This window comes from Sebastes fasciatus, chromosome 6 (genome assembly GCF_043250625.1).
Source record: "Sebastes fasciatus isolate fSebFas1 chromosome 6, fSebFas1.pri, whole genome shotgun sequence".
Lineage (NCBI taxonomy): Eukaryota > Metazoa > Chordata > Actinopteri > Perciformes > Sebastidae > Sebastes > Sebastes fasciatus.
In genome coordinates, this window is record NC_133800.1 from 9,521,879 (window position 1) to 9,635,005 (window position 113,127).

The 113,127-nt window shown below is 39.5% G+C and overlaps 2 protein-coding genes across 5 annotated transcripts in view; one reads left to right on the forward strand and one right to left on the reverse strand.

Annotated features, from left to right (window-relative positions):
• Positions 1-3,439, forward strand: part of pias2 (protein inhibitor of activated STAT, 2) — a 12,496-nt gene extending 9,057 nt beyond the window's left edge. For 2 of the 3 annotated variants that reach the window (XM_074637524.1, XM_074637525.1), the window contains exon 14: positions 1-3,439. This exon is cut by the window's left edge and continues 395 nt beyond it. The gene's annotated coding sequence lies outside the window, so the exon portion shown is untranslated. The other variant, XR_012594233.1, reaches the window with a different exon arrangement.
• Positions 3,440-25,516: 22,077 nt separating this feature from the next.
• arid3c (AT rich interactive domain 3C (BRIGHT-like)) lies at positions 25,517-108,634 on the reverse strand. Of its 2 annotated transcripts, none has more exons than XM_074637529.1 (8): positions 108,392-108,634; positions 107,414-108,127; positions 47,136-47,208; positions 36,507-36,690; positions 34,298-34,542; positions 30,554-30,844; positions 28,742-28,831; positions 25,517-27,241 (listed from the first exon to the last, which is right to left on the reverse strand). In XM_074637529.1, exons 1-8 carry the CDS (start codon positions 108,428-108,430, stop codon positions 27,069-27,071), a joined length of 1,809 nt encoding a protein of 602 aa, XP_074493630.1. In that variant the 5' UTR covers positions 108,431-108,634; the 3' UTR covers positions 25,517-27,068. The 2 variants fall into 2 exon arrangements, with proteins under 2 accessions (XP_074493630.1, XP_074493629.1); XM_074637528.1 differs by having other exon boundaries at positions 30,554-30,859.
• Positions 108,635-113,127: the final 4,493 nt, after the last annotated feature.

Consider the following 113,127-nt stretch of genomic DNA (forward strand, 5'->3'; position numbering starts at 1 on the left):
TTTTTCCCTTGGGTTTTCAAATGGGGTTTATGTATTGCTATCGTAGGATGATATATGGTTTGATGGCCAAGGACAACATTGTGTGTCAGTAAATTGTCATTTCTCTTGAAGTTCTCCTGACTTCAATATTTGGGAAATTTTCTCATGTGCCGTCATACATACCTTAATCACGTTAAATCAAAACAAAGGGATTGATTCAGCCTTTGTTTAGATCAATATTCGCTGGTGCTTTGGTCCTGGTTTAGTCCAATATTTCTTGGAGTTTTAGCCTCAGTATAGTTTAATATTTCCCCAGTTTTTTAGCCTTGGTTTAGTCCAATATCTCTGGTTATTTCATCTTGGTTTAGTCCAATATTCCCTGGTGTTTTGGCCTTAGTATAGTCAAATATTTCCCCTTGTGTTTTAGCCTTGGTTTAATCCAATATTCCCTGGTGTTTTATCTCCGGTTTGGTCTGCCGCCTCCTTAGGAAAATCTCTGTATCCCATCACTCTGTTCACCCACCACTCGCTGACTTCAGCTCTGTGCCATTTTGTGCCAGGAAGTGAGTATGCACTCAGTGGAATCAATGGAAGTGGCAATTCTTTCACGTTACGGGGAGTCATTTGTTTCAGTGTTCATGTAAAAAATATTTCCTGGGGAACTTTAATCAGTTAGTTTCTTTGTCTTTCATCATACAGTATCATTATGCCCTGAACAGCTAGTCTTTTGGCCGTCCTCAGCTCTGTAGAGGTTTTGCCGGCAGAAAGATAAATGTCTATAATACTTAATACCCCAGTTGCTCCAGTGTTGGAAATATTTAGAACATTGATCTTTTTATTTATACCAATTTGTTTACTTGAAATTATAACATGTACTGGCCTGTTTGAACTGAACCGTGTGCCTCATATAGCATGGAACAGAGTCAGGTCGGATGGAAGAAGAGCTCGGAACTCACTGCTCTCAGCAGGACCTTGTTACACACAACCATCCACGCGAGCGAATGAATGGTTAGAAGTAGGAAGCCCCCTCGGTGAAAAAAAGACTTGTGGACTGATAGACATACTTTTGACTGTGAACATGGAAGGCAGGTCAGTAATTCAAATGTTTTCATCGGTTCATACGGCTGTCAAGTCAGTGCTTCAATGAGGTTTTTTTATAGGGCAGCTTTCATGTCATACCAACGTGAAATGTTCCTTTGTAAATTAGTCAGAGCAATAATAATTTAACTAGCGTTAGGTTAAATAAAGTTGTAAATGTAGTTCAGACTACTCCGTAAATGATTCCAGCTGGTCCGTACCACTCTGCCACCCAAATCAAATCCATTTTCCTTTGTGTATGGTCAGTCTGTTGGCTTATATGAGTTGCAAACATGAGTTGTTGTTTTTTTGTTTCAAAATTTAGGCAAATACACTCAATTGCTTTCTTTCAGAGATTGTGATGTTCAGATGGGTATCGGTTTCACGTCTGTGTAAGTACAGACCTGGAGTCAGGATGTGGTTGGGGAAACGGCTATTTCATCTTCTCATCTCACGCTCAGAAAGAAAGTCAACAAGTGTATTTCCCATCATGTTGAACTGTTCCTTTTAATGTGTGTTCATCAGCTTTGACTAGCATGAGACGGTTCAGTGGATTTTGAACATAATGTGAATGACAGAGTTGTTTTTTTTGCCTCTTAAGTTGGTGTAAAACATCTGAAAAGTCAGTGCTGCCAAAGGTCTGATCTCTCTCTCTCTCGCTCTCGCTCTCGCTCTCGCTCTCGCTCTCTCTCTTCCTCTCTCTCTCTCTCTCTCTCTCTCTCTCTCTCTCTCTCTCTCTCCTGACCTTTGCCCTCTGCTATACTTGGATTTTGTTGTATGTGTATGATGATGCTGTGTTGGTATGGGATGGATGGATGGATGGACGTGACATGAACATTCGCTCAGTGTCAACACCTACACTTTAAGCCCATTTTCTCACAGTTGACAGCAAGCCGTAAGATAAAGAAAGATAAACAGGGCAGCTACTGTGTCATTATCTGGATAGCTTGCTGTTGCACGTGGACTCCCAGCCATCAGGAGCTCAATCTCAGGGACCTACTGTACACTTTTCTGGGCTTGACGGACTGAGTGAATTAAAAATACTGACACATAGAAACAGCAGTATCTGTAAGTGATACAGATGGTGATGTGAAAGTTAAGCTTTTTATGTCACTGTATATCTGTTTTATTCAAACATTATACTAATGGATGTTGACAGTTTCAAGTGTACATGTTAAAGGAATACTTCACCCCCAAAATGACCATTTGTATTTATCAGTTACTCACCCCGTGTTACCTTGAATTCTTGAAGAAAAAGTCATTCTCGCACGCCTCCACGGTGAACGAAGAATCCAAAAATGGAGTAACTCGTGCAGTATAATCCAAGTCTCCCGTCGTATATTCACTATACTTCCCAACGCCAACATGCATCTTCGCTAAAACCTTACTATTTAATACACTTCTGCATAAACAGTCTCACGCTTGCTCAGGCGCAGTACTTGTCCGAAGTGTTGATTCATGGTTCGCCGTGGAGGCATGCGAGAAAAATAATGTTTGGTCAACAAATGGTCATTTGAGGGGTGAAGTATTCCCGTAAGTTTGTGATAACGGTCACTTCACCTAAATTACAAATAAAAACCCTCACTTAGCTCTAGTGGTATCCAGTCAGGCAGATGTTTTTTGGTTTATGTGAACAGGTTTTGAGACATCTGTCTGAGATTTCAGTCTCCATGGAATTTAGTTGACAAGTGACATTTAAAAAATGCAACACCTGTCTGTTTTTCTGGAAACCGTATCCCTGTTACTCTGGATAATTCACAGACGAGACAATCTTGATTGGAACTATACTATGAAAACTATCAGCAAGACTACATTCTGTTCTCCTTCATTGTATTGGGGTGATGGCAGAAATCTCAGATGCATATGTCAAAACCTGGACAAATAAATCCCAAACTATCTGCATGCACCACTGTTAGCAGGAGAGAAAATATTTTTTTTGTAATTTTGGGTGAACCAACTCTTAGTAAGTATTCTTTTTGATGTATTTTTTCTCTTTTTTTGCAGCATCTTTACTCACACAGAAAAGAAACACATTAGTGGGGAGTGTTTGCATTGAGGTCACTGTTTTTGTGAAATTACTGATTAGACTTTTGCCACTGTCTCTATTCACCTGCGGGCAGATGTTGGTGATGTATTTTTTTTCCTTTTTCTCTTCATACTTTATGGACTTTGAAACATAATCCAACATAATCACTTGGATGTTTCTCTTTTGACACCATGTTAAGAAAACTACTCATTGTTGTTGGCTTCAGATTCACGAGGTTTATTACAGGATGGTCTAATTTGGAGTTGTCTGTTTTCCTGTATCTGTAAACTCGCAGCATTTTGAATTGTGGTACCATGTGTGGGTGTTTTTTTATTATTAAAAAGGTTTCTTTTTTTTATTCAGTTCAAATCTGTCACTCTATTCCCTGCAGGAGTAAATCACTAAATGTATAAAATAAGACACATTTATTAAGCAACTCATTCCTACTTTCAGTGAAGTGTAACTTCAAGCAGTCAGACCGGGGCCTGGGAGCAATGCAACGCCTTGCTGTGGTAAAGCCAGAGGGAAGGAGAGGCGAAAGCTATTTTATATTCACTTATGTTCATATTTAAGCCCTAAATTTTACCTGCACTGGCATTTTATGCCTTAGGTTATCATTTTGAAGAAAGAAGTCACTTTATCAATCCCCGAGGGGAAATTCAATTTTTTTCACTGTTATATTTTACATAGTACACACAGGCTCGAAATACACACACATGCACAAACAGGACTTACATGCATTAATGGAGAGATGTCAGAGCCCCTGACAGGCGCCCCGAGCACTTGGGGGTTTGGTGCCTTGCTCAAGGGCACTTCAGCAGTGCCCAGAAGGCAAACTGGCATTTCTCCAGCGACCAGTTCACACTCAGTACTTGGTCCATGCGGGGACTTGAACCAGCGACCCTCCAGTTTCCAAGCCAAGTCCCTATGGACTGCGCTACTGCCACCCCCAATTTTGCTTTTATTTTTACTCATGTGATTTCCCCTTTTATATATACATGTTTTACGAGCATTGTTGAAGGAACCTGGGACTAAAGATTGTCATTGGCAATGACTGCTCCGCTGGAATTGACAAATAACAAATACAGAACCTTGAACCTTGAAGTGCACCATTGCCTTTGTTGGAGCAGGAGAGAAGCCTCAGCTCCAGCCAAAGGCCTCGGGTGGTCTGCTCCCAACACCAAGAGACTGACAGTACCTGCTCGACCTATAGGGAGACAACTGAGCTTCCTGGATATTATTGCAGCTACCAACCACACCCAAGCCAGACATGATCCTGATGTCTGTGGCAACCGAGCAAGAGGTTTTTCCTACAGCTAACTGTCCCCTGGGAAGATCGGATGGAGGAGTGCAAAAGAAAGGAAAGGCTGCAAAGAAGAAGAGCCATCAGGAACATCTGGGAAGCAACTGAAAAGGTTTCCCGTTGTTGGCTCTGGTTGAAGAGAAGGTGACACGTGGCATAATGCGCTATACCTGGACACAAGTCTGGGCTTGATCACCCCTGACTGGGTCTCCCCGGTGAGGGTGTCTGATGTTTAGACTAAAAACACCTGATGACCCCGGATCCCATCGCTGATGAGGTGTCCAGGTTGCACCACAAGGTGTATCAAAGAACTATAGGAGGAACACTTGTAAGCAGCTCTCAAGTGATCACATGACTAATTACTGTACATGTATAAATAGCCAATCAGACACAAGGATTTAACCTTCATCTGCCTCATTGTTCATTCTTTAAAAACATTCTTACTTTTTCTCAGTGATGCGTTATTCTGAAATATAAGTGAAGTTTATTTTGTGAAATCTTTTAATGTCTCACTATATTTATAACATATGAATATATAGGCAGAAGACAAAGGAAAATGCATGGAAAGTGATTGCACCCAGGAAGAATGATAAAGAATTTGTGTAGCATCCTTTCAAATGTGTTTGAAGAAAGAAGCAGCTGCGACTGGTTGGCTAACTCTACTCTGAATTATTCATATTGCTTCAGATAACATACTACTGTATTGTAGAGTAATTCCAGTAATCCTAATATTGGTTCTGTACTGCAGAAACATCATAGTTTTTCTTATGAATTTGACAATTTGGAGAAAAGTGAAGGATTTTCACCTTTTAGCAGTTTGATAAATATGAACTTGTCGATAGAAAAGTAAAATGCGATGGTCTATTTTAAATGAAAATGTCACATCAGAGGGTTCAAGTCTCAGTGCGAGCCTACAGACTACAGCTACAGCTGTCTTTACTTTCAACTTCCACAGGAGAGCAGTACAACCTCAGTACGTGACACAGACCACAGCTAACCCACACGTGTGAAACAGATGAAATGCTGAAGTGGAGTCCACAACTCATATGTTTTAACAATCAGTCTAGATAAGATTAGATTTTTATTTTTTTAGATTTTTTATTTTTTAATCTAACTTTATTGACATTGCAAATTGCAGATAGCAAAAGTGCTTATAGTAACAAAATAAGGTCAAAGATCCACTTACTAGCTTCTGGAGCTTTCAACTACATCTCAAGATCTTTTTTCAGCTGATGGAAATGATACTTATGTAAGTGTAATGCATTCACTTGAGAAACAAAAAAAGATTTGCCCTGTTTTTTCTGAATTAACAAGATTATTATCTCAGAATAATGAGAAAAATTGTCTTGTTTTTCTGAATTAACAATAAATATAATAAAATATTAAAATCCCAAGAGAGGCTCTCGAGAGCTCGATTTCATGGAAGGAAACCTGTCCCGCCTGTTTAGTTTAATCCAGTTGTATTTTGGTTTGAGACATTGGGAGACTTGTGTCTTTAAGGATATAAAAGGATGCTTCTGAAATGTATTCAGGCTGGCGACGTGGTGACTCAAGAGACGATCTTGAGGCACTTGTGCCTCAGTTGCACTCATGTTATTCATAGGTTTCTCTGTGCTGGATTAAACTAAGCGGGCGTGACATGTTTGCTTCCATGAAATCAAGGATTTCTTGGGATTTTGAGGTATCTCGTTTATTCAGAAAGATAACAGAATTTCTTTCCCCGTGAAAATGTTTCTCAGAATTCTGAAATAATTCCTCGTTAATTCAGAAAAACAGGGCAAATATTTTTTTCTGAAGTGAGTGGTAGGCAAGGTGCATGATAATTTTCAAAAGGTCTCTGATATTTTGCAAATTTTCCAACAAAGGAAACAGAAATTAATTGTTTTTTCTTTCTTCGAGGTCAAATCCCTCGTATTGACTTTGTTCACCCCCCAAAAATTAACCGGTTGTTTGAAGCAAATAATCAATGACTCAGAACTTTTGAACTTGCAAACCTAATTCTCAGCTCTACGGGGCTTTTCTTGAATTCAGTGAGCCCTCAAATCTGAGAGAAAATGTAACACTAATATCCCCACAATGACCTCCTGCCAACTGTGGAGAAAAGAGCTGTTTTTAATCTTTGTGAAATGGTCAGGGGGCCACGAGGCCAAATTAATCATTGTACACTCAACATGTCAGATCAGATGACAACCAGAGAGCAGGCGGGACTGCGGGGCAGGAATTATGGGGAAAGCAGAGGCAAAATGGGGGAAAAGTCAACTTGGGAAATCACATTGGACTATCAGACGTGGACTCAGTGAAGGCTGAGGTTAAGTTGAGGTCAGTGCCATCCTCAGGTGTTTGTTTGCTGGCTGTCAAACAGCAGACATTACAAAAACAACAAAATTTACCTTTAATGTGAATATTTCTAACATGTAGATCCTGTTTGTGGACTTCAGCTCCGCATTCAACACCATCAGCCCAGCTCTGCTACAGGACAAGCTTTCCCTGCTGAGCGTGCCTGACTCCACCTGCAGGTGGATCACAGACTTTCTAACAGACAGGAGTCAGCACGTAAGGCTGGGGAAGCAAGTCTCCGACACCCAGACCATCAGCACCGGTGCCCCCCAAGGCTGCGTTCTCTCCCCACTGCTTTTCTCCCTGTACACCAACGGCTGCACCTCCAGACACCAATCTGTCAGGCTCCTTAAGTTTGCAGACGACACCACCCTCATCGGCCTCATCTCCGAGGGTGACGAGTCTGCCTACAGATGGGAGGTTGACCATCTGGCATCCTGGTGCAGCCAGAACCACATGGAGCTGAATGCTCTGAAGACAGTGGAGATGGCAGTGGACTTCAGAAGGAACTCAGCCCCGCTCCCCCCCCTCATCCTGCGCGGCTCCCCAGTTAACACGGTGGAGTCGTTCCGTTTCCTGGGCACGACCATCGCCCAGGACCTCAAGTGGGAGCTGAACATCAGCTCCCTCATCAGTAAGGCCCAGCAGAGGATGTACTTCCTGAGGCAGTTGAAGAAATTCAACCTGCCACAGACCATGATGGTGCACTTCTACTCGGCCATCATCGAGTCCATCCTCACCTCCTCCATCACCGTCTGGTTTGCCGCTGCCACCGCCAAGGACAAGGCCAGGCTGCAGCGGGTCATCCGTGCTGCAGAGAGGGCGATTGGCTGCAACCTTCCCTCCCTCCAGGAGCTGTACACCTCCAGGACCATAAGGAGGGCAGGGAAGATTGTGGCCGACCCCTCCCATCCTGGACACCATCTCTTTCAGACTTTACCATCTGGCAGGAGGTTAAGGTCCATCAGGACCAAAACCTCACGCCACAAAAACTGTTTTTTCCCCATGGCAGTGGGGCTCTCCAACAACCCATCCGCCCCCCTGTGACTGTCTCTCCCTCACACACACACTACGGCCCCCCCCCCCCCTACCCCCCTACCCCGACACTGACTCTCCCCCTCTCTCATACACTCTCAATACCACCCCCTACAGTATCCCTCTCTCTCCCTCTCTCTCCCTCTGATACCTGATTGTTTTGTTTGCACACCGACAATATTTGCACTATCTGTTTATATCATGTTTATTTTATAGCTTATTTTGTAAATTGTACATTTTTTTATTCTTATTTTATTCTAACGTTTATCTATTCTTTATTATTATACTGTTTGCCTCGCACCAATAAGCCAAAGAAAATTCCTCGTGTATACCCCTTACACCTGGCAATAAACACCTTTCTGATTCTGATTCTGATTCTGATTACTGTCATGGCACATTCTTAAACTGCTTGGGGGCCCAGGGGCAGAAATTAGTATCAGGCTTCAATTGACCATTATGCATTGTGTATGTACCCGGTCACCCCTCGCATGCACACACACACACACACACACACACACACACACACACACACACACACACATACACACACACACACACACACACTTGTGCTGACAGAAAAGAGCTGAAGTGAACGTGCCACACATGTTTTACTGGTAGTAACGTTACTACCAGGCAGCGCCTGCGATGGTTAAAACAAGGGGAAATATATATTAATTAAGACAGGATGATAGTTGCATAAACTAGTCAATTTTTCATAATTTAATGAATATTCGCAAAATCCAAAATCATGACCCATCCCTATATACTATGACTTTTTTATCACTTTAATTCGATATACTATACTATGACTCTTTATCACTTTTTTCGACATGGTACACTGTGACTTTTTTTTATTAATTATAGAACTGTAACGTATAATGCATTCTGAAATTTAACATACTAGAAATGCATGCATGGTAAAGTATGTCGTAAAAAGTTACGAATGAGTCAAAATGTTCAGAAAAGACATAATATACTTTTTTTGGCATACCACACAATGACATTTTTTGACATACTATACTATGATTTTTTTTCGACATACTATAGTATGACTTTTTTCAACATACTATTTTATTAGTTTTTTATGATTTTTTTTGACATACTATACAATGACTTTTTTTGACATACTATACTATGACTTTTTTAGGAGTTTTTTCGACATATCATAATATGACTTATTTAGGACTTTATCGACATTCCATATAGTTGGGTATCGGCCGATACATGAGTACCGATCTGATACCAGTGTTTCATTAATAAGTTGTCTGCCTCACTGTGTGGAAGTGACTGGGATCATTCTTTTATGTGTAAGAAAACATCATTACTGAATTGTTGTTTATTATTAAAATAATAAATCATACTCCAGTAACTTGGTAAAAACAATCTTCAAAATTTCTTGAATTCCTTGGCATGATGCTTCTGGAGGTGCTTCTTTACTGCAAGTTGCTTGTGTTATATTTTGCAGCGCTACCACCACCCCTCGAAACATTAGCTTTGCAGATGTTGCAACTCAAGTAGCAGTAAAACTTGTAGGCGTAGCGATTGTGAAATACCTCCAAACAGCTGACATGTTTGTCGCTAGCTCCCTGAGCTATGCGGTTTACCGGCGTCCTGTTGACGCATGATGTGCGTGTGCTATGTCTAGCTTAAACATAGAATTGGATGGAATAGATCGACCCCATTGTCACCGATACCCGATGCAACAATTTGAGTCAGTATCGGCCCGATATCCGAGGTCTGAACGATGCATCCCTAATAACAACATGACTGTGACCTGAGGACACCTCTACTGTTGTAACCCCTATCTTAAACCCTTACTTTAACCTCAGCCTGATCCCAGTTTTAATCTTAACCCTTTAGTCAAGTCCAAATCCTATAAGACAGCCCCTTGATCGGCCAAAATGCACCTTAATTTGAACAACAACAACAAAGAGCCTTTTCACGACTGTAATAGGTTCTCCAAAAGACAGAAGCAGAAGAGGTTACACACATACATAGGCCAGAACAGCGAGCCTTTATTACGTGTGGCATTGTTCTGACTGGCAGTGGATGGCAGACGGAGGCAAGATCCCAATTATTGGTGGAATGAACAGCAGCGGTTGCTCTCAGTGAGGTGGCTGGGAGGCTTGTTAGGTGTTCTGCTGCTGTAGGAGCTCCTCCTCTGGGGAGCTTTCCTCTCACGTCGGTCTGGGAGGCTCGTTACCCCGTCAGCCTCACCACAGCCCTGCTAAATGAACAATTATGGTTGAAACCAGTTAGCCAATATTATGCTTAAACTATGTAGCTTTGTGTATTTGTATTTTCCATATATGTTTTTTTTAAACTTTAAGTTTTACTCAGGTATGTGTTGACTGACACAGCGCTGTAATTGCATCGCTTACACAGTTTGTAGACTATAGTGTCCATTACGAGAATCAATTCCGACTGTGATTCTGACTGAGAGAATCCAACAGAGGAAATCACACCAAGTTATTTGAGACTGTTGTGTGTTTACAGCACACAAACAACCAGCGGAAATCTGGAATTGCATAACGGTAATTGAGGAAAATTAAGAACTCAAAATGATGTAGTAAGGGCGCTTTCACAAGCCAACATTTAGATAGTTCTAATCAAACTCTAGTGCGGTTCAACTGCCGGGTCACAAATGTTCTCATTTTACAGCTAAACAGTACACTACGAGATGTTTCTGAAAACATTTGAGGAGAGAAATAAACATTACAGTGGCAGAATATTGATTCATATTTGATCAGCGCTGCCTAGTTTGACCGTTTCATCGGAGTTTGAGAGTGATTGACAGCTGCTCAGAGAGGACAGGCTCTAGCTCGGCTCTGATTGGTCGTTTTCCTCCGGTCTGCGAAATCTTGCAGATGCCATTGGGAGCACCGGAGGACACACGGCGGCACATAATTTTTTTCAGATTACCTGTCTCATGCACTATATTGTCAGGATATAGTGACCATTTTATAAAAATAACTCTTTTATAATCATATTTGCCCAATTTCTACCTACTGCTGCTTTAAGAGGACTGTTTGTGCCCACTCCCATAGTGTCTGTTGTTGTGTTGTGGAGTAGCAGTGACCATGACCAGGCTCTGTCTCCATTTATTTGTCAGGCAAAGCAGACCCACAGCTGTGTTTGTTAGGCTGTCAGCAGTTTTGTCGTCAGTATCAGGCCCATGTTTCCTCTTTGTGCTTTTTTTTTTTGTAAAACCTTATTTGCATATTAAATGTTCCGCATCCTCCAGTCCGGTGGACACACTGGCAGGTGCACGCAGGACTGAGCTCTTCATTCAGGAACTCTGCTCCCCCCCAAACAGTCACCTATTGGGTGTGGTGAGGGCTCCTTTAAGATTTGTAATGCAAAGTAGGAACTATGAATGTTAAATATTGTGCTGATAACTAGTTTGAAGGAAAAAATCATCTGCAGGTTTTCTTAGATGAGTTTTTCCTAAAGTTTAAGACTTAAGGCCATCACACATCGGGGGCGTGAGGGATTAATTAATCACACTGAGAAAAAAAAGCCCCCGGTGTGTAAAGACCTGTAGACTATACATCAATCAGTGACCTATATTGTATTACAGGAGTTGTCAGGGACGCATTGTGGTCCATATAGGCCTGCAGTTACTGGGAAGGAATGGGTCAAGGTTTGGCTATTTTAGGAGTGGCTGAATAATCACATCTTTAAAATAATCAGCTACACAGCCAGAGCTAAAAGAGATAGTCACAATATGTCCAGTATGGTCCAGTAGATGGTATGTTGAGCCATTTTCAACCCATAATAAATTTGGTACGAAATGTCAATATCATTACCGGCATTGGTTTGTTTCATCACAGTACAGTCATATCATTTAGTTTAAAGCTAAAAAAAAACATGTTTAAGTATGCAGTACCTCATGTTGTATCAAGGGCTGTCAAAGTTGACGCGATAATAACGCGTTAACGCAAATTAGTTTTAACGGCTCTAATTTATTTAACACATTAACGCAACTTGCGATTTTATAGGTTGTAGCGGGCTCAGTTTTAAAGCAAGTGTGAAGATACTGGCATCATATGAAACTAGAAAACATGTCAGAGTAGCTTGTTTGCGAAGTAACTTAATAACGCTCCAAAGTTAATCAAAATTTTGGCGAGGAAAAACGGGCATGGCCATTTTCAAAGGGGTCCCTTGACCTCTGATCTCAAGATATGTGAATGAAAATGGGTTCTATGGGTACCCACGAGTCTCCCCTTTACAGACATGCCCACTTTATGATAATCACATGCAGTTTGGGGGCAAGTCATAGTCAAGTCAGCACACTGACACACTGACAGCTGTTGTTGCCTGTTGGGTTTGAGTTTGCCATGTTATGATTTGAGGATATTTTTCATGCTAAATACAGTACCTTTGAGGGTTTCTGGTATTTCGTGATCACGATTTACTATGGACAATCGTGCGATTAATCGTGATTAAATATTTTAATCGACAGCCCTAGATGTTTCTAATGTTTCATTGTTGGTAGGAGACACAGAATTGCAAAGCACTGTCATTGGCTGATATACAATAAAGTCATTAGTTTAGAAATTGCTCAAACATGATCCAATAAAAACTGCAGTGACTAGTAAAAGCCAAATAACTTCTATATGGTCAAAGTCAACATGTTATACATTTGAATGCAATGTAATGGACGGGCAGACATTTCTGGAAAGCTCCAAGACAAAATGACTGGATGAAAGTTAATTTTGGTTCAAGGGGATGATGAATGAGCCTATCAGGTTGCCTTTGAAGTGCTTCTTTGCTTTTGTTTTTTTTGGATCGCTCCAATAAATGTGATCTCAGACCTGTGTTCAACACGCCATCCTGGACAGCTCATAAAGGAAACCTGATCTGACATCTCTACCATGTTCTTGAACTGTTGCTGAACTGATGCTGAACCGCTGCTTTTCAGACTATACGTTGAAACAGATGAGAAGGAATGTATTCACCTTTCTTCTCCTCAAGTTGCATTATTTAGAGAGAAGCAAGAAGAGACTGTCTTCAAAGTATTTTTTCCATCACACAAAGCTATTGGCAAACCACTCCATTCAGTTGGTCACAATGGTCATATACAGTACAGTATGAGAGAACACAATCATGTTTAGGTTGCTTGTGATTGTCTGTCACGACCTTCAGAGTCTGCTGAATGAAAGCATTCCTTTATCTTTCATCCTCACATCGTCTAAATAAGACGTCTTTCATCTTCACATTTTTTCATCTTTCATCTTGCTACTACGGACATATGTTTTGTCTTCCTAAATCCCCAATATATCCTTGAACTGATTAAGGGAAAGAAAGCTTGGACAAGCCTCCACTCTTATTTAATAGCACATTAAAAGAACATTGAACAAAACATTGTAAATAATGTGCAAAATATGCAAGGGGGGTGGTGCTATCTAGACAGAGAATGACTAAGGGGCTAACATTAGAACCTATTATGCTCACGCTTTAATGTTCTAAAAACAACCCCCCCCCCGAAAAACAACAAACAACTGAACCAAACTCTTTGACTCCAGCTCCACTCTAACTAGCTTTGTTTGAGGGCGTGCTAAACATGCCGCTAGGCAGGTATTATGCAAATGTATTACTTGGTGACATCACCACTTTACGGAAGAAAAGGCGGGACTTCAAGAGAGGTGTTTCAGGGATTTCAGGAGCAGTGTTTCTGTGGGGCAGAGTTACTCCCTTTGGCCTGGACTTTAGACTTTGTAACTTTGCATGTACAAATTACTATATAACACACTATAAGAAAGGGAAAAAGCACAAAGGCATAGTAGTTCCTCTTTAACTGCAAAATACATCCATACAATACAACATACAAACTAATCGGACCCCAAATTTGATGCTAACACTAGCAGTCCTGGCGAGCCCCATTCTGTGACCGATATATAACGTAAGCAACGTCTTCACCGTCTTCATCGTATCCCAGCTGCTGGGCGATCTCAAGCCATAGATTGTCCTTTATTTGGTTACTGAGGTATTTGTTGTGGTGCACGTCGTACAATATTGGGAGCTGAGAAACCACATTGATACAATTTTTATGACATCAGTTGGAACAAAGGATTTCATTGGTCAAACATATTTCAGGATGCGGAAATCTGCAAAAATCGAGGTCCGTTCAAATATTTTTTCGCCCCGCACAAATGTTTTTAAAAGGGTTTTGAGCCTCAGTCCATAAAGCATGTATATATTAAGGTCCATTATTTACCCTCTTCTGGTGCTTTCCACCACATCTTAATTATATTTGTCATATACATACATGCATGAAATTTGACCCCTGCATTTAACCCATCCTTAGGATGCAGTAGGCTTCTACAACACATTGGGGGAGCAACTTTGGGTTCAATGTCTCGCTCAAGAACACTTCAACATGCAGAGAATAGGAACCGGGGATCAAACCGCCGTCCTCGGGGTTAAAGGACGACCACTCTACCCACTGAGCTACAGCCGCCCATCTCTTGGCCTTCATTATCAAATATGGAGGATATCCATCTCATTGGCAGCTGAGCAAACTCTATCCTCTAATGAAGACCATGAGATGGACTTGAAAGCTCCAGAATGAGCTAGTATTTGGATCTCGAGTTAAAGATTATTTTGTCAAATAGCAATGCAGTTATTTTTTTTAATATCAATGTTATAGCTAACAGTTTCCCCGTGCCTCCAGTTATTATGCTAAGCTAGGCTAAGACATGTGTCCGGAGCTGTGCATCTGCAGGTGTGCGCAGTAGTTGCTAATTGGTATCGACAGAGCAGCATTCAGTCATTCAGATCACCGGTGCAAATCCCTTCCCTGACGGACGAGGTGATTTTATTCAGCGAGGATTCCACCGTCCAGGTCAAAGGTCCTCATCACAATCAATGGCCACTGAGAGAGCAGAGAGGAGAGGCTGTACCTCCGTGTTTCTCATATCGACGGGTCATTACTAAAAACACAAGAAGCAGTTGATGTCTGACAAAGACGTTCACATATGAGAATGAACGGTCTGTCCCTGTGGGAAATGGATATATATATATAAATATATATATATATAATTAGATAATTGATTTAATTCTTTAAAAACAAATCCCTTATTAAAAAGATCTAATGCTAGTCATGACACATTACAAAGCCTAAAAGAATACATACTGTAGGCTTCACTTCCATCAGGTCACTCAGCATGTATTCACACATTATACATCACATGTACTGCATTTTAGACCACTATATCAAAGTGGTGATTGAAACAAACAACATACTGATGATTGAACTATTCTTAAAGATTAGGTCCAATGAGAAACTTTAAACCATAAAAAGCTGCACATTATGAAGTACCTTAAAAACTCAAATTATTAATCATTAAATACATTAAGTGCATCTCCTGGACCTATACACTCAAAAACAAAAATAGTAACTATAAAGTTTACTGAGACACAGAAGCATATTGTTTGATATATTAAATAATTTTATACACTTTATATTGAATCTATCTAGCTAATCTATCTAAATTTTCTTTTCAAACATTTGATCATAATGACACAATCGAGATGAATAAAATCTAATACTTGCAACTCTCCTACTCTCCCTAAACGGAGTGTCTCCTTCTTAAAATGCTGATGTATACAGCATATTTTCACCATAAAAAACAAAAATGCTTTTTTTTCTTAGCGTCATCCAAGATGATTGTGATTGTGAGTTTAAAGATATACAAAACAAGCGTTTTCCCCCCTATGGCAGAATGATAACGTGTGGAGCCAGACCTTTGTTTAGCGCTGACACAGCGCTGGGGAGATAATTTAAGAGTTTATCTTAATGAGTGAGTTTTAATCAATTTGCGCTGTACACTTGAATCTGCAGTAAGATCACTATTAAACTTCACTCAGCAGTAAATATTACTCCTAACAGGGAACAGTCTTGTAGCAGAATTTCAAAGGACACCAGGGAGGTGACTGTCAGTCAGCTTGGATCACAGTCTGTCATATACTGTATTATGTAGAGTCAAATAATCTGAGCATCCGTTTGACATAGTGCTTCTGACAAGAGGGAGCTGCTGGTGGAGACTTCATCACATTACATTTCTATGGAAGCAAATAAGAGACATAAGTATTTTAATTTCAACAGCCACTGAATACTTAATATTGAAATTTAAACGCCACTGAATTCATAGCGTTGAAATATTTTACTTTGAAAACCATGGATCTGAATTTATTTGTTTTGTATTCACCTCTCTGATATTAAAATATGAAATTTCTTGATTTGCGATTTCAAAAGCTGAATTTGAATATATATATATATATATATATATTTCAGTGTTCACAAATTCAGATCCAAAAATTCAAGTTTCATAATTTAAAAAAAATAAAAATAAAAGATTAATTCAGGTTGCTCAAATTCAGATCTGCAAATTCAAGTCGAAAAATATCACACAACAGCAACATCCGGGTTACCCAGGACAGGATAAGAAACTTGAATATGAAACTTGAATTTTCGGATCTGAATTTGTGAACATTGAAAAAAGTATATTCATATTCAGCTTTTTGAAATATTTTAATTTCAAAGAGGTGAATTCAGAACAAATTAAGATCAGATACGTGGTTCTCAAAGTACAATATTGCAATGCTATGACTTCGGTGGTGTTTTAAAAATTTCAATATATAAGTATTCAGTGGCTGTTAAAATTCTCTTATTTGCATACATTTCAATAAGCTCCAGCAGCTCCTATCCACATCAACAGAGAAAGGTCTTTGACAACAAGGGCATGTGCTGGTTAAACTCTGTGATCGGTAATGTGAGCACAGACACTTATTTCCACATTGTTCGGGGGAAACTGGAGATAATTTCTTGCAGCCTTGCTGTCATTGGTTTGCCTCAAAAAGTCGAAGCTTCACAACAAACAAGCTCACATATTTCCCTGCAAGCTTTTGTTCAGACAGCCGGTGAGATCAACTAAATAAAGTGAGGTCTGCCAGGGTTGCTGAGTTCAACAAGGCTGTGACCTCCTTCCTTCAAACAAATCTATTTCAGATCTCCGCAACTAGAATTGTCTCACGACTAAAGCCAACGCACATTTGTGGTATAGCTTACGTGCCCGTATTGTGCGTCAATTTCTGACCGGACATCCGGAAACTCCTGCTGATTAAGTTCTTGATTGGATGAGCTCAATTTGTGGCCTGCGGGCCGTAGCTTGTACGTACTAGTGGATGTAATGAGCTTGTTCGGAAATGCAATCTGATTCTGAAATAACAGAATAGTTTCAGAACAGGACTCTGCTGATCTCCCCAGTGGAGCCGGTATTATGTCGAAATCTGCTTCCCCGTCAAATAGTGTTTCCCTCCTGTTAAAATGATAGTGCCCCCCTTGGTGGTTAGGGTTAAGGATAAAGGTTGGTACAGGTTTAGGTAGGGGGGAAACGCATATCGAGGGGGAAACGGCGTTGGACACAACACCAGAACAGTCAGCTCTCACTGCTTCCTTCCTGCTGTGTCAGTCTTTTCTGGATGTAACACACCGTGCACAGGCCTCATTATGTATGGAGCGACTAGTAAATTTCCCCAAAAAACACTGCTGACATTTTTCTCTCTATCTGCTCACAGCTCCATCCAACACCTTCACCGCAGATTGATGCTTCACCTTATTTTATAGTAGTGTTATTGATTAGCACTGTGCTTGTCAGTGGTGCATAAAATTAACACTGTGTTATAGGGGCATGGATTTCTGTCAGCCCTTGACAAGATAACCCATTATTGGACAACCGCACCTAATTTGTTTTTGTTTATTCAGAAGTATAAAGTAACATTCAGCAAGCCCCGATAATAAGTCTATTACCTGCAAATCCTCGCCGCGCCATCGACAGCCACTAATCTTCGCTGCTCCTAATTACATCAGGATTCTCAACCTTAATTAACCAATCTTTACCCCATTTTACCTGCTTAATGCTGCACTCAACCAAACTGCATTCGTTCAACTGCCTCCGTTTGCTGAATAGAAGTTTACAGTTCTCCACTTGTCACTGTTAAAGAAAACAAATGTCCTATTTTTTTTTTTACTACTTATGAGATGTGTTTAAGATCTCTTCGTTTTTTTTACAATCTTATTATTATTATTTATTATTATTATTATTATTTTTATTTGTTCAGTTTTTCAGCCTGCAGTCACATCTGAGGTATTTAAAGTCACAACTTATTTTATAATAATAATAAAATGGTTGTCTGTCTCTATGTGTCAGCCCTGTGATAGTCTGCCGACCTGTCCAGGGTGTATCCCGCCTTCGCCCAATGTCAGCTGGGATCGGCTCCAGCCCCCCCACGACACTGAACAGGATAAACGGTTACAAATAATTTATGGATGAGTATCTTATTTTTTTTAACTAGATACAGTTCAGTGTTCCTCCTTGATCCAATCTTCAAATTTAGGGGTCGAGACATGCTTCCATTTCAGAAAAATAAGCCACCTTACCTGGAAGATAGTGAACATCATGACCTTTTGAGATGAGCCAGACAGATTTTTGTCAAAGGGAATGCCATAATCACCACACATTTGGGAGTCATTTTTTACATCTTGCAGTGTTTCAAACATTTTAGTCCAACACTCCAGAGCATGTGTAAAAGAAAAGCTGGTGAGCCCAGATACATTTTTGCTAATTTGGCGTTAGTAAATATAATTTTACACTGGAGTAGCCCATGTTGTGTGCAGATAGAGGATGACTGTACCAAGTCAAGGATATGTTCCCATCAAGGGGCAACCTCTGGTTCTGAAAAGTGAAGCCAATGCAGAAGTGCCTTAATCTTGCATTCTTTCTAACAGCCAGCAGGGGGCGACTCCTCTGGTTGCAAAAAGAAGTCTGATTGTATAGAAGTCTATGAGAAAATGAGCCTACTTCTCACTTGTTTTATTAACTCAGTAAACATTTTCCTAAGGACACTACACCTCTGGTGTGTCAGTGTTGAAAATATGCAGTTTGATGCGCTGAAATGATGTGGGATGTATAGCCTGCTGCAGTGATACAATTTTGGCCAGAATTTTATAGTCTACTTTTCAGAGGGAAATGGTTCTGTAACTAAACAAAGTGTTTGTTTTTTTATGAGGATTCACAGTAGTATAATGACAGGAACAAGAATGACGCAGAAAACGTTTCACTGAAGTTAAAAGCATGATTTTATTTCTAAATACGCTACAAGTCAAATGGCAAAACAGGAAAATCTCTTTCACCTCTTTTTTGTAAATTTTTAACCCCTGAGCACCACAATCCAGCATTCCCATAATGCACTGGATTTATCCAAGATGAACGAAAGGGAAAATAAAAGAAACATTTAAAGCTTCATACACAGCTAATAAAGCGATTAGTGTCTAAAAACTACCAGCATAGCATAATACAAAGTAAACAACATGTTATTTGATTACATAAGTCAATTATTTTTCTTTTTTTTCTGCATGCAGAGCTGTCGCTTTCTCTTTGCTTGTCTGCTCTGCTGTTGGTTATGACCTAAAAATCATGTGAGTGTGGTCACAACTTGGAAAAAACTCTTTGGTGAGAAGAATGCCAGTGATTCCATCTGAAGTGTACAGTGATTGGCATCATTCAGCAGGTATGTACAGGAGGAGAGGCTGGAGAATAGACTGTGCCGGTGCTCCGTTTACAGGATGTGAGACAGGGCTGTCCTATGAGGAGCTCCTGGATCACGGAAGTAGAAAATGTACACTGTCCTGAATGAGGCCCCGATCCAGGGGCATCACACTGTGCATCACGATCTTGGATAGCCATCTCATGGACATTTGAGTTGCTCAGATTTTTAATATTTATTTGGGGGGGGTGAATGTTAAAAATACAAACTCACCGGGTGGTAGGCAATCTCCTTTGCAACTTTGGAGATTTAAATACATACTATAAAATCAAAGATTTCTTCCCCACCCACTGACTGAATTTGTGTTTGTATTGACTGAAATGGAAGACGCCCACCTGCTTCGAATGTTATCAGCCGATTGAATGGGTTTTTATCAGCGGTTATTAGCCTCATGGGTTAGAAGAGGCCTGCAACACCTACTAGTTTTCTATTCACATGGTTGATCACGATACAAATACAAGAAGACCATGGCGACCTCTAGTGGCCGTAGTAGCCGGGCGCAAAAGAGGAATTGGTGATGTAGCGTAAAGAACGACAAAGTCCTCATAGGGAGGAGGACAATGTGGATGGTTGGGTTAAACAAACACGGGACTTTCACCCGGGAGACCGCTGTATGGAACCAAAAGTCAATGTTGACTTATTTTACTGTAATTTTGTTACGTAACTTATGTAATTAACTAACATGTATGTAAGTTACGCAACAAATTTAATTATTTTATGTAACAAATCTTTTCCTGAACATAACCAAGTAGTTTTGTTGCCTAAACCTAAAGGTGCAGTGTGGCCCGTCAGAATGGTATTGTGATAACCGCTGATCACGCCCATTCAAATGGCTGATAACATTTGAAATAGGTGCGATGCCTTTCTCTGTTGAAATAAACCAAGTTTTTCTTGTTACTTCACGTCTGCCTGACGTTGTTTGATTTTTTCCACTTTAAAAGTCTCCAAACCACCCAATGAGTTTGTATTTTCAACATTCTGAGCCAAAGATTGACTGAAATGTCTGGGTTCCTGGTCCAGTATGTACATAATTCATCATCACAAATGGTAATAATAAGGTGAATGGACCCAAGACAATCCTACAGAATCTGGACATTAGCCGTGACACAGAGTTGTGAAGTGGAAGAAGCAGCTAGTATTTATATGTTTCTTTTTAATGATCTCCTCCTGTTCACCTTGACAACAGACTGGACTGGAAATGTATCACCGAGGCTGTTTACAGGAAAGGACAGAGCGGACTCTATACTTCCTGAGGAAACTCAGTTCCTTTAATGTGTGCAACAATATGTTTTTTTTTTTACCAGTCTGTTGTTGCAGGTATAATTTTCTTTGCAATGTGCTGGAGCAGTGACATCAGACCAAAATAATTCATACTGAAAAGCACCTTGAGAGTCGTAGTTGACGCATCTCCCTCAGGTTTTAATGTCCACATGCTTGTAAATTTGAGGGCTGCAACTGTCTATTTTCTATGGAAATGAACTGGGCTTTTACTTCCACAATCCTGGATGCCTAAAATAACTTCTCCCACTTTGCAACTCTGTTAAGGGTTGATAAACATCTGTCTGTCCAGCTGCTTTGAGAAGACAGAGTACTCAAGTCCATTAATTATCATTGCTTCAGTGTTAAAGGATGCAATGCCAACTTTGATGGTGCACAAGGAAGTGATTCTTTCATTGGACCTTCGCTGTGTCTACCTGCAGAATTGTCTGATTGCTAAAGAACACATTTCAAGTAAACATGAGATTTATAAAGCACAACCACCTTCAACAGCTCAACTGACAGCTGAGGAGTCAGCTCATCTTATTGGCTGAGGATTGTCCTCTGCTGCAACGATTGTGTTTGTACAATTTCAACATCACCATCTATACATACAGTCACACAATATATTATTAGCTTCATCACCAGTAATCAGCCTGGAGCGTTACACTGTCATCATGACACCGAACTAGTCATAGCATTTTAAATCAACAACTGTGAACAATCTGCGTGAAAAAATCAGACGAGGAGATCAGGTGAGGAAGACAGCAACCAAACGAGCACACAGCAAGGCTGTTCTTTATCAGTAGTGGAGCTGTTTGTCCTGAGGGTGGCGTACACAAAAGGTCACGGTGTCATTAATTTTTTTTTAGCATCGTACGTTTCTGCAAACCACGGACAGGTTGTCAACGTTTTTGCATTCGGTCAGAGCATGTGACGTAGTATATTGAGCAACTGTTAAGGTGGTATGAAAGTCACGTAGTAATAACAACTGTAACAAGCGACAAAATCAAATTCAGAAACATCGATATTCAGCGTATCCTGTGGTTTGCAGAAACAGGCCAACACTGTTGAACATAACTTCATGGAAATCTGGCCAAACCTCATTGTTGTTGCTTGTACACAACTATTGTGTGAAAAATGGCACCCAGTCCATTTAGCTGAATACTAGAGTACGACCTTGAGATGCTGTTATTATGGAACTTGTGGAATTAAATTTTTCTGAGCTGTGTGGACGAAGCAGAGAGCAAAACTGGCAACGCGGGCAATGAACATGTCTAATCGGACATGCAGGAGGTACTTTCAAGACTTGAGCATGGAGGTTCAATCCTAACTATAGCCTCGGGCAAAACTGGATGTTTGAGGTAGATAATATCAATGTTTGTGAGTTAAAAAACAAATCCAATTTAATATTGGCCTGTATTGGTTTTAACTATAAATAAACACACAACATACATATTTTTAACAAGGATCCTTATATGTGGTTCTTATAGAATTGTGACCAACACACGAAGTGAGCGGGACATTTTACAGTGTAAAAAAACAACTTGTCAGAGCTCTCTGGTGGACAAACTCTGTAATGTGGAAAGTAGCTTGAATCCATTCACATATTTTTTATTTGCATTTTCGTATTAGAAAGTTGTATGGAAACAGCTAAATTCAATAAAACTTTCTAAATTGCACAAAAAACTTTTTACGCTCACTTGAGGTGTTTTTTGTCTGAATTAATTCTGACGTAGCAAACATTTAAGTCACATGATTGACCAGCTGTTTCCGCTGTCGACATCTTCCCAGATATTCCAATAATATGCAAATGCTTGTCTTCGGACAACATGAAACACGGCCGATACTCGCTGACATGAAGGAACTATTAAAACTTGCCCAATTGAACGAAATTCCTGAAGACCTCTCTCCATTTTTCTATCGTACATGGGTTAGATGGCCAAGGAGAATTGTCTTGTTTCTGGTTCGCAACCCTCTACTTCTTCTTCTCTGTTTACTGGCGGATAACAGCCATGCGTAGCCTATAGCGCCGACATCTGACTAAACGGTGTAGCCGACTTCATTCGCGCCAAAGCAATTGATGGATACGCGCCTAATTTGCATTTTTGTTTTGCGACATTTCAAAAGTTTGCTTAAAATTCACTTGAAGTCGAAATGAAACACGACACACGGCTACTGTTTTTTTATAAATCCCCTCAAATATCTTTCACATTTCGTATTACTTATCAGCCGGTATGATATACTGGACTATAAGTTAATATCGGTTGATAATATCGGGCTCTAATCTTGACTTTAGGAACAGTGTGACAGCATAATCTCAGCTCGAAGGTCCACTTGCTAGCTTTTTCAACCGCATCTCACAGTCTTTATCGGTGAAAGAGGAAATTTAGAAGAACAAACATTGTTACATAAGCACATGTGCTTAACCACGACGGATGTGAACAGCGCCATCCTCAGGCCCCACTGCCAACAGGACAAATATTAAAACCTGTGCCATTCATTGTTACAAGGTGCTGTCTTCCTCTTTACTGTATAATCACGTTTTCATGCAGATTGGACTCATTCACACTTTGACAAGCGTCCCTACTGTGTCCCACAAAAGGCTGTTTTGTTGCGCCGGCACAACACCCAACGTAAAAAGCACTTTGAACATGTTGCTGAATTCTTTAGTCTAATCTATTGTTTTTTTTTTGTTTGTTTTTTGACTGAAAAGCATTTTGTGTTCACACAAATACATGGATATGAAACACCATGAATACACTGGCAATTAAGATTGTGGACATGCTTGTTGGCACAGTCTATAACAAATGAGGTAGATGTGTGTCAATAAAATATTCCCTTCTTTGGTATAATCATACAAAATATGAAAAAAAAAAAAATCAAAAGAAAAATCCAGTGATCTGTTGAAATAAAACATTGATTTTCAGGTGGCTGTACAATAAAAAATAAATGAAATTTATGAGGTATATCTTGTATTCATACTTTACTATGACTATATACAGGTAGATTGGTGAGGTATCTGCATTCAAGAAGACTCTTAAAAAGGGTTTTGCAAACAAAGTGGTGGAGCTGAATGCAGCGTTTGCAGGATCGAATATAAAACATAATAAATAAAATCTGCAATTAAATGCCTTAACAGACTTAATAAAAACCCATATATCTTCAAACTGGTTCCCCATTTCCCTTCACAATAAAGAAAATATTTTATATCTTTATGAAAGCTGAGAAAGAAAGAAAGAAGGAAAGAAAGAAAAAACGAAAGAGGGAGAAGTTCTCTGATGTTAGACACAAGTGCATTACTAAAAAAAAAAGAAAAAGAAACCTGGATTCTATTCACAATATAAAAGTACAGAGTGACTGATGACAGTTTCCTTCAGACTACATGTCTTTGTATGTCCTGTTGTCACCTCCTTTATTTCTGATCACTTGCTGCCTAAAGGCTGAAGTGCTTCTACTCTTTCCGTCACGTCGTTTCTACAATGAATTCAATGCCGTTCGAGGACTCTTGATTCATTTCTTCCCGTGGCCTCTGTCACATCAGCTTTGTGCTTAACAAACATTACTGATATTTTTCTACATGATAGTGGTCCTGGCTTTTACTCAATGTGCGTTGCAGAAGATTTCTTCAAAGAACAATGCAATCTCGTGTGCTGTCGCTCTAGCCTCAGCCTCGGCAGAGATTTTTTTGTAAGTATTTCTGACCACAACGGTGGAGCAATGATGTCGATCGCAATATTTACTGTAATGAGGAAGTGAGGAAATCATTGGACCGCAACAATGCTCGCCATCACATCAATTTAAGCTGTCAATGTCTGCGTACACTCTGGAAGGCTGAGAGGACCGGATTTAAAAAAAATGTACTTTGTCTGGTCACCACGAGAAAGATATTGTGTGATCTTGAGCTTGTTTTAAAACTAATTTTCTTTTTAATATTTTTGCGATCTTTACTTCCTTCTACTAAAGAAATTTATTCTATGATCAAAACGACGTGTTCTTGTGATCAGGCATGTCAAAATCCCTTATTTTGTGATCACAACAAAAGAAAAGCTAGAGGGGAATAAAGGCTATATTAGTGTCAGCAGCAGCCTTCCACAGTAAAGTGATGTAATACTTCTTCCAGTGGCCATATTGGAGGTCCTCTTTAACACATTATTTCATCATTGATACGTATGAAGAATTCTGTTTAGCTAGTGATCTGGTCAGCTAACATAGTCGTTGACAATACATTTGATTAGTACACTAACTAACGTACTACAAGCCAATAACTGTGTCCCAAATGCATATCATGAACTCATCCTAACTGTTTAAAAGAGTTTTTTTTTAATGCTGTGTTTATGTCCCAGAATGCAATGCGCAACATAACAGATACGTTGCTGCCTATTTGTCCCAGTGGCTATAACCTCACTACTGCTTTAACAAATCCCTCCTCATAGACTACCATTATAAAAGAGATGTCTGGTAAACTGTTGAGGGGTCAGTTAATACATTGTATTAAAGAAATCAAACCATGAAAATGTAATAATTGTAAAGCCCTACCAGAGCCTACAAATTATTTTTTTTGTGCGTGACATCATATGAAAGTTTTTGAATAAATGGATGTCTGGTATCAAACTGGTGGCTGGCGTTGTTAATGATAAATCTTTGGTTGGATCTTCTAATTTGAAATGTCCGGTGATGTTCTGCTCAGAGTAATTGACTGTGCTCATGTGCATTTCCTCATTTTCTTCTTGTATACTGTGTGTTTTAGTGGTGCAGAGCTGGCAACTGCCCTGGGGCCCGAAACTACTACTTTGGACTCATTTGATTATTACTAATATTAATATTATAATTTCCGGTACTGTGCACCACTAAAGCCCAATTAAAAAAAAACCTGTCTTATCGAGGGACCCTGTGTGAAAATGTAGTTTTAATACATATTTGAGTTGATATTGTGCTTACATGTGCATATCCTTAAAAAAAAACATGCTCACTTAAATTAAACTAACTGACACACATTAGGCCTGGGGCAGGGTAGTAATCCAGTGTAATACTTGCTGACTGACAGCCCATTTTTGCCACCAGGGCCCCTAACAGATCCCTAATCTGATCCTGATATGTATAGTATTAGTTTTACAATATGGGAATGGGACATACGGTTTGTCGCTCGTGGATCGATCTATGTGTTAACTTTAATTTGCTTTGGTTTCCATTGACCTGCTGGCTAGTTAGCTAGCTAACAAGTTGCTGATTGTCTGTGGACTGAGCTGACTATGTCAGGAAACTGCACTTGAAAGAAATCCACATATTAGACTCTCCACTCTCCCTTCTAATGTTACTGCGCGGATGTTCACGTACATTAGAGTTGTTCCAATACCGATACCAGTATGCCTCCGATACAGCCGATCGTGAATCGGCGAATATGCGAGTCTATGCACCGATCGGATATCACATTATCATATAATTTATCTGCTCATTTACACTACAAAGGAACAGGAACAACAACACGCATCACTCGCTATCCGATCCATACATCTTGCATATGCAGTTCTCAACAGAGATGAGAAAGAAGCGAGATGGCTCACACATTATAGCTACTTCCATCATCGGCTCCTGCGTCCGGAATCGATGATGGAAGTAGCTAACGAGTGACCATCTCGCTTCTTTCTCATCTCATGTTAAGGGTTGCACATGAAGAAAAATGGCGACATGTTTTTAGCGCACTGGTATGGGCTTGTTAGTCAGTATCGGCCAATATGGTATTGGAACATCTCTAACATACATCACTTTTGTTGGCTATATGTTGAGACATTATTAACCAACTGTCCAATGGAACATGAGACCGTACTGTTTCTACAGAATACATGATGATTTCCACTTGGGATGTGCTTGGTCTGTTTGTATCGGAGCTCTAATCTTCAGGTTTTGATCATCGACACTAAAGCTCACTTTAAATGCTGGACGTGTTGAACCAGTATAGATTTGTTTTCTTCTTTGGTATCAGCTGTAAGCGGTGAGTTTCTGAGGTCTGTCATAAAGCCTACAAACATCATCAACGACTGTAATTTCTTGCCGAAGGTCAGCTGCTCAGCTGCCCTCATCTTTTGATTGAAATGATGCACAAGTGGGAAGTCTTCATTTGGCTTCATCCAGGTTGTACCTTAAGCCTTTTGAAGTGTTCCACACACAGAACAGATGTCTTTGACGACGTGAAAGACAATGTTAACACACAAAGGTTAAATGTCGGAGCAGGACGAGTGGGGAAAAAAGGGGGACTGGAGGATTTCTTGCCGGTAAATATGGTTGCTGCGTTTCAACCTGTTGTTAGCTGAACTAAAAGGAATCTGATCGAGTGGATGGAGAGAAAGGAGGCTTTCTCTGATGATCACGTCTCCAACTGCTTGGTGTCTTTGAGAAGAGAGTGGATCTCTTCCCTGATGGAGTGGGGGAGGAGGGACAGGAAACTCACGGGGAGGAGTTTTTGTGTCCGTGGAGTGAGGAAGAGGACGAGGACGAGGAAGAGGAGGAGCACGAGGGCTGGAACTGTGGACTGGTCTTTCCCTGAGTCTGACAGTTGCTGTGTCTCCCACGGTGTCCCGTCATCGCTGCTATGGCCGACTGCCGAGCAAACAGGACGCCTGAGGAGCAAACATCGAGTCTAAAGTCAGCCTCAAACGCCACACTGTCCACGGCATCAGTTCTTAAAGGACCATGCCAGTGTTTTTATGTATTCTAGCTGTTAACTACAAATGCACGATGGCCGACAAGGGCAAACACACTACAATATTACTACTACAAACCATTTTCAATCAGGAGAAACATGCTGCAGCTTCAGAAGCGATGCCAACTCAAAAATCCAACAAAACAAATCCAACAACGGAAACGTGCTACAAAATGTGTTGCAGAAAGCCAAAACAAATACATCAACAGCAAACACGCCGCGGATACGGAAACGATGCAAAGTCAAAAACACACAAGCGGGAAGAAAAAGTGGAGTAAATAGGCAAATCGTTTTTTACATATGGCATTAGTCTTTTACAATAGCCGCTTCAAAAACAAACACACCCGTGTGGTCTCTCGTTTTTGACTCAAACATCAAGCTGCTTAGCGCTGCCCCCTAGAGGCCTGGAAAACTTCCGTTGTGTTGGCTGGATGTGCAGCGTTTTTCTGTTGCATTTGTTTTCGGGGTTTGTTTGTTTTTGACTTTGCTGCATGTTTGCCGTTTATGTGTTTGTTCTGGCTTTCTGCACCACGTTTTTTCATTTTGCAGCACGTTTCCGTTGTAGTATTTCTTTTGGTTTTTCTTAGGTGTTTATCAATTAGCATCATTTCTGAAGCTGCAGCACGTTTCTCCCAATGAAAATGTTTTAGACCGTTGTAGCGCGTTTGCCCTTGTTGGCGTGTTGAGTTACAGTTTTATGGTAATAAAGACTTTTCAAAAAATAATTAATAGTCCAAGAGCAATTTAACACCTTTTTTTTCCCACTTGAACACACCACCCTCACATATTAAAAAAAACAGGAACCCCATCATGTGGTTACCCCTGACAACCAATTTGTGATTATGCTGCTTGTATGTTTAACAGGAGATCAAAACGGAATAATTCTGACAAAAAGACAAATAAATAAAACCATTTATAATTGGCAGTAAATTACTTTTGTACTTATGAATTTAAGACATTCTAAGACGTTTTCAGGCAGCAGTATTATATAGATAATAAAAAAGACATAAAGGCAGATTAAAGTGAGTGTCAGCTGGTGGCAGGATGAGCAGGTCAACACTCTGGCTCAGATATGATGTGACGGCCACCGGGCTTATACCCTGACATGAATGGCCTATGTTAAAGCAGAGAGGCACTAATTACCTCAAGACACAAGCTACCTCCGTTTACACACACACACTTACACACACACACACACACTAGGCAGGCACATAAGACAATAAGCCCCATCGACCTCAAATCCACAGGCCCAATTTTGAGATATTTAACTTTTTTAACTCTATTGGACTGCCACTTCATTACGATGGATTTTATAGCAAAGACATCAAATTGCGTAGAGGACTAAGCACCAGGGTGCTGCTATAACTTATTGAATTTCCTGCCTGCAATTACATCAGCAAACGGCCCCTCTATTTACCTGTGTAGACAACTCCATTTATTTCTATTGACATGTTGATGCTGCTAATGCCGTTGGTAGACAGGTTCAATGCGGTCTCTTGTCTATCATCTGTCAAGAGAGGAGGCAGAGAACGAGAGAGAGAAAAACTCAATATGAGCATTTAGAAAGGGAACAGAAGAAGCAAGAGGAGCGCCCGCTGGAGTATTGGTGATAATTCAGAGAGTGACAGGATAAGGAGAGCTTTATTAAAGAGTTCTGGGGAGAAAGAACTGTCAAAAGATGTTACGGCCATTTGTACATGTCAGTTATAGATGGATCCTACAGCGGCTGCACACAGTTGGAAAAACTTGTCTTGAATAAATGTGACTGGTTGTGAAATAACAGAAATGTCTTAAGTGATCTCAGCGGGCTGCTGTGATATCAAACCATCTGTAAACACAAATTTATCTGTCTAAGGAGTGCATCTGGGTGGAGACAAATAATAGTGTTTGGCTGTAATCTTTAAATGACAGTGTTTATATGTGAGGGCCAGAGCCAGACGACCAGCGTGGGAATTAAGCTGAGAAAGATTCCCACTCATTTTTCCATCACGTATCAAGTGCAAAGCCTGCTATTATGACTAATATGAGAGAGGCAGTGATGCAGACAGAAATGATATCACACTTGAGCAGATAGGCCCCTTATTCTTCCTTTAGCCTCTATCATTAAGTCATATGTGACTTATGGCTTGTCATGAGGCGTGCTGGCTGCAGCCACAGCCCAGCGAGACGGGCATTTTTACTCATGACGAGCTGGATTCTGCCTGCGGTCAAGAAGAAAACTATTTCTTCATAACATTTATGGGGCTTGAGCTTTTTAAATTACACATGTTATATGATGAACTATGTGCACATTAGTGGTTCAGGCGTTTCACAGCTGGATCTCAGGCAGCCTCTCTGGCGGGCCCATTAGCTGTTTTTGACACACCACCCACTGCGGTAGACACACTGTTATTTAAGTCTGATAGGGAGGCAAGCTAACAACCTCAACATTACAGTAACACCCGATTTTAAATTATACAGTGAAATCAGGCTTTTACTTGTTGGATGTTTCAACAAATACTGAATGGGCATATTTTGTCTCATTGTTTTACATCAGATGCACATCTAAATGTAATATTTTAAATAACTTTCAATGAGTTGACATAAGGCATTAGTCTAGATTTGAACAAATCCCGTGAAAAGATCTCAGCCAACAATGTTAGTCTGCCTCTAAATGCTTTCTGACTCGGTCTGGGACTCTCAGCTCCACGCCCATTGGTTCCTACTGAAGACATACATCACATATATATATAGTTTCATTTTTATGAAAGGCTCAGTAATCTCCTAAAGCAGCTGGTCACTGTAGTTTTTATCAAACGTTACTCAAACAGGAGGAAATAGTGCTTTTGTTGGGGACTATTTTCAGCGGCGGATTAATCCACATTTGATGCTCTAGTGAGTATTTGTGGCAGCAGGACGGTATATGTGGGACTGAGTCAAAATAAACTACAGAGTGTGTGTTCATGGTGATGAAGGAACATGTCAGCCGGAGCAACAGTGTGGCTCACTGATGTGTTTTAACAACAATGGAGCTCTACGGTCCAGAGGAAGAAGATATATCAGGTTTTTGATACACACACCATACTTTGTTAGGAAATACATTCACTGTTGGTTTGGCTCTTTTCAGGAGATTTGTTGACAATAATCAAAATATTCCTCAGTATTTCTAAAATCCAGACTTATTGCAAATGATAAACACAGAGAGAACATATACAGATCAGTGTTCTCAAACCTTCCGTGAGCGTCTCACCTCTGTTGTTGAGTTTGATGTTGAGGGGCAGCTGGGTGGCCATCGCCAGCAGGTTCTGCTGCAGCGCGTGTTGCATGATCCTCTGCTGCTCCTCAGCCACCATCATCATCTTCTTCTCTGGCGGTTCACCGCTCTCCAGCTTCTCTCTGAGCTGTTCCAGGGCCGCAGCCTGGACGGCCGCCGCTGCCTGAGATGCGGCTACCTGGGCGGCCACAGCTGCTGCGTGATGGCCGCTGGGTGACATGGGGAGGGCCATGCGGCTAGGCAGGCAGCTGGCCATCATGGACTCCTCTGGAGAGAAAAAGACTATTAAGAAGGTGATATCTGTCTCTAAATACATGTCTGCATGCTTGTACCTGTGAAAAGTAATGTACATATGTCACCTGTCCTTAGATTAGTCTGATAATGTAGATAATACTGTGCAGTTAACCTTCACATTTTGTATTTTGTCTTTGCGCTCATTGAAATATACTTGATCTTGTGAATATTTTTCATAAGGCATGTCACATATCCATTTTCTTCCATTGCTGCTTACTGCTAAGATGGTTTACAAAGGCCAATTTACTGGTACTTTTAAAATGAAGTTACTGGGAGTAGTATTTTATATGGATGCTGGATGGTGAGAGTTTTTACAGCTTTCTATATTCATATTGGACTAACCATAAATTCTATGTCTGACTATAAAGTCTGTCTTTCTGTACATCTTTTGACCCAAGAGAGTGCAGTGTCGAATTTGGTGCGATTTGATCAAATAGTGGCGCTATAGCAATAAACTTTACATCTTGGCCCGTGACTTATGAACCGTAACTCTCAGAAACTAAATTGAAGACGAATCTATCCAGCTAAGCCACGCTCAATTGCGTGTAGATTGATTTTTTTCACCATTTAAAATTGAGTCCAAATCAGATTTTTTTTGCTATACTCCTCTTACACATTTTGAGCAATCGTCACCTGGTAGAGAACGTCTCTGGACTATCTTAATCAACTTCACAATTGACGGGTTCAAGCAGCCATACCGCCGTTCTGGACAACGCCGCAAGCAGAACTTCTGGGGCAATCTGCCCGTTCCAGACGGGCACGTGCTCTGAATGGGTGCTGCACTATAGTAATATAAAATATAAAAGCCTCTATCACGTTTATGTCACTAACCAGGAATGTCTTTTAGGCAAATCTAGCAATTTAAATACCTGATAAATCAAAGTATTGCATATCCATGCAAAACTTGTCACAAAACAGTCTTGCTCATTGATTTTCATCATTGCCTCCAATGGCCTTTTTACACACAGACACATTTATAAGAGAACTGCCCCAATATAAACAGTGTGACAAAATGACTAATTAAATTGTCTTACAGCACATATTATCATATCATATTTTTACTACATTATGGTTAGTAAGCAGCTTAAATAGTGAATAGTGTCCTTTCGAACGATGATATGAGATTGTTCTTGGTGATCATAGATCGAGCCAACATGCCAATGTGGGCCGCACATCTGCAGCTTACCATGTGGGGTAAATATGGTTTAGCATAGGCTAATGTGTTTATACAATACTTTCTGTTTGTATTGCTGGCATATAGCGAACAACAAAGGCACACATGGTGCGGATGATGAGACATGGCACAGATCCTAACCCTTCAAGAACACATGATAGTGGCATACTTCAATTATTCAACTTATTAATGGAAATAATGGAGCTTATATAATACCTCAACCTTGCAGATGAACTACACTGACAACACTAAAATAACTTCAAATAGAACAACTGTGCTTTAGACATGGCTGATGTCTCCATGGCACGCTACACAGATCTTTTTTTCCTGTAATCAAAGAGCTCCACATGTTCTTCGTGGTACATTGCTGTGTCTCGGAAATTGGTGAAGCTGATATGAGGAAGTCCTGCAAGATGTTTCCTCTTTGGGGGAAATGACCATACTACCCACATGTTGCATGAGTATAAATGAAACCTAAATACGGCAGCTATTGTGACATATATGTGAACATACCGACTTCTTCATTAGTGGCCGGGTAATAATCACGCAACAATTTCTCAAAAAAGATGTTGTGATCTTTGTAATACATCACATGCAACCTTTTCTTTGACAATATATTCATGAGGAGGACATGAATCATCCTTCAGGGTGACAGAAAAAGAATTAGTTTATTTAGGATCTGGCCTGCTGTTTGCATCATGACCCGAATGAACCTATTATTATTTCGTGACCATAGTGGACCATATATAACCACATGTGACCAACTGCATGCTTATGTGCCAGATCTTTGTTTTGCAAAAAGGAACACTGCACAATGATTGTTGAAGGGTTGGTTCGCCTAAATTTAAAAAGTACATATTTTCTTACTTTCCTCAAGGAGTATCCAGCCATGCTTATAATATGTTATCCTGTCATATGCCATTCATCCTTTAAAGGCCAGTTTCCAAAAATTGGCAAATAATGTCATGGTGAATTTAATATAATATATAAAATGCACACAGCATTATTCCATTAGTACGTCAACAAATTCATACTCATCGCTCTGCTGCTTTAAAGTCTTTTTAAACAGATGTACTATGATTATTCACTAACTATTTCCAATCACATTTACTTTACTTTACTTTTGATCGCTGTTAAGATACTGTCAATTAAAATTAACACTTCTTTTAGGCGTTTCACATTATAAACCAGTGGAATACCTCCCGGTCTGATAAGTTGAAGCCAATGCGGAAGTGTCTTAAACTTTCATTCTTTCTAACAGCCAGCAGGGGGCGACTCCTCTGGTTGCAAAAATGAGTCCAATTGTATAGAAGTCTATGAGAAAATGAGCCTACTTCTCACTTGATTTATTACCTCAGTAAAACATTGTAAACATGACTTTATGGTCTCAATCGCTAGTTTCAAGTCTTCTTCAATACAGCATGATGTTCATTTAGTAAATTATGGTCCCATTTAGAGTCAAATAGACCATAAAGCAGGGGATGCTTTAAGGGCGTGGCTACCTTGTGATTGACAGGTCGCTACCACGGTGTTGGTAGTTGTTGCAGGACTTTTTCGTCTTACAACTTTAACCCTTTCACAGTGTGTTTTCAGTCCATGAAAGTTAATAAAGTCGCCTAAAAATGTATTATTCAGCGTTCGGTTGTACTTAGCTCCACCCTCTCGTGTCACCTCTGGTTGCAAAAAAACAAGATGGCGACGGCCAAAAAAGGCAAACTCGAGGCTTCAAAACCGTAGTCCACAAACCAACAGGTGACGTCACGGTGAATACGTCCACTTATTACATACAGTCTTTGCATAAATGCAAACCAGCAAAAAGGGGGCACTATACCAATTTAACCACGTGAAATATCTTTCAATGTGAAATATCTGCACAGGAAGTGTAGAGTTTCGTAGCCAGTGGCTTAACTCTCCGGAAAAAAAACGGCAGAGTAGAACCAGCTGCAATTAATTATTGAATGAAAACAGTACTTTGTGTTAAAAAGAGAAAGTGAGAGCAGTAGATTACTGATGTTACTGATGAATTAATGCTGTGGAAATGGACATTATACTGAAGACAACAGGTAAACACGGAGGAAGTGTTGAGTTGGCATCAACAGCAAATAGGTGCAGATCAAACAGGGTAGGCTTCTCATTAAAATATGATGAAATACACTTCTCTCTGCAAGTTGAGGTAAATAGTAACAAAATCATATTTGAGACTCTTTCTTGTTTTATTGTGTCATGTCTTAACATATTGTGTCTTATGTTACCTTTCTTGATCACGGGCACCTGGGAGATATGGCCACTGTTGTGAATGGGCATAGATAGGTGGGACATGTGCATCTTTGGTGAGGACAGGAGGGTGGGGGTGCCCACAGGAGAGTAGTTGAAGATGGCGGAGCCGTAGCTCTGCCGACGGCCTTCCCGCCGGTTGCTGTCGATAGCTGCCTGAAGCTCACCGGGGGAGCTCAGTCCCCGCTTTTCACATTCATACGGGTAGAGGTACTTCATATACCTGCAGGGAAGAAGAAGAAATCATTGATTTACTTGGCTTTTTGTCAGTGCGTGTCACTTTGTCACACATTGTCAATCAATCATCGATCAATCGATTTTGCAAGGTGGGACTGGGATCGAAAAAATATATATAAAGAAACGGTTTAATTTCTAGTTTAATTATTTTGGTTTCAAGCATTGATCACAATTTACAAATGATAATAAATACTCTATATCAGATAGTTCCTCTGTCCACATCATCACCCAACACCACAGACAGCTTCTGTCAGTGTGACAACAGCGTGCCATGTCTCCCTCCTTTTAATCACAAATAGGATCAGCAGCATGTCACTTTGTGATGACTGCATTCTGTGCATTAACATGCATTTAAGTAACCAGACGGCTTTCTCCAGTAAGCTGATTTCTTAAATGTTGTGTAAATGAGAAAAGCGTTCCATCGTCGGGGTAAGGAAATAGAGAAACCTGCTCGATTTCTCCTGGAGAACACAGATATATCTCTGCCATGCATACAGCTAACCGGAGTTCTAACCGGCTTTTTTACAACAAAAGACTGTAGACGCGGGGAGTAACGGGTAAAGGGTGAAAGGAGGGAGCATTACACGGAGCGATTGGTCCTCGAATTTAATTTCATCTAAAGTGTTATTGAAAGTGAAACTACCACAAAGAAAGACTGAAAGTCTGAAGCTTGTTTCCGCTGCTGAACATCTGAGCATTTGTTTAATTCAGAAACATTTGGGCTGTGAGGAAAAGCTTTGTCTTCCTGTAAAAGAAAACATCCAAAATACAGATGTAGGTGTTTATTTTACTACTTTGTCTATTTACGTCTGTAGATTTCTCCTGGATTCACCAAAAGTTAGCATAAGATAATGCCTCATTTGCATATATAAACAGAACTTTTCTGAAAACTTGTAATACAAAAAAATAATGTCTTAATGTAAGTAATCCACAAAGGTAAGTTTCATGGTGATATCTATTAGTTTGCAAAATGTAAGGAACTTTACAATCCATATCTTTAAAGGTTGTTTCCTCAAAATTATTTTTTTCTCTCAGACTCTGAGCAAGAAATCTCCACTTCAGCAGCACTTACATCCACCAAACTTTTCACTTTCATTCCTATCTCTATTCTGAAGGTTTCTGCTGAGAGGTTTGTTCATATATCATTCATAGCCTGATTTATGGAACATTGTATTCCTAAAAACATGGTCAAAATAGATTTTCTTATAGCTGTTGAGATTTTATTTACGATTTATTGAGTGATACAGAGAAATATCCAAAATCCCCACTAATAAATCATGTTTGCAGTGTAAATATGCAAAAGGAGGCATTATCTAATGCTAGCTTTTGGTGAATTTAGGAGAAATCTACAAACGCAGATAGACAAAGTAGTAAAATAAACACCTACATCTGTATTTTGGATGTTTTCTTCCCACTAGTCTGATTGAAGTCTAACTTAAAAAAATTCAACCAAATATGTCATTAAACAATAACGATTAATAGCATTATAGCATATTATAGTATATATGTTTACCACTTTACTGTTAAAAGGCGGGATCGTGAGGGGAGGAATCGTGTGCACACACAGTGTAATCTAACAACACTGAGACTCCACATTAAATGCCAAGCCATCTAGAATACTATAATTACCATAAATCACAGCAAGGACCACACATGCCACCACACTGCAGGAAATGAAGATGACTGTGCCTTTAACCTGTCTGGACACGTATAATCAAATAAGCCTTTGATAGGCATTTCAAGAAAAGAAATTAACATGTTTTAATCATAACAGATGGATTAAAGCAATGGAGGCCTGACCCAAAAAAAATCACTACAACATAAACAACAAAGTATCTCATCTATCTTGGAGACACACACGGAACACTTGTGGCTGGCCCGGCGTTAGGAGTGCCGAGTGAGTGCAGGTTATCAGTCATCTGGGGTTATCGTCCGTGCTCGTATACTCACTGTGTTCGGAGAGTGAAAGCTGCACTGGTAATGGAGGTAGGGAGGTTAAGGCCTTTGGTGATCTCACGCCATATTTTCTTATTGATGACTTCCACTAAGCCGCCTTTTTCTGTGACGAGCTTGTAGAGCATGTAGAGATCCAACACCTGCTTGGCCATGATAGGAATCCGATTCACTGGAGTCCCTGCAGAAAGCAAACACAATATCCACAATCAATTCCATTAACTTTGGTTCCTCCCATCAATAGGCTTCTGCACCTTCTTATAAGGCCAATTTATCTCGAGCCAGTCAAATGTCTGACAGCTCTGTTAAACAGGAAATATAACTTTCCAAAAAAAAAAAAAAAAGTTTCTAATGTCTTATCTGTGCATTCACTGGGAACTGGCTTCATTGATTATAAATGCATTATTTTTATGACAGGATGAAATGATCTCTTGAGGGGAAACTTTGAACAAATATTTTGTGACAAAAAACGGTTTCATCTCACTTAATTCATGTAAGACAACAAACTTAACAGCTGCTCCTAATGCACTGTTCACAAGATATACATATCCGGCATTAAACAAAGTAAAAAGTAATTAACGTGGGAACAACAGAAGCACAGATAAATTAGTCTGGACCTGTTTAAAACTCCAAGTACAATCTGTGGAAAATGGGAGGTAATCTTCTATTAATGGCTGCCAACCTGCACCCTTATTAGCAAAATAAAGGAGCTCAGACAATCATTTTCATTTGCAATTTAATGTTAGGCAATAAAGAGAGAACGGACGGCTCTTTGTGAAGATTCCAAAGTGGTTGACCCTGAGATAATTAACCTGCATTTTGCTGATAGAGTTCCATTGTGCCCATCGGATTTACCATAATAGAGATCAATAGCTGCAGAAATATAGTGCAAACAACAGCAGTGGGGCCTATACAGTGAGGAGGGGGGGAGCTCTGAAGTATCGTCTGAGGTGGTAAAACCGCATCAATTAAGGCCAGTAATTACGGCTTCATTTCGCGGCGCTGGCATGTGAACGGATGAGACACTATTAAAACAAAAGATTGATGTTCCCTTCTCCCCGCGAGACAATACCGGCAGTAAATCTGAAGCTGCAGTGCCTCGACATCACATTTTGGTGAAGGCTTGATTGAGACAAAAAAATATTTCAGCAGGTAATGAATTAACCTTCACAACAGGCATGAGTCGGTCTAAAGAAATGGCACAGTACAATTCAAAGGAAGACAGTTCTGGTGTTATAGTTCGAGTGTTTTCTTTACATTAAAGAAACCCTGACAAAAACCTTAAAGATACATAACACCAGTCTTTTCCTTCAGTCATTTTTTAAAACTCAGTTATGAACAAGCGGCAACCTCCGCGTGTGAAAAATGAAGCCAACGCAGAAGTGCCAAAAACTGCAGTTTATCGACTGGCCACTTGAGGCTGGCTCCAAAACCCAGTCAATCCCCATAGACCCCAAAAGCCCAACTTTACACCACAAATAAACAGGTTTACAGCCTGAAGTTGCTGCAGCACCCCCTGTTTTTTTCTGTAGACCTATAGTTTAACTGCAATGTAAATAAAAAAAATATAACATATTTTTATACTGTCTCATATGAACATCCGCGGGGTGAATGCGCATCAGTAGATCCTCGTTTGTCTCCTGCATGAAATGTCCTGCATTATCATAAACTATAGTAACCTGTGGTATTGGTCATCTATACACCGCCTCACTCCGTCTTCCTCTCCTCACAGGTCTCATGCATTAGCTCCATGTTGACTGTGTTGCTGTGGCTGCTTCCACATACGGTATGTTGATGTTACGATACGATACGATACGATGCGATACGATATTGTCCCCTTGGGGAAATTTGTTTTGGACTCAGTGCTGCTCACCATCAGCTGCATCCACAGCAGCATCAATAAATAAAGACAAATGACAATCCACATGTAAACAGAGAAACAAACAATGTAAACCACAAAACAACATGTATTGCACATTACTCATATTGCACAAGATCTATATAAAAACAGAGTAAATAGAAGATAAGAATACCATGACGCTATTGCACAACCCTCAGCCTCAAGAAACATTATTTAAAATTAAAAATTTCGATCGAGGTGGGCACAAACGAGTCCTTACAACGGTTCAGTTTGCATTTGGGGACTCTGTATCGTCTGCCAGATAGTAAGAGCTCATACTCACAGTGGAGGATGTGAGATGGATCCGACAATACTCTCTGCGCTTGCCTAAGAACAGACTGCTCATATGTTCAAGTTCGTTTTTCTAAAATCAGGGTTTTTTCCGAGCCATTGCAGCTCGTTTTTGCGCCACCTTTACTCCCCTACTCCCTCCAGTACACACTTGATGTACATATTCTTTCTATATAGTATTTTAGGAACCAATGTATGTATTTAGCCTGTCATTTATTATTATTATTACTATTATTTGTTTAGGCTGCGCACGTTCTTTTGGTTAGCATCACTTCCGGACTGCGGGAGTTAGACAAAGAGGGTGAAATAGGCTTGGATATTTTCCGTTGACCGCCACGTTTCGTCACGTCACTCAACGTTTAGTCCAGTTTGCCTTATTGTTTGTAATTCCTTTCATTTAATAAACAGTAAAACGCATCAGGACTTTTGGATTGTTTGGAACGAGTCACGCAGTGAAGAGCCTAAGGGTTATATTAACACCCTCTTATGCAAATGGTTTAAGACAACTTATTAGCTCAGTAAGTTTCATTTAATGTAACAATAAATTCAAGATAGTTTTAGTGAGGAGAGGGATTCAAGAGAGCACATCCTCTTGAGCAAAATTTTAATCATATGTAACCTCAACTTCCGACTGAGCCAAACTTCAACTAAAAACTGTTGTTTGTATCGTTTGCTTGTAAAATTGAAAATAAAATGAGAGCGTACACTTTTCATTTGGTGTGAAAAAAACATTTGTGATTTTCAAAGGGCATGTGTGAAGGACAGTTAATGGCTGGGAGAATTGAGTCCTAAAGTATAATACAAAACAAAACCAGCACTAGAGATCCTCCGCCTCCACCTTCCTCCTTCAGCTTTATCTTTATTACCACTGATTATAATGTGCATCCGCGCTGATCTATAAAACTATTATTTTGTTGAAGACACAATAGCCAACCAAACAAGGATTGAGGTAATAAATAAAAGCGTCAGCCATTGTCTGACAGAATCTGAGGAGAGACAAGCCTCTTAAAACAAGATTTATGTGCTTTCAATACCGAGGGTGATGTATTTGGCTCTCTGATTCCCTGAAAGAGATATAAGGAATAAAAGAGAGAGGATGGAGGCCTTTTGTCAGCACAAACTATCTCATCAGGCCATGTATCATTATGACAATGAGCAATGGTGGACAAGGTGGAAGAAATCCACTTTGCACAGAGTCTAACGGTCGTCTTCAGTTAATCCCTCAGCTGCGAGAAGAAGAGGGGTTTGTAATTGGAACAATGTGGAGCATCAGGGGCTCTAGTAGTGCAGTAATCATCTTTATGCTTGGCTTCATCGCTGATGCGCTCACTTTGCACCTCCGAGCCGATAATGGGATGAGAATTTCTCCTCCTCATTGACTTTGCTCTTTTAACCCATGAAATGAACGATTAATGCAGCGTCACAGGGGAAACCAACTGTTTATCTACCTCTGTTCAACTCAAGAAAATGAAGACGAGGAGGAAGATGGAACACACAGACTGGCAGACATCATCGTTTTTCTTCTTGTCGACAAATCCAATGAAAAGCCAATAATGAATTATTATGTGTGTCTATCACAGCCTGATATAGTGGTTTAGCAGCTATAAGGTTTCCCATGTTCAACATCATACTCTAGTGTGTTAACATGCTACCATTTGCACTAATTACAAATTACAGCTGGTGTTAGGCTGATGTTATTACTTTTGCAGGTAATTTGTCATAAAGCCAACTGTATTGGACAAATTTAAATTTTGTCCTAGAAGAAATGTCTGAAATATGACATGGATATTGTAAATTATTGGTCTTACAGTGCTCATAAATATGCGACAATGAAAGACAACATTGTGGCGAACAGAAAATCAGAGTATTAGACATTTATGCTGGGTGGCCATTTTGATGTTTTAATTACCAACACAACAATTGGTTGACGGTTACAAGATTGATTACAATCAGTGAAACATAATGTAAAACAATATATAGCTCGAGCAGCCTCCGGGTCTGAAAAGTGAAGCCAATGTGTGCCTTAAAGTGCCTTCAACTTGCATTCTTTCCAATGGCCAACAGGGGACGACTCCTCTGATTGAAAAAAAGAAGTAAGATTGTATAGAAGTCTATGATAAAATGGCGTGGCTACCTTGTGATTAACAGGTTGTTACCACAACGTTTTACGGCCCGGGCATCATCCGTGTTTTCATATTAGAACTTTAACCCTTTCACAGTGTGTTTTCAGTTCGTGAAAGTTGATCGTAACCTTTTTGGTCACCTAAAATGTCCCATTCAGCGTTTGGTTTTACTGAGCTCCACCCCTCTCATCTCACTTAAAAAAACAAGATGGCAACGGCCAAAAAGCCATACTCTAGGCTTCAAAATGGCAGTCCACAAACCAATAGGTGACGTCACAGTGAGTAACTACGTCCACTGATTACATATGAGCTAGAGGCGAAGGTGGGGCAAAGCTCCACCTGCTGGTAGCAGAACAAAGTGTGGTTTAAGTGATACTGAGTAACTTAGAAATGAATATAATTCTGGATTAATGTATGACAGAAAGAAATCTTTAATTGCTGTTGTTATGTTCTCAGTGGGTGATAGAATAGTTTTAAAATGGAGTTTTTTTTTAATGCGCTTGGCTCCAGAAGCCACTATGTGAGGATAGACGCACGCTTGCAATGTCCAGAGCACAGAGTGTAGGAACAGTATGCATGCCCACACAGTCTTTGGCAATGAAAGCAGATTGCAATAATTTGATGCCAAGTGAGGCTGATCGCTTGTTGCAGCACTGTAATTTGATTGGCTCTTTGCTAAGTGTTTTTGTTGTTATCTGCTTGTCATGTAGTTGGCAGAAATTAGTATTTCTTTTTAAAAAAGATAGTAACTGTGGTCACCATGAACAATGTGGATTCATTTCTACAGCATTAATTTGAAAGTCTGCCTTTTGAAGAAAACTTGAGATGAAAGACCTCGGTGCCCACCAGATATAGGATATTATCATAAACCAAAATAAATAGATTTAATGTGGTTCTCCAGGAACTTGTCTAGCTTGTCAGAGAAGATGCTTCCCGTGTGTTATTGGGAAGGGATGATACCTGGTCAAGAAAGAGCTTTCAGGATCTCAAGCATCTTTCTGAGAAAATTACCAAACATGAATAATGCGGTAATGTTGGTCAAACATAGCCACCCAAACTTGACAGTACATACAATAAGGGAAGTGAGCAGTATAACAGGATGTTGAGGACAACAGGTACAGTATGTGCCCAGTTGGATTATCACCTGTATTAAACTATGTGGTAAATGTGACATTATATCAAATTGTAATTTGTGTAAGCTCCTGGTTTTACATCTGTCCAAAGTAGTTATTGCCCAACCATTTATTTCACCTCAAAACGGGACTGTATATAACCAATGCTGGGTAGCATACTTTTTACACATTGAGTTACGAAACCAATTGCCTATCAATACTGATACCAAGACATACTTTTTTACAATGCCTTAGTTTAAGAAATGTAAATGTGTTTTTTCTACAAAAGCCTTTTATCCATTTAACAAAAGAAACCAAACATTGCCTAAATACAATACAGCTTAAAAATGTGTGGAAACTTCAAATATAGAAACATAAGATCAAATTTACTTAAATGAATAGTGACAGAAAATGAACACAGACCTCTGCAGTTGTAGAACTTAAAACAACACCTTTGTTTTCCCTGTGCTAGCTGTGTGAAGACTCCACTAAAGAACAGAGAGAAACATAAAGATAGTCAGCTCAATGGTGAAAGCAGGATGCAGCAGCAAAGCAAAGAGGAATATTTAGTGTCGCGGCGATCGAAGACTCGGTCATTTTTTAAGGTAACTTTCAAGTGGCCTTTTCTTCTGCCACATAGTATTCTTAAGCAATTAGGTGGGGGACAAAAGTTGACTTATTTGAGAAAAAGTGCTGATGGTAGTCCTCAGAGATAATAATCAATTAATAACCACAGCCCCGGGGCAACAGTAAATCACCCTGGGTATTTATCAACACACAAAGGAGACCATCACAGCCATTGTCTCTTCTACTTTTGATGGAATCTCTCAACAAGGATTTCATGTCTCTGCTTCCAAGACTGAAAAAAACATCCCAAAGTTGTTCTGACCATCTGCTGCATGTTTTAAGCCATTAAGGTTTCCTCTGACAAGAGATAATATGTCAGTTAAATACTGCGCTGCGTCGCTATTTAATAGAAATTAAGACACTCCGCTTGCGAGAGAAATATTCATGGGGTGGCACGACATTATTATGACACATGAGCAAAGCATTGGATAGAAATACCAAAAGGTGGCATTAGAAATCAATAAAGTGTTTTTATGTTCCAAATCTTCAAAAAATGTTTCAATGAAAAAAATCATGTATGTTTTATATGTATGTTTAAATGTTCACCCTCATTTTCTCTTCAAGTAAGAGAGGTTTTATGCCCTTGATAGTATAATAATTCACCACAAATATGTAAACTTAACTGAGCCTGTAACTTCTATTCAAAATTAATTGATTCATATATTTAGTTACGTACTTAGCTTGTGTAGTTTTAATGTTGCTTTCCTTGTTTTTTTGCCTTTAAACTGCTATCTAAAGTCACACACTGGGGCGGCATTATGACGCATTTGTTTGGTTCAGTGTGAAAAAGCAAAGCCGACGTAATGGTGGATCTTCTTTACGGCAGTGTTGCGGCATCTCTTCTTAAAAGGGGCTTGAGATTTCCAAACCACCAGATCATAGCAAATGTTAGAACTGATTGGCCAACATTAAAACTTTTGGTTTGCCTTTTTATAAATAAAATCAGTGTTGGCATCAAAGGTAAGTTTGTCATCCAGGATGGTTCTGGGAGGCACTGCTCAGATGGTGGATGAACATCGGTAATACCTTTAGAAGACACTGACAAACAATGTGATTCTGCTGATGTGATCACTCGTGCCATTTTGGAAGGCCATGACAAGGATGATGTATTTTGTCCTCAAGTTTGGAGGACTTGTTAGTTTCACTTCTCACAATCCCAGACATCCAAATACCAATTTTTATGAGGATTTAAAAAAAATAATAATATAGGGAATTATTTAAGTAGCATCAAACACAAAGAGGGAAGTTTGTGCACGGTGAACACAAGCTTGTGTCCAAAATGAGAAAAAAAAACTTGACAGCTAGATCTTAAGGTCAATGCTGACCAAAACATGCTATGACAGTCCAGCTCAGCGGGGAAAGCCCAAACCTTTTGTATTATTGTGGTCTGGATTTAGCTTTAGCCTATAAATCATCAGCAGCACTGTATTTTTGACACTTTTTCACTGGGGTCTCTGCTTAGCCAGGCAGCCTGGCTGACATTTCTTTGTCGGTGCAGAATGACAGTGATGTTTTCAAGAAACATTGATTGGGATATTTGGAGCAGTCCACTCTGATCACAGTTGTCAGAGGCGAGCAGTGGAGATAGGCTGCTGCTGATCTGCTTTGCACTGACAATGTCTCCCTACACTAAGTCCAAAATCAATCTCTAATTGAACGCTCCAACAACAATCCATACTGTCTCCAAACCCAAGTGACCACCCAACTACATCATTACTTCATCAACGTGTGCTTTCCTCCAGCTGTCACAGCACACATCTGGACTGTGGTCTAATGGTCAAAAAACTTTAGTTTTTGGGTTATTCCCACGATCTTCATATATATCCAGTAATGTGTCAAATCTAAAACATCTAAAACATTTGTGTGTCACTTTATAAACTGAAACACATCCCTAACATTAAAGTGTACAGTTGTTACTGCAGCTGGCTATGTAACATGTTATTTTTAAATACAAGAAATGAATGACAAATATAAAAGTAGTATACACTCAACACATAATTTAACACATAATTTAACTGAAATTGTTAATAGCATACAGTATAACAAATTAGTAAATATTAGAATATGAAAATGAAGCATTTACAACAAAGATACAAAACTGGAAAAAAAGGTTAACATGCATAAGTGTACAAAAGCTGTACAATTTGAATTGAAATGAATCGTTTTGCATGTTGTGCAGTTGGATTTATTATTACTGATTGTTCGACTAACTTTCAATATCAACACTGATCGGCTCTGATCCAGAACATGCTGGCAGCATTTCTATCTCCGCCAGGAGATTATGTATTCGGTCGTGTGTGAGTGTGCATGCGTGTGCATCTCTATGTCTGTCCACGACTAATCTTGCATACTACTGGACCCATCAGCCTAATATTTTTTGTTCTCATTTATGACTGTATGCTCAAAGACCTCTTGTGGTTGTGGTGATTCACAAAAAACACATTTTATCGGCATCATATTTTATTGACTGTTACACCGTCATTGACTCCTGACTCCTCACTTATCTTAACCGGCCGGTATAGGGGCCGCAAGAGATCAACAACTGCTTCAGTTTGGACAGACAATAAACTGTTTATCGATAAGTTTGTCAGCTATTACAAATGTTCATTGAGAAAAATGACTAGCGGTTTCACTATCAGAAATCCCGTCCATTATCCATGTGTGGATATCACTTCTAGTGGGTAACTCGTATGATCTTATGTCCAAAGATCCAACCTCACCTTAAAGTTACAAAATGAAGTTTGAGTGAGGTTGTAACATTTGGCCCGACAAATTGCTTGTGTTTAATCTTTAAACTTCAACCTTTAATGCATTCCATTTCTGAGAACATCAATGTTTGTGCAAATGATAACAATTTATCCAAATTATGGGCATATAGATCTGGATTTCAGCTGTTAATTTCTCATGCATATGTTAAGTTTTATGTGAGCAAAATACATTTAATATTTCCATATAAATATCTATTTTAAATTACATTTTATTTTGGTTGTGAACTCAGCTTAACAGGAGCATTCTTTCCCTGCATTGTAAAGGAAACAAACCGGTCATATCTGCTGTGGTTAAACATGGAAATAATAAAGTTGATTTGAAAAATGACGTTTTGCCGAATGACGAATGCTTGTTTTAACAATTCAGATTATGTAAAAGAAAATAAACTACACAAATTAAATCTGTTTTCCCTAATTCCAAGATTGCATTGTAAATCAAGGACAGGCAGGTGAGGACACATGTATCTGCAGACATGTAAAACATTGTGTACAGAACAAGGAATTCAACATAACAAAAAACATGGCACGCTAGCCTTGTGCTCCTAAAATAGACTGTCATTGTAAGTGGCAGTGCCTTTTATTCTCTGCTGGGTGGATAACTTCCTCATATTATGGAAGGGGCTGAACACGGATCTATTTCCCCAACACAACCAGTGGCTGCCAGCAGAATCCTCGCTTTGGGAAAACACACCATCACACCGTAAGTGGCCAATAAATGCAGATAATTCATCATATTGCGAGGAGGCCTGTGAATGCCAGGGACCTTTTCTCCCATTCTGAACTGTTTGTACAAGTGAAGAAGCTGAAACCTGCAGGGCTGATCACAGCCACATCTGTGCTCTGAGAGGTCACAAACAATCAGGCTTTCTTGTTTAAGTTGAAGGATAAGGGAACCGTACAGGTATTTGTTCTCATCTTATTCCTGCAGAGCACAGAGATTTACACAATTTCACTGTTGCTCTTTAATATGAAGTTACTAAACTAAAAACTAAAAGCTCCACCTACTAGCTTTTTCTGGAGTTTTCAACTGAATCTCGCAGGCCTTGAAACTTGTTTTTGATAAATGGAGAAAAATCAAAACCTTGAACAGGCATAGTGAGCTCTGGTGTGTCTGTTATTAGTTACTAATTACTGAAATGTATTAAAGTATTTCAAATAAACTGGAACACTGTGACTGTAAAGTACATGTTAATACTACCAAAGAGTCACCACACCACCACAAGTAGGGCTGGATATCGTTTAAAAAATTACAATACCAGTCCCGTTAAAGTGATACCAATACCAGTAGAGCACTTTGATACCTTTGTTTCTACTTCATTTGATACCCATCAGGTAAATGGAAGCATTCACCACCACACCACAGGCTTGTTTTATAGCCATACTTTCAAACATTTTGGTGGCATCTCAGCATCCTGAACTGCCAACTCCATCAAATACAATCCCACAAGCCAATTGCACGTCAAAATAAATCACTTGCTGTGATTGGCTGCAAGCAAAAACATACAAATTACTTATAAAAAGCATTTTAGTAGTAGTATTTTTTTCTAGAGCTGGGTACAAAAAGGATCAAATGCAAGTATTGTTTGACTGGAGTAGTTCGGATACTTGGTACTGGGTTATTTTGGTTGATACCTTAAAGGTACAGTACATTGAGTACCTAGACTCCATAGGCCTGTAATGTGGTAAAGTGATTGATTGCTGGACATATTAGAGGATACTGTAAAAAAATCTTTAATAGATAGAATTCTGAACAAGAATGGAAGGGAAGAAGTTCATTCTTGTACGTAAAAGTGGAAAGCACTTACCCCGTTTCTGCATGAAACTGAAAAGATCATCAAGAAACTCTTTGCGCTTTTCATCATCATCCAATTCATACAACTGAAAAAGAAAGAAAGAAAGAACTCAATTATTATTGTATTACATTTTCACCAAAGCAAAAATCAAGAACATGTTTTGATCGGTGGTAGGTGGGAGGCCTTTTGAGTCTCCTGAACAGTGAGGTTGTTTAGGATTATGGCCAACGCAGATGAGGACAATGAGTTCCTTTAAGACAATCTGTGGGTAACCTTGAGCACAGCGAGTGTATCACAGAGCAGCCACTGATCAGCAGCACAGATAGGCTGGCACACACCTCCAACACAAAGACAAACAGTGCCACACTGGGGCTAGAACAATATCAGGAAAATGCTTTTTGGCCATGAATAGCTTTTTCACATCAGAAGGGGTATGTCTTTGTCAGCTGGTTTGTCCATCACATCAGCTTTTCATATTTAACCCCTTCAGGAAGCTGCGCAGACACAGTCACTGAGCACAAACAACACAATATAGTGAAATTAATAGTGTTTTTAATATTGTGTCCATCTCTTTATATATATATATATATCTATAGGCAGGCTGTTCTCATCCACTGTTCATACTTGAAAAAAAGTAATGCACGTGTACGCGTATGTAACCCACGTAATTGTGAACCAGGATGTGCAGGGCTGCCGCTAAGGAAGTCAGGTGATGTAGTATAAAGAGCGACAAAGTAGGACAGTCGGCGTGGATTGATAAGGTCAAAAAAACACAGGACTTTCACCCAGCAGATCGCTGTTCGTGTTGCGTGTAAAACCAAAAGTCAACGTCGACTTATTTTACCTTACTTTTATTACGTAACATGCGTACTTACTTCTAACGCCACCTACATAAGTTAAGCATGTTTATTTTACATAACAAAGGTAGTTCTTTAACCCAAACCAACAATCTTTTCCTAAACCTAACCAAGTAGTTTTGTTGCCTATACGAGTTCTGCACTGCAGGGGCTCGTGCAGGCGCACTGATTTGACTTGTGATGCTGGAAATGAAAAAATGAGAAATAACTTTTCGTAAGATATCATTCGAACCGCTGCATGAGGATACGTTGCACGAAATTTTAGAAATGCATTCTAAATATAATGAAATGAAGGCAACAGCAGTAAAAAACTACAGCTTCAAAGATGACCGGCTGAATCAACTCCTCTCTGAACTGATCCTAACAGACTGTTCTAACCTTCCTATTGTGATGGAGATTTCAATCTGTAGAAAAAAATCTGTTCATGTGTCTCCATTGATTAAAGCCATGAAAATTGTGCCGCAAAGGTAGAATTCACACGCGTCATTTCATGTCATACTTTCACCAAAATGTTGTTTGATGTTGCCTGATCAGCATGAACACAATTTACAGCTGATCAGGCAACTTACATGCTGATCAGGCAACATCAAACAACATTTTGGTGAAAGTATGACATGAAATGACGCGTGTGAATTCTACCTTTGCGGCACAATTTTCATGGCTTTAATCAATGGAGACACATGAACAGATTTTTTTCTACAGATTGAAATCTCCAATTTACAAGCCAGTGTAAATGTATTTACTCCACTGCTGGCCTAAAACGTCACTTGCTGTTTTTGATTGTATTGTATTGTATTACACTGTCACGTCAGTTTCAACTGTTTCTATTCACTGATTGCTTGTCTCATGCACATAGTAATACACTATTACCTGGCATTTTTTTAAATAACTCACACATGATGGTAAAAAGCTCATATCAAACAGAAATACTACAAACAAAGCCCAAAAGAAGAAAAAACAATAAAGGTAAACTGTAAATCTGTCTCGTGTCAATGCAACAATGCTAGTTGCACTAATTCTGTTGTCATATCGGGATAATGTTTAAACTAAAATAAACATTGTAAAATCATTTTAAGTGCTTCTATGGGACAGCTGTAAAAGAGGCAGATAAAAGTGAGCGAGTGGAAATCTATCTAGATGTCCCAGTAAAGATGCACCTGCCTGGATGTTGTGAGGGACACAAGAAGGTCGGGGAGACATCAATACAAGCGTTTGTGTAGGCCTGCACACTGTACATAAATATATAGGATAACAACATTATCCCCAGGGGTTATTTCATCTATCATTAATTAGTAGCCACGGTAACCATTTGCAATGAAGCGTATCAATTTACAAAACACAAGGAGACAAACTGACTTCTATCCGCTGCAGTGTAGACCGTTAGCCTGTGTTATTTCACAGATAAATACTGAGATCAGACTGAGTTTGTCTGTTGATTTTGATTTCACTCCGGTATGACTGCAGTGGCTTGTAAGTTGCTTGTTCTTAGTTATTCAAATAATAATAATAAACAATAATAAAATGATGAGAATCTGATCTGAAATCTCAAGCAATGCAGTGACAACATCCCAAGCTCTCTAGTATTTTGTTAATATCAAAATTTTAATCTAAAAAAAGACCACAGAATTCAATTTTAAAGAGCTTTGAACCCCAAAAAAACAACAACAACCGCCCTTAGCGGACTTTGTTACGTAACAAGTATAACAACACTACTACGACAACGTTACATAAAACGTTACGTAAAGCAACGTTACGTAAAGCAATGTTACGTAAAGCAATGTTACGTAAAGCAATATTACGTAAAGCAATGATACGTAAAGCAATGTTACGTAAAGCAATGTTACGTAAAGCAATGATACGTAAAGCAATGTATGGATTAGGGATGTCATGGTACCAGATTTTGTAGTCGATACCAATATGAAATTCCATAACTCTCGATACCCAATTCGATACCACGGTAAAATCAAAAGTAAAACAATAAATCCAGAGTACTTTGACATACGCTCCTTTATTACCATTTGCATACTGTTTTTTTGCAAATTTTGAATCCCTGATGATCCACCTCAAGTTTCCTACCAAAAACTACATTTCAATACTAAATTGTTGAAAATATTACATTTGTTGTGGTGACAATTTCTTCATTTACTATTAAGTTGCAGTTCGTTGAGCTCTTTTGGCCACTAAGTCATATTTTCTTTATTTGATAAATGCTGAGAATAGAAACCTACTGTATAATATCTCAGCAGGATATCTCCTTGTGTCTGTCATGCCTGTCGTCCTCTGTATATTTTAGTAGCACTAGTTTCCTTATTGGCATACCCATTATGCTCCTCATCCTGCCCTATTCACTGGGGCAGCGGTAGTGTCAAAGAGGCTTTTAAATGGGCCTCTCCAGCCAGATACAGCTGATGGAAATATGTTAGTGGCAATGTTCACTTTCAGTAAGGCCCAGAGCCACGTTAACAGGCCCACTTAATCAATACTGGAAGACAGAGGGATGACCTTTGGAATCAGTGGGGCCCTGTGGACGAGGCCCCAGAGATAATAACTGATCATTTAGAAGTGTATTAGCTGTCACCAATATTAAAGGACCAGAGCAGGTCAGCACTCAGGAGGAAACCGTAGGGGGGGGTGGGGGTTTGTTAAGGCGAGGGTTCCGGAGGTGGGAGGTGGTGTGTATGTGTGTGTGTTTGTGTTACGTGTTGGGGGAGGGAGGTGGTGGGGGTTTGTGAGTGCATTGTGAGTGCTGCACTGCAGGCAGTCCATGGTGGAGGGAATATCGAAAGGTAAAGGAACAGCAAGCCATTGCAAAAATGTTAAGTGCACGAATGCACAGCGGATGACAATGCCGCAGGATCAATTATGAGGCCCATGGAGTGCAAAGGCATATATGCAGAGACAATGATGAGCATGTGCTAATAGAGGCGATAACACACATGCTAACATGCACACAAGTACGCACCAACAAGTAAAATGAATTTAAAATGAATTAATTTAATTAATTAATTCATTTTTATAATTCAAATCTTTAATTCTCCAAAGATGTTGACAGTTGGCTTCAACACATATGCATAGCATCATGATTACATTGTGACTATGACTTCACATTAAGTTGTTATTAACGATGTAATCATTTCCAAATAGGAAATAAAGCACACAATCCTGAGAGTATTTTGTAGAATTTAAAAATATACCATCACAGGAATTATTAGGATATAAGGCTAAATACCCCATGGATTTTTTTTTTTTTTACAGATCCAGATTATAATACACTTTAACTGCATTGTAGGATTAAGTGAAATTATGAGAATAAAGTATTGCAAGCAGCGCAAGAGTTTGAGGTTCATTGGCTTTGAGGTAAATAAGTTCAAGTTGATCTGTTCAGGATTTTTTTGTTTCATTTGGAGTTAGGTCATCAACGACATTACCCAGACTTCTCTGCATTCTAAATGCATGAAATTAGCAGTGAAATTCTCCAAAAACATTTAATCTACATTCTATTAGAATTTGCTATAATCATTCACACGCACAGTTCTTTGCACAACTTATTTTGTCAAGGTTTCCTGCAGCCGGCTCAGAAGCAAAGAGTAGGGAGTCGAGTGGGAGAGAAAAATCGCCGGGCGGCATTCCTTGTCTGTTTGAACACTACTTTGTTTTTGTTTTTCCCCCCTCTGTGTGTGAAGTAAATGACCAGACAGACAGGCTGAGGCAGGCTGAAGGACACTGGGTTCAGCTGAACCTGGAGGCTCTCAGTCACCAGGGTCAGCTGAGGGAAGCCTGCTGACATTGAACTTGGAAATGCCTGCCGGTCTTTCCTCCTTTCACCAGAACTATTACCTGCAACTCAAAGTCTACACACACGCTGTGGAAACTGCTGTAGTTGCTGTAGTAATTTTAGGGCTTCTTTCTCAAAATATTTGCATTTTTAAATGACAGTCCTTCACTGATGACTAAACACTTAAAAGCATTAAGAAAGAATAATTTGGAAATTAATACTACATATATGTATATATATATATATATATATATATATATAAATAATGACATAATAATATATAAAGAATAATTTGGAAGACATACAGAACAAAACTGAAATTCTATTTAGATGTCCTAAATGCTGCTTTTAGTGAGTGCACATTAATAAGAGGAAGTGAGATGCATGGCAGCAACAATAAGAGGTTTTGTGAAGACACTCTCATGATTGTGATTTGCATAGCCAGAATTCTGAGATATTAAAGTTATAGTGCAACTGTGGTAGAAAACACACCTTGATCATCTACTCTGTCAGAAATACAACAGAAGTAGTACAACTATCCGTTTTCATAGCAGCCAAACTGTGAAAATTATTAATTGCGTCACATTGTTTTAGTGAAGAAAACAGTCAACAACATTGTTCAACACTGGTACTGAACTCCTTATCAGATGTTATCTATTCTTTGAAATAAAATATCTAAGACTTTTTCTATGCCCACAAAAGACTTATTTCTCTAAAATTTTGTGCACAGATTTGTTTGTATCCATGTTAGTGAGCATTTGCACCTTTGCCATGATAATCCATCATTCGGACAGACAGAGAACACTTCCTTTATAGTTAGGTGATGCTGCCGCAGCGCCACCTATTGGCCAAATGGCACCGAATTTTCTGTGGTCGCTCAAACACCATATATACACATGTCCACCAAATGGTCGCAATAGAACAATGTGTTCAGGAGATATGGCATTTTTTTTGTAATATAAACCCTGTCCACAGCACTGGGCTATAACTTTGAGGGCCAGCTATAGCAAAGCTGTATGGAACAATTTAGTGATGATTTAGATAAAATTGTAGGAGGAGTACCAAAGAAATCTTATTTGGAAAATATTCCAAACGGCGGAAAATCACTCTTGACGCAAATGGGCGTGACTTTTATGGATAGATTTGTCTGGGCCCACAGAATCCAGCGAAAGAGGAATTTTGTTTCTGAGATTTATGGTTCAAAAGTTACAGGCCAAAACGTAAAGTTCATTGTTGTAGCGCCACCATCTGGCCAAATTGTATCACATTCGACACTACACTCTATGGGGTCCCCAGAAATTCACCCACCAATTGTGAAGTAAATCGGATGAGTGTTTCTCAAGATATGTGATTTACACACAGAGGAAAAGACAGACACAAATTCCTTACTTTATAGTTAGATATTATTGAAAAGCAGCAACAAATAACATCATGATACATAGAAAGCCATCATTTTGATTTAAGTCATATTACTGAGCTTCATAGCATAACATATATCAATTCTGACTTACTATTTTTTAAATGACGACATGAAATCAGATATAATATCATACAGTGTGTTTCACCTAAGTCAGGTCCATCTCATGCAGAATAGCTATGAGACGCTTGATGAGAATGATTATTTTTTAAATTTCTAATCCCTGTGAGCGTCTGTAAATGTGAAAACATGTAAGTGTGCATGTGATTGTATGTTGAGTGTGTGTGTGCAAGAGTTAATCAGAGAACAATGCTGCTGCCTCGTCATGCTGGCAACCTTCCAGTTGGCAAAGTGCCACCAGTAACAGCACTCTGCTCGTGCTTTCCTTTCTCTCTGTCTCACACACACACAGTGAGGACCAGCTAAAATGTCCTCACTTTCCAAAGAAGGTCTAAAACTCAAATTGGTCCTTGCAAAGATAGCTGTACAAATATACAGACACAAACACGCACACACACACATACACATACAGAAATAACAGAAGATGTGGAAGCTAATATGAAGAGGCATTCTGTGCCTCTACAGGATTAAGTGGCAACAGGCTGACCACATATTGGCAGCCGTAAGTGTTATTTTACCACGAGCCACTACTGGACACATGCACACACACACACACACACACACACACACACACACACACACACACACACACACACACACACACAAACTTGCGATTAGCTGCTACAGTGCAGTAAACAAAAGGGAGGAGACACTACAGAGACGCTACAAATCTCAAGAAAGAAACAAGCAAGATGTGACAGTTCATTAAACACAAAAACAGAATGAGGACAAATATAATCTGAAATGAATCTGCAACTCAAGAAATGAGAGCTTGCAGTGGCTGATTTGGAAATATTGGACAGTTTAGTGAGTGGATAGTGAGGGGAACTGCTGTAAATGTGCTAAACCAACCACTAAGTACTCCCCGTTGAAGCTTTTACTTTTGTAAAACTGAAAATAAAGACATAAACGATAAAGCGTAAATCATCCAATATCAATGTCATTTCTAGGATTACTGGGCTTGCTTTATTGGAAGTATTTTCAAACAATATGTTTTGGATTTTGTAATAGGATTTCAATGATGAGGACTTGGAAACCTAAACCCCGAACCTTTCAATGGAAAGCATCTGAGACTGCTGCCTAAGCAGTGAAGGAGACAGTCACAAACGAGGCTGGAAAAATATGTTCTAAATGCTATTACTGTGTGTCCCCTTTCACACATGTATGCCAAGTCAGACAATACTACCTTCACCACCTCCTGTACAGGCTATAGGCCACAAGATCCCAGTAAATTGGGGATCGAAATGAAATAAATGACAAAGCAACGGGTTTAGTACAATGAAATAAACTGGCCCAAAGGATTCCCATGATCTCTCCACCTTATTGCCTGTCATCAATCACTTGGAGAAAGAGGCATCAGAAGGTTAATCCCGAGGTCTGTCCTCCACCGAGGAAATCCATGTTAGATATAGAAAAACCTTCAACACTGAGGACTCTCAAGGCTCCTTCAATATGACAGGTGTTAGTACTGGTGGTAACTGATGCAGTTTGCACTACTGTCTTTGTCTCAGGACCTTTGCATTCTCAGCCAGAAGATTTCAAATACTTGCTTTTTGTTTTTATCGATGCTGTTTTTTGCACTATCCCCTTTGCTGCTGTACACTGCAAATTTTTCCATTGTGGGACTTATAAAGGAATATTATCTTTTCTTATCTGGGTGAGAGAGTATGAGCAGCAGCGAAGCCACGCGTGTCCGTCACAGTGACTGGCGAGCTGAAAGCGGTCACAGGTGTAGTAAACGTTATACTTTTCAAAACTCAACGCTGACCAAAAAAATTTTCTAAAAAAAAAATTGTTTTAAATATATAACAATGTTGAAGTTGAGAAGTTAAGATTTATTTTTACAACTGAAATCACATTTTTGTTCATACAGAGAGAGTAAAGTACCGAAAAAAGCTATCGTTGGGAACGAGTTGGAATGAGAACGCGTTGGTATGGGATGCACCAGGCTTTCAGCTAACTCAGAGCAAGTGACGTAGTATGTGGAGTGAAAAAAAAGTCTGCAAAGGGTTGGAAGGAGGGGACGATGGACGGGTCAAACAAACTAAGATTTCCCCCCAGGAGATCGCTGTTTATGTCCCGTGTGAAACCAAGTCAAAGTTGACTTATTTTACCTTAGTTTTGTTGCATAACTTAACTAATCCCAGTTACGTAACAAACTTATTTGAACATACGTATAATGTACTTAATTTACCGTACGTATAACATACTTATTTTATGTAACAAGCAACAATGTTGTATGCATGTAACGAGCAGAAACTACGTTTCCTGTGAACACGGAAGTTTATTTTGAAAAGACACTATGCATGTCACGAGTGGAAAATGACACGCCGCCCCTGAAAACTGACGCTACACGGGTACCTAGAACGTCATAGTTTGCAGCGTAGGGCCACTGATCAAGTGTCGGTATTTGATGAGTTGGGAGTGAGAATGTGTTGGTAACCGTGGTAACTGTACACATTAAAGATGGCGACAGCTGTATCCCCAAAATGCTTAGAAAAAAGTCCAAAATGTGTGTGTGTGTGTGAGGAACACCTGCAGTTGCAGAGGTGGAGGTAAAAGAGCCAACATGTCCACTTCTGCTTCTGTGCTGTAACCCAATGACCACCGCTATTATAAGCAGCTTTCACATGTCTCCGAGCACACTGCTCTCCTTCATCTGGGCCACTTCAAAGGCCAACATGGCCTCCAGCCAAAAAGACAGATACAAGGCACAGTAAATCACTGCAGACACCAAATCACCGCGCTGTCCCTCCCATCCTTTTATCCTCAGAAGCTCTATTCTGCTGCTGTAATATTAATATGCAACAGTGCATCTGGTTTCTGGGAAAAAATAAATCCTTCAAATGTAACAATAACTAACGTTGGCCACAATAATGGTGTGTTATTCCACCTTAAAATTTGTTTAGTAGTACGGAATGCTAAACTATCACAATATGAACTGATACAATAGGGGCATTGAGGGGATACTTGCATTATCAGGGTTTTGTGGTACATAATCTTGTGGCCCCTTGTTGTGGAGGGGCCCTTGAGTTTAAATATAGTTTAAAGGAGACATATTATGCTCATTTCTAGGGTCATATTTGTATTCTGGGCTTCTACTATAACACGTTTACATGCTTTAATGTTCAAAAAACACATTATTTTTCTCATACTATCTGTCTGGATTTACCTGTATTCACCCTCTGTCAGAAACACTCTGTTTTAGCGCCTGTCTCTTTAAGCCCTTTTTTTTTCAGTGAAGGAAGTGCACTTTACTATTATTTGTATATTCTGTTTTAAAGCAGCGCTGTTGAAGTCTGCATTGCTTCATGATTAACATGTTGTTGTTGTGTTGGATGGAATAATCAACATATCTATAATTTTTCCTATTTGTAAAGCCTCACAGCACAACAACAAATGTAAACTGTGTCCTGAGTGTGGCGCCAGAGTAAAGTTCATGTGCTCATTAAAATAAAAAAGGGTTTATCCTCTGTGCATGAATGTGCTCCATACTTTTTGAGCATTTTTAAAGAATTCGTGATTTAAGTCAAATTAAATTTATTTTGTTAAATGTATACCATAAGAGGGATTCATACAACACTTTTGCAGTATTAGGAACTTTTATATTATAATATAATATGTGAGGTGATTCCAAGTACTGTACTTCTATGCACTGATTACTGTTCAGAGTGCACTGTGAGTCACCTAACTGACCTTTTGGAGATCATCCCATGAGCTTTAACAGTAAAGCAGACAGACAGTAAACAGTATATACTATTGGTCCATGAGATTATCAGATGAGAAAAGCAGCTGTGCAGAAACACCGACCAACCTCCAGCCCACTAACATACACACTGACGCTCAACTTATCGCGGTTGCGGCTGGTAATTAGTTGACGTTACAAATCTGCTCCAATATAGACTGGGACAAGTCCCACCACAGGCCCGTTTCCCTGTTCTACTCCATCAGCAGCCCTTTCCTCTCGTCTGTGCCTGCCTGGACCCTGTCCCACACTAATTGTGTGTTTGTACTTGAGCTCTCAAGGCTGCTGCTCTAATTATCCACGCATGAAAAACACCTGTTCTGCATTGTCATCAAAATTAGATTTAATAGCCAAAGCCCCAAAACAGGTGTGCGACATTCGTTAACAAATCCCTCACCACCATCACCTCAGCCCCTTCCTGTTCATTCACAGCTCCGTTAAGATTCCCATCGTAACGCCTGATGGGTCAATGGGTCAGTCCTGTGCAGCTCAGGGCCACTGACTAAATGCTTCAACCATAGAGACGGGACAATGAATTCCTTTGCTGTGTAGTGTTTGAGTGGAACGACAACATATGTGCACGCTTTATTGTACAATTTGTGTAAATCCTGAATGAAAATGCCACAACTTCCAAAAACACCTAAATATTGTAAAGAAGTTTCTGCTCTTGGCCGAGGTGGTGGAGACATTTTTGAATTGATAGAGAAAATGTCAAAAGGCTGATGGATTAAATTTACTGGAAAAGAAATACAATACACAAGTAACGGCAGGAGATGAGAATATCACATCTGTAAAGTTTTGTGACTGTACGGTTTTGACACTATCTCGGTGACAAAATCGGTCCACAGACAGACATATAAACACCTGGCAAAGCATTCCAACCCTCTTCTGTGGTAGTTCCCGCTACAGTAGGTGTCTCGACGTGTCTAGAAGGGAACCCGCAAATTGCGAAATCTGATCTGGGATCTGCAAAAACTTGCAAAAACTCTCACGAGACACGCGGCCCGAACTATCTTAACCTTAACTATTCGAGGTCAATGCCTAACCTTAACAATCTTGTGAGAGTTTCCCCAGTTTGCTGGTTCCCTTCTAGACACTACCAAGTGTCTCCAGGATCACATTTTGCCATGATGACACACACACTGACTCACACACTGACTCACAAGGTGAAAACAACACCAACGCCGCTGTCACAGCTGGTAATCGCTACTACTTTGCAGGGGTTTTGTTTGTTATCAGTGTTAAGCTACTGTCAATAAAATGCAACACTTCCTGCCGATGTTTCACATTTAAAGCCTACCAGGAAAGGAAACTACTGGCAGACTTTAAAATGTGAAACATCTGTGCAGGGCCAGGGGCGTAAAGTTGGGGGGGCAATGGCCTCTTCCCCACTTCTAGAGATGAAACGGTATGAACATTTCAATATCACGATTAAAGTGACCAAAATTATCATGGTTACCAGTTTTATCACTGTGCTGAAAATGTTCAAAAAGTGCTGATTTACATAGTTACATCATTATTTTATATTCTCTCACTCAGAGACACAGACAGTCTATCTTCTGTGTTGCATATGAGTAACTGCATTGAGCCCAACAGTTGACATAAATATAGAGGATATTTAGGAGTCAACCCACGTTTCAGAATAGCTGGTCACCTTAACAGCCCACCTTAAGTGAGTCTGAGCCGTTGCTGTTGCTAACTTCGGAGCTAACCCCCTTCACTTTAATCAGCAGGTGACAAGCAAGACATTGGCTTGGGTCTTGAGGAGTTGTAGCATTTATTCAGCGAAAGCCTAAACTGTACACAAACTGTTATGTTCACATCTATAACGTTACTGATAACTTCATACACACCATCGGTCCGTGACACACACGCTTGCTCCCACTCTCTGTCTCTCAACCGCACACTTGCTACCATTACAGGCCACGGGGCTTGCAATACACTGGTTGGTGGAAACCCATCTTGTCTCGTCACCCCAAAAACGCATAAACTTTCTAGTAAACAGTGCGGATACACACACGGTCCCTCTCTCTCTTTCACTCTCACCCATCTTCAAACTACGCCTTCATTTCGATCTCAACTGCACACCTGTAAGGTTTCCTGACTGCATCTTGCACGGTGTGGCGCTATCACGGTGACGAATTCTGTCAACAGAAATTTAAACACCTGGCAAAGTACTGAAAACAGATTTTGTGGTAGTTCTTGCTACAGTCAGTGGCTACAGGACCACATCTTGCCACGATGACACACACATACACACAGACTCACAAGGTGAAAACGATTGTGGCTAATAATTAGTGAAAAACAGTGAGAGCAGAATGGTGAGTATGACATGACTCTGTTGTTGTACTGATGTAACTAGTGCTGTGGAAATGTACATTATACCGAATTTATAAAGACAACAGGTAAACATGGAGGAAGTATAAACAGCATCAATAGATAATTAAAATGGGAGCTTCTTACTAAAATATTACCTTTAAAATAATGGACATAAAGTGAAATAAAGTCCCATCTCTGATATGAGCCTAGAATGGGGGTAAATAATGGCCCTGCAACTAGCATACCTGAAGGAAACACGCTTATTCATACTGTCTATTGTTGACTTTTTATAAATTCATTTAAAATTCATACAGCATTTAGATGGAAACAAACACTGGTAACCATGACCAAAAAGTACAATGATTGAGGTGGCGGGGATAAAGAAGATCACAATGAAAGCCAGAAATGTCAAAGAAACGTCCCCGTCCCCCCCCTCCACAAACAGGCGGTGCTGAGAGACAGAGTGTAACTGCAGGCTCAGCATGAACAGTCAATGAGCAGCAGGCAGTGTGTCCAACACAATACAACACAGGCCGGCTGGAAGCTGCTCCATGTTACACGATCTGCTGACACACTGAGGTCATGCTCAATTCACTGAATCTCCCAACGGCTAATCAGTGGCTCATCCCTCTCCATCACCGCTCCACCCAGCCCTCAGCTCTGCCACTTCTCCATGCTGTAAAATGTCTATCAAGAACACACAATTTTATTTTAATGTCGGGCCCCTGATAAAGCTATTTTAAATCTTGATAAAGCTGCATTGATCTGTTACAAAACAGAGAGAAAACAGACGGGATGTTATTTCTGTCCATTACGTTTGTTTTTTAAATGAACCTGTAAGTGTGTGTTTGTCCGTCGGAACAAACACAACTCTGCTGGAGACGCTAATTAGCTGAAATAAGGTCAGGGAGACACAGGAGTACCATGTCACACAGTTGTAAACGTAGACATTCCAAATGTGTCTCAGTTGCAGCGTATGTGTATGACATCAGCTGACAGGAAGTAAACATGGACCCAAGCTGTTGCCTAGCAATGCATCAGTCAGAGACAGTCTGAAGTGAACCCTTTATTTCTTCACAACTGGAACTTCAGCAATATCTGATCAGATAGAATAATAATATCAATAAAGTTTATTTATAGAGCACTTTTCATCCAAGAGATGTAGCTCAAAGTGCATATGTACAGTACACTGTATATATATATTTTTTTATTATTACTTTTTATTCAATTATTAATCGATTAATCCAAGTAATAATCAACAGATTGATCGGTTATCAAAATAGCTGTTAGCTGCAGCCCTAACTTCAGGATGCTAACATGCTTACAATGAAAATTAGGGTTGCACAGATCCAATCTGCCAGATGTGACTGATCCACATTAAATACAGGTTCTTTGTAATGTCAGTTACTTTCATTCAACTCAGTTTTTATTGGCACAGCGATCCCTGACCTCATGTTACCGTCCATAAAATGATTGGACACTTCTTGGGATTGATTACTTGATATCAGATATTGTCATCATCATCTCTGGTTTTGAGGGACAAAGCTCATCTTCCAAAATGTCACACTGTCCTCAAACTGAACTATACTGCACTGGCATGACATGATATTACCAAGGTTACATAATTTACTAGAATAAATCATTTACTCCTCGATGCTCACTAGAATACTTGTCTGTCTCCTGTGAGCCATCTCACGTCACCGCTGCCACCGTAGACGTACACAGGCACTGGTCTCATGTCTGAAACTATTCCCAGAGTTACAACAGAGCCCATCCTCCTCCCAGCGCTCCGAAATAGACCCGTTGAGGAAGTCAGAATGCTACCCAAGAGCAGAGGTGTTTATCAATGTCAGACAAGCAGCTGTCAGACATCTGATATTAAAATGCTGCTTCGCGCTATGTCAGGCAGCTGCTTAATGCTCTGTTTATAGACCCTTTTTTTTTTTTTTTTTTCAAGCTCCATTAATTTATTCTTTGCCAGAGGTTAGGGCGCTTAAAAAAGTTAAAGCTAAACAAGAAGCATGTGATACTGTAGGTCATTAAAACCTTAGCTGATGTTAATTCTAACTTATTAGGATTCAAAGAGCAGCACCAGTCACAAAGTCCAGCAGACAAAACACTACTGAGATGATATCTGATATATCTCAGGTAACAAAAGAGCCGTCATTTAAAGCCTTTTTATAAGCCAAATAAACCAGAACAAATACAATTTGTTTCTCATTTGAAGTCAGACCAAGAAGTGCTAAAGGTCAGACAATAGTTTATAATGACTATATTACTGTTGCACAAGTAATTATCCTCTGATTAGCTAGACATATCAATCTTTTATGTCCTGAACATGTTATCTACAGACTGGTCAGTTGTGAAAAATGTCTGAATTAATCTCCCTCCATCTGTAGATCTGTTATCTCCAGGTGTGGTGAAACGAATCTCGGGAAGGTGCAGAGTTCTAGACGTCAGTCACTTCTGTATACTAAAGATTTAAATGTGACAAATGCATGTGTTCATTTTAATACTCTCTTAAGACTCTGTGTTATGCAGAGCTAATGAAGCTGAGGACAGCCTGTCCACAATAGTCCTCTCTCCGTATCTTCAACCAGTACTTCTGTGTATATCATCTTTTTGCAACACTTTTCCCAAAGTTATTGCAAAAAGCACTAGAGTGGAATCATGACTAATTATTTGATATATGTCTGTATAGAAAACTAAGTAAATATTATGACAGTCATGTAAACAAGATTATAAAGGGGTTTGTGCAATATTAAAACATTTTTAAAAAAAATGAAACTAATACACTCAAGTGTGAAATATTACGTGACATTATTGATGTTTTCACATATGATGCCTTACATTTCACACACAAGTAATATTATTTAGAATAGGTTGTTGTTACTGAACATATGGCCGGTGCATCAAATCATTACAACATTACACTTGTAAAAAGAGGAACCGAGAGCTGGCCATCTTATAGGACAGATAAGAGGAACATAATCTGGCTGCTGCCATGTTTGGGATGCCATGTAGGCCTATTTGTGTTGCGTTACTGTGCACCTCCTGTACATGAACGCCAGCTTTTCTGTATTCTTGTCAGTAAGTATCCAGTGTGCGGCGGTAAGAAGAAGTGCACTGCTTTTGAAGCAATGACATGAGCTGATTTTTATAGGCTGTCGTTGATGTCAGATTGTACTATAGATACTGATAATATATTTCTCTTATACCTCTGATTGTCCAGCTAGCCACAAAATACCAAATGTAGTCACCCACACTCTGTCTGCCTCAGGCTATATCTTATCTCCAACCACTGAATGCAGCATGTACCATTTACCACTAATTCAAAAAAACATAACTCTGAATGTTGGAATTGATGGTTATTAGGGATGCACCGATTTATCGGACAAACATCTGTATCGGCCGATGGCAGTAGCCGATGTTTATCTGTTGTGTTGCATCAGTTTAGCGCCGGCTAAAGGTTGTGTTGGTTAATTGCGGTCGGAATCAACAACAGTACCAGTAACCAGCTGCAACAGGTCCGAGGCTGCACCAGCAGAGGTGACGTTCTGCCACTACAAATCTGCTAGTCTGCGATCACAGATGGCATCGTTCTCTCGGACAGATTAAAAAATGAAAATGAAAAATGCTAAAATGGGTCGCCAAATACAATTGGGCGGTCGTTAATATACCTGGGCGGTGTTGGATTTATTATGTACAAAAGTGCTTACAATGACCTGAAATAACCTGATTGTTGGATTTGTTGTGCATGAAGTGTTTGCGAGGACAGGGAGGATGCACGTTCTGTTCTTTTTGCAAGGTCAAAGAGTGAAAGGAGTCAGAAGGAGAAACAAAGAAGAAGATATGCAGCAAAAACATCACGTGCCATAATCTCATGAATATTACTATTGTGTAAACCATGAATAGACTGGATCAGGGATAGCTCGGGGTTCAGACTTCACGAACTGACCCATGCACTGTATGTTGTCAGGGACACGTTGATTGGATCCAGATATCTGTAAACTCTTTTATTTTACTTATGCAACATTGATTGTTCGGAATAAATTGAATCATTATGCTTTAACTCATCTGTTTGGAAATTCTCTTTGTCACACAAGATTAACCAACACGTAACTGGGCCTTGACCTCTTGGAGGTAGAAGGCCAGTTCCTTCAGCGGCCTGCCCAGGTTATGTCTATGTGTGGAAACGCTGCATGTTTCTAATCGCTTTTACATACACATTTAATTATACTTAATTTATGTTTCACATAACAAATATTTTTGTTGGGCTATGTAAATATTCAAACATTTTTCTCATTGAGTAGGTAGTGGCAGCTAAAAAGGCTTTTTTTAAAGCAGTTATTTAAAAAAAAGAATATTTTTCATATGAAAAAGGTTATATTAAAGGTTGTTTCATAAATTTATATGATTGAATTTTGCTCATTCAAAGATAGTATAGTGAAATGCTGAATGACTTTAAAACAGCTCAGTTATTTTTTTTTATTTTTTCTTTGCTATCGGCCAAATCATTATTTTAAACATCGGTATCGGCCCAGAATTTTGCAATCGATGCATCCCTAATATACAATCTAATCTGATATAATGGATGAATGCATTTTAATGAATGTGTACTGAAGACACAGAGAGGATTGTTGTTTAAGTCAGAGTAAACAGTCAAAGCAAAAACATGTGGGAAAACATGAAGTTGAAAGTTATTTGCTCACCTGACAGGTTGAACAAAGTCCAACAGACACCACAAACGACGCAGCATGAAAAAGAGAGAAAAGGGACGGATTTAGACTGTGTTGCAGACATGAATTATGGAAAAGAAAAAAATGCTTTAATAGTTTTATTACAGTATTATGGGCAGTTTAATCATGCACAGTAAAAAAAAAAAATCGTCACTGAATATGAACACAGCAACAGGTTCTCACTCCCAACTCGTCAAATACGGCAGCTTGGTCAGTGGCCCTACTAAGCTTCAAACTATGTTGCTCTGGGAATCTTTAGAACCTTTTAGCGCCGACGTCATGATTACATCACAGTGTTAGCTGGAGGCAAAACATAGGAAAGACTGGAGGCAAACACGAATCACCTCAGAGCTAAAGTTACACATCCAAAATGTCATCTTGCTGTGTTGTTGCCAGCATCAATATCACATACTTTTGAGAGGACAAACTGTGATTTGAGGCTCTGGCGAGCTACAATACTGGCGAAGCATTTCAGAGATAGTTTAGTTTTGCTAGCTTAGTTGTATGTCAACACTTGACGTCTGACTTTGTACATTTCATTACTGTGGCCCATTTAATATGAGAACATCCACAACTGTCAAGTTGTTTTTTGCATTGTAACACTTCATATTACTCAGAAACAAGATAAAAATGAAGAAGTCCTGCATTGATCGCCTCTTAATGCCACGTTACACTAGAATTGATATGTTGGATGCAGAGCAAACGTGGGTATACTGCTGACAAGCTGGATCTGCACAAAGCCGAGTGTCAAACCACATTTGAAGGAACCAGTTGTTCACATGAATGTATGCTACATGCTCCAATCATACCGACAGGTTTGCTATAAATAACAAAGAGCGTGAGACGAACCAGATGGAGAATTATTAATATGTGTCCTGGAAATGCAGCACACACCTGACTGAGCTAATCTTTACCATTTGTCCTCTTATAGTTTGATAATGAGTCACTATCATTGCTGTTGCACCACCCGGAACTCACAAAGCGTCCGTGACATGTTGCTCAACACAATAGTTTTGTAATGGGTCACAAATGTCTACCTAAGGCGCTGTTCGCTCTATAGCTTGTGGATACAGAGACAGATCCATCATGCTGAGTCACCTTTAACAACATCTTTATAAACCCAGGCTTAACCTTTAAATGAATTCCGCAATGATTGCAAGATGGTTGTGTAACTATCAGAGGAAGTGTTGCTGGAACAGTGACAGGACATTTAGAGAACAACAATCTCAGCGCAGTCCCCCTATCAGTGCAGCTATACCCCCAAAATAGTTCAGAAATAATGTCAGTGTTCACTTGTACTGAGAAGAGAATATAATCATTTCATTGTTGTTATGGAGCACAAAACAAAGCTTTTTATATGTATTCCATATACTAAATTCTATATACAATGTATGCGGACACCATGTGTGGTAGTTGAACAAGTGATTAATGGGCATTAACGTGCTGCTATAACAGCTTCCACTCTTCTGGTTTCAGGCTTTCCAGCAGATGTTGGATCCTGGCTGCAGGGATTCAATCCCATTCAGACAAAAAGAGCATCAGTGAGGTCCAACCCTGATGTTGGGTGATCACGTCTGGCTCGCCGCAACAATTTCGAGACAGCACTTTTATCTATTCATCCATAAAGGACTATACTTCAAATATGACGACTTTATTTATTGTTACACCTGTGCCTAATATGTTATATTTATAACACCCGTTCTCAGGTTTGGCTTACAGTAAATACTAATTTTGGAAAGACAGATTTTAGATATGTTGTCACATTTGTTTAGAATAATTTACAGAGAAGACTGAAACTGATATCGATATGGCAATTCAAAAAAATTGGTTAGAGGTTTTATTGATTTTAGGTACGACTGTTTTACATAATATGCTTGTATTTTCATCTCCTTTTTCTTTTTCATCTCCTATGCCAAGGATATTTCAGAAACCATTTATTAATAATTTGTCACGCTGTTGTCGATATGTATGTACATTTAAATCTTGATATTGCATTACTATATTTTTATGTCATTACCATCATTATTATTTATTTTTATTTTTATAGTCTCACTTGTATATGAGATCTCAATTTCAATGTGACTTCCTGATTAAATAATGTAAAAAAATACTAATAATAAATAAATAAAAAACGTCCGGCGTGCTGGTGGTCTTGAAGTTTTAGACGCTGACCATGTAATCACATAGACACAGACTTAAAGTGCTCAGAAATCCTAAATGCATCATAAGGAACAACTTCTCCCCTCTCTAATAAAGACACCGCCTCAACTACTACTGTGTGTGTGTGTGTGTGTGTGTGTGTGTGTGCGTGCGTGTGTGTGTGTGTGCGTGCGTGCGTGCGTGCGTGCGTGTGTGTGTGTGTGCTTTCTAAATTAGAAATCAGTGAAAGAGGGGAAAGTCTCTGTGCCTCTTCATGGAGCCATTAATTGTGTAATGTTTAACTGTTGTGAAAGGCTTGGCTTAATGTACAGTGATAAAACATTACTTCCTCTACTTTTAATTAACACATCCAGTGGATACACTCTGTACTCATTCTCCTGCCTGACCTGCCACGTTGACCTCTGTGATCAACACATATATCCATTCAAACATTAACTCCAGTTTTAATGACACAGACGCAGGTGTGATTAAAAGCCTGCAGGTCCAGTGCTTTGGATTGGTTTAGTGGAGCAGCAGCAGCAGGCCTCAGGGCCTGGATGGGTCACTAAGGTAGCCATCTGGAGCAGAGCTCAGCATAAGTGGAGGCTGAATTAAATCAGCTGCTGCCCCACAGGAACAAATGAACATCAAGTTAGTTGAAACAGTTACGAGCGAAACACTGTGTAAACTGGCTCTGATTTGTGGTGGTTTAATCTTACCAGCTAACGTTGTTTCCACTGTGCTTTGTATACCGTACGTTCTCAGTCTACACTGTCAAGTGTAGTTACACTGTCATTCTGTGGTAAACAGTTGCAATATCAGACATACAGACATGTCATGTCATACTATGTCATACTAGCTTGTCGCGAAGGAGGCTAAATAAATCTCCAAACTTACGCTAAATTTTGGCGAGGAAAAACTGGCATGGCCATTTTCAAAGGGTTCCCTTGACCTCTGACCTCAAGATATGTGAATGAAAATGAGTTCTACGGGTACCCACGAGTCTCCCCTTTACAGACATGCCCACTTTATGATAATCACATGCAGTTTGGGGCAAATCATAGTCAAGTCAGACTGCTCACGCAAAAGCACCACCTTAAATCTTCAGAGATGTGCTCATAAGTTTCTTGGAAATAAGTCATTCAGCATGAAATAAAACCCATAAAAAAGGATTAATCTCCAAAACAAGTCTTGTTGACTAAGACCAAAACGTCCGATTAATCGCGTAATCGAGTAAGAGGGAGCAGCTCTAGGCTAATTGGTGTGGTTTTAATCGTTTTTGGACGCCAATGGAGCTCTATGGCACGGAGGAAGAATATATATCAGGCTTTGATACACACAACAATAGTTTACTGACATTTTAAGTAATGATGTGAGCTAATATATTAGTTAATAAATGTTGTGCATATTTTTTTACCGTTGATATACTACCTTGTTCCCAGGAGGGACATCTGACAGACCCTCTGCACTCCACACTGCCCTGTAATCTAATGGACTGGACATCTTTCAGCCTAATGACAGATCGGAGGAAACCAACCAGGTGTCCACTGGTAGGGGTAGGGAATGTGTAGTGTGTGTGTGTGTGTGTGTGTGTGTTTGGATAGTGGGGGTATATTCTTCCTTGAAAGCAAAAATGCACCAAAATCTCTTTTATAATGCAAATCAAGAATTGCAAATGTGTTTTTCAGGATATGGTCCTCTGGATTTATTGTACCCCGCCACAGCTTCTCTTACTTCCACACAGTAACTGGAGGTGGGAATGGAGACCCACATCCATGAAGTCTTTATTTTTGTTACTGTGAAGTATTGTTTTTATATATATATATATATATATATTACCCTTTAAAGACATACTGCATATTGTAAACAAAAAAAACAAAAAAGTCAGTCCTAGTCAGAGATCAAGAGGGCCTCCATGATATCATCATCTTGGCCACGTCATGTTTATTTCTACAAAGCATTTATGTACAGCCCTATCTCGGAACCCATCGGCTATCTGTCTGATGACGATTTAGTTTCTGGGGGCAACGGCCAATATTTTTGGGGTTCAGGTGTAGCCCCTGGATATCCAGGCCAAGATTTCTCTTCCAGTCACCGGTCATTGTTTACAGTCCGGTCAGCAACTTGAGACGCGAGACTGGAGTTGGAGTTGAGAGACGTCGTCTACGACTGGATTGTTTCACAAGTAGCCAGTTTACGAGCTAATTAAAAGCTAAATCATCATCACACGATAGCCGATGGGTTCCCAGATTGCATTTCGGCCAATGCGTTTTGCCTCTTTTGCTCTCCACACGGACTGTTTACCTGCATGTAACCAAAGCCTGCTAAAACGTGATTGGTCGATACTATTCACACTGCAAACAACCAGAATGCAACCAGAACGCAGAAACCAAAATGTTGTGCACATGAATGCACCCAGTGGGCATTTATTCATTCAGCTAATCAAATGAAAATTAAACATGCTGCTACAATAGGCTACGAGAGTCATTCATTCAATCGTTCTTCAACTGTGTACCATTCTGCTGAAGAATACCCAGAACATACTGTAACTGTCCTGGCAGCAGATAATACTTCTGCTGTTGTGTAGGAGATTGAAACCAGTTGATATGACCCTGTCAACACTGGAATGTGTGTCCCAGTAATGGACAAGGAACAAGGCCATGTTCAGTGTGCACATCATTTCTTTGAACTGTTATAGTTCTTTGTTTTACTTCGACTAATGTTTCTTGACTTTGGCTCAACAGAATTGAGAGATTCTGTAGTTTTAATCATCTACTATGGTGATAAAATGTTATGTTCATAAAGATTGCTGAGATTTGATGGACTGGAGGCAACAAAAAGATCTGATCTTGAAGAATGCTAGGTGTGTTTAGTTTCTCACAATACCACAAATGTGGATGCACACTGTGAATCTTATCTTGTGCTTTTGTTCAGATTTGAGCATGCCTCCTGGTCATGTGACAAGCAGAGGCATGTATGGGGAGGGGGTAATTAGCCATCGATGAGGCTACCCTTCGAGAATCTAGACAAGTCAGCTCCAACCTCATTCTATCCTTAGCTTTAAGTCACGTCAGTCAAGTCTCAAATAGAGCGCTTAAAATATCTCCTTTGACTTTGGAAAATATTTCAGCGGAGAGCCATTTTAAAAGAATAGACATGGAAAGCTAATAAAATGGTCTGAAGATTTATGGGAAGAGTTTCTCTGTGTATTATTGCCTTCATCAGCCAAATGACTGCCTCAAACAGAGGCCATCGGAATGAGAGGACGGGTAATTGTGTGGCCATAAACCGTCGGTGCTAATCTCGAGTCTGCCACTAATGTGGACTAGTCTATACGACATCAACCCCCACCCTCAAAAACCACACCTAGACAGCCAGACGGAAGGCCAACACCCAACGCTGCTTCAATCGGCGGCACAAACCTGCCTCGCATGCCTGGTTACCCCTCACTGACGTCTCACAGTGCTCACAGGAGGTTAATAACCAACTGTCTAGTCAACGCTCTTTCCCATCAGATAAGCATGTTATATTGCCTCCGCCACTCCCGTCTAATGTGGCTTTCATCCCAGTCAATACGTAATAGAAAACTAAGAGAGCTGTCAAAACCAGCAATGGCTACAAATGAAGGGTCGCTGCTGCTACTCAGTTTGTGCCTCTCAGCTATCAACTCAAAACTGTCCAGTTTATGTGTATGGGTTTATACCTCTAGTTCCATTCAGACATGATTTATAGGGTAATTTAACTATTGCATGGACTATTGGCTGCACAGTTAATCATATTAAAATCTGTATCCCCTATGCAGTCTCCTCCTCACATGACAATGACTATGTTTTCACTACCACCTATATGTGTCAGTTCATATTGTGTTTTAGTATTACATATTCCAACATTTGGGAAACAGCAGAATTGTTTTTTTGAATTTTGATGCACAGCTCTACTCAAAAATACAACCCGCACTGCTCCCAACACCTCTCTGCTCTGTAACAAGCCACAGCATGTTTCCACTGTGTGTCATTTAAGCACATTAGGGCACTTCAACTGAACGGAAAGGAGCCATTCAAGATGAGAGAAAAAGACGCCTCACGTCGTCATCATAAGATGGAGGGGAGATAACGACGGCCTCGCTCTTTCAGCACCAATGACCCAACCCATGCATGGGAAGGTTTAGCAAGGGTGCTTTTGGGTGTGGAGTTGGAGCACTTCAACCCGACACTCAAACTTTAGAGACATCTTAATCCTGGATGAACTTGTCCTCCTTTTCACTTTTTTAAAATCCTGTTTTTTGCCTCCCCTCCACCTTTCCAGTTTCAGTTTGATCATTTGATTCACTCTTTCACTCTAAACTCTTCTCTAAAAAGTGTCCTAAGACTGTCCAGCTGTCAGAATCCAGATGATGGGTCACCTTCAGTTATTACCGTCCACTCACAGCAATAAACTTTATGATCAGTGGTTTACTTTCCCTGAGGTGTGGACAAAGTGGACAGCTCTAAGTACAGGTGTCAATGCACTCTTGACGCATCGAGAACGCACTGAGATCCGATCGCTCAGACCACATTCAGAGGTGGTCTGGGCCACATATGGGCGCATTCTTTTAGCAGTGTGTACGTGAATGTGTCCTGGGCCACAGTGAAGGACCGCCTACTCAACTTCGACGTCCCGCTTGGATCGACGGGGTCTCACTGCGCTCCGGGCAGATGTGAGAGCTTGTCTGCCTTGGAAACAGCTTCTGTGCACTACTGTATCCCTTTCGGTCTTCTTTATAGGCTATAGCAACATATTCAAATATATCTCATCTATTAGGCCAATAGGCTATGTATATCAGACTAGGAAGTGCATTGCTGGCTGCTGTCGGTGATATGTCAGTGTTTTTGTACCGGTGCTCTGCACAGATGACACCTGCCTGCCGCCTGCCCACCCAATCTCCCAGCATCCCCTGTTCTCGAAGCTCTGTACTCAGTCCACAGGGACCACCAGCAGAACCTTATGTTTTTCTGTTAATAAAATATAGGCCCGACCCAAATTCATGTATATATAGGATATCACTACTAATATTACGTTTCAACGTCTGCTGTATTAACCATGTGTGTTTATTTGCATATAGAGCGGAGAAGTGAGATCCGATCACAAGTGGTCATTCCAGACGCATGTGGAGACGCATTCTAATGCCATGTGTGAACAGACGTTCTCAGAGCTGTCCGCTTGTGATCGGATCATCCGAGACGCATGTTAATGCCAGGCCTGGACACGGCCTCTGATTGGTGGAGCTTGTATAGGGCCCAAGCAGCAAACCCTGGTTCTGAAAAATGGAAGCCAATGCAGAGGTGCCAAAAACTACAGTTCCTCAAATGGCCATTTGAGACTGGCTCCAAAAGCGAGTCAATCCCTATAGATCCCCATACTAAAATGACAAACTTTACCGCACGAGTTGTTCGTTGAGGCGAGGAGGAGGGGCCAACTTTGAATACCATGTGTTTACAAGCACCAACCGACGACTGTTGCATATTATACCTTTAATATCACAGTTAACATGAATTAAGAATGCACCTTGATAACCTGCCAAACTCGAGGCCTCAAAATGGTAGTCAACAAACCAATGGGTGACGTCACGGTGACTACGTCCTCTTGTTTCTCCTACAGTCTATGGTAGGGCCATACATCTAAGAAGAATATTCACTCTGAAAAAGGGTTGAAATAACAACCCTTTTTTTTATTTTGATGCAGTTGACAATGTGCAAGTACAGTATATAATATTAACTTGAAAATGTGATTTCAAGTAGGGTTCATGCATCGATACCGCCCCACAAAGGCAGCGTGCAGTAACTACAGAAGCAGTGACAAGGCACTCTGCCTTTGGATGATCTTCACTGAATACCAAACAAAATGTGTTCGCTCAGCTTTCTTGTCCGTGTAAACTAGTAGAAAATTCATTTCAATTCAGCAATTCAGATGCCTCAAGCCTTTTGTCATATCCTCTACAAATCACTACATTCAAACAAATGAAAAATAAGCATCAGAAACGGGGTTCAATGGATCACACAAGAGGTCTTAACCTTATCCAATATTTGATTGTAGCCATAAATCTAACCTCACTCAGAAGGTCTAAAAATTCCAAATGGTCCTCACGAGTGTGGATGCAAACATGCATACACACACACACACACACGTTCCTATGGTTGAGGAGTGTGTAAATCTAAGGCATCCATGTGGGACTCAGCCAGCTGGATGCGGGCCAATGCAAGCTCTGGCAAAGAAGTCAGCAGTGTAAGTGCTGTGAGAAGGGTCAAACAAAGTATGTTGTGACGTCAACGCTGGCAGACACACAGGAGCCTAAGGATGCAAAGGCACACCGCGGGGACCGACGCTGCTTTCCCCTCCCCAAGGCATCGCCGGGCTCCTTCATCGCCTTCAAACCCAGATGCTGTAAATAGCTAAAGCTGCTGTACAGTAGGGAGGACCTGAGGCCCGAGGCCAACCCGTACAGGCAACAGACACAGTGCAAACAGACTTTTAATCTATGAGTGAAGGAGGAGTTTAAAAATCATCCATTGAAGCATCCATTTCTATGGAAACAATGCACTTTACACACAACAATATAAAAGTGAGGGAGGGACTTTGAGATTTGTTGTCAGAGTGGCGCCATTCAGAAATGGTTCATCCTCAGGCGAGCCTGAAGGCGCTCAGTATAGATTTCGTGGATATCTGCCCATAAACACTTCACAGAGCTTCACACTTCAAAGGGTAACCAGATAACCAACATTCACTCTCTTTATCTGCCATTTTTTTTATTAAACCACCTGCTGCAGTAATACAACAAAACAATCAAATCAAAGAAATTCAGGGCACCAATTCACGGTAACGCTTTCTATGATGCCCAAAGCAAACAATGACCACTTGGAGTAACTTATAATCACATTTATAATGCATTATAACAGTGATTAGAATGAATTATAAAAAGATTATAATGTATTACAACTATGGGAATTATGATGCTTTCAAAAAGAAAAAAAGTCAGTGAGTGACCAGCAATTATGAAGTATTATGATACTTGACCTTATAATACATTATAAAATGCTTTATAATGTGTTATAGATCATTGTTATAAAGCATTATGAATATTTATGATTGCTTATAAGTATAATTTTATAGTGCTATAAGCAGATTATAACACATAGAAATTTAATTTATAAAAGCCCAACACATTATTACAAGAAACTAACTAATAAGGCCCCAGATTCATTGTGTATTAACTGGTTTGTACTGTTATTAATTGCCAATTTTCAATAACCCTGATAGTTGGACAGTGATTGCCACACCACACATTTTATTTGGTTTCCGTGCCAAATTCACCAGTACATTCATGTTTGGAAATATGCACCACTAAAGCAGAATACCAGCTCTGCTGATAGGGGACTTAAGGCAGGTCCTTTCTACCTGTATTGTAAACCCTGTGTCAAAATGTGAATGCCATATTCCTAAATTAATTTGAGTTTTACAACATTTTCACACACTATGTGGGACAAACACACGATCAGTAGGGCTATGTATTGGCAAGAATCTGTAGATAAGATACGAATCATGATACTGGGGTTATTCAACATATTGTTATATACTGAGATACTGTAAGCAAGGCAATATATTGCAATTTTTAAATCTAATTTTAGGAAAACTGTGAGTATAAAGAACACACCACCAAATGCATAAAATCTGAGTGAAGTAGTGCAATCTGGACCACTGTCTGCCATCAATCTTTGCATGTAAACTATTAATTAAAAATCGATACAGTGTTTTTGAGAATCGATACAGTATCACAGATACTCAAGTGTATCGATATTTTCTTACACCCCTACCGATCAGGTGTGTAAAGGGTTGACATTAATGTCTGGGTGGCAGAGTGAACTGTCAGTTACCTACAGTACTGTACGTCCTAGTTAAAATGGCATCTATCCAAAGTGAACACCACTGAGTGAACAACACTGAACACTTAAATTGAATTAACAGTCACATAACTCTTTATAGACTCAATTAGGATTATAAAATGTGGTAAGCAGAATTGCAATTTTTCGATTGCTTTATTTGCGTTTGTCTAGACGCAGCTGCAACTAGCAACATGTGACTTTTCACTTAGTCGGTAGGTGTACATACCTGTACACACACCTACTGTGCGTCAACTAGTGTGTGCTGTAATTTGAACTGTAGAAGATGAACGCCGTGGACACACAGACAAAAAGCTTCTGGTCAATATAGGCAAACACACACAACTAGCTGAGGGCAAAGTAAAGTCTTACCCTCTCTCTCCCAGATAAAGAACAGTGAAAAGCCTCCTCCTCCTCCTTCCTACAGCAGGAGGATGTGGACTCAGGCTGTGTGTGTGTGTGTGTGTGTGTGTGTGTGTGTGTGTGTGTGTGTGTGTGTGTGTGTGTGTGTGTGTGTGTGTGTGTGTGTGTGTGTCTCATTAACCTCAGCAGTAGAGAAGGGGAGCTTTGCCGAATCAACAGCTCTTCCCTGTGTGTGTGCTGGCCTTTTATAGGTCCTGACAAGCCAACTCCAAATGGCTGCCATTCCCATGATACCTTTGTTTTTATAGGGCAGTCAACAAACATCACCCCCGGTGAGCACACAGGAGCCCCGGCACTTTTCTGAGCCCAGTAGCAGGCGAACTGATCCATCGTTGATTCCACCATGGCTTCATGAGGCCTGGCTAGCGTTTCATTTAACATTTATAGCACTGAGGTTGTTAAGTTTTTCTAAAACTCATCTTCCTATACACACACATTGTTAGGACTGGTTGCTTTGAAGAACACTGGATATGTCACAACATTTAATAGGCAGTATATTTTTGACATCATTGGACAAAGACTCCATAATAACCTTGTAATTCAAGCGTTCTGAGAGATAACTAGACTTCTGCACCTCCTCATGGCTCTGTTTTCAGGCTTTAAAAAATCGAGACTTTGGCCAATCACAGCTTATTTCAGAGAGAGAGCGTTATTGGCTACAAATGCAGATGCGCGTGCACGTCCCTTCTTGCTATTCAAGACCTATTTCAAAGCAAATTCTCAGGTCCATTCTTACTCAACCTGTCACTCTTTAGATCTTCATCCTCCTAAATTTCTCACTAGTAGAGGTTGATTTTCGATAAGATTTAGGGGAACCAAATTATGGAGTAGCTTTTCACATCTATCAAAAAACTGTTCATCTATGAAATGTTTCAAAACATGCTAAAAGGGTCAGTTAACTGCTGTTTTGTAATTGCTTCTTCTGTTGTCCATGTATCTGTTTTTTTTTTTTTCATTTATTATGTATGATTACTATTGCCCAGAAGTCAATGTAGATGTTTAAACCAATATCCCCCTCACAAACACAAACATACATTAACATACACACACGCACGCATACACACGCATTTGCTTATACACATCACACATATTTTTTGTCTTTTTTGATATATTTATTGTTATTATATGTATATCTTGTTCTAATTGTCACTATTATGTAGTCATATTATTTATGTGTATTAATCTTGTCTCTAGGTGGAGGCTTCAAATAAGCCCAGTGGGATTTCTGCCTCTCCCTGCACTATATATTCTTGATTTTTTTTTGTTAAGTTTGTGTAATCTTAAATTCTGCAATTTTAGTGCAAATTTTTTTGCAAATTTTTTTTTTTAGTTTTCCAGAAAACTGCCTACTAATTACAATATGCTGAAAAGTCACTATGGAATTTTTGTCCAATAACACCAAAAATAAACCAGCTTTAAGCCCCGAGCCACTCTGTACTAGGTCATGTGTATATAACTACAAATAACAGTAGCCATGTTTTCATTCAACTGGCAAGCAAATGTTAAGTAATCTTTTGAAATGTCTCAAAAAAGAAATGCAAATTCGGTGTGTTTCCATCAACTGGTTTAGAGCAAATAAACTTGGCTATAGCGTAGTTTAGTCAGAGGTTGGTGCTATAGGCTACGTATGGCTGTAATCCGCCAGTAAACAGAACAGAAATAGTTGAGGTTGTGAACCGGAAACAAAACAAGTCGCCTTCATCACTAAAGTACAATATCAACTGAAATGATAAAGAAATTGACCCTGCTTCATGAGGCCCTCTCTTGAAGAGGGGCCCTTTTAGGGTTTCACACCAGGAATTTCACAGGAATTCTTCCCTTTTCCCAGGAAAACTACTTGCGAGAACTTTTTTTTATTTTATTTTTAGCATATACGTGTGTGTTCTCCTGTACAGCTAAATACTAAAGTCTGATCTTATCACAATAATGTAACTGGATCCGGCACGCCTTTGGTTTAACAGTATTCCACTGATCTACAGACTGCTGCCGTAATGCTCCAAGAAATGCAGCAATACGCCAATAAAGGCAAAGAAAAGGAAGAAGAAAAAAATGGAAGAAAAAAATCAAACTTTTAAGAAGAATCCACTTTGAGTAATACTGAATATAAACTTTGATCTATTAAGGAAAACTGGTGTCCTTTGACCTTCGCACAAATATGAAAGAACAACATCAGAAAGTCAGAATAAACACAATGTTATTATTAATTATCTGCAGTTCTGTGTTTGAAATCAAAGTGATATATTCCTGGGAATTACTATTTTCTAAATCACGGTAAACCTTCAACTGTAAGCCTCTGTTGAAATCTAGTTTCAAGACCTTCATGACTCACTCACTGCCTACATGTTGCATATAGCTAAATGAATCTGTGTATGAAAACTGTCCACACTGCACAGAGAAGGGAATGAACGAGGGGTTAATAGGAGCCCAGCAGATCTTTTTTTTTCCTTTCTATGTTAACTGAGCTGTCATCTGAACCAACGCACCACTTTACAGTAAGTAGCCACTCCATTTCTGTAGTGTGTTGTATTGTGGGAGAACAATGTCGACACCACACTTAGAATTCAAGCAATTAGCTTGCAAGCTGGCATTAATAAGTAATTAAATTTTATTATTTTAAACAAAGCATGTCGTATTGTTTACTACGTTTTTTAATGTAGTCTCCTTCCTTTCAGGCAGCCAATGGTTTCCATTTATTTCTAGGGCTGTGTATTGGCAATAATCTGGCGATGCGATATGTATCATGATACTGAGGTTATTCAACATATTGTGATATATTGCGATACTGTAAGCAAGGCAATATATTGCAATTTTTAAATCTAATTTTAGGAAAACTGTGAGTATAAAGAACACACCACCATTACGATTCAATATACTGTGATATTTTGCTATACTGTAATCAAGGTGATATATAAAAAAAATTTAAATCTAATTTTAGGAAAACTGTCATAGTATAAATAGTAGTAGTATATGCATCAAATCTGAGTTTAAAAAGTTTACTTTGTTATGCAAACAGTGGGATTTGCATTTGCATTTATCACATCCAATATCATAGCACTACTTTTTGGGCGATCTGAGCCACTGTCTGCCACAAATCTTTGCATGTGAACTATTAATTAAAAATCTATAGTGTTCTTGAGATCTATACAGAATCACAAAACATTATACATACTGTATAACCGTTGGGATTTTTCTTTCTCTAATTTTGCAGTAGCATTCCAAAGCAGTAATTGTATACAAATTGTTTCCTGTTCATGGGTGGAAGTAACAAATTGCACTTACTCTCATTACTGTAAGAAACTCATATTTTTGTGTACTTGTATTTAAAATCAGTAATTTTACTCGCTAGGGTTCAAACCCCAAAGGGGTAGAAACCTATTGAGTTTGTACCGATGTATTATTATTATTTGTCGTCTTATGCCGCGGCTCAAATTGCTGTGAGCTGGAATGAGCTAGAAACATGAAACTTGGCCCAATAACTGGAAATGATGTGCAAATGCTTCTCAAGAAATATGACCTCAATCGGCCACATGGTGGCACTGTAATTTACGTCCAAAAACGCAATTTTGGAAAGGTCACGCCCCTCACACCATGAGTCCAGCTTCATGTGCTCTACAAAAAAGCCTCCTGGACCATGGAAGTCCGCCATGATGGATTTTTTTACTAATTTGCTTTATGTGAAAGCAGTAATAAGAATTGAACTTCATCCATTTTTACTCTTTCAACACCAAATTTGATACATAACCTTATGGGCCTCAGATACACATTTCTTTTATAAATGAGCAAAATCGGTCAAAAATCATGGCCGCTATCAATCAAAAAACTGTGTAAAGTGCAGGGCTTAACAGGAAATTGGCCATAACTCATTAAAATTTGTCCAATCATCATAAATTTTGGTACTTTTGGAACTTCGGGCCTTCTTGGGGAATAGGCCTCCTAAAGCATTTTGAGGTCAACTCATAGGGGGCACCACAAAAACCCAAAACATGTACCCCAATACCAAAAACTAACTCATTAACGATTTGTCCAATCATCATAAATTTTGGTTAGATAACTTCAGGCGGGGTTTAGCAGGAAATAAGACGAAACTCAAGTTGTCTTTTGAGCAATCCTGATTAAACTCGATGTAGACATCCTGCACTAAGACCTGAACGTACACACCAAGTTTCGTTAAAATCGGATAAAGGTGGGGAACATAGCAGGACTTTTAGTGTGTAATTATTGAAATGCTGTATCCATTGTGATGATGAAACAAGTGTGCACTCCTTTAACCAGGATTAAACCAGCTGAAGAGACATCGCTCAGCTTTGAGTAACCCGAAACTCGTTCAATGCCGCTGGCGGCTTTGATTTTGGAAATTGAGCTTCTTCCTTCTGTTGAACTAAGATTGACGCTTGCGGCTGTAATATTGAAGTATATTTTTTTATCTCAAGTATTGTACTTTGCTACATTTCAAGTTGCAGTCGCTACAGGGTAAAAACAAATGTCACATGGAAAAGTCCTGATAAACTGTGTGAGAATGGAACAGAAGAAAGGAGATAAATCAGCAGCTGCTGGTGTGTCTCCAGCTGCAGGAGGGCAGACCTTCATGTCCACAGAGGTCATTTTTCAATTCGGAGAGTAAACCATGAGCTAAATACCATGAGCTTCCATTGTATTGGGGTGGAAGAAACAAATGGTTTCTCAACCACATTCAAAAAACATGACATATATTTTCATATATCAACGTTCTGTCTGACTTCAGCTGGAAAAAGGGCTAAAAATCATGTGTGTGTTTGTGTGTGTGTGATATAATTCGTAGTATCTTGGACATCTGCTTACACAACGCTGGCCTGAGCTGCCTGGAGTCCTGGCAGGAAATACCAGCTCTGTGTGATGATGTGGCACTTTGAGCCATAAATTCACCATTCCCCCCTCTTCCTCCCCCCTTCCTCCCCTAGTCAGCTCACCCCATCCCCCACCCTGCTTATTCACATCCACTTACCTTCCCTCTCATACTTAGTGTTCCACGCTTCCTTGAATTCTGTACTCAGGTCTTCTATGAACTATGTAAAGCCAGGCTGTTTTCATCAATACCCCGCCTGCCACAGCATGCTGTGTACCAATGTCTTTTTTTTTTTTTTTTTTTGTAATGCAGGGAAAGTTGTTCAAAAATAATGGCTCACGCAGCGATTTCCTGCCATGTAGCTCTTGTTTTGTCTCACTTGATTTATGGTCTGATTTGCATCCATCTATTAGATGAATTAGGTTATGGTAATCCAATTAAAATCTCACCAGCAGAAGAGCTGCTGCACGGCTCAGTAAAGGGAAATGAAGACACGATGTTCTGGACGAGACCGTGACAGTCATGTATTGAAATAAATTTCTTCTTCCTGCCAATCAATAGACAGGATTTGAATCAGGAGTTGTGATGGAAATCTGATTTGAGTTGTCACGTGATCATAATGCATGGCAGCAACATGGATCAGTCCACCAGAAATAAACACTATTTCCATTTTGTGCCCCAGTTGCATGCTCTGTAAAACCATACTTTGAGTGTGTTATACAATAAAATGAAGTATGCTTATAAATGCCAGCATGCAGACTAATTACTGTCCCACAGTGCAAACAGGGAAGGTAGAAAAACTGAAATAATAGTGGACTTTGGTGCGACAGAGATTAGCATTCTAATTTACAGGTACGTCATTTCCCAATCATTTTGTTCTTATTTCCTCATAATTCTTTAATACAAAATAAAATGTTATTTCAGGTCATTGAATTCCAAAACCCAAGTAAGTATTTATTAATTATTATATATCATTGAAAAATGTATTCTCTCATAAATTGCCACATTCAGCTCAGTTTATCAGTTAAAAGTCGAAGATTTCAACTCCTGCTTGAATTTCAAATGAATCCTCAAACCTTTCCAGCACTTTCACTTCAACTTCCCTCAGCACCTACAGTTAAATGACACTTCAGTTTTATTCAGAGCTTACACTTAAAGTGTTTAAACTATTTAAAATGTTTTAATTGCAAATTTTCTTTTAAAAAATTTAGCATTTTCTACTTTTTCATTTATTATTGTAAAATGTATGGTGACCTTTCTGTGTGCTGACTCTTGGGGTAGCAATTCATTGTTATCATTCAACTGATTGGAAGTATTCCAATTGAACATTTAATATTCTATGTTCCCTGTAATGAGTACCAGCTCACAGTCCTCTCCAGAAATTGTCATTAGCAGTAGCACAAGCAATATTTGATTAACATCTTAGATGTCTCATTTCCTGTTGGTCAAATCCATTGATTTGTCAAATAGAGATCCACCAGTCAGGCTATTCTTATACACTGTTCGTAGCTTTACCAATGAAATGTAATGCACTGTAATTCGTTTACATCCCCCAAAATCAAATTGTATGTAATCCATGTAATTGTGAACCAGGAACTATAAAGAGCGTCAAAGTCTGTGTAGGGAGGAGGTCTGGGTGGGTCCAAAAACACTCAGCATTCAACCAGGAGACCCCTGTTCGTGTCCTGTGTGAAACCAGAAGTCAGCATTGATTAATTTGTCACGTAACTTCTGTATTTAAGTAACGCCACTTCCGTAGTTATTTTCACCCAAACATTGACTTATTTGTTACGTAACTTTTGTAATTAAGTAACGGCACTTACGTAGTTATTTTAACCCAAACTATGGTCTTTTCCTAAACCTAATCAAGTACTTTTGTTGCCTAAACTTAACCAAAAATTTCAAACATAGTTATTTTAACCCAAACGTTGATTTATTTGTTACGTAACTTCTGTACTTAAGTAACGCCACTTCTGTAGTTATTTTAACCCAAACTATGGTCTTTTCCTAAACCTAACCAAGTAGTTTTGTTGCCTAAACTTAACCAAGTATTTCAAACTAGTTATGTTTAACCCAAACCACGACCTTTTCTTAAACCTCACCAAGCAGTTTTGGTTGCCTAAACCCAACCAAGTTGTTTCCTGTTGTTTTACTTTTCGGAAAATATCACACAAACAGTTGTATGAGGATATGCTGCACTAGTGCACTGTCAAAATTACGTGTAGAGTATATTTTGTACAATTAATATAGTAAGGGACACAATAAAAATTAGTGCTCAAACGATTAGCATTTAATGATTTCATCAGTTAATCGATTAGTTGATCAAAAGAGAAATAATCAACAGCAATTCTGATAAATCCTTTATCGACTGTCAAACTGTTCGTCGGACAAAAGAAAACATTTGAAGACCTTGTGCTCTTGTGAATTTATCCTATAAATATAAATTCATGTATATATATAAGTATAAACATTAGAATTTCAGCGCATGAAGAAGTTTACCACATGGAGTACCGAGCCTTGTGGGGCTGTGGTAAGCTGATAAACTGCCATGAGGTGATAATAACCATATGAACAACAAGGTCTAAGCATCATACATACTACTTCAACTAAACTATACGTTTTCATGATTAAGACTGGAGATATACCCTTCTGCAGCTTCGGAGAAGATGTTTTTGTTTAATTTAGAAATGTCGAGAAGCAAGCGGTCCATGTCCAACCACACCCTTTACATAAATGGCTGCAGCCTTATGTGCTCAATCGCTAATCTGTTGTTTTAATCTGATGTTGATCCCCTCAGTGATCTCTGACCAACTTAGGTATGTAGGAGCGCTAAGCAGCATTCTGATGGCCAACGGCTCACAAGTAGGTCAGAGGCCGTCAAATAGAGCTTATGCCAAACAGAAACAAAGTGTCAGCAAGCTTATGCTAGATTTCACAGGAGTACATGCCGATTAAACAGGCTCACATTACATGACAGGGCCACATTCTTAAAGTTACAGAGAGTTTGTATGACTCACTGCACACACCTACTGTGCTCACACTAACACTTGATCCCTTCTGTTATTATCACTCTCAAATAAAGGTCATATCTTCCTTCACCAAACAAACTCAAACTGTCAAAATGCCCATCTCACAAAGTCAATTGGACTTATTTCACTTTAAACGAAAAGGAATCTGCATCATGGGCTGGGATGATACCAGTGCAGCTTCTTTTGGTTAAAGAAGTCTCTAAATGAGTTTCTTGTTAGAAGACACCATGAGGCAGATCTTTGCACTAGTATCAATAATATACTATTACTACTACTACTACTACTAATAATAATAATAATAATAATAATAATAATAATAATAATAATAATAATAAATAACAAAATAAAGGGAAAATAATCTCAATCATTTTTTTCATTATCAATTTATATCAATTATTTTGTTGGTTAACTGTTTAATTTGTTATTATGTGACCAACTTCCCATACTGGAGGCAAGACACTACAGGCAAAAATACCAGTCAATTTGGAGATTATGTCTTTTCTCAAGTTTTTTCTCAGACTCTGAGTCAGAAATCGCCACTTCAGAGGCACTTCCATACACCAAACTTTCCAGTTTCCAGGTTTTTTTTTGGCAGTCTAAAGTATTTTCTGTTTTATGGAGTGATACAAAGAGATATCCAAAATCCCCTCTGTAAAACATTTGACTCTAACATGTCAACAAAATTAAACAGGAATGTTGAGCCTGGATTTACCCAATGTTCAGATTTTTTTGTCCCAGAAATGTATACAAATTAGCACATATTAGTACATAAGATAATGCATAATTTGCATTTTTAAACATAAAATTTCAGGAAACTTTAATACAAAAAATTTCTTAATATCTGGCACATTTTTGCCTCGGGGGCAAGGGTAACCTGGAGACTGTGCCTGTGGCTCTTGGGGCTTATGGCGGCAATGGTCCAAATGATTCCATTGGCCCTTCTCTAAATACGCCCGTTACAGAGGTGCCTCCTGCCTCCAGGGGGGGGGTCAACCTCCTGGCTGCGACTGGAACCTGCGCTGATAGGTACGGCTAAGCAACAATCCAAGGGGAACATGTTGGTTCCAGTGACATGTCGCCAACTAGTGTCTAGTGCAGGAATTAGGTCGCCATATATAGAGAATATGTAGCTGGGCGGAGAGACAGTCTCAATATGATAGAGAACTGTACATTGTACCACCATGAGGTCTCTCAGAATGATTATAGTGATTACGCACACCTGTGCCTTATTCAGTATACCCGTGCGTGCCAGTACTGTTGGTGTCTCTTTGTGACATTCCCTTCATACATAGACTATGGGATATGTAGCTGGGTGGAGAGACAGTCTCTTCACTCAAAGAACAATGGTTACAATGTAACCTGCAGATCTCTTCAGATTTCAGATTGCTTATTTAACCTCTGACGAGTACATGCAAAACATTGCATACATTTTTAAACACAAAACAATACACTTCTTTGTGTTATATTCACTAGTCAGCAGTGGAGTTTACAAGCTCTAGCAGCAATTACTTTTTTTTTTGTTCATGCTTCTTAAACAAAAGAAAAAAATGGCATTTGAGGTGGGATCATAATGTTTTTACTTGTTTTTAAAGCCTTGCTGTGTATGAGTAAAAAAACAAACAAACAAGAATTTCTGTTCCTGTCATTCCGCTTCATCTGACAGCTTTTGTTGTTATGGTAACCTCAGCCTGAGCTGATGACACTGACTGTTGTAGTCTGGTGGAGAAACGGATTTCATTGGTCTCTCATCAACATTTCAGGAGAATCAACACGACAAATGTGTTTTGTCGTAGCACAACTTCACGTTTAGTGTCTATGTTTACTTTGATCAATCATAAATTAACACATTTATCAAAAGTATTGATTATTTCTCTGCCTTTAAGAAAAGGAGATTTTAGGACTAAATAATAAAGGAAATGACTTGCTCAGACAGACACTGGCTGCTCGTGATGGATAGTTATTTCTGCTTCATCAAAAGAATTGAAATCAATATCACAATGTGACTTACAACAGACGGGGAGATAGTAGTAGTTAACGGTAAAGCCTGCAATACAGCTTCACCTTATTCTTCTTGTATTATTACTGAGTATTTGTTAGAGATGGCTCCCTGAAGAAGGCCTAACATCCTTCCTCACACAATCATATGGGGCCTGCTTGACTCCAACAAAACAAGAGCACTTTTTTTTCCTACTGCTGACTCCCTCACAAATTATATAGGTCTCCCTTGGCTTTTTTCCAACAAGGTCAATATTGATTTTTCATTCCCATGTGAGCAGCACTGAATAATCTTTTCCATGTCCATTTCTTACTATGCTGAGACATTTGTCAGGAGACTGGATGGGTACTGGAGATAAAATTGGTAGGGCAAACAAATCCATTAAGACTTCTTTTTAACATCATTAGGTCTCATCCTGGAGAAAATAGGATAATGTCATGTGTGCTGGCTGTAATTTAGAAGTGTCGTGAATAATAGCTGCTTGTGTCAAATAAACCTGGATTTACTTCAGACATTATTAATAAGGATCCTCAGCGTCCTATTTGTGGGTGAATCGAAGTGACCCATTTATTTCCCAATGGCCCCCCCACACACCCCCCCCGCCGGGCTCACCATAAATTAAAGCACCTCTTGCGGCGCTGCTAGCCTTCCTCTTGTTTGTACAACGTGTTTTCTCAAGCAATCTCAACAGAAGGTAACAAAGACAGGAAGTACAACTGCTTCCTTTTTTCGCACTGAGGAATCCATAAGCACATTAGGAACTATATCTAGTTTGTATTGATTTCAGCTACACTTCAGCTTGAATTTACTGATTGCTTCCCTGACCCTGTGAACAAAGAACACGCTTCTGGCTGGATTTCTCTTTGTCACAATTAAAATGACATGGGAAATGTCTTTTTTATGGTATTCATCACCCAGTGTCCGTGCAGTCATTTTTTCTTTCTTCCACGCCATTGTCCACCTTTCATTCTTGTCTTTCTAGCCACTAAGTGTGTGTGTATCAAGGTGTTTGTAGCAAGCCTGGACAAAGAACCATGCGAGCTATTTCCATCTGCCAATAAGCTGTGGAATTCCTCCGGGACCTCTCCATAAACAAAAGGACACACAGGAAGCGATGTATAATCTCATCTTCGGCACATGGCATGCATAGGGCTGTCACCCCCAGTTTGCCTCTCATTTGTTATCATTACATTTGAATTGCCTCTGAAAGATAAATCTGGGTGGTTTGTATCCATACATACCCCATATCGTATGCCCATCGACTAATCACTGAATCGACTAATCGTTTCAGCTCTACTGGATTGGATTTCATTGTTTCACCGATACCTGTAGCTGTTTTTGGTCTGCATTCAGACCAAATTGAGTCAGTCCGGGGAGGTGCCAACCAGGCGGCAACCTCCGGTTCTAAAAAGTGATGCCAATGTGGAAGTGCCTTAAACTTGCATTCTTTCTAATGGCCATCAGGGGACGACTCATCTGGTAGCAAAAATAAGTCAGATCGTATAGAAGTCTATAAGAAAATAACCCTACTTTATTACTCTTTAACCCTTTCACAGTGTGTTTTCAGTTCATGAAAGTAAAGCGTAACATTTTGGTTGTCTTAAAAATGTCTCATTCAGCGTTCGGTTGTACTTAGCTCCACCCTCTCGTGTCAACTTCGGCCAAAATGCCGAAGTCAAGGCTACAAATTGTAGTCAGCAAACCAATGGGTGGCGTAACGGTGACTAAGTCCACTTCTTATATACAGTCTATGGTGCCAACACAAGGGACTCTGGCAAAACAATGCAATGTCACCCAGCATTGTATAAAATACGTGCAAGCACACATTCCGTGGCTGTTTTTGGTCTGAATCGCTACTAACATATCTAACTAAAATAACAGAGAAAAGAACTTCCACTGCTGTTATTATTTAAGTTGAAGGAGAAAAGGACTTTGTCATGTCCAGTTTATAAAAAAAAAATAAAAATGTTGTCAGGAGCAAAAGAGCTTTTAATCAAATGTTTCTGAAGGAATGAATTCTCTCAGTAAGTCGAGTCTCTAGGATGCCATTATGGCATGAAGCCATTATAGTGAACCAAACGGGAGTGCTGTTGTTTGGACAAAAAAACAGTAAGAGCAATGGTTTGATGAACACAATCAAATAATAGTTTCTGCAGGTGAAGGTCGCAGTGGAGTAATGTTGCTTTCATCACCTGCAAGAGCAAAGACACTGCAGCCCTGCTTTCCCAACGCCAACACTGTCTTTGAGCCCTTGGTTGTATGAAGGTCAGGTTACACATTCATTAAATATTGTGACAGTTGACAATAGCGTGAACAAGAAATGTCTCAGTCTCTCGTCAACACGAAACTGAATGAAATGTGGTCATATGTGTCAATACAACACAATACTGTGTCCTACAAAATGATGTTCCCATACAACTAAACTGCATTCTCAATTACGTTTTGAGGGAAACATATTTTCTCCTGGATTACGGTTTCAAACGTGCGGTTAACTTTTTTAATTAAAAACGCTACAAAACAAAAACGCTACAAAACTACTTGGTTAGGTTTAGTAAAACATCATGGTTTGTCTTAAAATAAGAATGTTACGTTATTTAAGTTACAGACATGAATTGAAATAAGTCAACGTTGACTTGGTTTCAGATGGGACACAAACAGCGGTCTCCTGAGTGAAAGTCCTGTGTTTGTTTGACCCATCCCGACCTCCAACCTGTGTGGACTTCCACAGACTAAGATGAAACATATTTGTGATACATCAAAAACAAATGTAATCTAATTTGTACTGATATCTGACTATAATTGACCTTTCTCTCTCTCGTTAGGAATGAACATCACACACACACACACACACACACTACAATACATTACACTTTGTCATACAATGCTTCCTTTTATGTTCACATCCATAAAGCTGGAAATAAAGCTGGTCTCATCCTCTTATTTACAGTATATGTCTGTAATTATTTTGTTTTTTTTATTAATATGAATATGACAGTATAGTATAGTAGAGTATACTACTATAGTAGTATAGTAGAGTACTGTAACACCTACAGTTAGAAACCATTAATGTAGATTACGAACAGGCTTGGGGAGTAATGGATTACATGGAACATTCATTCATTATCCGTAACCGCTTATCCCATTCAGGGTCGCGGGGGGGCTGGAGCCGATCTCAGCTGACATTGGGTGAAGGCGGTCGCCAGACTATCACAGGGCCACACATAGAGACAGACAACCATTACAATTAACCTAAACTGCATGGCTTTGGAGGAGCCGGAGAACCCGGGGAGATCATGCAAACTCCACACAGAAGGGCCTGGATTCGAACCTGCCCTACATGGGACAGCGTAATTAAGACACAAAAAAGGTAACTGCAATGTGTTACATTTGCAGAAAAAATAAATGTAATCAGATTACAGATACATTTCGTAAAAAAATGGGGATTACTATCAGGATTACAATTTTTAAATACATTTAAGATAAAGAATAACATACTATGCAGACGCGCACACATTACAACACTTGAGGGACACGAGTCTCACACAGCAGCAGCAGCAATGTTGTCTGTGTGGACACCAGACGAGAGCCGCAGCTGATCAGCGAGGGAGCCGTCGGGTAGAGGTAGGCGGTGTGGCTCACGTTAGTGAAAAAAATGCTTTCACTGGGTCACCATTATTTAAAATGTAAAGCAGAAAAGGCAAACAACATCGCAGTACAACGCAAGTTATCACAAAGCAGGACGGATTGCACACTTTTCACTTCATCAAGATGATTCCTTTTACGAGAGGCATCTGCCGAATAGTTCAAAGCTCCATTCATAACGTTGACATTCAAATTATTATTATTATTAACAATTTACAGAAACATTGTGTGTAAAGTCCACCTTTTCTTCCCCTCCTCTCTCTCTCTCTCTCTCTCTCTCTCTTTCACAGAGCGAGCGGCACGGCGCTCAGACGTTTCTGTAATTGTCTCAGTCCATAAGTAAAGATTTAGCAGCTATAGCAGCAATCTAACTGCACCATAAATTACATTTATGTAACCACAATAACACACAGTAAAGCCCTAGAAATTTGCATGTAGGTTAAATTAATTTAATATATATGGGTAGTGCTGCTGCTGCTCTAAGTTAAATCCGGTAACTATAATGTGCCAATGATTTGTTCCCCTGGATGATGACAGCATTTTCACAGCTGGAAGGCAGAACTTGCACTGTACTGTGATGTTTTTCCCCTGTTCTGCTTTACATACAAAATAATTTCAGCATTTATCTTTTCTCTTGTCTTTATTTGTATGTTTGCTATTGTGGTAATCCAATAGTAACAGAAAGTAATCAGATTACGTTACTTTTATATTGGGATACTTGGACTTATTACATTATTTACAATTTTAAAGTAAACCCTCCAAACCCCCGATTACAATAGCAACACTGTAGAAATACACTATATTACTGTCAGGTCCAACTGATGTATTGCATTGTAAATACTGCAGTATTACACTGTAAACCTCACATTGTACTGTAGAATACTGTAATTAATTTGACAGTAATAAACTGTTGAAGTAAATTACAGTAGTGACATTGTAGACATAACAGTAAAATGCTGACGACAACAGCTGCCAGTAGTTAACTGCAATTTGACAGGGAAACCTGTAATTAACAATGCACTTTTGTTGTATTGGAATGTAATAGTTAGGAGACCAAGCTGGTCGTTAGCAGTTTGAACATGCAAAAACTTCATGGCACTCACTACAAGCTCTCATCTTATAAGAAGTCCTGTATATTGTGAAGAGCATGTTCCAACCTCTCCGACCTGCCCGACTGAGATAAAACTCCATTTGACAGACAGAGCAGATAATTGACCACAGGCTCCCATTAACACATACGGATAATTACTCAGCATCCATCACATCTAATTTCCACTCGTGGTTCATTTATCACAGCAGTTCTTAACCAGGAGCCGTCGATGTCCAAAGCTCTGCATCCTTTCCAACAGTTCAGGCTTCGATTCACTGACTATACTTCCAGTTGTATGACTTCAGGGTTGGCAACTCTCACGCTTTTGACAACCTGATTCCAGATTGGGTCTCATTCTCTCACACTATTACTACTAGTGCTAATTGTATTTTGTACACATAACAGAGATAAGATGTTACGCAAGTCCGAGTTTATCCAATCACATTATTTGGAATAAAGCAGCAGATTGAGTCCTGAGCTCTCTTTTTATTTTAATATGCGTCCAAACTCCTTTCCTCTGGAGCGTCAATATATAAATAATATGTCCTGTCAAGTTTTTTATTACGGGGACTTTTCTTGTTTTGCTGCTTGAATGCAATGTCTCACAATATATGCAATAATGGCATCACTGCACGCATGGAAGCATATCCATCTACTAAACACAACCTCCCCTAAAGTAAATGGTAACAAAATACAGCAACAGGTAGTAGCAATGAAAATACATTTTATTGTACGACAATGTAATAGACTTTTCCCACCAAAATTAGTGCATATATGCAGGTTTTTTTGAACATGAGAAAACACGTCAAAATCAGTCAATAGACTCCTTTCCCAGTGCCAGTAGACGAGCATGCCTTTCTGGTTTCTTTTGTTTCCTGGTGTGTCACGTTCAACGTCATGAACACGCCAGAAAACAGAGTTAGTAAACAGTAAAAATGTTACAGTGGTTACATCTTTTTTTTTTATATCTGTTACTTATTCAGTCTCTTTTTCAAACTGTCAAATTAGAATTGGTGATTGTTGGAACAGTGGAACAGACTAACAAAGACGGTTTCGATGAGTTTTATTGGTAAAATGACTGTTTTGAGGAGAGCATATTAACTGTATGTTATAAATCATAATAATTGTCACAATCCCTGTTGATTTTATATATTATATACAGTATGCACTTCCACGCGAGTCTCATAGCATCGCCCCGGAAAAGGGGCAAAAATGTGTGTGCCCACTCTGTGACTGTCATGTTTCCATCACTGCCGATCTGAGGTGGAGCCGATAAATACCCGTGACTATACTGCAGAGTCATTTGTCCCGGGAATGAATGCCGATTGTAACCTTTCCCACTGAAAACAAAAGCCAGATTTTAGTGGGTGTTAGCAGATTTTTTTGTCCAGTGGGGAAGGGGATTAAGTTACAGGAGCAGTTGCCCTGTTGGACAGATCATTACACATGGATAGGAATTTCAGTGATTTGTAAATCATAAATTCAACTAATAAAAAAATAGTTAATTATTATCGGCTATTAACAGCATATTATTAGTATTTGGGTGTTGTGTTATGGTGTTTTGGGACTTTGGTACTTCATGATTTCAACTTTTTTCCTCTCAAATACCCCGTGGCCTCTCTTCTCCAGGTCGATTTAAAGGGTCAGTTCACCCAGATTACTAAAAATATCTTGTTGTCTCAATTACCTCTGGTGGCATCTATCCATGAACATAGTTGATTTATTTATCCAGGTTTTGAGATATTTGCCTCTGATATTTCTGCCCTCCAGCATTAATACAAATGAGATGAATCTAATTGAATTTGTGTTGCTCACAGCATAGAGAAAAATTATCAAAAAAATTAAAAACAGCATCACCTCGTCTATAACAATCTTTCTCCAACCTTTACAATGTGTTTTAGTTGCATGACCATAATCATATCATAGTTTCCAGTTGCATGAAAAAACAAAAGGTATCCAAGTAGTTCAATATCAACGTTGAAAGACAATATATATCAATGAGTGCTATCACCATGTTACACTCATATGACAGCAGATCTGTCTGCATTAGTGTTATTAGTTAGATCTACACTGCTTACGATCTTAATGTGTAGTCATGGCTATAGTTGGTGGAGTTGATAAATGAAGCTGCCACATTAGCGTGACAGTTCTCACTAAGGGAATGGATGGATGGAGAAGAATTACCAATAGCGTACTGGAGAAGTGTGTGTGCCGCTCCTAATGGGGAGGGAAACCCCTCTACATTAATGTCTGGTGGCGTTCTGGTACATTTCAAACATCTTTTGTCAACAACTGGAAGCAAAGACGCAGAAGGACAACTCGATCCACTGAGACGCCAAACAAACACGAGTTACTGTGTTGTCCCTTCAGATACCTCATAGTGTCCACCTGAACAGATACACTGCCTAACACTGCCTAGCGACTATAGGAAGTCTCAAGGATCATGCAAATGATCTCTCACTGATTTCCCTGTGAATTTGCTTCTATAACACAGTGGTCAGTAGAGAGTTTGCTTCACCGAACACAGCCTGCATCCAACCCTGCCTCCATCTCAACTGATGACAGTGGACCTTTAAAGATTTTGACTGTTTCTTTAACTTTGCTTAAAAGCATAGAAGAAGTCATCCTGAATAGTCCTCACCAGTGGATTAGCTCCCTTTTGGGGGGTCATCCCCATGTTCCCTCAGCCCTATGTTGGTTAGGTTTAGGCATGAGGAGTGAGGAGGGTTAGAATATCAGGGTAAGCCAATCACAGGCAGAGTAGGGCGGGTCATGGTGTTTTCGGCATAATAGACACGTGCCCCTTTTTTTGCATGTTAACTACAATTGTAGTTACTTAGCTGTATCCAGAGCTTTCAGCCAAATCCCAAGGCCTTCATCAGCAGAAAAGATGCCATGTCATAGCTTAATAAAGCCCTACGCACAGGACTAGTATTACCTGGGGACCTCAAGTAATTTGTAATAATTGCGGAGGTGGTCTATGATCTTAATCCCGTGCTAATCTGCCATGTCCATTATTTGTCAATAAAAAATTCCACCGCATATTTAATTTTGCTTCAAAGTCCAGCACTCTTCCTGGGGGCTTAGATCATAGGAATAACATAGTAGTTCCACTTTAAAGCTACATTAATGGATCTTGTATAATAGGGGGGGAGAAAAACATCAGAACAACATCACAGATACTTTACCCTACCATTACAAATCACTGGTTTATAAAGTAGTTATGTTGAATGTGTTTGCAAACATTTGCCCATTTACACACCCAGCAGAATAACGTTTCCATTCATTTGGAGTTGTGTCCACCTGATAAAATCCAATATTCACTCTCTTTTTGCTCCATTTTTGGTCTGCACCAACTACTGAGGAAATCATCTGTCTCTTTAGCTGCTAAATGCTCCGCTACGTTCACAATCTAGTCTCTAACTGTGTCTGTCTGTTTGCTGCTGGTGCTGTAAAAGCATTTATGTACTGGTTTGAGTAACTTTAATCGGTAGGGTACATGAGAGTATAACGCTAATTTATTTCCATTAAAATGTCATGCAGTACTGTAGATGTACAGCTCCTGCACCTTTGTAAGTGACCTGTAACCTGACGCTATATGCTCCTGCCTCCACTTTACGGCTTCTCTTGATTAGTGGACTGACTGGGGAAGCTCTCTCAGTAGAGTGTCACCTCACACTTCTCTATCAGCCAGAAAGGGTATTGTCTTTCCATTGGGCTGCAGTGGTGCGAGAGGAGGGCAGGAAACATGACCAGCAGCTATTGTTAGGCTGATGTTGTCCTGTCACTCCCCAGCCCAAATGAGTGGAGGGGAGGGGGGCTGTGGTGGCATCTGAGATAGCGGGTCCGTGTGTGGGGGGAGATAATGATTAGTGATGGGGGTGGAGTTAGTGACTGCCTGAATCGGAGGCTCTGAACCGCCACGGCCACTTGAATTTCCCAGCTTCCTCCGTGCCAGCCCACTGGCTCTGTCTGACTGGAGACGTTTGTAAAGGAAACACTTGATCTTTATATCTTTCTGATAGTGGAGGCAGCAGCAAAATCAACAATGACGGGTGTCAGGTAAATGTGCTGGAAAAAAAATGTAAATTCGGGAGGATCATTTGACATATCTACCTGGAATATATGAATGATATATTAAAAAAAACTATATTTCTAATCTACCTTCAAACATCTGTGACAGCTACCAGTCAGCAAAGACAGTCTGGATTTTTTGGATACAAACATTAATATAATATTTGAGATTACCAAACAATTTGAGATACCAAAAAATAAAAAAATAAAATAATTGACTGACATCAAGAAGATGACAAATAAAATATTTTACTTTTAGAGACTGGAAATCCTCACTCTCTTTTCTTTCCCCTCACCCTAATGGTACTTTTTTGGATCTTTTTTTTCCTCCATTAGAGATCGCCTAATTTTCAAATATTAAATGTTGATCACAAGCAACCACACTTAAACTTTGCGTCTTAAATTGGCATAAATAAATCAGGAACTATCTGATCAAAGAATAAGTAACGAAATTATGAAACTGATGCTACAACCTCTACAAACCAGCTGTCCCAATAGCATCTGTAACCAGAGTCATAGCTATCAGTGAGGACACTGAGGTTATGTCCTCTGTATTTTGTCAGCAACCTACAGGGAGTTTACCATCTACATTTAAAAATTGATCTATCATTTTTTTTTGCCCACAATGGCACTAAATTAGTACAGATTGGTAGATTCACTATTTCATTTCTGGCATTGTCAACTGGATTTATCATGTGGAAAAGATTACAGAAACTATAAACAGTTGAACAACTAAAATATGAAAAACCCCAAATAACAACATTTTATGTACTTGTCTGGGCAGAAGTTTGGGATGGAATGGGGTCGCCTTCAGGGGACTTGGCCTCATGACCTCAATATTTCTAAATCCTGATCTTGTCTGTAACTCGACTTAATTCATAGCTTCTTTCAGTCTTCCAGAAATCTAATAAAAAACACTGAGGGTTTTTTTCCATATTCTGATGAGTATCTATCTACTAATGCCAGTAAAATGTGAACTGTCATTTTTCTTCTCATTCAACAGCAAAGCTCCCATGAGGCTTGGACAGTGGGCCAATGGCTTGCTACGAAAAGGGGGTGGGACTCTATATATACACACTGCAAATATGCCCATAGAAGGGTAGTAAAATACAAAATGAATGCTAAATCTCTATGGAGTACTCCATGCAAAGCATATGCAAAAGAAACCATTGTGTTGACTGACATCAAGAAGAAGACGAACAAAACATTCACAAATTCAGGCTCCTTGTTTCTTTTAGTGACTGGAAATTCTCACTCTCCTTTCTTTCCGTCACTCCCCCAATCTGAATGTGCTTCCTCTACCTCCTCATGTTCAATTTTCCACTCATGTTCGTCTCATTCTTTTCACATTTACTCACTATCCACCCACCGCATCACAGCTAGGTGCTTGTGACAAGCTGTGCCGCGAGGCATTATGAAAGTAAAGTCCCCAGTGAGTGGGATTAACAGAGAGGTTAATTAATCTATGTTACACACCCAATGTTTGTGGCCCATTGGCCTCAACAGATCAGACCGGACAGGTCCAGATTACCCTCAATCTGGAGCCACAGCAAAGACACTGAGACCAGGCTGCAAAGCTGCGCACACACACGTCTGCCTCGCTATCTGACATGTGAGTATATGGGAGAGCACTGATACAGAGGGGCCCCTCAGGCTTCAATAGGAATGTAATGGCATGCATTATGCGCACACACACACACACCTGCACAAACACATTAATCTATGACAGGAGGTACAACAGATGGGAGCTGGTGTGTGTATCTCTTTCTGTGTCCGTCAGCTAGTTGCCATTTTTGCATTTCCCCCCCCACCTCCAAAATACATGCTGTACCGGTTCATGTTTCAATCCTTCTCAGGGTTCAAATGAACCCTCCAAAAAATCACCTCCGACATCTCCCATCCATCCAGGACTAAAAACAGATATTCATTAACCAGCTTTTGCTCTTAAAATACTCTCCACGCTCTCCTACTCTGGTTGCCGGGATGCAGGAAGCACCGTGCAAAATAATCAGGAGGAGTGTAGTGAGAGAGGGGAGGCTGGAGAGTGACTGGCAAACACTTGTAACTATCGTTGTTTGGGCTGGGGGAGCAATCCAAGAAACAAAAATGAAAGCCACCCAGGCCCATGAGCAGGGTTACTTTCACCCAATGTAAGCAGCGCTGCAGTGAAACATCCAGGTTCTGCTCCAGAAGTAAAACAAAAAACTCATTCAAAGTCACACAGACATTTGTAATAACGCTGATTACTAAAAACACAATAATATAAAGAAACATATCAACGCCTCATGTCAGATGAAGTCTGTCATTGGCCCTGTACGAGCTTTCAGAAAACTTTCCCAGTTATAAATCTGATTGTTTTTTCTTTTTTACATCTAAAAGGTTTGATGTGAAAAGATAAAGAAGTTATGAAGACTAAGCGCACAGCCATACTGGTACAACTTGATGGGAACTGTAGTTTTATAATCCCAATTATCTATAATAATATTTATTAAATCCATGAAGGGTTCAAGAGCAATAGTAGACAAATGATAAATGATATAGCTACAGTTTAAAATACACACTCTGCTCTAACATACCAGTAATAGTTCTATGTTTATTTGACCTATCTTTGTTCGCTTGTTTTAGCTGTATATCTATTTCTGTCCTCCTGTAAATTGTGTGTAACATTGAGAGTGAACTTAAAACCAGAGTCAAATTTCCTTGTATGTGTATATACTTGGCTAATAATGCCAATAAAGCTAACAAAACCTAATTGAAAATTCGGTTTCGTTGTATGGCAGCCCGGTCTCCTAAAAATTACATTCCCATTCACCCAGGAGGCTGTTCGTGTGAAAACAAAAGCCAACGTAACAAACGTACTTATTTTAATCCAAACCATGATGTTTTACTAAACTTAACCAAGTACTTTTGTTGCATTTTTGTTTTTCTTTTGTTTCAATTAACATCGTTAACCACGTGTTTAAAACTGTGACCGTAATCTGGGAGAAAATATGACAATGCAGTTTAGTTGTATGGGAACGTAACGTTAGGAGACCAACGTCGTCAGTGAAACATCTCCCTATGTAGCTTTAAACAAAGCGTTAGATCAAACAGATTTTAGATTTCAGATTTATGAAACTGCCATACAGTGTTTTTGCAAATGTTGAAGCTACTTAAGGGGAATTTTTTGCTCAAATTAGCTTATTTTGGACTGACGAAACAGAAGTGGACACCTCAAAGGGCTCATCATACAAGAATCGATTCAGCACTGCCGACAGATCCTCCTCAGTGCACCACAGAGACCTTGACACACAAACACAGACTTTTATGGCAGCAATCTAATCTGCTAGCTTGGCGTTTGACTATCAATGATTTCTCAATCTCGTTAGCGCAGAGCATGCAGCTACCCAGGTGGCACATGCAAATCTCCAGCCATTGACTGTAAAGCTTTTGATTACATATACATTGGGTCAAAAAAAAAAAATGCTGAATGGCCATTATAGTGAATGCAAATGAGGCTGAAGGTCGCGTATATTGAAGAATCAGTGAATTTTCTGCCCTGGGTTTGTTATCAGTAGCCTCTGAAGTGCAGGGACTGATCTGTGTGCATGTTGTCATGGCTTTTACATTCAGTTCTTTATAGGAGAACACATAAAACAGATCTTCTTAATGTATATTAATGTGTTTCACAGCAGTATACCAACATGCTGCACTTAAAAACATATCAGTAATATATAACAAGTCATTTATTCTTACTAAAGAAACTTTGGTTACTGGAATGAGAGTTTGCAGGGTTCATTTGACTGCAGTGTTTTAGAACAATTAATCGTGTTTTATAGGTATTAGAAAAAACATGTATTGGTTTGTTGGTCCTACCAACGTAGCAACAGCCAATGATACAGAAATAAAAAAAACAGCCAATTCTCATTGTGGATAAGCTAAAACTAGCTAATGTTTGGTATTTAAATTTAAATATGTATTTATTAAAACTATCATTGATTGATTTCCTGACAATTACTGCTATCCAAATCATGTTACTATGTAGTATAGATTGATCAGTGAAGTCTGCGCTACAGTGGAACTTTTCCAGAAACACAGGAGCCTTTTTTTGAAAACAGTAACCTTGACCAAAGGAACCAGGGTCTAAATTTAGTTCCTGGCATGAAAAAAACCTCCCTGCTCTGTGGGTAGTACCTTTCATACTGCTGTTGTTTGGTCTTTATGGTTCTTTAGATGCAGAGGAAACATAAACAGGATTGAGAGACTTTTAGTTCCCTTGTTTAGTTTCTCTGGGATTATGTGGTCAAGGCTACTAACATGGCAACAAATAATGTTAATGTTAATTGTGGATAACCTAAACCAGGTATTTCATATGTTGCAAGTTGACTTTCCTAACATACTAAAATGAATGGCTGCCTGGAAGATGTCAAAAACATGAATCAAAAATCCGAAACTCAATAGGATGCCTTGGAAAATGGTCAGGAGGATTGATGTAAAGCATTCACGATTTGTGGAAAAATCATGCTATACCACTGATATGTGTTAGGGTTAGTGAGCTCCATGGTCATAACTAAAGCTAAGACCCTAAATGGATGCCAACTATGGGTGTCACAATTCTCCAAATCCACGTTGAGATCTGAATCTCGATTTTAAGGTCACAATTCGATTTTCAAATTAAACATGCCATCATGTGACTATGGAGTCTTAATTCATAAAGATCAACATATTATTGGTTTCATTCCCTGACAACTGTTTCTATTTTTGGGTTAAAATATCTACGGAAGTGGCGTTACTTAAGTATGGAAGTTACGTGACAAATAAGTCAATGTTGACTTCTGGTTTCACACGGGACATGAAGAGTGGCCACCTGGATGAAAGTACGTGTTTTTAGACACACCAATTTACCCCGACCTCCTCCCTACATGGACTTTGTCGCTCTTTATACTACGTCAAATTAACAAGTTATTTTTAATCCAATTTCAATATGACAGGTCAATTGAAAAAAATGTCCTTTCCCAGCGTTACTTAGAATCATCAATTGGATTGGATTTTTTAAATCACAAGTTCAGTGTTGACAGATGATGCAAATAGTTTTGCTCTTATCAGATTACAAGTGTTATCGAATCATCATGGCATTGTATCACTGTCTCGCTTTAGTATGTACAGCTGCATTTTTTTAAATCACATCTCATTAATCTCAGTTTCACTTCACAAGCTCTTCATCACATGTATTCTTGGCCTTTCATTTGTGTGACATCGTCCCCTCATCGAGGGCCTGCTCCAAACCCAATAATTCAACCCCTTAAGGGCCTCTCAGGGCCCCATAACTAACGATGTGAAGCACTGCACCATTATATTGTGTTACACCACATTTCTCCTATAACAATGTTAGCAGCGACAACATGATGCACAGAGATCTAAAAAACTGATACGCACATGCATTCAATCAAAAGATAACACGTCGTCATGGTAATTCTAAGGGCCTCCCCAACAATGGCAGGATGGAAAAAGCCAGTCAGAGACGCAGCGGTGAGGCAATGTTTGCCCAACAGTCAGATCTCGTAAACAGAGAGGGGGGGCTTTTGCAAGCAGCTGCAAAAATTCCAGGCTGCTGCGATTAAAAAGTAACACCCACATTGAGGGTGGGGAGGGTGTTTGAACAGGCTAACCCTGGCTCTGTTTTAATGAAAAGAGAAGAAGCCATTTGCAGTGAAAACAAGTATACGTCTCAATGGCGCATTGTGCCAAGCCCACTTTTCACTGCGTGCTGACTCTCAGGTCCCTTCACGCAGAGATAGTTCCAACGTTCTGTCATCCGAGGCACGGTCGAGGCTCTGCAAAGGAACCGGTGGATGTGTGTGTGTGTGTGTGTGTGTGTGTGTGTGTGTGTGTGTGTGTGTGTGTGTGTGTGTGTGTGTGTGTGTGTGAGAGGAGGGAGGGGGAGTGAAGCGATCAATGACATACTGATACCGGGGTTCCTGCAAGTTTCATCAACTTAGAATTAAGATGTTTTAAAAAAAAGACAATTTAAATGCTATACTATGAATGGAAAACATGTCAGTACTTTTGGATTCGCTGTTAGTCAGATAAAACAAATAATGAAAATTATTAAGTGAATAACAGAAACTGATTTTACAATAAAATCAACTATTGATCTGTCAGAGCCAGGTGCTTCAATAACTGGTTTAATTTCCAACTGTTTACAAAAAAGCTGCAACAATGGAAGAAATTCAAAATATAAATTCGAGTTCAAAGTGTAAAATGTGAAATCCCATTAACAACCATTTATTAATGCGGGGCACTCCTGGTGCTTAGTGGATACAACGCCGACCATGAACCTCAACCTTGAGTCTGGGGACCTTTGTTGCATCTTTTGCCTGTCATTTCCTGTCATCTCTCTACTGTCTAAAAATGCCCCAAAAATACTTTTAAGGCCTTGAAATGAGATAACTAGCATTGGATATCGACACTCAGAACTTTTTGATTATGGACCCCAATGTGTCTGAGTATTAACAAGTGTTGAAAGTGTCGACAAATTGAAAGTTGTCATCGAATGCTTGGTTACATTCTCAGTCTTATTACTTATACTTTGATCAGGTAACAAACATTTCTAACTTTGAACGTGTTTATATTCTGCAAACTAAGATATTGTTTTTGTATCAGTCATGTACATCAGTTTCATTACAATATGTACCCAGAGATTAGAGAACATTACATGGCCCCATTTTTTCTGTGTACAAATTTGTTTTTGGTCATTTTGATTAAATACAACGGTATTCAGGAACCATGTGAGCACACAGTATACATTTTATATAGGCTGAATAAATATATATAATTGTTTTTAAATATATATTTGTATAGACTCCTATTTTTCACCTACTTGTCCGTACATACTATATTTGACCTATATTTGCTGTTCAGCTTGGTTGCCCTTGTTTTCAGCTGTATGTCTATTTCTATCTTCCTGTAAATTGCTCTGTGTGCGTGAGAAGCAACTTATAAACCGGAGTCAAATTCCTTATACGTGTACACATACTTACACATGCCAGTAAATCTGATTCTGATAATAAAGGTCTTAATATAGATTCTGACACATGGGCCCCCACATGATCACACAAGATCAGGACCTGGCTTAGTTGACACTGTGGTACAAATGGAAAACATCTGTGATGAAGTTGCAATTATAACAAAAAAATTACCAAAAACCAATAGACACGCAGTGAGTCGGGGCTTTTGGGGGCCTGCTTGTTAATCCCACTCTACTAGTACTGAATCTGAAGACTTGTCCAGGTCTTACAGAGACCGAGGGATGCCAACTAGGCTGACCACACGATCACACACACACTTCAGAGCCTCCTTTCCCTCGATCACTTTTTCTGTTTTCCTTTTACAGCCCCCCCCCACCAACCCCCGCCCATGTGGCAGCCCACCGTATAACTGTAATGGCACACAGTGAAAGAATCCAGGAATGCCATTAAAGCATTTCCAGTGACGGAGCACATTTTAAAGTGAGGTACAGCTGTTAAATGAATATGTGGAGCCAAAGATCCTGGCGGGAGGCCGGGGCCCCCGTGCACTCCACCTGACTCTACTGCCTGATAAATAAAAAAAATATTTAAATCTAGCATTGTACCATGTGGATAATTTGATAGTTTATTACAGTAGCTTCATGAGATTGGACTGGGTTTCCACATCCCTGACAGAATGTTGACACAGGAGTTACAGTGCATTCAGCATGTGTCTATTTCAAAGTGGGTCTCCCTGATCAGGTTTTATGGTCACATTAAAGTGGGTGGTGCAGGGGTGGAGGGGGAGGGGTCAGACCGGACGGCTGATTGTTTTTCAAGACGAGCCCTTTGATACACGGCTGAAAAATACTGAATAAACATTCAAAGAACCACACCAGTGGTTTAGCCCTCTTACTACATTTCAGTGTATGCTGTGCAACACAGTTAACCATGATGCCTCTTGTAGAAATGTGAATGTTGTCCAACCTCCAGGAATAAACTCTTCCATTCATTTCTGTATGATATGAAACTCCAGTAGGAGAATCTTGAAACTGGCTTAATGCAGACTTGATGTTCTCTGTGATGAATCACGAAGGTTTCCAGAGTGTGTTAATTGATTTTTCCAGCCGTACTGAAAATGAATGGAATCCAACAGCTGCTTGGAGATAGCTTGGATTAATAGGCCGTATTCTCAGAAGCTGTCGGATAAAGGAACAAATATATGACAACGATCCTTCCTCGACACACTGCCGGGTGGTCGAAATCACTGTCCTCTCTCTAGCATTGAGTGAACTCAATACTTTATTTTTATTTTGTCAAGAGGTATGAAAAGCAAAATATGAAATTGCTGCTAGAGTTTGGAGACTCCAGTGCTGACTAGACACACACACAAAGAAAACTATGTGCTATGGCTTTAAGGCAATGAAACCAACAGCTTCTTGCAACAAAAGCTTGACCAATAAATTGTCCGGGCCGATATATCCGCCCAATTTTGGTTTATCGTATAGATATGTCAGTATAACATATATGTCGACTGCAGCCCGGTCGGCAGGACTTTTTTTTTTGGCATTGTACGTTTCTGCAAACGACAGATACGTTTTTTGAGAGAGCAAGTGACGCAGTATATCGAGCAACCGTTATTGAAAGTTACGTGGTATATTAATGAGTATAACAAGCGAGAAACCACTAAGGACAGGTAGGAGGAATGGTGGATGGGTCCAACAAACATAGGACTTTCACCCAGGAGACCGCTGTTCCAAAAGTAAACGTTGACTTGACGACTGTTACGTAAACGTTACGGTAAGAAAGTCCACTACGGGCGGTTGTTATTTATTTACGTTAGTTATGTTACACTTGTTACGTTATTATTTTAACCCAAATCATGATGTTTTTTCTAACCTTAACCAAGTGGTTTTGTTGCCCAAACCTAACCAATCGTTTCACAATGTTAACCACGTGTGCATTTCTGCAAACGTGATACGAGGCTGATTTAAAACGTATTTATGAAACGTACTTTAGGTTCAGTAACGTCGACATTCAGCGTATCCGCGGTTTGCAGAAACGTACAATACCAACAGTTTTTCTGGTGACTGGGTTGGTCGACTGATAATTAGAGAGAAATATCAGTACAGATGTGCAAAAGATATGTTCTAGGTCGTAAGTAAGAAACACTGTCTCCATAACATAGATTGTCCACCAGAGAGCACTCACAAGCTCACTTTCATACTGTAAAATATTACGCTTAGCACATATCTGGGTCACAATTCTTTAACGACCACATTTAAGGGATCCTCATCAAAAATGTTTATGTTATGTGTTCATGCATTAAACACTGAATAAAAGCCAAAATATTGTTATTTTTTTAATTGGAACAGGAGGAAACTTGCTGTGTTTGTTCCCTCACTGTACCATTCCCTTACAGCCGTCAGTGTTTGGCTATAATCTTATACAAAAGCTCAGTGTACAGTTGAGTCTCATGAATACAGAGGGACATAGAGGACAGTTTAAAATTGGAAGAAAAAATGAGCCACGCAGCAAAGAAATACCTTAACCCGGCATTTTGTCTGTTATCGAATGCTTGAAATCCATTTAAATCAAGTCATTCAGTTTTCAAACAAGCAAGGGTACATTCAAGAACACCACACTATTCTAAAAAAAATTTTCATTGTTTTAAGTAAATGTGCCTTAAATGACTTACTAGTAAACCACATGACATGACATGTTAAGATGAATATTTTTTCAGTACGGATGATTTGAGTGGCAGGGGGAGGGGAGTGAAATCATACACCGCTACAGCTGAAGCTCCCTCCTCCTCCTCCTCCGCCACTTTTCTATAGTTGTTAGAAAAACAAGCTGGAAGAGGCACAATCCACAACAAGGAGTGGCTCCATTCATATACTGACATGTTCAATACATGACAGTACAGTATTCACACAAGGAAATGTCATGTCTAATGCTTCAGAATCAGCTTTGCTGTCTGTCTTGTGAAGGTTTTGAGAAATGACACAAAGCAGGGAACTGCTCTGAATGTCAGTGTTTTAAGGCGAGACACTACAGGAAAAAACATTGTTTTTTCATGCACTGGTCCATTTTGAGATTTTGAGCTATTTTGCTTCCATAACATGTTTTCTTTTAGACTAGTGGAAAGAAAACATCAAAAATACACATTTAGGTGTTTATTTTACTACTTTGTCTATTTGTGTCTGTAGATTTCTCCTAAATTCACCAAAAGTTAGCATTAGATAATGCCTCATTTGCATATTTAAAAATAAAATGTCAGAAAACTTGTGATACAAAACAATAGTTGTCTTGATATAAGTAATCAACTGGGGAAGTTTCATGGTGGTATCTATTAATTAGATTGTCTGTACCCTATTCACCTGTAGTGTATGGAATTTTACAGTGCATATCTTTAAAGCCTGTTTTCTCAAAAAAAAGTTGTATATTCTGAAGGTTTTTACTGAGGAGGGTGTTCATAGCCTGCTATAACAGTTTATTCCTAAAAACATGGTGAAAATTGATTTCATTGATTTCATTGATTTCATTGATCATTGATCATTATTTTCTGATTCCTGGAGTGATGAAAAGAGATATCCAAAACCCCCTCTGTAAAAACCTTTGACTGTAATATGTCAACAAAAGGAAATATATAGGTATATACTGTTACAACCCTACAGGGACAAAGACGGAATAAGATCAGGACTTAATCATTTTATCCCTAACAAAGATGGATATGTTGTTATGTTAAGGGAGTGGCATAAAAATCCAAATTCATGCACTCCAGGGAATTTAGTTATAGTTTTAGTTTACTGTTGCTTTTTTGATGCATGTTTGGGGGATTTGGAGCATATTTCTCTCAATGTTTGTGTTTTCACTCTTGGATTTGCAGTGCTTTGCCTCACTGTTTTGTCCTTATAAAACCACTAGAAGATCCAGATGCTAAACATGTTCTGTTATTTAAGAAAAATAGAAGATGCCGCCAAGAAGGGTCCCTCTGACTGCAATTCTAGTTTACTAAAAGCCCCTTCATATTTCAGTGGATCAAGTCAATATTTTACAAATGATAAAACATTCCCTCCCTTACGTGTTTTAGTAGATTTTCTACAACTAAACACACGCCCTGGATTACTGCTGAACATCTTTTGAAGCATAACATTGTCTTTTTCCCTTCCTTCCAGACTGTGTTTTTATGTTCCAGTTACACTTGAAAATCAACTTGCAGAGACTTGAAACTGCAGTCAGTAATCCACCAGCGTGAACATCATGTCTGCTTTGATTGTTGTGGGAGTTCCATTATTGTTTTGTGGTAAAGAAGTGCAGGCTTTTCAGATCACATAACTTTGACAACAATAAAAGCAAGTTCAACGTATATTCTATAGTGGCCTTTAAACAGCAAACAAAGGCTGTAAATGGGAGGGTTGGGGGTGGGGAGGGTGTGAGATAATGCACATATCCACTTTCATGTTACTCCTGTCATTAGATATTTTGCAGACAAAGAAAGAATACAGCTTTTTGAGTAGACATGTGAGTTCATATGAAACAGTACAATTGACTCTCTTCCAGTTTGCTATCATGTTTGTTTATGCAAAATGCCTGCAAGCTCACAAATCCATGCCAACAACCATTGTAAATAATGTGTGTGTGTGTGTGTGTGTGTGTGTAAGAGAGGAAGCATGGCCGAGTGTGTAACAGCACACGATTTTGTGTTTCTGTTTCGTAATAGTTTGGCACAGAGCCGACTCCCAGCTTCACTCATACACACTGCCAGACAGGGAGATCCCTGCATTTTTTGGGTGTGAGCCAGGCTGGAATACCACCAGATCCAGTTTCCTGCATTTCCTGAGCCGCTGCCAAAACTATACGCAACAGCTCCCTACACTCTCTCTCTCTCTCTCTCTCTCTCTCTCTCTCTGCCTCGGGTCTTTTTGTCGTCTCCGTCCGCTCAGCATCTTTTTCTGTCATCACCAGGAATTTCTTTTATGTTTTACACTCTCATCTCTTTAGATTTCTGACGCACATTGTCTCCTGCTGGGTCATCAAGATAAAATACCTTTAAACCAGGTGCCTGTCATCATTCTTTGCACAGAATATTTGGGTTATGGTTACCTTTAAATTGTATTAAAGAATATACAGTATATATATGTATAGTGTTTTTGCCAGCATTGCCTCCCATGTTGTTCCTGAGGTCTACAGAAGTGATTTAGGAGCTACCGTAAACACCGGCTGGTCCCATTTGGTTCAGATCAGATTAAAACTTCTCCGCCTGCACTGAGGCCTTTTTATATTTAGCCCACATCTTGTTCCTATTTCCAAAGATGCATTTACTGCCTTCAAATGTGGTTTTGTTTTGCAGCTTTGAGCATGCTTAGTATGCTGGCTCCACTCTGTCTGCCAAGCAGCCATAAGCATCCTTTTATTGTCCCATGACCATTACACTGAATGACTACATACAAATGACCCCCACAATAACTGCACATCCTGAGGAATCTTTTGAAGCGTATATAGCCTGATGGGTACATGGAGCACGCATGCACGGCCACAGGAAACTTTGTCTTAATGAATGAATAGTATAGAGTTTTTCTGCAAAATGTAAAGGCTTTACGACGACAATAATAGAAGCTGAAGCTTTTCTGTTGTTCATATAACTTGAGCAAGGAACACTTACATCACATCCTGTGACGGTAAATGCCAAGCAAGCTATGAAGCCGACACACATTACATGAATAATTCTAAACATGCCATTGATGAGATGTGAAGATAAAACAAGGAATTGGACGGAGAGCACTTTTTCTCACAGGCTCATTTCACCATGCATCCTCCACACGTAATTGTCTCTATATTGAGGCTATTGGTTTCAGCCCCTATTTAAATTGCATTTCCATGCATTGGGTTGCTTTAATGTGCAGCACTAATGCAGTCACTAATGTACACATCACATTTAGGGAAGTCTGTAAATGATCCATCATAAATAAAAGATGACATGGAGCATCCACAACCGCTCAGAGAGTATAGATCTGCCTGCTGCAGGCTGGAAACATACAGACGGTATCAATCAAATAACTTACTGTCATTAACTGCTAACAAAACAATATAGAGCAAATAATGATTGACTTTATTAATGCTTAACAAATAATTTACTGAAGCCATTAATAGGAAAAACTTTTTGGGGGAAAAAAATACCTTTGACTGATATGGCCACTTACCTTCTGGGAAAGGGTTTGAAGCAAAGTCCATTTATTAATAACTTATTAAGCATTTACTATTGGATTACCAAACTGTTATTACCAAATTGAAAGGATAAAGCATTTTTATCAACCTGGCAACCAGAAAGGTGTTCTTATTAATGGTTTAGCTGAGTAAATATACTTTTTAGTTGGTTATAAATGTTTGCAACCCATCAAATAATGCTTGTTCATAAATGGACTTTGATCCAGATCCTCTGCTGACTCCTGTCAACTTAAAAGTTGTTTCTTATTAATCTTATAACTGGTCTATAAAGTATTAGTGAATGACTTAATTATAATTATTGATTAATAAAGCTATTAGTCACAGTTTATATCCCTTTATAAATGATGCCTTGTTTGCAAGTCTCATTCTAACTTGTACCCTCAGTTCCTCAGCTCAGTTCCATTTTCAACTTTTTACAGCATCAGCTTAGTTCAAACTCTGCATTTCTGCATATATGTGTTGTGTGCTCACTGAGAAGCAAACAGACTCTTTCTGAACATGTTTCCCTTTCAGAAAGTACCCTACTATAGCAATATCTTCTTTTTTTATACTCTATTTTTTCCCTTTTTTCAAGGCTGTTTTCATATATGCAATCCACTGTTTCTAATCACAACAGTCTATAAACCAACTTTTAAGTAGATTAGCTTACAGACAAACCCATCAAGTACACTATAAGAGAAAACAACCTCAACATTCAAAACCAAAGCAAAACCAAGAACAGAAATAACAATAATAATACTATAGCAATATCAAGTGATGTCAGCCATATGCGTTATATGATGTGTCCAAATGCGCAAAAATAGAAGTTGGCACAAAAAGCGTAAAAGTTTCCCAAAGTCTTTCAAAGCAGAACTTTTGTTTTTATAGGACGAATTAAATGAAGAAAACCCTCATAATTATTCAGAGATACTCTTCAGAGTGTATGGAGCAGAAACCTCTGGAGTGACTCCACAGAGTGGGTTGAAGCGTCTCTTACCTGCTTGAACTGCTCCTCGTAGGTCCAGTCGTGGTGCTGTGGCTGCGGGTGCGCTGATGGAGACTCTGCGCGGCGCGCCGGAGCCGGAGCGAAGGCAGCAGCCGGGACTCTGCAGGCCATGAGCTGCACCGGGTGGCTCTTCGGAGGCAGACAGGCTCCCTGGAGGAGCGAGGAGGGCTGCCGGTGCAGGTAGTGGTTCAACCCGGCGTCGCCTTCGCCCTCCTCCTCCTCTTCTTCTTCTTCTTCTTCATCCATGATCTCTTGCTCCTCCATGTCACCCTCCTCGTCCTCCTCCATGTCCCGCTCCTTGTCATCGCTGCCCGGTCTGGAGTCTCTGCTGCGGACCTCCATGAGCGGGAGCGTCGAGTTGTTGTTGTTGGTGACTCCTCCGGCGGCCAGGGCGCCTCGCATCGCCGCCTGGTAGTGGCGAAAAGCCAGAGCTTGTTGGTGTATCTGGGACTCCACCATGGAGCGGAGGTCTTTCTCCGTCTCCGCCTGCCGGAGCTTCTCCTCCAGGGCTAAACGCGCCGCCTGTTGCCGCTGCAGGTTCTCCATGACCGCCTCGAGCTTCATGCCGCCGCCGCTGCTGCTGCTGCTGCTGCTGCTGGAGGCGGGCTGCTGCTGGTGGGACTGGTGGCCGGGGAACGGAGCGTGAGAGGCGGAGGAGGAGGGAGGCTGGAGGGAGAGGCTGCTGGAGGACGAGAAGGAGTCGTGCTGTGTGGAGAGGATGGTCGTGTAATGATTATCATATAAGATTAAAACACACACACTGACAATTAGCCTCATTACGCACACCTGGAGTCCAACTTTTAGTCTAATATAAAGAGGATTAAATAGTCCACAAACTTGCTCCAAATGGCTAAAACACTGTAAAAACTGTCCAAATACAAAGTTTCTAAAAGTGCATTTGAGAAAGAGTTAAAGACAACCTTAACTGTAAAGTATATTAAGTCTAATAATAATCCACTAGCCGCTTACCAAAGCAGATTTAGTTGCTATACTTGCGTTATCAACCATGCTTCTTCTCCGTCAAGATGCGCAGAAACAAATATCTATGAACCGGATCACAAGAGTCTTCCTTTCCTTCCTTCAGTCCTGCTGGTGACGTTCCGCATTCAACATCCAGATTATGTATAGGTCTCGATATAGTTGAGCTGAATGAATAAATACTTGAAATGTGTTTGGTGTTGAATGGTGGAGCCCCGAGCTGCTTTGGCAACAAGTGGCAACTGTAGTGAGAATGACCTCTGGAGGCAGAGATCAGCCAGCCCTGCTCCATCTGCTAACTACACGTCAATATACTGACAAATACAGTATGAGAGGCAGGCAGGCAGGCAGGCAGGGAGACTGTACACTGACACACCGCAAGACTGTCTGCTCAGACCATGCTCTGATGAAACTCCAAGTTATGTGAAATAAAAATATTAAATTAATTAAAAAAAAAATTGTCATGTAATTAAAAAAAAATAGGCGTACATTAATCATTGTTTTGTATTATTTGAATGCAGTTCCCATAAACCATAGTAACAAGTTTTTAGAACAGATTTTTTCTAAATTATGTATCTGTCTAATATTATATATCATATCATAATCACAAGATTATTGATAGAGCTGTATCTTTTTTATGTTACATGTAATTTTATTCAGCCGATTAAACTGTTGTCAGGCTATTAAATAGGCGTTATCAGTCGCTATAAGCCCCATAGATGTGGCCTACTACACCCACTAGTAGGTTTTATCGTCTATTCACATGGTAGATCACTGAAAGAAAGAATAGAAGAACACGACAGCGACCTCTAGCGACCGTAGTAATTATGACAGGAGCAGAAGCGGAAGTCAGGCGCTGTAGTATAGATAGTGTGAAATTCCGTAAGGGGTGGAGGTCGGGTTTTCACTCAGGAGACCAGTGTTCGCATCCCGTGTGAAACCAACAATGTGTGGTTGTCTTTGTGTTCGTAGTTATTTTAACCAAAAACACAATGTTTTTCCCTAAACTTAACCAAGTTCTTTTTTGCCTAAACATAAAGAAGTTGTAGTTTTATTGCCTAAACCTGTTTTTTTGCCTAAACCTAAAGAAGCCTTTTGTTTGTTTTCAAAACGTGACTTTTCATTCAGTTTTTCCAACATGTTCACTTTCACAACGTAGTAGGTGTAGTAGGCCCCTAATGACCCACATCTATGGTGCTTATAGTGACTGATAACGCCTATTTAATGGCCTGATAACAGTCCAATTGGGTGGTTTTATTTTGCAATATCCATAGTGATACAGTATATCTTCTGTAAAGTAAATTGAAAAACTCTAACTGCTTTGTATTATAGTATAATGATAATACTAAATAATGCAATTGATTTATTTATGTTTATTTATATATATATATAATATTCTTTAAAACATTGCTATGATGCCCATGTCTATAATGCATTATAAACATACTTATAATGTGTTATAATCTGTTTAAACACTCATTCATAATGTGTTCTAACAATAATCATAACACATTATAAATCATTTTATAATGACTTATAAAGTCAAGTATCATAATACTTCATAATTGCTGGTCATTCACTGACATTTTTGTTTTTGCTATGATCAAAGTGTATTACAATTCCCATAGTTGTAATCCATTATAATCTTTTTAATAATGCATTGTAATCACTGTTATAATGCATTATAAGGTGCATTATAAGTGACTCTAAGTGGTGTTTGCTTGAAAACAAATACGATTATATCTATGCAAGAACAACACACAACGTTGTAAAATACATTTTTACTTTACTTAAAGCAAACAATGACCATTTAGAGTAGCTTATAATCATACTATAATACATTATTAAAAGATTATAATGTATTACAACTATTATAATACACTATGATTCTTGCAAAAACAAAATGTCAGTGAATGACCAGCAATTCTGATACTTGACTCTATGTTGTGTTATAAAGCATTATGGATATTTATGAATGCTTTTAACTATAAGCAGATTGTAACGTATTATAAGTATGGTTATAATATATTTTATACATTGGCATCATAGAAAGCGTTTCCACTTGTTTTTCATTGCTCTTGAGTGTTTTGCAATAGATTGATGTTACTTGTCACCTGTGATATTATCAATATATCTGCGACCCGCATTTTAATCTGCATGATAATTAAAGATGAAAGTTGAAACTGAACTGTCTGTTTCTGACTAATCCCGCCTGACAACTGACAAAATACTGTTCAATCTTATCTTATCTCAGGTAAAGGCTACTTCATCACATTGATGCAAACTCATATAAAAGTCCAATATTGCCACGAAGCAGTCCTGCTCATTGATTTGCAGCATTGACCACGGTGCTTTACTATACTCAGAGATATGATCAGGTACGATACCGCTGCATAAAACACTAGATTTGCTGATAGTTGACAAATTGGAATTTCAGCCAACCCTACTGGGACCTTTCACCTGTATTTTCATGTGTACGTTCATTATCGTGACCTCGGAGAGCACAGACGCCTCATGTTAATTCTCACGTATGCTCACAGATGGAGGGAAAAAGGACACCTGTCCTCCACTGACTGTCACACAGCCACTATTGTTGGAAAGTCTTGCGTTCGGCCTTTCAACCGGTGTTGTTTGTGATCCATAATGGTATCCAAAAGCAAAGCACTTTCACATATTCACTTTCAAAAATGTTGTTTGAAGTGAATAACTATTATACTTACAGTCCATGTCTGCATTGGAGTGTAAACACAGTTTCTGTGAACCCTACAATTGGCCACCATTTACCACAGTGACCCTACAATTAAGGCTTACTGTGATGTCGGATATATCATTTGGCTGAAGCAAATCAATTATCATCAGCAGGGTCAGCACTGGTATGGTAATCTATTCTCTCTGAGAATAGCTGCTTCTTCTGGGAACTCAGCCGAGTGCCGCACGTCAAAGAAGCAGTCTGAGCTTCAGTTTAAAGTTGTTTTTTTCCAACATTAACCGGAGCTGTCTGTCTGCCTTTTATCCAATAAGTTCATCTGTTACTCGCTGGCTAAAATGTATGTTTTTATGGAGTCATGTAAAAGACAAATTTCTGCCACTTTGTGATTGACTACTACTGATATAAGAATAATAACAATAAGAAGAATCACACATATTTTACCTACAGCTACAGTTACACTTTTAGTTACAGCGCCTCTCTCTTGTTTGAGCACATAATGACTGAATATTTCAGTTCTTCACTTCTTTCAGTCTCAGATAAAAAAAAAAAAGTCTTCAGTCTTCCTCTGCTCAGTGACGAGTCACATCAGGGTAGGAAACTAGAGGCAGGTAGGTCTGGAGAAACTTTTCATTATTCATGCAAAACTAATGTGATCTAATGAATGTCAACTGAAATAATATGAATAAAAGCCTGAGCTATAGAGGGGCTGCATCTCAACCTTTTTTCAAGTTAACTTTTTATTTAGAAATATATTTATTTAAGGACTATTATCTTTTGTTTACTATCTCTATATAGATTTTATTTGTGCTTTACACTAAAAGTAAACCATATGAACAGTTTTCCCAAGTTAATTTATTTTCTTTTTTCAGTGAGTTGTATGACTTTTTTTCAGTCATTTTCTGATTATTATTATTTCTGCTATTACTGCTCTCTTTATATGTATCCTTTCTGTTATATGGATAGTCTAAGTTGTAATTTTATTACAGACAGATGTTATTATTGCCCATTTGCCTTTCCAGTTGCTCTCCCTGAAGTTTCTTCCATTTTTGGGGGTGTTAAGTTTGACCTTATCTGATGCGAGGGTCCAGGGACAGAAGGTGTTGTATGCTGTTCAGATTGTAAAGCCAACATGAGGAAGTAATGTGTTGTTAAATGTGCATTAAGTTTTTGTAAAACATATAACACAATACCATTTTTTATTTCTTAAAAGGATTCTAGAGATTTTTTGTATTTTCTAAAAGCATTACACATACCTCTAACTCATCATACATAGCTGTTTGTTGGTTTGATGCCTGAATTTGATCTATTTCTATACAAAGTGTTTTACCTTGAAGGTTTGGAGCAGCCCTGGAGTGTTAGCAGACACCGACACAGTGTGCTGTAGAACAGTGCTGCCTAGTGGAGGTTCACAAGACTTCACTAGAGCAGCTGAAGTCTCCCGAGCTGACAGTGAGGACTGTCACAGTTACACATACACTTTATTGCAGTATTGTTCAGGACAAATGTTGCTGTATTTACTCTGTGTGTTGTGTTACTCGCTCCCTGAGGGGCTGATTTAATCAGGAGAGCATCATATTGTATCAACGGACAGCCGCCGTGATTATCTTTAACATGTCGTGACCTCCTGTTTTTCACATTATGCCGTACTGATCTCTTAAACAAATCATGCAGCCTCTCTCTCATCCATTTGGAAATAACACTGTGCATTATAAGAGGGTTGTATTGACATAATATCTTTTTCACTCACAGTTTGGTGATGTTTATTGCCTTATACCTTTCCCTGTGGTTGGTGAACAGTATATCCATCATGCATATACTAAATCATATCGAGACAATAGAGAAAGCCCATAAACATTCAATCCAACACATGGCTTTGAGTGAATGGATTTATCGGGGTGGGGGAGAAAAGAAGATGTCGGGAGAGAAAAAGCAGAGCAGATGTGAAGGTCAATAATGATCAGTGATATTGACCAGCCACTTGGAAATGGAAACATAAAAACACTGGGTTAGATAGGAT

Bases quoted from the DNA above. Each gene is read 5' to 3' on its own strand.
- arid3c (XM_074637528.1), bottom strand. From the start codon at position 108,430: ATGGTTGATAACGCAAGTATAGCAACTAAATCTGCTTTG. The intron at 108,128-108,391 runs GTAAGCGGCTAG...CTCTCCACACAG, and splicing joins TAGCAACTAAATCTGCTTTG to CACGACTCCTTCTCGTCCTC. The intron at 47,209-107,413 runs GTAAGAGACGCT...TTTCTTTTTCAG, and splicing joins ACGAGGAGCAGTTCAAGCAG to TTGTATGAATTGGATGATGA.